General features: G+C 42.9%; 1 protein-coding gene and 3 long non-coding RNA genes across 4 annotated transcripts; 3 read left to right on the forward strand and 1 right to left on the reverse strand.

The window, feature by feature from the left end:
• The first annotated feature begins 1,105 nt into the window (after window positions 1–1,105).
• LOC132657953 (uncharacterized) lies at window positions 1,106–46,690 on the forward strand. The gene is made up of 2 exons (XR_009596773.1): window positions 1,106–1,425; window positions 45,794–46,690. It is a non-coding gene; the product is annotated as an uncharacterized LOC132657953 (long non-coding RNA).
• LOC132657951 (uncharacterized) lies at window positions 39,102–52,375 on the reverse strand. Its single transcript, XM_060400434.1, has 2 exons — window positions 47,835–52,375; window positions 39,102–45,294 (listed from the first exon to the last, which is right to left on the reverse strand). Exon 2 carries the CDS (start codon window positions 40,100–40,102, stop codon window positions 39,185–39,187), a length of 918 nt encoding a protein of 305 aa, XP_060256417.1. The 5' UTR covers window positions 40,103–45,294; window positions 47,835–52,375; the 3' UTR covers window positions 39,102–39,184.
• Window positions 52,376–53,131: 756 nt separating this feature from the next.
• On the forward strand, window positions 53,132–85,769 carry LOC132657954 (uncharacterized). Its single transcript, XR_009596774.1, has 3 exons — window positions 53,132–53,627; window positions 80,135–80,232; window positions 82,985–85,769. It is a non-coding gene; the product is annotated as an uncharacterized LOC132657954 (long non-coding RNA).
• Window positions 85,770–95,243: 9,474 nt separating this feature from the next.
• On the forward strand, window positions 95,244–109,491 carry LOC132657952 (uncharacterized). Its single transcript, XR_009596772.1, has 3 exons — window positions 95,244–95,361; window positions 102,151–102,276; window positions 108,335–109,491. It is a non-coding gene; the product is annotated as an uncharacterized LOC132657952 (long non-coding RNA).
• The last annotated feature ends 8,912 nt before the right edge of the window (window positions 109,492–118,403 follow it).

Consider the following 118,403-nt stretch of genomic DNA (forward strand, 5'->3'; position numbering starts at 1 on the left):
CTGAAAGGATGTTGAACCTGAGAAAGAAAATGGGGCCATCGGTGCAGGTCCATATGTCCAGTGAGTATCTATAGGCATGAGGTATTCATATTAACTTATATTTCTCCCTGTCTAAACTTACTTCATCACCATAAAAACATCCTCCACTTCCTTCTCGGGGTGCAAGTTTGTTACCTACTTTTTTTCTTGGAAGATGAAATCTGAAGGGTTTCATAATTCAAGGTTTACTTCTCAGTGTCCTTGCTTTTCTTTGTTCTCAGATACTGTGTACATGATATGCTGCCCTAAGTGGAATGTTATAGGTTGAATAATGGTCTCTCCTCCCCCAAATTTACATATGCAAGTCCTAGCCCCCAGTATCTCAGAATGTGACATTGAGAGAAGGGTCATTGCAGATGAAATTGGTTAAGATGAGGCCATTCTATTAGGGTGGCCCCTAATCCAGTATGATGGGTATCCTTATTAAAAGGGGAAATCTAGATACAAAACACACACAGGGAGATAAAGACAAGATTAGGGTGCTTCCTCCCATGTAGCTCAGTTGGTAAAGCATCTGCCTGCAGTGAAGGAGACCTGCGTTCAATTCCTGGGTTGGGAAGTTCCCCTGGAGAAGGAAATGGCAACCCACTCCAGTATTCTTGCCTGGAGAATCCCAGGGACAGAGGAGCCTGGCTGGCTACAGTTCATGGGATCCCAAGAGTTGGACATGACTTAGCGCTATCTTTCTTTCTTTCTACAAGCCAAGGAATGCCAAAAACTGTCAGCAAACTATCAGAAGTTGGAGAGAGGCCCAGACAGATTAGAAAAAAACCAGCTCTGGGGAATTCCTGGCAGTCCAGTGGTTAGGACCCGGCTCTTTCAGTACCAGGCCCTGGGTTCAGTTCCTGGTTCAATCCCTGGCCAGGGAGATTCCGCAAGACTCAATTAAAGAATAAAAACAGCAAAAAAAACTCAGACTTTAAACCACAAGACAATACGTTTCTGATGTTTAAGCCTCCTAGCTTGTGGTGCTTTGTTACAGCAGCTCGAGGAATCTAACACACGGGGCATTGTGTGCGTTGTCTTTCCTGCCTGCCGTTGTTCTGGGAAGACTTCCTCCCTCCCCACCTACTGCAAGAGCTGCCATGTTGAACAGTACAACTCCAATCCTGACTGGAAGTCACTGCAAACTTGCATTTCAACCCACGGAGCAAGTCTCCAGTGGCTGAAGCGGAAAAATATGAAACTTGGCAACTGCCAACAACTGTGTTTTCCACCACAAAGAGAAGGCCAGTCTGCCACAAGACAAAGCTGGCACCCAGAAAGGCAGAGGCGAGGCTGAGAGAGCTGGCAGCTTTCCAGTCCTGGCTCAGTTGGTGCCCTAGGCTCCAGCTCCATTGGGACCTGGCTGTGACTTGAATTCCAGGAGAATGCCGTGACTGTCTGGTAAACTCTTCTTTTTGCTCAAGCTAATTTATACAAAGTTTGTGGCACTTGTTACTCAAACTTCTAGTTAATATAGTCTCCAAAACTAATGCACTCATATTTGTAACAGTAAGTGGAAGACTACTGTTCTAAGAAACTATGCTTTTATCAGACATGTGTGCGCAATTCAGAAAAGAGAGCATTAATTAAAATAAACTTAGAGAAGAATTATAGAGTAAGTTTTGTTGGAACATTCTTTGTTCAATGAAACTTTAAGCCATCATAAATAGAAAAAAAATAATTTATTTACCATTTAGATTGAAACAAAAAATAATTCAGCTACAGGCAACTTTTATCTTTTATTATCATACTGAAATGCTTGTTAACCGATAGACACAGCATACTTCATTCACTAATTAAAAGTCATTTTGCAGAGCTGATTGGGATGGCTGTGAAAGAGTCATTTAACTATTTATTGTGTTCTACTAGCTTTATTTTCAAAAAATGTATTAACCCTGTGATAAGTTTCAAGTGCCTGGCATTTTGCCTGAGAAAATATTTGCTACTTAGTGTGTAAACAATAAGCTCTTTTCCTGTCTACCCATTACTGCATTTTATAAAATTTCAGGAAAAGATTATTTAGTTTTAATTATGATTTACACACTTAATGGTTTCAAAGTCCTAGAGATATAACCTCAAAGGCTACCAGCTTTATATAAAAAAATGGATAAGCAAGTGAAATTTGATGTTGGAGATTAAGAAATAAATTCAGTAATTCTTATGCTATTTTGCATACTAATTAGGGAATATATTAGTTTTCTGTTGCTATTTAACTCTTTACTCCAGAACTTAGTGGCTTAAAATGGCATTAAATATTTATTATCTCACAGAGTTTTTGTGGGTTAGGCATTTGAGAGGGGTTTAGACGGGTGGTTCTGGCTCAAAGTTTTACATGAGGACTTCCCTGGTGGACTAATGGTTAAGAATCCACCTGCCAATGCAGGGACTCAGGTTCAATCCCCGGTCTGGGAAGATTCCCCATGCTGTGGGGCAACTAAGTCCATGTGCCACAACTACTGAAGCTGGCATGTGGAGACTGTGCTCCACACAGGAGAAACCACCACAGCGCAAGGCCTGCACATCACAGCTAGAGAGTAGTCTCCACTCAGCACAACTAGAGAAGGCTTGCAGGCAGCAACGAAGACCCAACACAGCCCCAAATAAACTCGATTAGTTAAAAACAAAAGTTTTGCATGAGGCTGCTGTCAAGATGTTGGCAAGGGTGACAGTGATCTGAAGGCTTGACCAGTGCTGGGACATTCACTTTCCAGAGGTGGCTACTCATATGGCTGGCAAATCAGTGGTGGCTATAGTCAGGAGGCCTCAGTCCTCATCACCTGATCTCACAGCTCTGGCTAAGTGTCCTCATGACAGGATAGCTGGCTTCACCCAGAGTAAGTCATCCAAGAAGCAGCAATTTTTTTTTATGACAACCCTAGGTCCCACAGTGCTATTTCCACAATATCCTGTTACATGGGCCAGCTCTAGTCAATATGGGAGGGTAAGAATACTGGAAGCTAAAAATCATTTGGGCCCACCAATCATCTTGGTGAACTTCTTATTTTGCTACAAATAGTGGTAAAAAAAAATATGTAAAAAAAGTACTGAAAATGCTTTTCAAAATGATATAGTTAAGAAAATATTTTAATATTTAAAAAATATAATAATTTATAATAGAATCACAGAATTCTAAGATAAGAGAGACACTTGGATATCAACCACATTAACTTGGTCATGAAGACTGAGACCCAGAAAGGCAATGATGCTTTTCTAAATTCACATAGCAAATAGGTGACTGAATTAGGGTTAGATCCAAGGCCTCTTTACTGTGAGGGTTTATGATGAATAAACTGACCTGGAAACCAACCTCCATTCCAACCTCCTTCCAATATGCCTTCCTCTTGCAGAGACTAGAAAACCCAAACACTAACCCAAATTCCCTTGCAGCTAGAGTTCTGGATATGATTTGATTCAAGCAATCAGATTGCTGACTTGAGATCTGGAAATTGGACGTGATAATGAGAATGGGTGGTTTGCAATTTGTGTTGCTTCTGTCAGCAAAGGTTGCTGCAGAAGAGTTGCGTTGTCCCATGGTTAAGGTAGCAGAAGTACCCATGCTCTGGCCACCAGCATGGTTAGAGACAAGAGGCAGGGTTCAGATGAGCTAGAATTTACCTAGCAGATATGATGATTTTTTTCAAAGCTGCAAGTTGCGGCAATGTGTCCTGATCTCTGAAGAGCACATATTCTTAGACCGAACAACTTCAGTGGCGATTGCTACAACCCGAAAGTGAAGTGAAATGAAGTGAAAGTCGCTCTGTCGTGTCTGACTCTTTGTGACCCCATGGACTATACAGTCCATGGAATTCTCCAGGCCAGAATACTGGAGTGGGTAGCCTATCCCTTCTCCAGCAGATCTTCCTGAACCAGGAATCGAACCAGAGTCCCCTGCATCACAGGCAGATTCTTTACCAACTGAGCTATCAGGGACAACCAGGAAGCTGGGGAATTAAGTGGTTAGCAGTTCCCCTGGAGGATCAGTTCAATGGGGTGATTCTTGAAATTGCTCCTGGATCCTAAGCCCAGAACCATTATTTCAGTTCATCCGACAATTTTGTAAGCACCCAATTCCCTGTACTAAATCCTATTCTCTTAAAATGGAGCAGTGCCTGTTATCCACACCTAAATTCTATTATATAGCATGTTAACACCCAAGAATGAGAAAAGCAGCCTGACATATGGAAGCTGGCCTGATACATACAGCAACATTTCATGGTTGTTAGGAAGCAATCTGGTACTTGCAGATAGGCCATGTATTCTACTGTTGAATGCAAACAACTTCTCAGAACATCAGCTTCAGACAAGGCCCTTCTGTTGACTGTGATGGAGCCACATAAAGACCATTCTGTGTCATGTCTGAACAGTGATTAATATGAACATTGTTCAAATCACAAAAAATAATCAGATATCCCCCTATTCTTGCTTATCTGAGTGAGTACTGCTCTTTAGTAATTATAACCTTAGTCTTCTCTCTTCCTAGATAGGATTTATTAAGACACCCAGTTGTAGTTTTCCCCACCTTTCCAACAGCTTCCAATCTACACTCAGGCCCTGTTTCCTTTGCCTTCTGCATGTCACCTACTGCTAAGCTGCTAAGTCGCCTCAGTCGTGTCCAACTCTGTGCGACCCCATAGATGGCAGCTCACCAGGCTCCGCCATCCCTGGGATTCTCCAGGCAAGAACACTGGAGTGGGTTGCCATTTCCTTCTCCAATGCATGAAAGTGAAAAGGGAAAGTGAAGTCACTCAGTCGTGCATGAACTGCAGCCCACCAGGCTCCTCTGTCCATGGGATTTTCCAGGCAAGAGTACTAGAGTGGGTTGCCATCATATGCCCAAATCCTGCAACTCCTTTTTAACCCTCTCTTATGGGTGCACAGGCTGCTCCCCAGCAAAAAGTAAGAAAACCAGCAGATGTGTTCCTGCTAATCTTTAGCTGAAAGGCATTGACTTGCATAATTTGGTTTGAAACCCTGATGCTGTTCTAGTGGTATGAACTATGAATAAATACTTTCCATGAATAAATGAATGATTTGATGTAAAATTAGTATCTCTTCTCTGCCTTTTCCCACCTGTTCAGTTCAGTTCAGTTCAGTCACTCAGTCGTGTCCGACTCTTTGTGACCCCATGTATCACAGCACACTAGGCCTCCCTGTCCATCACCAACTCCCAGAGTTCACTCAGATTCACGTCCATTGAGTCAGTGATGCCATCCAGCCATCTCATCCTCTGTCGTTCCCTTCTCCTCCTGCCCCCAATCCCTCCCACCATCAGAGTCTTTTCCAACGAGTCAGCTCTTCGCATGAGGTGGCCAAAGTACTGGAGTTTCAGCTTTAGCATCATTGCTTCCAAAGAAATCCCAGGGCTGATCTCCTTCAGAATGGACTGGCTGGATCTCCTTGCAGTCCAAGGGACTCTCAAGAGTCTTCTCCAACACCACAGTTCAAAAGCATCAATTCTTTGGCACTCAGCCTTCTTCACAGTCCAACTCTCACATCCGTACATGACCACAGGAAAAACCATAGCCTTGACTAGACGGACCTTAGTCGGCAAAGTAATGTCTCTGCTTTTGAATGTGCTATCTAGGTTGGTCATAACTTTTCTTCTAAGGAGTAAGCGTCTTGTAATTTCATGGCTGCAATTACCATCTGCAGTGATTTTGGAGCCCCCCAAAATAAAGTCTGACACTGTTTCCACTGTTTCCCCATCTATTTCCCATGAAGTGATGGGACCGGATGCCATGATCTTCATTTTCTGAATGTTGAGCTTTAAGCCAACTTTTTCACTCTCCTCTTTCACTTTCATCAAGAGGCTTTTTAGTTCCTCTTCACTTTCTGCCATAAGGGTGGTGTCATCTGCATATCTGAGGTTATTGTTACTTCTCCCGGCAATCTTTTTTTTTTTTTTTTTTGGCTGCTCTGGGTCTTAGTTGTAGCATGTGGGATCTAGCTCCCTGACCAGGGATCAAACCCGGGCCCCCTGCACTGGGAGCTCAGAGTCTTAGCCACTGGATCACCAGGGAAGTCCCTCTCCCAGCAATCTTGATTCCAGCTTGTGTTTCTTCCAGTCCAGCGTTTCTCATGATGTACTCTGCATAGAAGTTAAATAAGCAGGGTGACATTCTATTCCACTGCTGTGTGCTCAGTCGTGTCCAACTCTTAGCAACAGCAGCAGACTATAGGCCACCACGTTCTTCTGCCCATGGGACTGGAGGCCACCACGTTCCTCTGTCCCAGCAAGAATACTGGAGAGGGTTGCCGTTTCCTTCTCCAAGGGATCTTCAGGATCCTAGGGTTGAACCTGAGTCTCCTGTGTCTCCTGCACTGATGGTGGATTCTTTACCTCCGAGCTTCCTTATGAAAGCCAAAAGATGCCATGGTAATAGTTTTACGTCACCAAAAGCCCAGAAATTATCTATCAAATGATAAAAAGAAAATAATAAAAGAAAGAATAGAGGCTAAGGGTACAAGGCAATTGAAAATCAGAGATAAGCAATTATATACTGAACTGGATGATAATACAATTTCTCTTTTTTTTTTTTTTTTTTTTTGGCTACCCCACAGCAGCATGTGGGATCTTAGTTCCTCGAACAAGGATAAAACCCTTGCCCTGCATCCTTGCGTTGGAAGTGTGGAGTCTTAACCACCAGCAAAGTTCTGACAGTGCAATTTCTTGAATGCCTATAGTGTGCCAGACACTTGTGACAGTAATTTACTATCATTGGCATCACAATTATACTGCAAAGTAGAAATTTTATAAATAATTCTCATTCTATAGAGGAGAAAAACTGAGGCCCCTGGGTCTAATGACTTACCTAGCAGAGTGTTCCCTTCTCCCAAGTAATGGTGGTATCCAAACTTGGGTTGCTAAAGATCTTGTGTTTCCACTACAGAAACAGAGATAATATGCACTTTCTAAATGAAAACAAAAGAGCATTCTTTTCTAAGTATTAGATCTTTGGCTTTGGTGTTGTAAGAACAGAAAACATTTATTAAATTATTTGAAGATGTCTTAAGACCCTAATGCTGGGAAAGATTGAGGGAAGGAGGAGGAGGGGATGACAGAGGATAAGATGGTTGGATGGCATCACCGACTCAACAGACATGGGTTTGGGTGAACTCCAATAGTTGGTGATGGACAGGGAGGCCTGGTGTGCTGCGGTTCATGGGGTCTCAAGGAGTCGGACACGACTGAGTGACTGAACTGAACTGAACTAAGAAATACTTGATTGAGTACCCATTTTCTATTTATGGCTGAAAGCCTCATCACAGAGTTAACAATTTTTCAACTTTGTTTTGGGAAAAACCTAAAATCTACAAAATGAGAAAATAAATGAGTTACACAAAACTTTGTGCATCTTTCCTAAAAGATAAATTCCCCATGAAATAGAAGATAATGCACCCACTTTCTGTTTAATGGTAAGACTAAAGAAAAGAGAATGATTTATTAGATGGGTAAAAATCCATTAATACATATAATGTTGAATTCATGACTGAATGTTATTGTTTAGTTGTGTTCAAATCTTTTATGACCCCATGGACTGTAACCCACCAGGCTCCTCTGTCTGTGGGATTTCCCAGGCAAGAATACTGGAGTGGGTTGCCATTTCTTTCTCCAGAGGATCTCCCCAACTCAGGGATTGTACCCAGGTCTCCTACTTGGCAAGTGGGTTCTTTACCACTGAGCCACCCGGGAAGCCCTGAATGTTGTTACTACCAATCCTTTCTACTTTGGGAGAGGTTATAAAAGAGTTTAGGTACTTCTTACTCTTTGACACAGTCACCTGGTTGTGAGTAAAAGCCTCTGTAACCACCCCTTCAATCTGAAAGAGGAGAGGAATATCCAGTTCAGCTCAGATATTTGGGAGAAAAAGATGGGTTTTTACAGGCTGAACAAGGAAATCGGCGTAGTTAGTATTTGAAGTTTGCCTTTTTTTATGTTGAGAAGCATGACTGTCTCTTGCCTGATGCTTGTTAATCCTGAGACAACAGGACTTGTTCAAGGAGCTACCAGCAATTCACTGTGACTCGGGGGAAGGGAGAATGTGTAGGATTGCAATACATTACTTTGGCTTTAAGTGACTGAAATCCACTTGCTCTGGCTTAGGCATAATGGAGGGGGGTTTTACTGGTGATTAAATCAATAAAAGGGTAGCAACAACTAAAGTTGCCAGGGAAGCGCAGATGCTAATGAACTTCAGGAACAACTGAACAAGCACTAGAACATAGTGACATGAATAATTGTTGAATGAAAAAATAAACTAGAAAGTAGAATAATGCTAAGCCTCTCTCTGTCTGGCATCTCCTACCTGGGAGAAAACATGGCCACTGACAGCTAACAAGTCTTCCACCTTATAAGTTCTGCCATCAGAGAGGACTGACTAATGTTAAGTTCTCTCAGTTCCTGGTAGAAAAATTCCAGGAAAGGGCCCTGATAGTGCTGTCTTAGATCAGATGCCTGCCTCCAGACTGATTAGCTGTCTGACTGTCTGCCTTGCCAGACTGGCTAGCTTGGCAAGATCACATAAGAACATCAAAGTTGCCACCATAGTTACATGAATTCGAGTGGGAGGTAGGAACAGAGGAGTCTCTGCACTGTAGGGTGATGTAATCACTCTGCAAGGAGGGACACCATTAGAGATATCCCTTAGGAGACACACTACCATGTCTCTGTATTGTTTTGCTAAGGCTGCCATAACAAAAGTGCTGTGGACTGGGTAGCTTAAACAAGAGAAATCTATTTCCTCATGGTTCTGGGGGGCAGAAGTCTAACATCAAAGTGCCGGCAAGTTTCTTCAGAGGCCTCTCTCCTTGGCTACTTCTTGTCTTCACATGTTTTTCCCTCTGAGCCTATATATGTCCTAATCTCTTCATTGTATGGCACCAGTTATAATGAATTAATGTGTTAGTCACTCAGTCGTGTCAGACTCTTTGCACTGCATCCCCATGGACTATAGCCCTCCAGGCTCCTCTGTTCAAGGAATTTTCCAGTCAAAAATACTGGAGTGGGCAGCCATTCTCTTCTCCAGGGGATCCTCCCAACCCAGGGATCGAACCTGGGTCTCCTGTATCGCAGGAGGATTCTTTACTGTATGAACCACCAGGGAAGCCCAAGGGCACACCCTAATGATCTCATTTCAGTTACTTTTTAAAAGCCCCTATCTCCAAATACAGTCACATTTTGAGACATTTGGACATTAGGACTTCAACATATAAATTTGAGGATCACGCAGCTTAGCCCACAATAGTCTCTAATAAGAATATTTTTGAGGATACTCATTACATAGTGTTTTCTTTCTGACCTGGGTATCGGGAAGAGCTGTGCAGTTTATTTTCAGATAGGGCCACTATGGTTTACCGAATGGTCGTGTTTTCTCTTTATTCATGGCTTCTCTGAGGCTTGTTGACTGATAAGTGACCCATTTGGAGGATTTCATGGTGTCAATTTCTGTTTATTTCTACTTTCCAGCTATGCTTTCTGTTCTGTTCTGTTTCCTTATCTCTTTTTCATCTATTTATAATTTGTGTTATCTTTTTATATGATATAAATCTCTATATACTCTGAATGTATCCATAATGGTATTCCATATGTTTGATAGATAAATAAATAAGCTCTTACATCATCAACTATATTTATATAAGTAGAACATCATCAAGGAAACACAGAGGAAGTGTATATGCTAATGATAAATGTCCTTTGTGATAAATCATCTCAAATTCTCAAAACTCGTTTTGGAAAGAAGCAGAGCCTATAAAAGAATATATAAATTGGGTAAAAACAAGATGTGTCACAAACCATTTTTTTTAATTCAACAGTAACTAGGCAAATCAATGCTTAAATTAGCACAAACTGGTGAAAATAAGCCTTCCTGAATTGATTTTTCTATATATTTGCCTGGAGGCAGACACAGAGTAGGAGGAATTGGGTTGTTGCCAGACCTAAAGCACTTTTCTGAGCTCCATCAACTTCTATTAATGGGCAGTGACGCCATTCTGGCCCTGGGCCAGCCGCCCAAAGCACTTAGATTTGTTCAACAGGCTGGCTGGAGGCAGGCATTGATTGCATCAGAAACGTGGCACCACACACACACCACTGATTCAGGCCAAACACCTCCAAAGAGAACTGACTTCCTGTGACGCCAGCAGAGAACAAATGGCCATTGCCCAGGTGGCTTTGCAGCAAGGAGGGGCGACCAGCCAGAGGCCCCTCCCCAGGTCTCCACAGGGCCTCTGAGTCACAGCTGTGAACAGCCAACATAGACCTTGACCCAAACAGCCTGGGTGACTTTGCTAAGCTGCTAAGTTGCTTCAGTCGTGTCCGACTCTGTGCGACCCCATGGACTGCAGCCTACCAGGCTCCTCCGTCCATGGGATTTTCCAGGCAAGAGTACTGGAGTGGGGTGCCATTGTCTTCTCCTGGGTGACTTTAGTTCCAATTTATGTAGTTAATGTGTGAAACAATGTGAGCGTGTTAGTTGCTCAGTCGTGTATGACTCTTTGCAACCCCATGTAGCCCACCAGGCTCCTCTGTCACGTCCTTTCTCCAGGCAAGGATACTGAAGAAGGTAGTCATGCCCTCGCCCAGGGGATCTTCCTGACCCAGGCATCAAACCTGGGTCTCCCTCATTGCAAACAGATTCTTTACCATCTGAGCCACTAGGGAAACCCTTAGTTAATGTGGTGAACTCACAAATGTATTTTTAAAGGCACATTGCCTCTTCCTGAATTCTTTGCTTCCCCATTGTCCTAGACTCTGTTCAGTGGTTTGTCCCAGCATTAATTCCATAGTGACATGTGCCTAAAGTGCTCCTACGGTAGCGAAGGGGCCAGTGCTACACCATGGTCCTGTGTGCTACACATCCATTTCCCATTAGGGTGTGAGAGAGAGGGAGAGAGGAAGGACAAAGAGGTGAAATAAACACTTGATGTGAAGCCGGCTTCTTAGACCTGAAACACTTACACATAATCAATGAAATGGAGAGTCAAATTCCTAAGTCTTCAAAGATTTTCAAATGCAGAGTGAAATGTACCTCTGAGAGGCTCAGGGAACAGAAAGAGGATGTTAGGGAAAGACAGAGGAAATCTGAATAAAGTATGAACTCTATAGTTAGTAATGTATCAATGCTGGTTTGTTAATTATAGCAAATATAGCTTACTAGTGTAACTTTTAATAATAGGGGAAATTGAGTATTAAAGAAATTAAATTTTTTGGATTTTAAACTTCCAAAACAAAAGGCTCATGTAAAAATATATTTTATAAATATAATATATGTAATATTTTATATGCTACTAATGTATTATATTTATATCTGAAATAGATTTGCTCCAAAATAGTCTATAATCTAGGGATGGGGGGATATTGACAGGGGTATAGAGGAAACAAGACTGGCTGTAGGGACTTTCTTGGTGGCCCAGAGGTTAAGAATCTGTACTCCCAATGTAGGTGGCATGGGTTTGATCCCTGGTTGGGAACTAAGATCCCACATGCTACATGGTATGGCAAAAAAAAAAAAAAGACTGGCTGTAACTTAATAATTGTTGGAATTGGGTGATGGATAAATGGATGGGTATATTATATTAATATTATCCTTTCTATTTTCATATATGTTTAAAACCGTGCATAATAATAAGATCAAAAATATACACCCCCATTAAATTGAGGACTTAGAAGAAGAAACATAAAGTCTATGAACTCTAGTCCTGACCTCTTTTTTAAGTCCACGAGTGTATGCATAACTTGCAGCTGAAGAGCAGCATATTTTATCAGTGCTAAAGAGTATGGGGTTCCTATTTTGTAGGGCAAGTCAATGGTATTGACTTGTGTCAAATCATGTGCTTCAGAGACTTCCCTTCCAGGGGGGTGCATTATGTTAGGCTGACCCACCATCCCACCATCCCCTACGAGCAACGGCAGACACTGCCTTCTCCAGACTGGTCAGAGCCAACGGAGCCATAGTTTTGGAAGGATATTTTTCTCCATGTGATTGATGATGGAGTAGGCAGCTCAAGTTCTGAGTCTGGTCTGGGTAAAAGTTCCTTAGTCATCTGTGACATGAAGTAGGAACTGATAAGTTCCTCTGCACTTTGCCTGCCACACCTCTACTGGTGCCAAAGCAGTACCATAAATAGGTGGTAGCCATTAGTAAGACAGTGCCCTGAATCCTTCCTTTGAGGGTACTGGTTAAGCTCCATCTCCTGCTCCTTCATCCCTCTTAAGTGAAAAGTACTAGCAGCTATCCAGGATCTCAAACAAGATGTCTGGGAGCCACTCATCCTTGACACCAGGATCTCCTTAATCTTCTAGAATCCAACCAGTTCCCAAGTTCTGAAGATTCTACCACCTTCTCTTTCCTCAAATCTATGCTCACCTCTACATCCGTGTTGCCTGTTGGAAGTTCAGACTCAGTCTTGATCACCTGAACTATTTCATGGTCTCCTACCCCTGTCTTCTATCCTTGCAACCTATTTTGATGCTGCCATGAGGATGAGCACCATGACCATCTCACTCATTTTCTGGGAACCCCCTCAGTGGTGCCCCACCACCTTCAAGATAAAGACCTTGCCCCTTAGTTTGGAACACAAAGTGGATTACAACCAGGCCTCTGCCTATCTCTGCTTCCTTTTATGCCCATCCCTCCAAGTGCAACTACCTGTAGTTCTCAGACTATGCCAAGTGGTGCCACATCTCTTTGTGGCACAGATATAACTATACCATATCTCTTCACCTGTGCTCCATGGTCATGCTCTGTTTATGCTTGTCCTCTCAGTAGAACCTCCATATCTTTCAAGACTGAGTTTAAGCACCACCCCTAAAGAAAATTATCCTGATCAGGACTTGTCATGGAGGCAAGTGTAGGGTAAACCCAGCCTACACTCCACTCACCAAACTGCATGTTCTGGGACATGGTCCCAGAGAATGAGGCTCTAATTTACAAAAAGGTGTTGTATGTGCTAACTGCACCCCTCCTGCACAAGTGGAACCAACTACTCCATTTTTTGCATTCCCACAATACTCCCTATATACCAGCCAGCACTCACTGAACTTGTAGTTTAGTGGAGAGAGGTAAGACAGAGGTTTACCTTAGCCTACCTAGGGCAATGCCATCTCATTTTTGACTGGTAACTGCTGCACATAGCCCTGAGCCTGGCACATAATAAACAATCATTGAGTAAATGATGCTATAAATAATGAACTAACTCAGAGAACTATATTGTTTTATATATTATGAGCATATTTGTTTAAGGCACAGTTTGCAAACAAGTAATGTGATAGCACATCAGAATTTTACATCTGACGAAGTGTGATCTGGTTCAATGAGCCATGTTGGTGAATATCCAGCTCATGACTAATGATCTCAAGACCCTCGTTAGCGGCATCCTCAGGAAGAGGCAGAGGCCACTGCTTGGAACCACCAGTCCCCAGCTCCCTTGCAGAAAGGCCAGTGCAGCCAGGAGGGCTCGTAACAGGAGGCCTGTTGAAAACCAGCTGTGGTTTCACTCTATGTTTGGATTTCTGTACAGGGAAGGGCACTTCCTCTTGCGTTTGTTACAGCCAAATAACACATTCTGGGTGGACAGGACTGAAGTTGTAAACCTCCTGTTGGACATAGGAAAAGGTAGCAGCACCCTCGAGCTGGCTGAATACATAGCTTGGAACAAGAACTTGGGTGGCAGGCAAACAAGGAGTGCAGATGGCTTTTGCTGCGTCATTTTCTGCTGGGATTGCAATATGAGGGAGGCTTTGTTGATTTGTGTATAGTCTGTTATGCTTGGCAATACCTTCTAGTTAGCACTGGTTGAATACTTGCTGGCTTGTGAATTCTTCGGGATAGAGGAGAATATAAAAATATCCCAAGGTTCTCCTTGTCTTCCCCTTGTTGCAGTTAACCTAGGGCAATGGGAAACAGAGAGCTGTGAACACAGGCACTGTCTAGAGAAGTGGACAGACCACGAGTATGAGGGACGCTGAGTCTTTGTCTGTTTCACTTCCATGATGGTATTTACCACCAAGGTTATTTTTGTCTAGTTTAAGGAAGAAGAAAATCAGATCCTAGAAAAGCATTTCAAAAAAGCAGCAGGAAAAAAGAAAACAATTAAAGCCATATCTCTTGGAGAGAGAAATAAAATTTTGGATTTTGTTGGAAACAGTGTTCCCTTACCCAGTACTGTCAAATCCATAAAAATTGGAAGGGAAAAAAGTCTTTCTGGGTTTTTGCAAGCATAGGCCATTTATTCTCCATCCTATTTCTTAATCTGGCACTTTCTTTCTTCAAGTACCAAATCCAGTAAATGTTCTTTAAATGGAAAGAAAAAGAAAAGCATTAATGAATGCCAGAAAACAGCCTCCCAACTAGCCAGCCAAACCACAAATATCCAAAAATGTGATTTCATTTTGAATAATATAATGAAGAATATAAAAAAGAAATATAAAGAGAAGGGGAAAAATGTATTCTAAACATCTAAAGGATTTCTAACTTCAGATTGTGCAGGAAAGACACATGAAGAGAAATAGCTAATCGATGATTGAATTCAAAACCCAGTGTTGACAAAATTGAGAAGATAACAGCAGTCAATGAATGCTAAACCCTCATAAGGGCTTAATCTGTCACCTACTCTGAGTTTCTAGAATTACATTCACATTCAGTGTCTGCATTTTCCTCAACTGTAAACAGAACTAAGGATGCCAAAGAACCAACTGAGAAACTAAAGGTGGCATGATGTGAAGACAGTAGTGTTAAAATCTGTGTTTTCTAAGCATTATTTCTTCCTCCAGAGAGGTGGGAAGGCTGCTTGTTGTTGTTATTTAGTTGCTTGGTCATGTCCAACCCTTTGCGACCCCATGGACTGTAGCCCACCAGGCTCTTCCATCCATGGGATTTTCCAGACAAGAATACCAGAGTGGATTGCCATTTCCTTCTCCAGGGGATCTTCCTGATCCAGGGATCAAACCTGCATCTCCTGCATTGGCAGGCAGATTCTTTACCACTGAGCCACCTGGGAAGCCCAAGGAGGCTGGTAGGCTGACTTAAGTACACAGAGGATGGCCTCTACATCCCTGAAACTGGGAAAAGAAGCAAGATAATTCATAATTACTTTGGTAATTTCTCTAACCTGCTCCATAGCCCAGGAAGGAAAGCTTAGACTCCTCATTTGTTTTCCCCAAACACCTGGGCACATCTCTCTTGTTGCCTGTAAACAGTTATCATATTACAATGCTTCCGCATCTCCCTTGTTAGATTATGAACTTGAGAGCTAGAGTATCTTTATATCTCTGGTGCCAAGTATAGTGGCTGGAACATAAGTTAATTTACACAATAGCTTCCTTTTTTTGTATACAAAGAACTCAGGCCCCTTTAAGTTGTTCTGTCCTATGATTATATAATTATGTTTTAGTACTGGCACATAGGATGCATTATTTTTATATTTCATAACCAGGGAAACTGAGGTATGTACACCAACTACATCTAGCCTGGTGTTTCTCCAACTTCAGTGTGCATGCAAAGCATATGAGCCTGTTGTTAAATGCAGGTTCTAATTGAGTTGGACTAGGGAGGGGCCTGAGATCCTGCCTTTCTAGCAAGTTCTCAGGTGATGCCAATGTTCTTGGTCCACAAGATAACACTAAGTTGAGCCACATGGAATTTATGTTCTCTCCTGAAGTCCAGAAATGAGCAGCTGAGGGTGCTTTGGAAGTTCTGCTATGTTATCAGGGGCCCAAGTTTCTTCCATCTGCTTTATTACCCTAGGTATGCTTTTACAATTGATACTTTGAAGTTGTGGTGTTGGAGAAGACTCTTGAGAGTCCTTTGCACAGCAAGGAGATCAAACCAGTTAACCCTAAAGGAAATCAACCCTGAATATTCACTGGAAGGATTGATGCTGAAGCTGAAGCTCCAATACTCTGGCCACCTGATGCAAAGAACCAACTCATTGGAAAAGATCCTGATGCTGAGAAGGACTGAGAACCAAAGGTGAAGGGGCACCAGAGGATGAGATAGATAGCATCACTGACTCAATGGATATGAATTTGAGCAAACTCTGGGAGAAAATGGATGACAGAGGATCCTGGCATGCTGCAGTCCATGCCAGGTAGCAAAGAGTCAGACATGACTTAGCAACTGAACAACAACAAGATGCTTTACAACCTCATGGTCTCCTCTTGTCTCAAGATGGCAGCTGCCACTCTGGCTATCATATTAGAAGAGAAGAGGAAGAACCAAGGACCATAAGTATGGCTGGGTCAATCCTTATATTAGAGTTTTCAGAAAGAGCCCCAGTCAAGAACCTTCACTGTGTAGGAAAAACTTACTTCTCCCTTGTATTTCCCTTTTACTTTTACATTACTACCACACTCATAATACTTCTGACACAAGACATGTGAGGTTTTTTTCTCCCACATCAAGCAATTCTGTGCCACCAGCTGGGTGTCCTACAATTTAACTTGGTTTTGACACTAACTACCTCAGGCAGCTGTGCCTGGCGCACTAAGCACAGCCAAGAGGAGCTACCCCACATCCGAGGTCAGGGGTGGTGGCCAAGAGGAGCTACCCTACACCCGAGGCCAGGGGAGCGACCGGGAGGAGCAACCCTACACCTGAGGCCAGGGGTGGTGGCCAGGAGGAGCAACCCCACGTCCAAGGAGCGGTGGCTGCACAGGCGCAGGAGGGCCTAGAGGAGCCATCTCACGTTGAAGGTCAGGAAGGGCGGCGGTGAGGAGATACCCCTCATCCAAGGTAAGGAGCAGCAGCTGCACTTTGCTGGAGCAGCTGTGAAGAGATACCCCACACCCAAGGTAAGAGAAACCCAAGTAAGATGGTAGGTGTTGCAAGAGGGCATCAGAGGGCAGACACACTGAAACCATACTCACAGAAAACTAGTCAATCTAATCACACTACGACCACAGCCTTGTCTAACTCAATAAAACCAAGCCATGCCTGCGGGGCAACCCTGCGGATCATGGTGGAGAGGTCTTACAGAATGTGGTCCACTGGAGAAGGGAATGGAAAACCACTTCAGTATTCTTGCCTTGAGAACCCCATGAACAGTATGAAAAGCCAAAATGATAGGATACTGAAAGAAGAACTCCCCAGGTCAGTAGGTGCCCAATATGCTACTGGAGATCAGTGGAGAAATAACTCTAGAAAGAATGAAGGGATGGAGCCAAAGCAAAAACAATACTCAGCTGTGGATGTGACTGGTGATAGAAGCAAGGTGCGATGCTGTAAAGAGCAATATTGCATAGGAACCTGGAATGTCACTCAGATGACCATTATATCTACTACTGCGGGCAGGAATCCCTCAGAAGAAATGGAGTAGCCATCATGGTCAACAAGAGAGTCCAAAATGCAGTACTTGGATGCAATCTCAAAAGCAACAGAATGATCTCTGTTAGTCTCCAAGGCAAACCATTCAATATCACGGTAATCCAAGTCTATGCTCCAACCAGTAATGCTGAAGAAGCTGAAGTTGAACGGTTCTATGAAGACCTACAAGACCTTTTAGAACTGACACCTAAAAAAGATGTCCTTTTCATTATAGGGGACTGGAATGCAAAAGTAGGAAGTCAAGAAACACCTAGAGTAACAGGCAAATTTGGCCTTGGAATGCAGAATGAAGCAGGGCAAAGACTAATAGAGTTTTGTCAAGAAAATGCACTGGTCATAGCAAAGACCCTCTTCCAACAACACAAGAGAAGACTCTACACATGGACATCACCAGATGGTCAACACCAAAATCAGATTGATTATATTCTTTGCAGCCAAAGATGGAGAAGCTCTATACAGTCAACAAAAACAAGACCAAGGGAAAAAAAAAAAAAAAAACAAGACCAAGAGCTGACTGTGGCTCAGATCATGAACTCCTTATTACCAAATTCAGACTCAAATTGAAGAAAATAGGGAAAACCGCTAGACCATTCAGGTATGACCTAAATCAAATCCCTTATGATTATACAGTGGAAGTGAGAAATAGATTTAAGGGCCTAGATCTGATAGATAGAGTGCCAGATGAACTATGGACTGAGGTTCGTGACACTATACAGGAGACAGGGATCAAGACCATCCCCATAGAAAACAAATGCAAAAAAGCAAAATGGCTGTCTGGGGAGGCCTTACAAATAGCTGTGAAAAGAAGAGCAGTGAAAAGCAAAGGAGAAAAGGAAAGATATAAGCATCTGAATGCAGAATTCCAAAGAATAGCAAGAAGAGATAAGAAAGCCTTCCTCAGCGATCAATACAAAGAAATAGAGGAAAAGAACAGAATGGGGAAGACTAGAGATCTCTTCAAGAAAATTAGAGATACCAAGGGAACATTTCATGCAAAGATGGGCTCGATAAAGGATAGAAATGGTATGGACCTAACAGAAGCAGAAGATATTAAGAAGAGGTGGCAGGAATACATAGAAGAACTGTACAAAAAAGATCTTCATGACCCAGATAATCACGATGGTATGATCACTTATCTAGAGCCACACATCCTGGAATGTGAAGTCAAGTGGGCCTTAGAAAGCATCACTACAAACAAAGCTAGTGGAGGTGATGGCATTCCAGTGGCGCTATTTCAAATCCTGAAAGATGATGCTGTGAAAGCGCTGCACTCAATATGCCAACAAATTTGGAAAACTCAGCAGTGGCCACAGGACTGGAAAAGGTCAGTTTTCATTCCAATCCCAAAGAAAGGCAATGCCAAAGAATAGTCAAACTACTGCACAATTGCACTCATCTCACATGCTAGTAAAATAATGCTCAAAATTCTCCAAGCCAGGCTTCTGCAATATGTGAACCGTGAACTTCCTGATGTTTAAGCTGGTTTTAGAAAAGGCAAAGGAACCAGAGATCAAATTGCCAACATCTGCTGGATCATGGAAAAAGCAAGAGAGTTCCAGAAAACATCTATTTCTGCTTCATTGACTATGCCAAAGCCTTTGACTGTGTGGATCACAATCAACTGTGGAAAATTCTTCAAGAGATGGGAATACCAGACCACCTGACCGGCCTCTTGAGAAACCTGTATGCAGGTCAGGAAGCAACAGTTAGAACTGGACATGGAACAACAGACTGGTTCCCAATAGGAAAAGGAGTACGTCAAGGCTGTATAATGTCACCCTGCTTATTTAACTTCTATGCAGAGTACATCATGAGAAACGCTGGGTTGGAAGAAACACAAGCTGGAATCAAGATTGCTGGGAGAAATATCAATCACCTCAGATATGCAGATGACACCACCCTTATGGCAGAAAGTGAAGAGGAACTAAAAAGCCTCTTGATGAAAGTGAAAGAGGAGAGTGAAAAAGTTGGCTTAAAGCTCAACATTCAGAAAACGAAGATCATGGCATCCAGTTCCATCACTTCATGGGAAATAGATGCGGAAACAGTGGAAACAGTGTCAGGCTTTATTTTGGGGGCCTCCAAAATCACTGCAGACGGTGACTGCAGCCATGAAATTAAAAGACGCTTACTCCTTGGAAGAAAAGTTATGACCAACCTAGATAGCATATTCAAAAGCAGAGACGTTACTTTGCCGACTAAGGTCCGTCTAGTCAAGGCTATGTGTTTTCCTGTGGTCATGTATGGATGTGAGAGTTGGACTGTGAAGAAGGCTGCGCGCCAAAGAATTGATGCTTTTGAACTGTGGTGTTGGAGAAGACTCTTGAGAGTCCCTGGGACTGCAAGGAGATCCAACCAGTCCATTCTGAAGGAGATCAGCCCTGGGATTTCTTTGGAAGCAATGATGCTAAAGCTGAAACTCCAGTACTTTGGCCACCTCATGCAAAGAGTTGACTCATTGGAAAAGACTCTGATGCTGGGAGGGATTGGGGGCAGGAGGAGAAGGGGATGACAGAGGATGAGATGGCTGGATGGCATCACTGACTCGATGGACGTGAGTCTGAGTGAACTCCAGGAGTTGGCGATGGACAGGGAGGCCTGGCGTGCTGTGATTCATGAGGTCGCAAAAAGTCTGACACGACTGAGCAACCGAAGTGAACTGAACCTGGAGATAGGGGCTTCCCAGGTGTCATTAGTCATAAAGAACCTGCCTGCCAATACAGGAGATGCAAGAAATGCAGGTTTGATCCCTGGGTTGGGAAGATCCCCTGGAGAAGGAAACAGCAACCCACTCCGGTATTCTTGCCTGGGAAATCACATGGACAAGAGGAGCCGAGCGGGCTACAGTCCATAGGATTGCACAGAGTCGGACATGACTGAAGCAACTTAGTACGCACCTGGAGATAGCATCAAATTTTAGAAGGTAAGGCCTCGGCCTCACAAGACTGATCATCTGCCCAATTCCCACACTTCAGATCCCAGTCCTAAATCCAGCTTGTCACCTGTGCTTCTGCCTAACTTGTTATAAATTGGAGGTTCCCATGCCCCCTTCCTCAGGTTCATCTAATTTTCTAGAATGGCTCACATGATTCAGGAAACAAATTTACTTACTAGATTATGAGTTTATTCAAAGGATATCACTCAGAAACAGCCAGATGGAAGACGTATGCAGGACAAGATGTGGGGAAAGGGTCTTGGAGTTGCCGTGCCCTCTTGAAACTGACCTAGGTTGGATTTATGTTGGTCTTGAAACAGGAAGGAAGCAGGCAGGGCACAGCCTTTAAAAGAATGACATAACCATGCATGCATGCATGTTCAGCTGTTTCAGTTGTGTCCTACTGTTTGTGTCCCTATGGACTATATCCTGCCAGGCTCCTCTGTCCACAAGGTTCTCTGGGCAAGAATACTGGAGTTGATGGCCATGCCCTCCCTCAGGGGACCTTCCTGACCCAGGGACTGACTCTATGTTTCCTGTGTCTCCTGCATTGCTGGCAGATTCTTTACCTCTGAGCCACTGGGTAGCCATGTATGTGTGTGTTAGTCGCTCAGTCTTGTCCAACTCTGTGACCCCATGGACGGTAGCCCACCAGGCTTCTTTGTCCATGGGATTCTCCAGGCAAGAATACTGGAGTGGGTTGCCATTTCCTTCTCCACTGTGTAGCCATCAGTTCAGTTCAGTCGCTCAGTCATGTCTGACTCTTTGCAACCCCATGAATCGCAGCACGCCAGGCCTCCCTGTCCATCACCAACTCCCAGAGTTTACTCGAACTCCTGACCATCTAGTCGGTGATGCCATCCAGCCATCTCATCCTCTGTCATCCCCTTCTCCTCCTGCCCCCAATCCCTCCCAGCATCAGAGTCTTTTCCAATGAGTCAACTCTTCAAATGAGGTGGAGGTCCCCTGAGGGAGGGCATGGCCATCCACTCCAGTATTCTTGCCCAGAGAATCTCGTGGACAGAGGAACCTGGCGGGATACAGTCCATAGGGACACAAACAATCGGACACAACTGAAACTCCAAATTATTGGAGTTTCAGCTTTAGCATCAGTCCTTCCAATGAACACCCAGGACTGATCTCCTTTAGTATGGACTGGTTGGACCTCCTTGCAGTCCAAGGGGCTCTCAAGAGTCTTCGAGCATGACAAAAACTGGTTAGAACCAACTAACTCCAAGATGGTGAAAGATTTGATTCCTAGTGTACCTTGAGCCTCATACACTCATTGTAATACATTAGCATAAGTTAAGTGACACATCCACCGACACCATGATAGTTCTGAGGCTGACCATCAAAAATCAAAAAGTGGGAGGTGGCCCAATTCCTGGAAATCTCCACCCCTTCCCCAAAATAGTTGGAATAATCCTCCTGATCATTAGTCTGTGAAATTTTGTTGTTGTTCAGTCACTCAGACTCTTTGCGACCCCATGGACTGCAGCACGCCAGGCTTCCCTATGAAATTACCTAGCCCATAAACACTAACCATGCCTTATTTCTAGGCCTCTCACTTTCTGAACTGGTCTACACTCTATGGAGTGTGTTTCTCTCTAAATAAATCCACTTCTTACCTACCACTTTGTCTCTCACTGAATTCTCTGTGAGATGAGATATCAAGAACCTAAGCTTCATTCAGTCCTAAGACCAAGTGTATGTCCTCAGTGAAAAGGCCATGGATTTGGGCTTCCCAGGTGGTCCAGAGGTTAAGAATCTGCCTTGCAATGCAGGAGACATGGGTTCAATCCCTGATCCAGGAAGATCCCACATGCCACGAGGCAAAGAACCCTGTGCACCACTACTACTGAGCCTATGTCCCACAACTACTGAGCCCATGTGCTCATGGTCTGCAACAAGAGAAGACACTGCAGTGAGAAGCTCATGCACCACAACTAGGGAGTAGCTCCCACGCTCTGCAACTAGAGAGTAGCTCCCGCTCTCTACAACTAGAGAGTAGCTCCCGCTCTCTACGACTAGAGGGTAGCTCCCGCTCTCTACGACTAGAGAGTAGCTCCTGCTCTCCACAACCAGAGAAGCCCATGGGCAGAAACCGAGACCCAGCACAGCAAAAAAAAAGACCATGGGTTCAAGTCCTAATCTGAGTTGCATGGTTTCACTCTCTGCTTTTACCACTTCACGTGCTCACTGCACCAAAATATTTCCAAACCCCTACCTTACGAGTTGTTGTGGAAGCTTCATTATTTAGGCATGGTTGATTAAATCATTGGTTATCTGTCATGGATTCAATGGCCCAGCCTTTCTCACCTCCCCTGAGATCGGGGTGGGACTGAAATTTCCAACCCTCTAATCACAGGGCTGGTTGTCCTGCAACCACTTAGGTATGGTCCAAAAGTCACCTCATTAGAATAAACTCAGGTGTCATTGAAGAGAGTTTCTTCTGAATATCAAGACACCTTTATTACTCTTATCACTTAGGAAATTTCAGGGGTTTTAGGAACTCTGTGCCAGAAATAGTGATGAAAAGTGAAGGGAAAGTCAAAGTGAAGTCACTCAGTCGTGTCCAACTCTTTGCAACCCCGTGGACTGTAGGCCACCAGGCTCCTCCGTCCATGGGATTTCCCAGACAAGAACCAAACACATTAACATATTTCTTTATATAAATCACAGTATCATATTCACCTACATCTCACAGGCCAAAATGGCCTAGTCACCTGTGTAGAGGAAGGATTGAAAATGTGGTTTTTCAGCTGGGTGCACTGCTGATAACATTCAGTTGAGGTTCTCTTAGTAAAGAAGAAGGGGAAAGGGAGGCCAGGCAAACAAGTAACAGCTTCCACATCCTGAGTGTGTACTCAGTTGAATCCAACTCTTTGTGACCCCATGGACTGTAACAGTCTCTTCTATGAATCAAATGAGATTATTATGGATCCTCTGATAGTCATCCATGGCTTTAATCTCTGGACTTGTAGACTAAAAAGTTGCACAATATGAGAGTTTGTGAGTTAAGTTGTACTGGGGGCAGAATGAGGACTGCAACCCAGGAGAGAGCACCTCAGATATCTCTGAGAGACTGCTCCAAAGAGGTAGTGGGGGCAGGTGAATATATAAGATTTTGGTGAAAGGGGAGTTCAGTGCAATCAAGTACTTACTTTACGAAAGGTTTTCTGCTAGTCACAAGGAGCTGATGTCACCATGAAGGGATTTAGTGCTTTTCTAGATATGAAGAGATGCAAGGACTGGGATCATGAAATCAGTTCCTGAAAATGTCTATCTACAGACTTGTTCCACCAGTTTCCCTGGGGCACAGAGTGCCTCACTCTCCACCCTGAATTCCCCCCAGGGGGTGTTGAAGGTGGGCAGCTGCAGCGGTACAGGGTTCACTCTCCAAAGAGGCAGATGGCAAGTGCCCTCGTTGTTGTTGTTCGATCACTGCTAAGTGCCAATTTGTAGTTGACAGCTGTACCCCATTCCTAAAGCAATCATACTGTTACCCTGTTCAGGTACAGATAAAAAGTCAGTTGTCTTTGTGGCAAGTTCTGCCTTAGATATTCCCTGACTTCCCTTCTTGACAGAAGCCATCATCACATTAGGCTCTCAAACTTGAAGAAAGTTGGGGGGGATCAACTCTTCATACTTTCGCTGCTTCACCTTTGGAATAACATTAATATTAAATACTTTGTGTGGTTTGGGTTTTTTTTTACACAAGTTCTCAGATGCCAGGGAAGCACTGTGACATCAGTTGAGCAGCTGGCTCACAGATACTGGCAGGCCCTCCAGCTATTTGTCCCTGAGGTTATGGCTTATAAATCAGGGAGTAAATTCAAAGGTGATGTGCTGCTTTCCAAGCTTAGTGCCAATTCAGTTTATTCCTTGAATAAAGTGGAGTCACCCAAGGAGAAGAAATGCCAGACCATTGATTTTTGCCTGAGCAATCACATTCTTTTCCTGGCCCTTTGCCCAGGACTTCCAGGGAGAAGGCAGAGGCCAAGAAGCAATATATATTCTTGAAAGGGAAGCCTCTTGAGTGAGTAAAATGATGGCACCTGTCGGTGGCTCAAGGCAATAATAGAGGACCTGGGCAGGGGACGGGGGGCGGTGGGGGGGGGGGGTGCTCTCTGAGATGCATGTCCTGTGTCCTAAATTATGATAGGGAAAACCAGAAAGAGAAAGGCTATCTTTTGTTTTCCTTCCCTTCTCCTCCTATCTCAAGGAGTTTACTCCTCCAAAATTTCACTCTTAGGATAGTGAATAGCTGTAGCATGTTCATCTATTACTACTAGTATTACTAAGACTTAATTCCTTAAAAATAATTTATGTAAACTAACCAAAAGTAGCTGTTATTTGTAAATGTAACATGATCTATCTATATCAGTTCCACCATAGATTTGGAGGGGATGGGACAGGGGAAGAGGGTAGTCCACTGTGAAATGAAAATATCTCCTGCCATATTGATATACAAGAAAAGTCACAGCCATCATCGATTTCTGGCCTCCAAATGTGAATGAGGGCTCCCAAAACTTTGATCCAGTAGATGCCGCCACCCCCGCAGTGATTGCCGAGGAGCTGGGGGAATGCAAGTGTTAGGTAGTTAGAATAGGAAACAGGAGTCCAAAACAGCAGTGGCTAAAAGACAAAGAAAGGAAAAGCCCGCGAAAATAGAACAAAGGAAGGTCAAAGGAGGACTGGAGTGAGGACCTCAGGTAGAACAGACACCACTCCTGGCTAGCCCAATTTACTTAGGGCAGGCCCAGGGGGAGGAAAAAGCCTTTAAAAAGAGGAGCCAAAGGGCTGTCTCTCTCTCTCTCCCTCCCTCCCTCCCTCCCTCCCACTCTCTCTCCCATGCGCTGGAGCGCTCCCCCACTCTCTTCTCTCTGCATCCTTATGTCGGCATGCCCTCACGCCTCAAGGATGGATTTTCCTGCTATTTTCTAAATAAATAGAGCTGTAACACGAAGCTGTAACACTGATCTGTCTAAGAGCTATATCATGTCTGTTTGAGACCTGAGAGCTATAACGCGGTCTTTCCAAAACTCGAGAGCTGTGATGCACCAAGGGCTTTAATGTCCGTCACTCCAAATCTTTGTTGTGACAAGACTGAACCAAAGAGAATACACTCGCCTGACGCAAGAATCAGCCATCTGCCATATCTACCACTCCTTAAAATGAACAAGGAAACAGGACTTGGCCCCATACCTGAGGTACACATGAAAGGAACTCAGTGAGCCCAGAGGCTTGTATCTTCCCATACATTGAAATTCCTTAACTTAATATCTGATTTTTCTTCACTTCAGTTCAGTTCAGTCCAGTCGCTCAGTCATGTCCGACTCTTTGCGACCCCATGAATCTCAGCACGCCAGGCCTCCCTGTCCATCACCATCTCCCGGAGTTCACCCAGACTCACATCCATCGAGTCAGTGATGCCATCCAGCCATCTCATCCTCTGTCGTCCCCTTCTTACCTCACTATAATCTTTGATGTTCAGACTGCCTGTTCCCTTTGTTGCAAACTTGTGTATAGCCTGATTCACCCTTCTACCTCCTTTTAGCCGTTTTCCCAGAGCTACTGAAATGCCATCTCCTGAGCTCTGAGTCCTAAACATTCCCACCAAATAAAATAACTCTCTACTTTCAGGTTGTGACTATATATTTTAGCCAACACCATGGATCTATATACATGTCAAGCATTATTACAAATCAAATGTTTTTCATATATACTAATTACTCTTTTTCAAGTGCTATTGGTGTAGTCTTAATTAGTAAATGCAAATTTATTTTTAACTGTGACTTAATTTTTAATTGAGAAAATAAATTATGGCAAAAAGCAATCACTGGATATTAAAAATACAACAACCATTGTGTGACAATATGCAAAATTTTGAATATTAAGCAGACATATTTATACTTGGACACTGGGACCTTCTATTCTATACTATCAGGGAATGAACATTTATATTGAGGTTTGGGATTTTGGGGGTTTTTTGTATTGAGTTCAATCTAGAAGTTGGTCTTTGTGTCCTGTTTATGTCAAAGAATGTGGAATACATGGGTAAATGTATCTATAGCTGAGAAAAAAAATATTTAAAGTTTGGAAAGTCAAAGAAGTTGATACCTGATTCCTTTTGGCCCATGGGCCTGAATTTCACAAAGGCTTTTGCAGAGTAGCATGCTTCATATATTCAGAAACTAGTTATTGAGTGCGTACCATTTACAAAGCATTGTTCTAGTTGCCTAGAATACAACAGCAAATAAAAGAGACAAAAATGCTTACATTCCTGGAGCATAAAATCCTTTATATGATTTGGTGGGGGAGGAAAAAATGTCAACCAAACACTCCTCATATGATGTTACCCAGCTAAATTACCACTCCAGCTTTGGCAGTAAGACCAAGAAAATACTTACACATAACTGAAGGATTCTGCAAGCCCATTGATAAATCTTACCATGTTGTAAACTGCTCTCATCTTATTCATTTATTTCTCAGAGACTAGTAAAACTAACTCTGAACACCTAGAATCAATGCAAATCTCATCACACCCCTTCAGAATGATGCTGCTGCCGCTGCTGCTGCTAAGTTGCTGCAGTTGTGTCCGACTCTGTGCGGCCCCATAGATGGCAGCCCACCAGGATCCCCCGTCCCTGGGATTCTCCAGGCAAGAACACTGGAGTGGGTTAGATACCATCACATGAAATATTCATTTCTGAAGATAATAATTTTTAAAAGTTCACCTTTATTTCTCAGAAACTTGCTACAGACAGTTTACTTTAAAAATACTTCATGAGGGGGTGGGGAATGCCTCACAGGGTCTTGTGAGGATTTCATCAGAGCATTTCAAAGGGTGCGGTGACTTGGAACAACTATCCTACATTCTTCTCATGGGACTCCTGGCAGGAATTCTAAGAGGAATTTTGGGATGGTGAAGGATCCAGAGAGCTGGTTCTCAAAAGAAAGAAAGAAAGGGAGGAGAGAAGGAAGGAGGCGGGAGAGAGAGAGAGAGAGAGAGAGAGAGGAAAGAAAGAGAAAGATCAGAGAAGAAAAGAAAAAGAAAGGGAGAAAAGAAAAACTTGAGGCTCAGGGACAAATACTTGCACAGATGACCAGCTGATGAACATCAGTATAGTTATCAGCAACAGAAGGAAGAATAACAGTGGATAGAAAATGGGTTTTGTTGCCTGCCCCCTGGCTTCTCCCATTCTTTAACTCATTCTTCATGCCCACTCTGAAGCCCCTACCCTATTGCCAGTGAACAGTGTGGCTTCCCCTGTTTCTTTCTTCTTCCCCACTTCATTCAACAAGTACTGAACAAGCCAGGTCTTGGGCTAGGCCTGAGGATACAGGGCAGGAGTCCAAAACAAAGGATGGGAGGGCCCTCAGAGAATTTTCATTCCTCATTGTCATTTCAGGGGTGCCCCTCCTGGGATGTCACCAGTTCCAGCCCTGCCTACTACTCCCTTCTCCCCACCTCACCTGACCCCTGACTCGTGCTTCAAGAGAACTCCCTTTTACTTTCTGTGTTGAGGTCCCAGACATGATTTCATTCGGGAAAAAGTTCTGCTTTTAAAAAAATAGTACTGAAAGCCTCTGGTCTCTTTTATGCCCACTGGATTTGAGGGATATATACATATATAATATTATATATAATATTTTGTAAATTTAATAAAATTATATATAATGTTTCATAGATAACATATTATAATATATAATGTTTAGTGGCTCAGTTGTGTCTGACTCTTTTGCACCCCATGGACTATGGTCCACCAGCTCCTCTGTCCATGGAATTCTCCAGGCAAGAATACTGAAGTAGATAGCAATTTCCTTCTCTAGGGAATCTTCCCAAGCCAGGGACTGAACCTATGTCTACTGTATTGCAGGCAGATTCTTTACCATGGAGCCACAAGGGACATCCCAATATATAATAACAGTATTACTTATAATAATATATCAGGACATAACAGTAATTCTGAGCCAAAGTGGACTCTGTGCAGGCCTCACCTGTGGCAGGGCTCACCAGTGCTGCCCTGCTCTGACACTGATGAGGAGAAAGGTGGTGTTGAACTCCTGGATAAAGTCTCATGACAAAAAGCAGAGTGGTGGATACACATTGGACTCTGGAACTCTTTTTATTTTTGCCTGATTTTTAAAAAAATAAATCTGATTTTAATGGACAAATTTATATGTTTTAATTACACATCCCCATCCCACACCATCCCAAAGGGCTTTGGAAACACCCTCTCTTGGGTTGTCAACACAAGTTCCTTTCTGCCATTATGACAGTCAAGGAGAAACTAGGAGACATTATGAATCTTTTTGAAAGTTCGTCCAGACAGTTCCCTGCTGGGAGGTACCTTGTCAGGATTGTTATGGGTAATCCAGGACCTCCCAGAGGGCCAGGACCTAAGAGAAGAGACCTTACTTCTACTGACACTGGTGACCCTCTTCTCCCAAGGCTGGGCCTTATAATTCAAGGAGATGCTTGAGGTTGGGCTTCTTTTACCTCTGCTTATTCTGCCAGGGTACATGTTGGACATCATATTGAATTTAGATTCTGAAAACTGAGGCCTATAATCACCATATTCCCAATTTCATTCACTTTTAAAGGCTTATTTCCAATTGGACTCCCTACGGAGCTCTGCCAAAGGAGCACCACCTCCTTCAGCCGCAGGAAATGACAACTCCCTTACTCCTCAGCCTGGCCCCCAGCCCATTCTCACTCATTGCTCAACGTCATCTTGCCCTTACATAACCTCATTGGTCAGCCTCATCATTAACCTCTGAGAGGCCCCTCAAAAAATCCTGCAGACTACTTCTCCTCTGGGAGTGACTAAGCAAAACTAAATCAGGCCCAGATGAACTTTGTGTCTTGGGGAGTGGGGATGGGGGGCGGCCTTGGTGGATCTCAGGATAGGCCCCAGGCCATCGGGCCCAAGCTTAAATCTTGGGTGTATAATTTACTTTGTGTGGATTGTGAAATATCTCCGGTTCCTGTATTCTCATCTGCAAAATTGAGATAAAAATAGCCCTTATTTCCAAGGGTTGCTTGAAAGTTTGAATGAATGAGGTGTGCTATGTATTTAAGCTACTTGCCATAGTAAGTCATCAGTAAATATTAGAAATTACTATTTTGGTCAATGCTGGTATTGACATCGGCTTTGCCAAATTCATCCATCCATTTGCTCATTTAAAGTGTATTTACTGGGCACCTATGATACATGAGCAATAAGTCACAAATTAAGGACAGAAGTTTTACACAAAATATAAATATAGATTCTAATGTGTTAGTTTTTCTGAATGTTTGTTTGGGTTTGTTTGTTTGTTTCTTTCTTTTTTTTTTTTTTAAGATGATAAGGCAGACAAAAAAACTGGAGTTTTAAAATGCTCACCTACCACTTTCCTGGTTTTAAAGTTTCATTTCCCCAGTTAGAAAAGCTTCTGGTGGCCAACCCATCATGACTCCTGGGAGCAAATTTTCACTGTCACCCTCAAGAGGTCTGAGTTAGGAAACTCATGGCAAGACTTTAAAATTTTCACTTTCCAGTTAGATTTTCCAAAATGTAAACATGATTTTTCTCCACATTATATTCCCCTCTATTGCTGCTGCTGCTCTATTGAGATACTGTTTAAAATGAGTCTTACAAAAATAAATAAAAGGTAAGATATTTGAAGAGCAGACCTTATATCTGGGCTGATTTCCTGTTCTGATAGCTGATCCCGGGTAGGGAGGGGAAGCCACATGAAGTGACAATTGCTCAGTCACGTCCAATTCTTTGCAACCCCATGGACAGTAGCCCTCCAGACTCCTCCATCCATGTATTTCTCCAGGCAAGAATACTGGAGTGAGTTGCCATTTCCTCCCCTGAGGGATCTTCCCAACCCAGGCGTAGAACCCAGGTCTCCTGCACTGTAGGCAGACTCCTTACCATCTGAGCCACCAGGGTAAGTATTATGTTGAGTGAAAAAAGTAAAACAGAGAAAGGAAAATATTGTATGATGTCACTTATCATGTGAAATCTTAAAAATGCAACAAACTAGTGATTATAACAGAAAAAAAAAAAAAGGAACAGACTTACAGATATAAAGAATATATGAGTTAGTGGTTACCAGTTGGGAGGGGACAATAAAGGGGTAGGGGATTAAGAGGGGCAAACTATTATGTGTAAAATAAACTACAAGGATATATTGTACAACATAAAGAATAAAGCCAGTATTCTACACAAGTTTTTTAAAAGCATGAACAATTAAATATTCAAAATGTAAAAAAAAAAGAAAGAAAGAAAAGAAAGAGAAGGATTGTCAAGAGATGAGGCAGGGTTCATATCCCAGTTCCTACCATTCTTTCTGGGTGAACTTAGGCAAGTTGCTGACTCTCTCTACACTTCTATTTTTCTGATCTATAAAGGTGGGCAATAAAAATGCCTATTCTGCACACTTATTCATTTAGATAAATGAAGTGGTTCATCTAGAATATCAGTAAGTACACATAAACTTTTGCTGTCAGTGCCAGTCATCGATCAATAATTTTTATCCCAAGAGTCAGTCTTACAGATGCAGCTTTCTTCCTAAAAGGAAAATTCTTCACCACACTTTAATGATTTCATATACTACTATTCAACTGTCCTGTGTGTCATTAAATATGAGGAGTAAAATCATATCCATCTTTAGACATGAAAACTGAGGCTTCAAGAGTGGTCCTGTAAGTTTATAAAACTTATTGGTATGTCAGAAAAATAACACAAACTCAGATTGTCTGACACCAGTGCCAAGGTGTTTTATTTTAAACCTTCCTATACCAATGGCCCAGGTGGGTGGGGGGAATGACAGTTTTTGCAAAAACCATAAGCCTTTCAGAAGGCATCATTGACTTTATCTGAAAATACACCCTGGCAGGGATATTTTTAAGTCATTAAAGTCAACATACTATCTATCCAGCAGCCATTCTTCAAAAAACTTCACGTAGAGTTAGAGTATCAATAGGTACTGAATATCAAAAATTGTAAAGAGAGCCTGTCTTGCTGATGAATGGACAGTCACATCAAGTGTAAGAATCATAAAGCCAGTTTTGTCAGTTTGTGAAATAGGGAACTGCATCAGTTTGTCTCTCCAATCCAGCAGTTTGAAAACTGGAAGAAGCCTTGCAGAAACTGGAGAGCAGTCCAGGATTTCCTGCTGGATAAGGTAAAGCAGCAGACCAATCAGAACAGGCCTCTCACCTCTGAGTTGGGCTGGCTCGGCAGATAGCTGTAGAATAGAAGATGTTACAAAGTTATGTAGGTGTGGAGAAAAGGGAACCCTCTTACACTGTTGGTGGGAATGCAAACTAGTACAGCCACTATGGAGAATAGTGTGGAGATTCCTTAAAAACTGGAAATAGAACTGCCTTATGACCCAGCAATCCCACTTGCGGGCATACAACACCGAGGAAACCAGAATTGAAAGAGACACGTGTACCCCAATGTTCATCGCAGCACTGTTTATAATAGCCAGGACATGGAAGCAACCTAGATGTCCATCAGCAGATGAATGGATAAGAAAGCTGTGGTACATATACACAATGGAGTATTACTCAGCCATTAAAAAGAATACATTTGAATCAGTTCTAATGAGGTGGATGAAACTGGAGCCTATTATACAGAGTGAAGTAAGCCAGAAAGAAAAACACCAATACAGTATACTAATACATATATATGGAATTTAGAAAGATGGTAACGATAACCCTGTATGCAAGACAGCAAAAGAGACAAATGTATAGAACAGTCTTTTGGACCCTGTGAGAGAGGGCGAGGGTGGGATGATTTGGAAGAATGGCATTGAAACATGTATATTATCATATGTGAAACAAATCGCCAGTCCAGATTCGATGCATGATACAGGATGCTCGAGGCTGGTGCACTGGGATGACCCAGAGGGATGGGATGAGGAGGGAGGTGGGAGGGGGGTTCAGGGGAACACATGTACACCCATAGCGGATTCATGTCAATGTATGGCAAAACCAATGCAGTATTGTAAAGTAATTAGCCTCCAATTAAAATAAATAAATTTATATTTTAAAAAAGTTATCTAGGGACTTTCTTGGTAGTCTAGTGGTTAAGAATCTGCCTTTCAATGCCTTGAATGTGGATTATTTCCCTGGTAGGGGAACTAAGATCCCACATGCTGCAGGGCAACTAAGCCCGAGTGACAAAACAGAAAACCCAGTGCAGCCAAAAAGCTAAAAAGGTTTAAGAATGTGGAGACCCTCCAGAGGGCCAGGGACCATGCTAGGCACTTTACACAATAACCACACATAATTCTGTAATTAGAGGGACCAGAACCAAAGAACAGTGTTTCCACAAGGCTGTTTTGACACAGTTTTACTTTTTTAAAAAGATGACTCAGTTCAGTTCAGTTGCTTATTCGTGTCCAACTCTTTGCAACCCCATGAACCGCAGCACGCCAGGCCTCCCTGTCCATCACCAACTCCAGGAATTTACTCAAATTCTTGTCCAGTAAATCGGTGATGCCATCCAACCATCTCATCCTCTGTCATCCCCTTCTCCTCCTGCCTTCAATCTTTCCCAGCATCAGGGTCTTTTCCAATGAGTCAACTTTTTGCATGAGGTGGCCAAAGTATTGGAGTTTCAGCTTCAACATTAGTCCTTCCAATGAACACCCAGGACTGATCTTTAGGATGGACTGGTTGGATCTCCTTGCAGTCCAAGGGACTCTCAAGAGTCTTCTCCAACACCACAGTTCAAAAGCATCAATTCTTCGGCATTCAGCTTTCTTTATAGTCCAAATCTCACATCCATACATGACCACTGGAAAAACCATAGCCTTGACTAGATGGACCTTTGTTGAAAAAGTAATGTCTCTGCTTTTGAATATGCTGTCTAGGTTGGTCATAACTTTCCTTCCAAGGAGTAAGTGTCTTTTAATTTTGTGGCTGCAATCACCATCTGCAGTGATTTTGGAGCCCAGAAAAATCAAGTCTGACACTGTTTCCACTGTTTCCCCATCTGTTTGCCATGAAGTGATGGGACCAGATGCCATGATCTTAGTTTTCTGAATGTTGCGCTTTAAGCCAATTTTTTCACTCTCCTCTTTTACTTTCATCAAGAGGCTCTTTAGTTCTTTACTTTCTGCCATAAGGGTGGTGTCATCTGCATATCTGAGGTGACTGATATTTCTCTCGGATGTCAGCTATTCTGACCCTTATTCTACCTCTGCATATCTCTTCATTTATCATTTTCACTGAAACCTTTTGCCTATTATGCACTGTTTGTACTAAAGCTTTCATCTACCCTTATTCCTGAACCTAGCCCATCTCATCCTACTCCACTCCATTCCTCACTGCTGGTATCAACCAGCAAAATCTAAATTTATAAGCAAACTTCTTTCAATAAGGAATCTGAATCCACTCTTCTGGACCCGAGGAACATTTGATTAAAGATTAAACACTTTATTCAAGGATTTCCCTGGTGATCCAGTGGTTAAGACTCCATGCTCTCAGTGCAGGGGGCATGGCTTCAATCACTGGTCAGGGAATTAAGATCCCGCTTGCCACATGGTGTGGCCGAAAAGAAAAAAAAGAAAGCTTTATTTATAAGAAAATCATAATTCATAAGAAAATTATTATGAAAAGATTCCTCTCTGATAGTTGTGACTTTGTATTTCATTTCTGGGATCAAAAGTCTCAAAATTCTTCTCTCAGTCCTCAAACATGTAGGCATTCCTATGGTGTTTATTCTTCACAGATGTTTTGCTCATTTCTTGGTCTTTTCCAGATTGGACAAAGTGAATTTATTAATTGCCACATGTCAGCCGCTTCACCATGAATTCTATTTGCATCTTTCAATGAGTAGGTTTAATCAAGTGCATTTTTATTTATTTATTTATTTATTTATTTATTTATTTATTTATTTTTGGCTGTTCTGGGTCTACAAGACCAGGAGCTGACTGTGGCTCAGATCGTGAACTCCTTATTACCAAATTCAGACTTAAATTGAAGAAAGTAGGGAAAACTGCTAGACCATTCAGGTATGACCTAAATCAAATCCCTTATGATTATACAGTGGAAGTGAGAAATAGATTTAAGGGCCTAGATCTGATAGATAGAGTGCCTGATGAACTATGGAATGAGGTTTGTGACATTGTACAGGAGACAGGGATCAAGACCATCCCCATGGAAAAGAAATGCAAAAAAGCAAAATGGCTGTCTGAGGAGGCCTTACAAATAGCTGTGAAAAGAAGAGAGGCGAAAAGCCAAGGAGAAAAGGAAAGATATAAGCATCTGAATGCAGAGTTCCAAAGAATAGCAAGAAGAGATAAGAAAGCCTTCCTCAGTGATCAATGCAAAGAAATAGAGGAAAACAACAGAATGGGGAAGACTAGAGATCTCTTCAAGAAAATTAGAGATACCAAGGGAACATCGCATGCAAAGATGGGCTCGATAAAGGATAGAAATGGTATGGATCTAACAGAAGCAGAAGATATTAAGAAGAGGTGGCAAGAATACATGGAAGAACTGTACAAAAAAGATCTTCACAACCCAGATAATCATGATGATGTGATCACTAATCTAGAGCCAGACATCTTGGAAAGTGAAGTCAAGTGGGCCTTAGAAAGCATCACTACAAACAAAGCTAGTGGAGGTGATGGCATTCCAATTGAGCTATTTCAAATCCTGGAAGATGATGCTGTGAAAGTGCTGCATTCAATATGCCAACAAATTTGGAAAACTCAGCAGTGGCCACAGGACTGGAAAAGGTCAGTTTTCATTCCAATCCCAAAGAAAGGCAATGCTAAAGAATGCTCAAACTATTGCACAATTCCACTCATCTCACATGCTAGTAAAGTAATGCTCAAAATTCTCCAAGCCAGGCTTCTGCAATATGTGAACTGTGAACTCCCTGATGTTCAAGCTGGTTTCAGAAAAGGCAGAGGAACCAGAGATCAAATTGCTAACATCCCCTGGACCATGGAAAAAGCAAGAGAGTTCCAGGAAAACATCTAATTCTGCTTTATTGACTATGCCAAAGCCTTTGACTGTGGAAATAAACTGTGGAAAATTCTGAGAGAGATGGGAATACAGACCACCTGACCTGCCTCTTGAGAAATCTGTATGCAGGTCAGGAAGCAACATTTAGAACTGGACATGGAACAACAGACTGGTTCCAAATAGGAAAAGGAGTGCATCAAGGCTGTATATTGTCACCCTGCTTATTTAACTTCTATGCAGAGTACATCATGAGAAATGCTGGACTGGAAGAAACACAAGCTGGAATCAAGATTGCTGGGAGAAATATCAATCACCTCAGATATGCAGATGACACCACCCTTATGGCAGAAAGTGAAGAGGAACTAAAAAGCCTCTTGATGAAAGTGAAAGAGGAGAGTGAAAAAGTTGGCTTAAAGCTCAACATTCAGAAAACTAAGCTCATGGCATCCGGTCCCATCACTTCATGGGAAATAGATGGGGAAACAGTGAAAACAGTGTCAGACTATTTTTTTGGGCTCCAAAATCACTGCAGACGGTGACTGCAGCCATGAAATTAAAAGACGCTTACTCCTTGGAAGAAAAGTTATGACCAACCTAGATAGTATATTCAAAAGCAGAGACATTACTTTGCCGACTAAGGTCCATCTAGTCAAGGCTATGGTTTTTCCAGTGGTCATGTATGGATGTGAGAGTTGGACTGTGAAGAATGCTGAGCATTGAAGAATTGATGCTTTTGAATTGTGGTGTTGGAGAAGACTCTTGAGAGTCCCTTGGACTGCAAGGAGATCCAACCAGTCCATTCTGAAGGAGATCAACTCTGGGATTTCTTTGGAAGGAATGATGCTAAAGCTGAAACTCCAGTACTTTGGCCACCTCATGCGAAGAGTTGACTCATTGGAAAAGACTCTGATGCTGGGAGGGATTGGGGGCAGGAGGAGAAGGGGATGACCCAGGATGAGATGGCTGGATGGCATCACTGACTCGATGGACGTGAGTCTGAGTGAACTCCGGGAGATGGTGATGGACAGGGAGGCCTGGCGTGCTGCGATTCATGGGGTGGCAAAGAGTTGGACACGACTGAGCGACTGAATTGGGTCTTCATTTCTGCTCAGGCTGTTGTCTAATTGCAGAGAGTAGGGGCTACTCTCCAGTTGCAGCGCATGAGTTTCTCATTGTGGTTCCTTCGCGTTGTGGATCTGGGGCTCTAGAGCACAGACTCAGTAGTTGTGACGCTCAGACTTAGTTGTTCCAAGGGATGGGGGACCTCTCAGGATCAGGGATCAAACCTGTGTCTCCTGCATTGGCAGACAGATTCTTTACCACTGAGTCATCAAGGAAGTGCCTGTGTAACCTCTTTGTACCGATTTATTGATACCAATATGTTGTGAGGGTTAACTGAGTTATTATATGTAAATGTATTACATGTCATTTATAATGCATCCGAATGTGTTATACATGCTTATTGCACAATCTCTCAAGTGATTATATAATTTTAATTATATAATTATGATTTAATTTCTAAATTAATTAATTTATTTTTGGTTGCTCTGGGTCTTTGTTGCTGCTTGTGGGCTTTCTCTAGTTGCAGTAAGCCGGGGCTACTCTTTGTTGCCGTGCATAGGCTGCTCATTTTGGTGGCTTCTCTTGTTGCGGAGCGCAGGCTTTAGGCACATGACCTTCAGTAGTTGCAGCAAGTGGGCTCAGTAATTGCAGCATAGGGGCTCATTTGGTGCCGCTTGTGGGCTCTAGAGCACAGGCTTACTTGCTCACGGCATGTGGAATCTTCCTGGACCAGGGATCAAACCCAGGTCCCTGGATTGGCAGGCAGATTCTTATCTGCTGTACCACCAGGGATGTCCTAGACTTTAAATTATACATTATATATAATTTAAATTATATATTTTTAAAATTATATATTATATATGATTTTAAATTATATATTTATATCTACATTATTTTGCCAGTTTAAAATTAAATGTGTTGTCTGTTTAGATGGACACTTCACTCAGTAGTAATAAGCTGTTGTTCTAATTTTTGCGTCTTTATTTTTGAGCAACCCCAAGAGTAAGGATTGTGGTTGGGAAGGGAGGCAGGTTTGGGATGAGAAGCAGAGTAGAGATGCGGAAATGTAGGGCCTTGAGATATGAACAAGAGACACATTTATTTGGTCGTTTTGTCAAAGTGCTACTAGAAGAGAAAATGAGAGATGACCTGATGCTTCTGTCTCACACATTACTCAGGGCTTTTTTCACTGAAAGTTTAATTACTGAAATTAATTTCAGTTCCCCAAGCTGAAAAGTCCTAGAGTCAAAATGGCTGCACTAAGAAGATCTCATCAAAATGTCAGGCGTCCAGTTCTTCAACAGGTGAGGCATGGTTCTGTTGTGAAAGTGTAAAGTTGGAATGGCTAGACTTAGAAACACACATCCTAGTACAGGCCTGTGTGTGAGTGTGCCTGCTGGTAAAAAAGGCTGGAGAGAAAAGCATGCCTCAGACTGAGCTGTGATCAAAATTTAGAAGACCTAAAAAGCTTAAAACCAGGCTTCTCTTGGACCAGAGAAGAGAAATAAGTGAAAGGTCAGAGAGGTGAAACGCTCAGCTAAGTCCCTTGCTTGGCTAGGATTTGCTCAGCAAATCAGGGGCAGAAAGTAGTTAGTGCCGACATAGCCTCTACCTCTCCTGAGACCCACAATGACACAGCCCATCCACCATAGAATTCACTCCCACGGAGCCCAGGGACACTGCAGATTCCCTTTCAACATAACTGTTCCAGGTAGATTTTCCCTTAAACACTGTCACTGGGACAGGATACATAATTTGCAGGGCCCAGTGCATGAAAATGTAGGGGCCAATATTCAAAAATTGCTGAGTTTCAAGATGACTAAAGGAGAGCATTAAGCCAGTGTGAGGCCCTTCTGAGCATGGGACTGTGATCTTAAACCCACAAAGTCAGCCTTGTCTGCCGCAGGTCAGATGGTCTGCATGCGGCAGCTTACTGTGGAGAACTACTGCAAATCCATCTATAAGGGATGAGGAAGCAGGGCAGGCAGGGGGAGAAGCAGCAGATTTTTCACATCCGGTGGCCAAAGTATTGGAGCTTCAGCTTCAGCATCAGTCCTTTCAATGAAAATTCAGGCTTTATTTCCTTTAGGATTGACTGGTTTGATCTCCTTGCTGTCCAAGTGACTCTCAAGAGTCTTCTCCAATACCACAGTTCAAAAGCATCAGTTCTCGGCGCTCAGCTTGCCTTATGGTTCAGTTCTCACATCCATACATGACTACTGGAAAAGCCATAGCTTTGACAATTTGGACTTTTGTTGGATAAGTAATGTCTCTGTTTTTTAATACGCTGTCTAGGTTTGTCATAACTTTTCTTCCAAGGAGCAAGCAACTTTGCAGTTGCCATCTGCAATGATTTTGGAGCCTAAGAAAACAAAGTCTTTCACTGTTTCCACTGTTTCCTCATTTGTTTGCCATGAAGTGATAGGACCAGATGCCATGATCTTCGTTTTTTGAATGTTGAGTTTTAACCCAGCTTTTCCACTCTCCTCTTTCACCTTCATCAAGAGGTTCTTTAGTTCCTCTTCGCTTTCTGCCATAAGGGTGGTGTCATCTGCATATCTGAAGTTATTGGTATTTCTCCCAGCAATCTTGATTCCAGCTTGTGCTTCATCCAGCCTGGCATTTTACCTGATGTACTCTGCGTATAAGTTAAATAAGCAGGGTGACAACACACAGCCTTGACATACTCCTTTTCCAATTTTGAACCAGTCTGTTGATCCATGTTCAGTTCTCACTATTGCTTCTTAATCTGCATACAGGCTTCTTGGGAAGCAGGTAAGGTGGTCTGGTATTAGCATCTCTTTGAGAATTTTCCACAGTTTGTTGTGATCCACACAGTCAAAGGTTTTAGAGTAGTCAGTGAAGGAGACATAGATATTCTTCTGGAATTCTTTGCTTTTGCTGTGATCCAGCAGATGTTGGCAATTTGATTTCTGGTTTTTGGCCTTTTCTAAATCCAGCTTGTACATCTGGAAGTTCCCAGTTCATGTACTGTTGAAGCCTAGCTTGGGGAATTTTGAGCATTACTTTGCTAGCATGTGAAATGAAAGCAATTGTGTGGTAGTTTGAACATTTTTTGGCATTGCCCTTTTCTGGGATTAGAATGAAAACCAACTTTTTCCAGTCCTGTGGCCACTGCTGAGTTTTCCAAATTTGCTGGCATATTGAGTGCAGCACTTTCACAGCATCATTTAGGATTTGAAATAGCTCCACTGGAATTCCGTCACCTCCACTAGCTTTGTTCATAGTTATGCTTCCTAAGGCCCACTTGACTTCACATTCCAGGATGTCTGGCTCCGGGTGAGTGATCACACTATCGTGATTATCTGGGTCGTGAAGATCTTTTTTGTACTGTTCTTCTGTGTATTCCTGCCACCTCTTCTTAATATCTTCTGCTTCTGTTAGGTCCATACCATTTCTGTCCTTTATCGAGTTCATCTTTGCATGAAATGTTCCCTTGGTATCTCTAATTTTCCTGAAGAGATCTCTAGTCCTTCCCATTCTGTTGTTTTCCTCTATTTCTTTGCATTGATCACTGAGGAAGGCTTTCTTATCTCTCCTTGCTATTCTTTGGAACTCTGCATTCAAATGGATATATCTTTCCTTTTCTCCTTTGCCTTTCACTTCTCTTCTTTTCTCAGCTATTTTTAAGACCTCGTCAGACAACCATTTTGCCTTTTTGCATTTCCTTTTCTTGGGGAAGGTTTTGATCACTGCCTCCTGTACAATATCACAAACCTCTGTCCATAGTTCTTTAGACACTCTGCCTAGCATATCTAATCCCTTGAATCTATTTGTCACTTCAACTGTATAATCAAGGTATTTGATTTAGGTCATATCTGAATGGTATAGTGGTTTTCCCTACTTTCTTCAATTGAAGTCTGACTTTTGCAATAAGGAGTTCCTGATCTGAGCCACAGTCAGCTCCTGGACTTGTTTTTGTGGCTGTCATTGGTAGAGAGTAATTCCCGTAAGGACTCACTCGCCCAGTGCTTCAGCATCTAACGGTCCCAGTAGTGCCTCTTCCTGAGAGGAGATCCAGGCTGAGCACACAGCATCCGCTGCATATGCCGCCCCCATCAATCAATGGCAGATATTTTCCATTCCTGAAATAGATGTTGTAGTTGATGACCTTCTGAGCCCAGTGTGATGAGGTCATTTCAGTAACCTAAAACAAGGCAACCACAAGAAAAGAGAATACCAGGAAAAGGGCTGGGGATGTGGTGCCACTCCTCCATGTCGGGGGCAGAAGACCAGAGCCCTGATTTTACCGGGAGGCTTGGGAACCAAAGCAGGTGCTTCAGAGACTTTGTAGATTTTGTGTTGTTTTATCATCTGTATTTATTTTCTGAAATTTTCCCTTTTCACATTAAACAGATGCCAGTATTTTCAAAATGAAGTCTATTAAAAAACAAGAGGAAAAACAAAAGGCTAGGTTTTGTCTTTGCTGGGCTGGATGGATGGGGGACAGCATGTCTTCCAAGCCCACGGGGAATGACAGATAGACTGGAAATGTTAGAATCTCTCAGGCCAGGTGGACATTCAGAAAGGAGCAGGGACCCCTGTGCCCATGCCTGGAGATCTCATCTACTCACACCATGAAGGCTTCTGTGTCTTGTTTAAATTAAGGAGCCTCTGCAGGGCTACAGTGTTGATTTTAGATTCTAGTGCCAAGACTTCTGAAATGACGGATGTAAAAGTCTTATCCATTATTATGCTAATGATAATAATTAAGCCTTCTGATTATGATAAGCCCTACTTCCCACTTGGAGAATACTCTCCACCAAATGGCCCAAATCAACCCAAATGTTTTCTGAGACTCTCAAAAACACTATGACTATCAATAAGGAAGAAAATGATAATCTGGACACAAAAATTCAGAAATTCATCACTATGAAATTATTTTCTGGCTGCTCTAAAACTGAAAAATTTAAAGGTGAATAGCTTGTGATGCTATTTGTAGCAAATTTTTAATTTCTACAAATTAAATTAAACTTGTAATTTAAATGTAATCAGTAAATTGCCAGTGCACTGAAATGAATACACTGATAAGCAATAATTATTCTAAAAATGCTTATTTTATAAATCAGGTCAATAATTTTTTTCACCAACTCAGTGGACATGGGTTTGGGTGGACTCTGGGAGTTGGTGATGGACAGGGAGGCCTGGCGTGCTGTGGTTCATGGGGTCACAAAGAGTCGGACACGACTGAGTGACTGAACTGAACTGAACTGAACTTAAACAGAGTATATTTGTAAAATTGGTTAAAATATATTATCTGCCTTTCAGAATTGCAGTGCATTTTATTCCAGCCTGGAGTTTGATTCCCGATTCTCATCCCAGTGTTAGAAGGTTTTTACATGTGTAATTCTGAGTGGAGTAGGTGCTCAGAAATGGCTTTATCCTCTGGAACTGCAAACTAAATTATTTACAGGCTTCAATCTTAAAAAAAAGAAGTAAATAAAACCCAAAGGGAAGCAAATACCTTCAGAAGAAAGAGCCCCGAGGCTCTGCCTCCCCTTCCTGAGCCCGGGTTCTATGCCAAGGCCATCCTCAGAAGTCCTCATTTGTAGGAAGGAGACAGATCCTGGATTTCTTCCTCCATTGCTGTTGCTGTGCTCAGTCATGTCTGACTCTTTGCGGCTCCATGGACTGTAGCCCACCAGGTTCCTCTGTCCATGGAATTTTCCAGGCAAGAATACAGGAGTGGGTTGCCATTTCCTACCCTAACGGATTTTCCCAACCCAGGAATCAAACTTGTATCTCGTGTCTGCTGCATTGGCAGGCGGATTCTTTGCCACTGTGCCGCTTGAGAATACCACCCTCTATACCCAGAACTCTGATTTAATGATAACCTCCTGAGGAAGTTCAAATAGTTAAAACAGACATATACTGATTGTACTTGAAGGAAGGGCGGGGAGACCCTTACTTTCATTTCACCTCCCTTGGCTTCTAAGGACCTCCAAAGATTGCCTCAAGCCACTGAGTATTGAAAACCAATCTCCTAAACATTGCCTGCTTTGCACAGTACTGTTGTCAGGATAAAATGAGATTCTGCCATGAAAACAAAGTGAAAAGGATTCCAAAGACTAACAACGTCTTCCTTTGTTCATAGTACTTTGTACGATTACTGACAAGTAAACCAACGATAAAATGCCTATCTCCCATTAATGGCCGCATGAAGGCAAAGTATTTACCTTTTCTCTGCACCTTTGTACCAAGTAGACTTGGTAAATATTTTTTTACTCTAAAAGAATGTAGTTTACTATCCCAAGACATGTAGAAAATTTATGTTCAAGCCCCAGGGAAGCTGTCAGCTATTAAGCTGGCAGGTCTTCCAAAGGATCATCTTTAAAATGTAAAATGAATACTATGCCAACATTTGTTGAATATTTCTACCATGCAGGTGAAATTCTAAGTGCTTAATGTGATTATAATACCTATGAGGAATATCTTATTATTATATTCCTTTTTGATGGGAAAATTGAGGCATAAAGATATGAAGTAACTTGCCAAGTCATACAGCAAATGAGTGTCAGAGTTTGGTTTCAGACAGGAAGGTCTTGCATCAGAGCCTAGGTTCTCAACCACTAAACCTCAGCAGAATAAAAGCAGATGCTGTCATTTGTTCCTGGAGCTCTCGTGGGGGTCCTGTGTTCAACCCAGACAAAACCGGATGAACTCTCAGTTCCAACTGCATTCAATCAGTCCATTTTACCCTTTAGAAAATGCAGAAACGGAAGCTCAGAGATATAAAAGGTCTTGCAACAATTTATCACGCAACTAGCTGAGGTAGGCGTTCAGTGACCACTGAAGTCACTGAACTATTTAGTATCTGAGGTATCACAGGGCCTCAGCTTCAGGATCTAAATATGTCTGGGGAAGTGAGTAAATGTCTTGAATTTCATTTACGTCTTCTGAAAGCCACCACCCCTGCTTGGTATACAAAATGCAATCTTCCCAGTCCTTCAGTTTGCAACTAGAGGCAGGATTTTACTTATCTAGGGCAAAGGACACACATGGGGCATGCATTAAACTTTGCAAACTTCCAAAATTTCCTCAGATTCAAGTTCACCAGGCCTGAAGTTTATAGCTTCTTTAGCTAGGAAACCAAGTGATTCCTCAGTCAGAAAGACACCACCCTGAATTTGGAAGGGATACTTCTTATCTGCCTGAGGCTTGGCTTTCTATTTAGAAACAACTTGTGTATTTTCTTTTTAAAGAAACCAGTACAAATCTCCTTATCCCTCCTTAGCCTGAAGCAGCCCCTCTGGTGGTCAGAGCACACAGCTCAGCTCCCTGTGTGACTCAGCTCCCTTCTCTGTGGTTTGGCTGGGCTCCTGGGAAAGGCCACACCACCAAAAGGGAGCGCCCATGGCATCCTGCGCCCAGCTCTTGTTCACCCTCCACAGGTGCCAGGTTTGACTGCCTCCAGGCCGCCAAGCTATACAGACAAGCTGGGATTCAGTTTGCAAGACCCAGTTTCCATCCCCCACTGGTGCCAACAGCTTGCTGTATTCATAACCTTCTGGATTCCTTCAGAGGAAGCCAGTTATCTGCTAGGCTTCCTTTGCTCTTCAAGACTCTATCTTGGCATCTGTGCCAAGGACATGTTTTGGCTGGATCCGCTACTCTGGCCTCTGCACATCTCTGGGAAGCTGAGCTACAAGAAACATAGCCCAGGAGGTAGAAAGAGAAAGGGGGGTCTTGTCTGTTTAAATGCAGGACCCTACAAGGGGAATGTGCTCCAGGGACCAGGTGCCCGTTGGACCAGTGACCAGAATCTTCCCAAGACTATTCTGCTGCTGCTGCTAAGTCGTTTCTGTTGTGTCCAACCCTGTGCGATCCCATAGATGGCACCCCACTAGGCTCCTCTGTCCCTGGGATTCTCCAGGCAAGAATGCTGGAGTGGGTTGCCATTCCTTCTCCAGTGCAGTAATGCACACTAAGTCGCTTCAGTCGTGTCTGACTCTGTATGACCCCATGGACAGCAGCCCACCAGGCTCCTCTGTCCACAGGATTCTCCAGGCAAGAATACTGGAGTGGATTGCCATTCCTTCTCCACTCTGAGCTGCACTCAACCTTTGTAGAGACTAGAGCAAGAACATGCGAGCCTTCTTGGGATCTCTGGTTAACTCCACTCTGTGCAATAGGAGAGCTGGTAGAGGTGAGAAGTTTTCTGGTCTCTGTTAATATGTTCAGTGTATCTGCGCTGGCCCTGTTCAGTGGCAGCTAAAACTTACAGGCCACAACATTCATTGACAATGAATAGCTACAGTTAATGTGGCTGTTTCCCCAAGTGTTGTACAGTGTAATCAATCATGTACAACTCTGCTGAAGCTACTCAGGAAGGTCCTGCGCATTAAAAAATTTTTTTTAACTGGAGTATAATTGCTTTACAATGTTGTGTTAGTTTCTGCTGTGGGACAACGTGAATCAGCTATTGTTGTTGTTGCTTAATTGCTAAATCAGGTCCAATCCTTTTGCGGCTCCATGGACTGTAGTCCACCAATCTCCTCTGTCCATGGGATTTCCCAGGCAAGAATACTGGAGTGGGTTCCCATGTCCTTCTCCAGGGCGTCTTCCCATGGATGATGGAACCCACGTCTCCTGCATGGCAGGCAGATTCTTTTAATACTGAGCTGCCAGGAAACCTGGATCAGCAGTAAGTATACATATATCCTGTCCCTCTTAAGTCCTATACATTTTTAAGTCCAGTTCAAATCTCTCCTCTCAGATTGTTCCTCTGACTCCTAGAGGTTTCTTCAACTAGTGATGATTATCACAAGGTTTGTTCAGACATTTTATATGTGGTGATATCTTCTCAATATCTTCTAGAGAGGAGAAAGATTGTCTTTCTCACCTTTCCATTTAGCATGACATCCAAAATTGAGCCTTAAATACAGTACGGACTCAATAAAAGTTACATTAATAATAGCCTTGTATAGAAGAGAATAGATTCAAGCCTGTGGATTTTAATGTTTAGCTTTTATTTTTTTTTGCAGAGAGAGAAGTGAAAGAGGAATTGGTCACAATGCTTTATCTGGAGTCCTTTTAAGCACATACTAAGTCAAATATCCACAGAAACAATACCCTGATTTAATGATACGAACTTTGACTCTGTGATAACTGATTACCCTTAACATCATCCTGGACTTGTTTCCCTAGAGAAGAGGTGGACACTGAGCACAGTTCTGTGAAACATTCCTTAGAGAGAATTCTCAGCACTGAATAAAAGTGTGGCTTCTCAATGCTGCAAAAGACGCCCAGCTGTTAGTTTTGGCCAGGGACAAGCACTGAGCTGGCTCCAATCAGAGATGGTAGGAAAAGATAAACATGGCTGTATGATGTCACTGAAATGGCCTTATTTTCATCAGAAGCTAAATTCAAATACCCTCAGGGAGATGGGTTGTTTTGTTTTGCTTTGAATTACTAGTTTTCTAAAATTCGTTTTTGCCTCTGTAGGTGGTGGAATTTTCCAGTGGATTCCAAGTCCCATGAACAGAGGCTTGGGAACCTATACTCTTCTGGGTGCCTGGAAAAAGTGCTCACCAGTGACTATGAAGCAATTGATTTGCAGTCTGAGCCCTGCTCCCTTCACCAGATCTTGATTGCTATGTCTTTCGAAAGGCCATGATGTTCTGCATTCAAGGATGGTCAGTCAGAGGTGGCACTTTGCTTCCAGCAGAGTCCATGGATCCTCAGAGAACTATTTTTTACTGACTAAAGAAATGGTAGGCTTCCTTGGTGGCTCAGACAGTAAAGAATCTGCCTGCAATGCAGAAGACATGGGAGACTTATGTTCGATCCCTAGGTTGGGAAGATCCCCTAGAGAAGGGAATGGTAACCCACTCCAGCATTCTTGCCTAGAGAACCCCATGCACAAAGGAACCTGTCGGTCTATAGTCCATGAGGTCACAAAGAGTCGGACAAGACTGAGTGACTAAGGACACAAAGAAATGGTAAATCGGCTTTCAAAATGAGAAGAACCTCTAAGAAGAACAGTGAGGATGCAGGGTTTCCCAAACTGTCTCCCTTCCCACCCGCTACCCGCCTCCTCCCCAAGCCAAACACATACTACACCTTTCTCCAAAACTCAAATCCATCTTGTGTAAGCAGTCTGGGAATGTCTAACTTCAGAGGGAGAGCTAATCCAGACTATCGCATCAATTCTCCCAGCCGTGTTCATAGAACAGGGATTAGGGGGCTTAAACCACAGCAGAGCTGGAGCAGATTTGGCAAATCATTCATCTGTTCAGGTAAGACCTGATAATGCTATCATCAGACACTGCCTAATTTACAGAGTGGGTTGACTGAGTGGAAGCAGAAACCAGTTCTGTGAATTAAATTTTTTTGCTGCCACTCCTTTGACTCTGCTTTGTGTGTGTGTGTGCTTAAGTTTCTTCCTTTATAAAATATGATTATAAATGCTAACCTCATGGGGCTCTCTAAAGGATCAAATGAAGTATTTTAAGGTGTTTAACACGGAAAGTTGACTGGTGTTATTTATTACTTGGCCTTAAAGGAAAGTCTACTTTTCCTCCATAATACAAGGATGGATTGATCTCTCAACTGAAAGTGATCTTGCCTTTCTATCCCCCTAGTTTCTAGTCTTCTCTTTCAGTAATTTGGACTAGTATTTTAGTCCCAATATAATACAGGGGTTAGATATTCACAAACTCTTTCAGAGAGAATCAAACCTTATATAACTTGGATAACACAAATTACTATAGTTGCTGTGGAAAACACACAATAAGCATTTTATCGATGTTCTAATCAAATTATCTCCTGGCTTCAGCAAGAAGGAGACTCACTAAAGATAAATGCAGCACCGTGGGGACAGTGGTTATAATAATCGCATTATAGACAGCTTTATCTGTGTGAAAGACTAATACAGTGACAAAAAATTCATTGGTCCTTTGGCTTTATTAAACTGTATAATTTAGTACACAAATTCATTCCAAAAAGTACAGTGATATGTATTCCACACAGACAACACCTGGATCTGAGTGATTGGAAAAGTGGAAACTGAAATTTGAATTTGGTTAATGCAAGGAGATCCAACCAGTCCATTCTGAAGGAGATCAGCCCTGGGATTTCTTTTGGAAGGAATGATGCTAAAGCTGAAACTCCAGTACTTTGGCCACCTCATGCGAAGAGTTGACTCATTGGAAAAGACCCTTATGCTGGGAGGGATTGGGGGCAGGAGGAGAAGGGGACGACCGAGGATGAGATGGCTGGATGGCATCACGGACTCGATGGACGTGAGTCTGAGTGAACTCTGGGAGTTGGTGATGGACAGGGAGGCCTGGCGTGCTGCGATTCATGGGGTCACAAAGAGTCGGACACGACTGAGAGACTGAACTGAACTGAACTGAACTGAACGGAATGGAGATATAAAGTTTTCAGTTCTGTCACAAGCACCTGCACTTGTAATTGTGCAGTTACCCACAACACAGTGGAAAGAGTCATTTTTCTCTCACTTTTTTAGAGATAGCTTCAAGACAAGAAGTAGAACACGGACTTTAATTCACAAATAAGTATGACTATATTCTGATACATAAGGGCATTAGGTTCAAAGATATTGAGGGACTTTCTCAAAAGCCAGGATGAAAGTCTCAGGAAAAAAAAAAAGTGTTTTAGGTGAGGCAATGTTTTCAAAGTGCTTTGGGAACAGCAAAGCACAAAACAGCATTCTTGTAAACCACAGGCATTTAATAAGCGACTGCTCTGCCCAGTAGCCATTAGGACACTATAGGCTGAAGGCATCCTGGCCTTGAAAAAGTTTCCAGTGTGGAGGACACAGGTGGGCTGAAGAAGTGTATTCAGGATACAGCAGGGGGCAAAGGTTAGGGTGGCCACTCCTACAAAAGTGTTGGCAGAAGATGTTGGCAAGAAAAAACCCTCACATGCGATGATTCATAAAGCTGAAGAGCTAGATGTTCATCAGAAGCACAAGCGTGAAGAAAAGAACATCAGAGGAAAGGAACAGCATGGGCTGGGGAACAGCATGATCAGATTCATAGTTTCACGGTCTTTGGGGCAGCTGCCCGGAGAAGGGATTGGAAGCCGGGCTACACTTCACTGTAAAAGCCCAGCCAACAGATGGTGACCACTAGACTAAGGCAGTGAGGTCTTGAGGTGAAGAGGCAAAGTTGGTAAAAGAGTTGTTAAAGAGGTGGGGTTGACAGTCTGCAAGGGAGAGAGAAATGAGGGGCAAGGATGACATCCAGGTTTCCAACTTGAGGACTGGGGTGGTTGGCGGTATCATTCACTAAGAAGGAAAACCCTTCTTAGTTTTCCTAAGGAGTCAAATATAATAAATAGTTGGCTCAATAATGTCCTCAAGTGCCTTTCTTAGATCTAAGTTAATATGAATGGCATCGCTTTTTTTTTTAAGCTGCTCAGCCTGGCATGTGGGATCTTAGTTCCCCTAACCAGGGATCGAACCTGTACCCCCTTGTGATGGAAGTACAGAGTCTTAACCACTGAACCACCAGGGAATTCCAAGGCCTCACCTTTTGATTCAGGGTAGTTTCTTCTCACTCACCTTCTTGGGATCTTAGGTAGCAATTAACTGCAGGAGGGGAATCACAACATGTCAACTCTATTTTCCAAATGATTAACGTGCAGTAAAGCCAAAGGCAACATGGACTTCAAGTCAAAAACACAGGTGCATGCTGTTAGCAAAGTGTCCATGTAATTTGTATTTCAGTATATGTCAGGGCCTAATAAGCACCTGCTATATTTTTATGGTCAGGTAGTAGGATTTAATAAGACCCTGCTGAGCTGAAAATTACAGTGCCTGTGAATCCAGGCTGTAGGTGTAGATAATGGAAACCTGCAATAAGGCTCGAGCTCGAGGGGCTCATGGACGTCTGCATGCAGGTGGAAAAGTCTCTGTCAGATATCCTGAGGGCAACTTAGGTAGGAGTCCTCATAATGGCCACTCAATTCTGTTGAAGTCAAGGGCATTCCTCTTGGAGGAATGTGGCTCCATGGGGAGCATGGCTTGGCTAATGGGCAGTGTCTTTGGTAAACACAGCTCTGGGTCAAGCACACAGTTTGAGGAGGAGAATCCTTTAGCTGGATTCTAGACCCGTTGGTTCACTCATGTACACTCTGATGCTTGATACAACTGGCCACCACTGCGCAAGGAAGCCCTGGAACCTTGGAAAACAGCTGTTAACCCTCCAGCCTGCAAGAGGGAGTGGGAGAACATGTTATTAGCAATTGAAGAATCCCTTATAACAAAGCACGATGTAAAGGGTATTGAATACTCACTGTGTGCTAGGCACTATGGGAAATAGGCAAACATTTATTCAGTCAGTGCGTAAACAAATGAAAGAGCACATCTCTATTCATGGCCATCCTATATGGGGCTTAAAACACATCCCTGAGACGGGAAGGAAGCAGAGAAGCTAAATATCATCTGATCATACAAAAACTAAATTTTTTACTAGTACAAAGAATAGGATTATGTTTTTAGTCCTGGTTTTTCCATTCAAATCCTAGTGTCATAGATTAAAATACTAATTGCCCCATATTCCAGCTAGGGAAAAAGGCCCTTAGTCTTTAAAATCAGGATCCTGGTATTGATTTGAATCTATAAGCAGGATGTGGCACCAGATCCCATCAGCTATCAAAAATAACTTTCTTTCCTCACTCAGCATTTCAGATCACCCTGGAATGGAAATCTTTGTATTAGGAAAGAACAGAGGATGTAAATACATGCCTAAGGAATCCTTTTAAACAGTTTTAGAAGAAACATTAAGAATCCACTCTCTGCTGTATTACTTTTCAAGCTTTAGGGTCCACCATGGGAGGCAGGACAAAGACAGACTCTCTTCCAAGTGAGCACATTTTGACATCTTCAAGCTTGCACCTTCTTGTAGTATTATTTAACCAGGAACAAGCTAACGTAGTCTTTCAGTGTAATTTGCTAAGTTACCCATAGATGGTTTAGAGAAGGATTTCTCGAGCTCAGCACCACACAGATTTTAGGTAAGACAATTCTTTGTTGGGGTTGTTGGGAGGTGGCAGTCCTGCACATTGTAGAAAGCTTAGCAGCATTCCTGACCCCTACCCATTAGATGACAGTAGCAATCTGCCGCTTCAGTTGTGACAACCAAAAATGTCTCCAGCCTTGTTAAATCACCCTGGTTGAGAAAAACTGACTTGGAGTAGAGCTATCTCTCAAACCCAAGTTCAGACACAAGGAGCCAGCTGAGCATCTGAAGGGCAACAGGGAACTACTCAATCTGCTGTTGTGCTGACAAGGACTTAGGACAAATTAGTTAAAATTCTCTCATTGGTTGAGGCCCAATAAATTTAAGGTACTGAGCAAATAGTTTACTACAAATATAAAAAGTGGCTTGGTCTGTCATCCCTGCCCAGCTATAAGATCTTGCTGATTCTTTTTTACCAGACAGAAAATTTTAAAAACAAATAGAGTAGCTTTTCGTACTGTATGGAGCAAGTGACAGAAACTCAATTCAAAGTGGCTTAAGCAAAAAGAGAAGATTTTCGGGACTTCCCTAGTGGTCCAGCAGCTAAGATTCTGCACTCCCAATGCAGGGGGTCCAGTTTCCGTCCCTGGTCAGGGAACTGCATCCCACATGCCATGCTGCACCTAAAAGATTCCCCCTACTACCCCACCCCCGTGCCTCAATTAATAGATCCTGCATGCCGCAACTAAGATCCCGCCCAGTCAAACAAATAAATAAAAGAAGGCTTTTATTGGGTCATATAATGAAAAATCTTGGGGTAAAATTGTCTTTAAATGCATCTAGATCAAGGTATTCAAACAATGACACCAAGAATATCTCACTTTTGTCTTCTGGGTTGTTGGTTGTTTTTTTTTTCCTCTGTTTTGGCTTCATTTTCAAGATACTTTCCCAAGATGGTGACAGAGATAGCCAATGAAGGTCCAGGCTGATTTCTTAGAAACACCACCAGTGGAGAAAGAAGGTCTCTTTCCCAAAAGTTCTGGCCAGAATTCCAGGGTTAGTCTCATTGGCCTGACTTGGATCAGGTATCATTGATGAACCAATCGTTGCGGCCAGAGAAACAGAACATGTCACATGATTTCCCTGAACTGTCAGCACAGCCCTGTGGTGCACAGCCGCTAGGGTGGCCTCCACTGGTTCCTATCTCCTAGTTTTCCTGACTTCATGTATTCTCTCCTTCTTAAGTGTATGCTGGACTCACTTTTTTTTTTTAATGTATTTATTTATTTATTTGACTGCATAACGTCTTGGGGCATGTGGGACCTTTCAGTGTGGCAATCAGGCTCAGTAGTTGTGGCCCCCTTGCTTAGCTGCCCTTCCACTTGTGGGATCTTAGTTTCCCAATCAGGGACTGAACCTGTATCCCTACATTGCAAGGTGGATTCTTACCCTCTGGACCACAGGGGAAGTCCTTGGACTCACTTCTAATGGATAGAATTAAGTAAAAGTAATAGGATGTCACTTACGAGATTGTGTTACTTCCATCTCACTTACCCTGCCATATTGTGAACTGCCCTATGAAAAGGACTACTTGGCAAGAAATTGATGGCTCTCTCAAGAGCAGCAAGGACTCAGCCTCTGCCAACCACCTTGTGGGTGAGTTTAGAAGCAGATCTCCCCTTAATTGAGCCTTACTTAGGATGATTTTAACAATGACTAACAAATTATCCTGGTCTTGTGAGAGATCTTGAGGCAAAATAGGCTATGCTCAAATTCCTGATGCTTAGAAGCTATGAGATACTGTTTATTGTTTTAATCTATTAAGTTTAGTTATTAGTTATACAGATATAGATAACTAATAAACACATACACACCCCTAGGAGTACAGGATGGGGAACTTTTCAACAAATATCATGGCCTCAGACTGAATGAGATATAGCTCCAAAGGAAGTCAGGTGCTCAAAAATACATATTCATTATAACATCCAGTTTGGGCTGTTTTGATTGAACATATAAGCTTCTGGCACCCTAGCCTCAGAGGGAAAACTGATAGGCTTTCACATGACTATCAGGAATCAATCTGTACTGACTTGGCTCACAGGAGACTTTGCAAAGCCACATGTCCTGGGGGTGGTGAGGGAGCTCAATGTTGATAGCTATTTTTTCCTCCATTCACCCTGGAGATGGAAACTGCTGGAGATCAAGTTTAAGTGGAATTTTTCTATTGCTTTAGACCTGTCTGCTCTGGATTTTTAGTTCCATTATTATATAAGCCTTAAAGTCTCCTTGTCGACAAAGACAGTTTTTGTTCCCATTAAACAGGAAATTGAACAGCCTAAGAAGCTGACATTTCGATGAATCTTTTGCCACACTATCATAAATTTGTAGTTCAATTTTGAAATAGTGGCACTGAGGTCTTGACTGGAAATTTTCTTCCAAAATACCCTGAATGCTCATGCTCAGTCACTCAGTTGTGTCTGACTCTTTGTGACAGCATGGGCAATAGCCCACCAGACTCCTCTATCCATGGGATTTTCCAGGCAAAAATACTGGAGTGGGTTGCCATTTTCTTCTCCAGGAGATCCTCCTGACCCAGGGATCCAATTAGCATCTTCACCTCCTGCATTGGTAGGTAGATTCTTTTGTCACTGAGAAGCCCCCAAAATGTCCTGGAAGCACTAAAATAAGGTACTTGTAAGCCTCTGGCTTGCTTCAGGAGCTCCAGAACACGTGATATGCAGGGTGGAATTCTTGTCTTCTCACTTCTGTATCCTAGCAGAAAATAAACCCCCTGTCTGGCATTTGATCACAGTAAGAGTGAAACTTAAGTAAAGTACTCAGGAGACAATGCCTTGCTAATGATAATCCACTGGAGCCCAAGTCTCTCTAAATCGCCCATGATGAAAAGTCACACAGTGGAGAGAATTTAGGAGATCACTTGAATACTGGGAGAACTCAACATCGAGTACTATTAGGACCATTCAAAGTATATTATTTTATGTAGCTTCTGCAGAGTGTGGTATTTAATTGATGCTATGTAGCATGATTATTTGTAGACAGTTTGATCTAGTGAAAAGATGAGCATGACATTGATGGATTTAGTCAATGTGTGTTTTCAGACTAAAAACTGCTCAGTGGTCTACTAGATGGTTGTAATTCTTTCACTGAGATCTTTACTAACCATATTTCTTTATAATGAACTTTTAAAGATATGCTTATTCATGGCTGAGGTTTAAAAAAATGTCTGTATGACCTAATTTTAGTCAAAATTCCAGATGCTAAAATCGTGGAGGAGAATAGTGTATCAGAAAGAAGAGATCTTTGAAGAGCCGTTTTCCTCTGAGGCCCAGGTAAGAGTGTTATTTGTCTTTCTTGGCATATTTTGCAAAAACAATAACAAAAAGCTCAAAAACATTTTAAAGTTTATTTTCTTAATTTGCACTGATCCACATTTCCCAAGACCACCAGAATCTCATTAATGTCAACAGGACAGTATTTCTCTAGCTCTAAACCATTTACACGTTTGGGGAGTCTAGTTGCCTCAATTCTCCCAAGTAGCCGAGGAAATTCCTAGGTACATGAAGTGAGTGTAGGTATGGAGATGATTGGATTATGAATAGAACACACCCTCCTTCTTGCAAGTTCTTTTTAAAAAATTCATTAATTTTATTGAAGTGTGTGTGGGGTTGGCGGAGGGTTGGGGTGGGTGGGTGGGTGGGAGATCAATTGTGTACAACTCTTTTTCGACCCCATGAACTGTAGCCCACCAGCCTCCTCTGTCCCATGGGAATCTCCGGGCAAGGATACTGGAATGGGTTGCCATTTCCTCCTCCAGGGTATCTTCCCGACCCAGGGATTGAATCCGAGTCTCTTGCGTTGGCAGGCGGATTTTTTACCACTGCACCATCAGAGAAGTCCTTATTGAAGTATAGTTGATTTAAAATAAGTTAGTTTCAGGTGGACAGCACAGTGATTCAGATAGATAAGTAGATAGAGAAAGAGAGATTTCTATTCAGATTCTTTCCCCTTATAAGTTACTACAAAATGTTCAGTATAGTTCCCTGTGTTCTACAGTAGGGTCCTTGTTGGTTAATCCTGCAAGTTTTTGTAGCTGCAGTGTGTAACCTGCTGGTTCCTTCTCTTCTGCTAGGGAGACTGCCCCCTCAGTGTCAGACCTAGAATAGATCCCACCTGCCCCATTCCAGAGACATGCCAGCCTCTGTGTCATAGGCCCCAAGAGTCCCATCACTGAAGTACAGCAGTGCCTTTTGCTTTCAAGCTCCTACAGAGATGAGTAAAAAGGCCCCTGGTTCTTTACGCTTTATTACTTCATCTCCCAAGGACTCTGGCACATATTCTGGGGGATCTGGAAAATGAGCAGATCTCAAAACTTGTAACTGAGCTTTCTCCTGATGTTGGTTTCTCATCCTTGAGCCGAGTTTGTGTAGAGAACTCTCTCTGCCCTAAAGGATGAGTCTTGCCACCCCACTGACCATCTAGACTTATCTGCAAACCTATGATATACAGTTGAGGCCCTCAAGTTTAGACATCTCAAGTTCTCAAACAGGAGGTGAGCACTGCAGATATGAATTAATACTGAGCCCAAGTGTGAAATATAACACAATGTGTTTGGAATGATCCAAAATGTTTTTTGTGTTTTTTTTTTTGTTTTTTTTTTTTTTTTTTGTATCTCTTGTATTGATCTTAATGAAAGAAAAGTCAAGGAAAAACTACTATTGATTATGGTAAATTACTATTGACTATGACAGTGCAGGAGATGTAAGAGACACAGCTTCGATCCCCAGGTTGGGAAGATCCTCTGGAGGAGAGCATGGCAACACACTCCAGTATCCTTGCTTGGAGATTCCCATGAACAGAGAAGCCTGGCAGTCTACAGTCCATGGGGTCGCAAAGAGTCAGACATGACTAAAAGGACTTACACATACACACACACACACACACACAAAGTAAAAAAGCAAATTAATTATAGAATTTAATACTTATTTTTGTCTGCTACAAACATGGCCTAACTGTAAAGTATTTCAGCTTATTATGAAGAACCAGGCTCTGAAATCAAACCACCACTTAGAAGCTATTAATATGTAAATTCACCTCATCACATAATCTCCTAGAGGCTCGGTTTTCTAAATTGCAAAATGGGGATAACAGCCATTATCTCATGGTATTATTGTCAGGATTAAAAGAGCTGCTGAACTTAAACAGAGCACAGTAACTGGCACAGAATAAGCACCCAGCCAAGCCTTCAACCATTATGTATATGGCTTGTGTGTGGACATCAAACTTTCTTTATATTATAATACAGATGTTCAAGAGCAGTTTCATAGTCCCACTAGACGATGATAAAGCATTTATGAAAAGGCTTACTGCTAGTTTAGAAAACTGACCTCCAATCTTGATGAAGGGTGACACTTCTCATTTTTCCTGTTACTATGTAAATAGCACAAGATTCTCACCAATAAATATCCTCATTTTGTATAAACAGATTCCTAGCTTTCTCTGTAGTGGAGGGCAGATCTTCATAAATTCTTTTGAGAATGCTCTGGCTTGTCCCCAAATCAATCCATGCTGAGTTTACTATTCAGATCAGATTATTACCAGGCAGTTGGAGTGGTCAAATTCCCACAGCCAATTTTCTATTAAAAATCCCAAGTAATTGAAATGGGAGGAAGGTATCCAGTAAAAGTCAGTGTGAATAATTTAGCAGAGTAGCTGTCTGCAGCTTCCGAGGCAACAAATTCAAGGCATTTTATTAGAGGGTTGACAAAGACACAGTTTTCTCCAGAGCCTCTGGCTGCAACCCACCCATCTCATCAAGAACAAGGAGAGTGGGGAAGCAAGCCAGCCTGGGGGATCAAGGATTAATCCTTGCCTGATACCTAAGTGATCCTGTGAATGCCAAATGTGAACAGTGATGCTGTACTTGATATTTTTGTAAAGGTCTGTGTTGAGATACATCATGACTGACTGCAGTGGTCACTAAACAGGGGCCCTAGTGTTCATCCCTGGCTCTATCAGTCTCTTCAAGGGGTAGACCCATATGCTAGTGATAGAGATAGGCTGGTTGCTGTTTTATTAAACTCACCTCAAATCTCAATTGAGTGACATTTCTAATTTTTTTTTCCTGCTCCTAGGTAACTAGAACAAAATTCTCACAAATAAATGCCCTCTATCCCTAGTCAGGACTAGTCAGAAGGTGGGGACACAAATGACAGAAACTCAACTCAAATTAAATCCAGTAAAAAGAGAACTTGTTTATGCATGTTGCTGTTTAAGAATTGAAAACTATAGGGCTGAATGAGGCTGCAGATTGGATTGAAGTTCACTAGATAAGATATCTGGAAGTCAACAGCCCAGGTCAGAATCTCCATGACTCAAGGGCCCTGTTGTCAGAGGGGTAGAGATGGACATCCAATACCAGAAAAAGATGTCTGGAAGAATAAAGTGATGTGTAATAAAATCAAAATGAGAGGTTCTGGATGTTCAGTGAGCTATTCCAATTACCTATATGTTCATAGAAGTCATTTAAAGTTGCTATAAATCCTATGGCCAACTGTTATGGATTGAATTATGCCCTCCAACCCACCACAAAGTTCATGTATCAAAGTTTTACCTTCTTCTATCCTTCTAAGTTCTTGGCTGAGACCCTTGTTCAGTTCAGTTCAGTCATTCAGTTGTGTCTGACTCTTTGCGACCCCATGGACTGCATGCAGCACGCCAGGCCTCCCTGTCCATTACCATCTCCTGGAGTTCACTCAGACTCATGCCCCTTGAGTTGGTGATGCCATCCAGCCATCTCATCCTCTGTCATCCCCTTCTCTGCCTGCCTTGTAATAAAAGACAGATTAACAAATAAGAGAAGAAACAGAAGTTTAATAACTTGTATACATATAGGAATACCCAGTGAAAGAGGAATAACTCTCCAAGGTGGCTTAGAACTCCAGATTAAATTGCATCTTCAGTTAAAGACAAAAGAAAGAAAGATGGAGGAGTCCAGTCCTGGGGGGTTACTTGGAAAAATAAGGTCAGCAGAGTATAGTTTGTTATACAGATTTAAGCAGGTACTTTCTCCATTATGATTCAGAATCATCCATCTCTTCCTATTACAGAGAGACAGGGAGACACCCTTACAATGGAGAGTTCCTTCATAAATGCAAATATTCCTTACAAAAGGATAACTCCTATGTCTGTCTGCTGTTTCTCAAGACAATCAGCTCAAAATAAGCCTTATGCCAAAAAGCCATATTCCACTCCCCTTCAGTATTTATTCCCCTGCCTCTTCTCCTGCAAGGTCACCTCTGGCAGACTGTCCCTCAACTGAAGATTACATCTTCTCTCAAGGCAGTTCACTACTCCATGATTCTTTTCCTCCCCCGGAGTCACAGGCCTAGAGATGGGAACAGAGCTGCTGGTAGCCACCCTGGGCCACTGTACTATCTCTTCTTCTTTGTGACCACACTTCTGCAAATACTTCAGTTCAGTTCAGTTGCTCAGTCGTGTCCGACTCTTTGCGACCCCATGAATCGCAGCACTCCAGGCCTCCCTGTCCATCACCAACTCCCAGAGTTCACTCAGACTCACGTCCATCGAGTCAGTGATGCCATCCAGCCATCTCATCCTCTGTTGTTCCCTTCTCCTCCCGCCCCCAATCCCTCCCAGCATCAGAGTCTTTTCCAATGAGTCAACTCTTCACATGAGGTGGCCAAAGTACTGGAGTTTCAGCTTTAGCATCATTTCTTCCAAAGAACACCCAGGGATGATCTCCTTTAGAATGGACTGGTTGGATCTCCTTGCAGTCCAAGGGACTGTCAAGAGTCTTCTCCAACACCACAGTTCAAAAGCAGCAATTCTTCAGTGCTCAGCCTTCTTCACAATCCAACTCTCACATCCATACATGACCACTGGAAAAACCATAGCCTTGACTAGACAGACCTTAGTTGACAAAGTAATGTCTCTGCTTTTGAATATGCTATCTAGGTTGGTCATAACTTTTCTTCCAAGGAGTAAGTGTCTTTTAATTTCCTGGCTGCAGTCACCATCTGCAGTGATTTTGGAGCCCCCAAAACTAAAGTCTGATACTGCTTCCACTGTTTCCCCATCTATTTGCCATGAAGTGATGGGACCAGATGCCGTGATCTTTGTTTTCTGAATGTTGAGCTTTAAGTCAACTTTTTCACTCTCCTCTTTTACTTTCATCAAGAGGCTTTTTAGTTCCTCTTCACTTTCTGCCATAAGGGTGGTATCATCTGCATATCTGAGATGATGAACTATGGATGGAGATTCGTGACATTGTACAGGAGACAGGGATCAAGACTATCCCCATGGAAAAGAAATGAAAGAAAGTAAAATGCCTGTCTGAAGAGGCCTTACAAATAGCTGTGAAAAGGAGAAAAGGAAAGATATAAGCATCTGAATGCAGAGTTCCAAAGTATAGCAAGAAGAGATAAGAAAGCCTTCCTCAGCCATCAATGCAAAGAAATAGAGGAAAACAACAGAATGGGAAAGACTAGAGATCTCTTCAAGAAAATTAGAGATACCAAGGGAACATTGCATGCAAAGATGGGCTCAATAAAGGACAGAAATGGTATGGACCTAACAGAAGCAGAAGATATTAAGAAGAGGTGGCAGGAATACACAGAAAAACTGTACAAAAAAGATCTTCATGACCCAGATAATCATGATGGTGTGATCACTCACCTCAAGCCAGACATCCTGGAATGTGAACTCAAGTGGGCCTTAGAAAGCATCACTATGAACAAAGCTAGTGGAGGTGATGGAATTCCAGTGGAGCTATTTCAAATCCTGAAAGATGATGCTATGAAACTGCTGCACTCAATATGCCAGCAAATTTGTAAAACTCGGCAGTGGCCACAGGACTGGAAAAGGTCAGTTTTCATTCCAATCCCAAAAAAAGGCAATGCCAAAGAATGCTCAAACTACTGCACAATTGCACTCATCTCTGCAAATAAGCCCTTTCCAAATCATCCTAATTTGGGTGTGACATCTGCTTCTCAGACTGATAGAGCTCTCTATAAAACAGAGGTGGAAAACTGAAAGACTAAACCTTCTCTTCTCCTCCACCTGGAAAAAGAGTCATAGTGTCCATAGTACACTGGACCCTAACATGAAAAGCCCATGTCAGATGATAGAGTTTTTTAAATGTGCCATTTGTCCTTAGAAATCACTCACTTAAATAATAATGTAGGCATTTCTATTGCTTTGGGGGATCTTCTTCATCTTTGCTTCCTAATTAAATCTTAGAATCTGCAGCTGCAGAATAGAAGTCAGCTTATTAATTGAAGCCTGTCTTTGTCCATAATTTTGACTGCTCTGTATTTCCACCTGTGCCACGGTCAGCAATGTGTCATACTTTTGTTTGTTTTTTCAGAGTTTAATATCTGAAAAGTAAAAAAAGGCTACAGTGGGATGGATTTAATCCCCTGGGAAAACACTACAATGTTTAAACATTTGGGGTTCATGAGGTTCCCTTTCCTTTTGCCAGTGACCTCAGCTCCTTCTCTCATTTCACCAGTTCCACATTTAATCATTTTCTACTTCAAAGGCTAATTGCCTGTTTATTTAATGTCTGTTAGCTACTGGGCATGGCATGTTATTTTCCTTCTCAAGGCAACTGACCCTATGAGTCATCCCATTTTTAGAACCAAGGAGACAAGCTCAGGAAGGTCATGCCTTCAATGTGACCCAGCTGGTGAGTGGCAAAGGATGGGAAGGCACCAGGTCAAGGTGATCCCCCAGAGCATAATCCATGCCACCGCTGCCTGCTGCCCTTTGACATGCTCACTCCTCCCACCTTGTCAGTTCAGTTCAGTTCAGACCTTCACCTGAACCTGTAATGCTCCACCTGGAATGTGTTCCCACCATGATCCTTCTCTCTGCCTGATATAGACCTCATCTCAAGCATTTTCTCCATGGCTGACTTTACCCAGCTGCGCATGCTCAGTCGCTCAGTCATGTCCCACTCTTTGTGACCCCCATGGACTGTAGCACTAGGCCCCTCTGTCCATGGGACTTTCCAGGCAAGATTACTCCAGTGGGTTGCCATTTCCTACCCAACTGTGTGGCACAGTTATTTAGCAGATTAATACGCAGCTGCTGCTGCTGCTGCTGCTCAGTCGCTTCAGTCGTGTCCGACTCTGTGCAACCCTATAGATGACAGCCCACCAGACTCCCCCGTCCCTGGGATTCTCCAGGCAAGAACACTGGAGTGGGTTGCCATTGCCTTCTCCAATGCATGAAAGTGTAAAGTGAAAGTGAAGTCGTTCAGTTGTGTCTGACTTTGAGCGACCGCACAGACGGCAGCCTACCAGGCTCTTCCGTCCATGGGATTTTCCAGGCAAGAGTACTGGAGTGGGTTGCCAATGCCTTCTCCAAAATTAACACACAGAGAGGAACAAATGCTTTCCAGAATTTCACTCAGAGATATAATCATCTTGCTTGTGGGATGTTTTTGTCTCCTAAGCTAGAACTTCTGTTTCTTAAGCCTGAGGCAATATTATCTATACATTTCTTTAGCACCCCCACCCCATCCCACCCTCCCCACAGTCTGTGTTGGTCTTTCCCACATAGGACATCCTCAACACATGCAACTGACTGGCTGGAAGAGTTAAAACACTGGAAATTTCGAAAAGTTTTGCTTGTGAAGGGGAAGTACACCATTCCTCCTGTCCTTTTTTTTTTTTAAATTAAAGAATAATTGCTTTACAGAATTTTGTTGTCTTCTGTCACGCCTCAACATGAATCAGCCATAGGTATACATATATCCCCTCCCTTTGAACCTCCCGCCCATCTCCCTCCCCATCCCACCCCTCTAGGTTGATACAGAGCCCCTGTTTGAGTTCCCTGAACCATAGAGCAAACTCCCGTTGGCTATCTATTTTACACATGGCCTCCCGTCCTTTTTAAAGAAATATTTTCTAAAGAACACTGTATTTTCCCTTGTGATATTTTCCCCTGTGATTTCTCTGAGGAACTAAACAGGACATGTCAGAATGACTGGTGGATAGATTCATCTGCACTCCATGCTCTGTTCTGTTCTGTCTGTCACACCTTATGAATTTTAAAGGAAAGGAAAGGGAATCTTTAGGTCGGGAATTCATCTGTTGAAAGGCTCTGTATGACAGCCTACGGGAAGGAAAGGCCTTGCGGTTTCATCAAGAATCAGAACACTGCTTGTGTGTTTTGCCTGACCACTGACTTTCTTAGAAGGGGGCTTTGGTTGTTTACTCACATTCTATGCCTCAATATTAAATCTCAAAATGAAGAGAACTCCTTCTTGTCTAAGGACATGGACAGCAGGGTAAAGGGACAACTGCAATTCAAAGATACAACTAGCTCAATGTGATGTGAGGGACCCTGGAGAGACTCCTCACCCCTCAACTATCTCCTGTTGGCCTGCTCGAGGACAGAAAAAGCCTCATTTTCGTTAAGGTGGCAAGGGCCTGGTTAAAATACAAATGTATTATCTAGGAAGGCATGATACTATTTTACTTTTATTCCAAGATCACATTTCACCCACATTTTAATGTTTCTGAACCAAGCAAAATGCGTTTTTATAATCAATGTGACTCATCAATGTAGTAGTGCTTATTTTTCATGAGCAGCTAAGTTCATTATTATTAAATAGATAAGAACCTCTGGAAATTTTGCTAAAACTTGCGACACTTGGGCCCCATAGGAATAGGTGCTTATTCAGGAGGCCTGGAAAGTGACTAGGAATTTGCATTTGCAAAAAGCACCCCCAGGAGGTTCTGAGCTAGAAGCCCAGCTTCAAGAATCTCCCAGTCATTTTTTGGGTTCAGGGAATATGATTTTTATGGATCTTAATAGTTAGTTTGTAAAGTTGTGTCCTATGGAAGCAGCCTGGGTCCTCAGTCACTCCAAGCCCTGGGGAGAGAGTTGCCTTTTAAGCGTGGCAATCATGGGTCCTGCGTTTTCTCAGTTCAGTTGTGCTCTGCCATTTTTCCCTGCTGCTGCTAAGTCGCTTCAGTCGTATCCAACTCTGTTCAACCCCATAGACAGCAGCCCACCAGGCTCCCCCGTCCCTGGGATTCTCCAGGCAAGAACACTGGAGTGGGTTGCCATTTCCTTCTCCAATGAATGAAAGTGAAAAGTGAAAGTGAAGTCGCTCAGTCGTGTCCAGCTTCTAAAGACCCCATGGACCGCAGCCTACCAGGCTCCTCCATCCATGGGATTTTCCAGGCAAGAGTACTGGAGTGGGTTGCAATTGCCTTCTCCAATTTTTCCCTGAAATGCTCTTATTTTGGCATCTAAACTCCATCTCCCAGACGCCTTTCACTTTCAAACATTTCACAGATACTTAAGTAAATTAGGTGAGTTTCTGTCCTTGAGAAACTTACTCTAGTGAGTAGATCTTGCAAACTGACCTGAGCAGAATTACTGGTATTAAAATGTAAGCCACCCAGGAATTGTTAAACCAAGAGTGCCAGCTACTCTCCTCTACAACTTTGTTACCTGGTCATGATCAAAGCAAGCCACCGGCAAAATTCTGCTGCTCTTACAGACACTTATTAATAAGAAGTTTCTATAACCTTGCACGCAAGACTCTCTCAAAACAATTGCCAGTATTTCAGAGGCAGAAATCTATCGCCAGTATAGCCAGCAAGGGGCAACCAGAATCCTCCAGAATTCATGACAGGACCCAAGACAAAGGAAAGGCTTTCCTGAGGATCATTCTAAGGGTGAAGATTGTAATTTTAGCTGAATATGTTTGTCCTACTCAGGCAAGAGTGGAAGGTTTCTAAACTATTTGAATTTATGGGCTTATCTTGAATATCTTTTTATTTATCAAGGAGATACCATTTCTAACTTTCATCATGTTAATCAAATGCCACCAATTTCACACACACACGAAAAAAATTCTGACATGAACTATGCTAATTGGCAAAGTACCCATACTGATGGAGATGTGAATAACAGAAGCTCTTTGCCTTTGGATTTTGCATTCTTGATTAAAGTCCAGAAATATTTGGTTAGAGCCTAAACTAGGTGGCACCGGCACAAGACAGCACTGTATGTTCAGAAGTATTTAGTAATAACAGATACCTTAGGACTAATGGCTCTGGCAGAAGCATGCAACCAGGCTCTGAGGACACAGACAAGGGAGGGACTAATTCTGTCTGGCAGATGGGAAGTGACGGGGTAAGGACAGAATATCCTCACAGAAGAGATGGCCCAAGTTGTCTGTGTTTAAACGGGTAGAAATGTATCAATCAGGCAGATCCAGGGTATTTACAGTATCATAGCTTTGACTAGATGGACCTAGTCAAAGCTATGGTTTTTCCAGTAGTCATGTATGGATGTGAGAGTTGGACTATAAAGAAAGCTGAGCGCCAAACAATTGATGGTTTTGAACTGTGGAGCTGGAGAAGACTTGAGAGTCCCTTGGACTGCAAGGAGATCCAATCAGTCAATCCTAAAGGAAATCAGTCCTGAATATTCATTGGAAGGACTGATGCTGAAACTGAAACTCCAGAACTTTGGCCACCTGATGCGAAGAACTGACTCTTTTGAAAAGACCCTGATGCTGGGAAATATTGAAGGCAGGAGAAGGGGATGACAGAGGATGAGACGGTTGGATGGCATCATTGACTCGATGGACATGAGTTTGAGCAAGTTCCAGGAATTGGTGATGGACAGGGAAGCCTGGCGTGCTACAGTCCATGGGGTCACAAAGAGTTAGACACAACTGAGCAACTGAACTGAACTGAGCAAAGGGAAACAGCGTCAGCCTAGCACAAAGTCCTGAGAAGCTACACACCTCACTAAGGATGGGTAAACATGATGGGGAAGATGGGTTAGAACCATAACCAAGAAGTAGACAACAAAGAACCGTCTAGACCCTGCTCTATGGTTTGTTCTTTACCTGGTGGGCATCCAGAAGTGAGACAGCAATCTCTTACCTAGTCCAACTTTGGTTCAGAACATAGGTTATCAAACTGTACGACCAACATAGATCTACACTGGGTCAGGCTTTCTCCCAAGCCTTTCTAACTGAAGTCCCAGAGCCCTGAATATGCAACCCATCCATATTGTTTCTTTTCATAAAAAATCCAAGTAGTAAGACCAGGGTTCATAGAATCATTTACTGGTTGGCTGAAAGGGTGATTTGGACAAGTTTCTTTATCTCTCTGACCCTTAGTGTCCTCATCTGTAAAATGGGGACAATTATATCTTCTTCTAAGGATTGTTATGAAGATCAGCACTGTGGCTGGTACAGGGGAAATGGTCAGTTAATTTTATTTTTAGTGTTTATGTCTTTTAAATCTGTACCATTATTTTTCCTTATTTATGAATTCTTAAAATGAATGAGATCTATGTTATACAAGTGGTATCTTATCTCACTATAACTAGAGATTACCATTCACTGATCAAAACTCTTACTCTAAACCCTTTATCTAGAAGTTTAGAGTAGGCTCCCTGAGGCTCCCCAACCCTACTGAATTCCACAAATCTCTCTTATCTGTCTATTGGTCTCATCAGTGTGAGGCCCTCTTGTCTCCAGAGAAAACTACAAGGAATATTTTCTATTTCTAGCCCCAGAAGCAGCAAGAAAATCACAGATAACAGCTCAAAAGCTCTTTTTCCTTCCTGTTTTTTTTTTTTTATTCATATTAATATATATAACAGTTCTAAGCTGTGAAAATCATGATGGCCAGTGGGCTGGCAGGGCTGCCTTCCACTATCTTAGTCAGAACAAATCTAACCTTAATGCCCTTGGTAACTGTTTCCTGCAGGATAAACATCTCTTTTTCTAAGGAACTACATTAACCCTAACAGGATTTTCAAAGGAAGGCCAGAAATTTCCCCTACCCAATAACCTCAGATATGCAGATGACACCACCCTTTCGACAGAAAGCAAAGAGGAACTAAAGAGCCTCTTGATGAATGTGAAAGAGGAGAGTGAAAAAGTTGGCTTAAAATTCAACATTCAAGAAATGAAGATCATGGCATCTGGTCCCATCACTTCGCGGCAAATAGATGGGGAAACAATGGAAACAGTGTCAGACTTTATTTTCTTGGGCTCCAAAATCACTGCAGATGATGACTGCAGCCATGAAAGTAAAAGATGCTTGCTCCTTGGAAGAAAAGCTCTGACAAACCTAGAACAGTATATTAAAAAGCAGAGACATTACTTTACCAACAAAGCTCCATAGTTTCAAAGCTATGGTTTTTCCAGTAGTCATGTATCAGTATGAGAGATGGACTATAAAGGCTGAGCACGGAAGAATTGATACTTTTGAACTGCGGTGGAACTGTTTCTGGAACTCTCTTGCTTTTTCCATGATCCAGCGGATGTTGGCAATTTGATCTCTGGTTCCTCTGCCTTTTCTGAAACCAGCTTGAACATCAGGGAGTTCACGGTTCACGTATTGCTGAAGCCTGGCTTGGAGAATTTTGAGCATTACTTTACTTTACTTGACAGAATGTGGTCCACTGGAGAAGGGAATGGCAAACCACTTCAGTATTCTTGCCTTGAGAACCCCATGAACAGTATGAAAAGGCAAAATGATAGGACACTGAAAGAGGTACTCCCCAGGTCAGTAGGTGCCCAATATGCTACTGGAGGTCAGTGGAGAAATAACTCCAGAAAGAATAAAGGGATGGAGCCAAAGCAAAAACAATACCCAGTTGTGGATGTGACTGGTGATAGAAGCAGGGTCCAATGCTGTAAAGAGCAACATTGCTTAGGAACCTGGAATGTCAGGTCCATGAATCAAGGCAAATTGGAAGTGGTCAAACAAGAGATGGCAAGAGTGAATATCGACATTCTAGGAATCAGCGAACTAAAATGGACTGGAATGGGGAATTTAACTCAGATGATCATTATATCTACTACTGTGGGCAGGAATCCCTCAGAAGAAATGGAGTAGCCATCATGGTCAACAAAAGAGTCTGAAATGCAGTACTTGGATGCAATCTCAAAACGACAGAATGATCTCTGTTCATTTCCAAGGCAAACCATTCAATATCACAGTAATCCAAGTCTATGCCCCAACCAGTAAGGCTGAAGAAGCTGAAGTTAAACAGTTCTATAAAGACCTACAAGACCTTTTAGAACTAACACCCAAAAAAGATGTCCTTTTTATTATAGGGGACTGGAATGCAAAAGTAGGAAGTCAAGAAACACCTGGAGTAACAGGCAAATTTGGCCTTGGAATACGGAATGAAGCAGGGCAAAGACTAATAGAGTTTTGCCAAGAAAATGCACTGGTCATAGCAAACACCCTCTTCCAGCAACACAAGAGAAGACTCTACACATGAACATCACCAGATGGTCAACACCGAAATCAGATTGATTATATTCTTTGCAGCCAAAGATGGAGAAGCTCTATACAGTCAACAAAAACAAGACTGGGAGCTGACTGTGGCTGAGATCATGAACTCCTAATTACCAAATTCAGACTGAAATTGAAGAAAGCAGGGAAAACTGCTAGACAATTCAGGTATGACCTCAATCAAATCCCTTATGATTATACAGTGGAAGTGAGAAATAGATTTAAGAGCCTAGATCTGATAGATAGAGTGCCTGATGAAGTATGGAATGAGGTTCGTGACATTGTACAGGAGACAGGGATCAAGACCATCCCCATGGAAAAGAAATGCAAAAAAGCAAAATGGCTGTCTGGAGAAACCTTACAAATAGCTGTGAAAAGAAGAGAAGTGAATAGCAAAGGAGAAAAGGAAGGATATAAGCATCTGAAAGCAGAGTTCCAAAGAATAGCAAGAAGAGATAAGAAAGCCTTCTTTAGCGATCAATGCAAAGAAGTAGAGGAAAAGAACAGAATGGGCAAGACTAGAGATCTCTTCAAGAAAATTAGAGATACTAAGGGAACATCGCATGCAAAGATGGGCTCGATAAAGGACAGAAATGGTATGGACCTAACAGAAGCAGAAGATATTAAGAAGAGGTGGCAAGAATACACAGAAGAAGTGTACAAAAAAGATCTTCATGACCTGGATAATCACGATGGTGTGATCACTCATCTAGAGCCAGACATCCTGGAATGTGAAGTCAAGTGGGCCTTAGAAAGCATCACTATGAGCAAAGCTAGTGGAGGTGATGGAATTCCAGTAGAGCTATTTCAAATCCTGAAAGATGATGCTATGAAAGTGCTGCACTCAATATGCCAGCAAATTTGGAAAACTCAGCAGTGGCTACAGGACTGGAAAATGTCAGTTTTCATTCCAATCCCAAAGAAAGGCAAAGGACCCAGGGAAGCTCAAAAAGATTAGGAGACCTACCACCTGAGGGGAATGCAAACATCTTGTCAGAGACTCCATCTTTGAATCACTGTTGTTAAACGCCACCAAATTCTTCCTAGGGAGACACATAGTTTTCAAGGCAGAAGACAGTGTGTCTCCCTTTGCCTGGCAAAGCAATAAAGCTATCCTTTCTGCTTGACCTAAAACTCTGAGATTTGATTTGGCATCAGCATCAGAGAGGCCAGGCTTTCAGTTGCAAACCCATAAGGGAAGATTTGCTGTGGGGTGAGATGATCAAGGAAGAGCATAGTTCTCTGAGCATATGCTGAGACTAGGAGTCCTCAGGTTTGGGAACCAGTGGCTGGGGCCAGTGTGTGGAATGTCACTGACCGAGCCAAATGTTGGCAGATGCTTCCATCACTTTCCCCAGAGTCAGTGTCTGCCCTGGTGAAAACTGTAGCAAAGACAGCCTTTGTCACAGCCTGTGCCATGGGACAGGAGAAGGAAGAGGGCCCATGGCACAGGTCTCTGGGAAAACAGAAACGGGCTTCATTTCTCGCACCCTTGAAATTAAGTGGATGTTGTTTTCCCATATTTATGACAAACATAAAGCCCAGTGCATTTGCTAATAAACCCAAGTTTAAAAATCTCAGCTTGCAAGAGGAAAAATTAGAAAAAAAACAATCCTCTCATCAGTTGCTCTACCACCAAGATGATAACCTGAATGGTCCTTATTAGAAATATCTTGGTGTTCAAGTGGTTTCCTTCATGTCAGTTCTCACTATTTGATACACCTAGGGTTAGTTCTCTGGTAGTCTAGGGTCTTGGAGTCAGCTCTTCCACTCTAAAGGCTCAGGGCTAGATTTCTGTTCAGGAATGAAGATTCCACAGTGGTTTGTTATGGCATTTAGTGAGACTGAAACAAAAAAAAAAAGAAATATCTCACTACAGACAATAATCACAATAATCACAATGTTAAGTAATGACTAAATAGTAAGTATAAGCAGACTTCTCATTCATAGTGGTTCCTGGTGGTAAATGTGTCTGATAAAGCTTAGAATCCATATTTCATGGTGGGATGCTCCAGAGACTTGGCCTTATCCCTGGCATTGTAACAACCCATAGTCAAGCTTCTTGAGTTTGATATTTGTGTAGGTTGGGCAGACAGAGCAGATGTGATGCTCTTTCAGTCTTTTATGGAAATTAATATCATCACAGAGGTTGTGAGACCTATCACCACACACCAATCAGAATGGGTAAAATGAAAAATAATGACACCATCGAATGCTGGTGAGGATGCAGACGTTTGTATATTACTGGTGGGAATGTAAAATGGCAACAATCATTTTGGAAAATAGTTGGGCAATTTCTTAAAAAAATGAAATAAACATGTAAATATCATATGAAACATCAATTGTATTCCTGGGCATTTATTCTAGAGGAATAAAATTTATGTTCACACAGAAATGTGCACTTGAAGTTTAAAGCAACTTTATAATAGCTAAGAACTATAAAAACCAATATAGGTTTGGCCACCTAATGCGAAGAGACTACTTAATGGAAAAGATGCTGTTGCTGGGAAAGATTGAAGGCAAAAGAAGGAAAAGGAGGTAGCAGAGGATGAGATGGTGGGATGGCATCACCAACTCAATGGACATGAATCTGAGCAAACTCCAGGAGACAGTGGAGGACAGAGGAGCCTGGTGTGCGGCAGTCCTTGGGGTCACAAAGAGTTGGACACGACTTAGCAACTGAACAACAACATAAAACCAAACAATGTCCTTCAACAGATAAATGGTTAAACACACTGAGGTACATCCAGATTGTGGAATAACTACTCAGCCATAAAAAGAAATGAACTATTGATACATGCAACCACTTGAATGTATGTCCAGGAAATTATGCTGCGGTAGCCATCCTGCAGAAATAAGATGGACTCCCATCCAAAATGCAGTTCAAACGTTGATACTGATGACTCTACACATACATCAAGGGGGTATGAAAGATTTATGACTCACATAATATGGTTATCAAGAGTCAGCTAAATGGGCTTACCAAGCAGCCCAAAAATGACTTGAGAAGGCAGGGAAAGAAGACTGGCTTGGGGTTTTTTTGTTGTGGTTAGTATTTATAAGGGTGGAGCTGGGGTGAGGGTTTCCCCACACAGTAGGGGCTCACATGGTTGGAATCTCCCACCAGCACCAAAGGAAAGAATTTGGGCTTTCAAATCAGCTTGCCCAGTTTGGGGATGTAAGGGGCAGAGGGAAGGGTGAGGTAGGAAACTGTCAGCAAACATCCAAAAATGGAGTTTGGTTCAGTCACTCAGTCGTGTCCGACTCTTTGCAACCCCATGGACTGCAGCACACCAGGCCTCCCTGTCCATCACCAACTCCTGGAGCTTGCTCAGACTCATGTCCATAGAGTCAGTGATGCCATCCAACCATCTCATCCTCTGTCATCCCCTTCTCCTCCTGCCTTCAATCTTTCCCAGCATCAGGGTCTTTTCCAAGGAGTCAGTTCTTCGCATCAGGTGCCAAAGCATTGGAGTTTCAGCTTCAGCATCAGTCCTTCCAATGAATATTCAGGACTGATTTCCTTTAGGATTGATAGGTTGGATTTCCTTGCAGTCCAAGGGACTCACAAGAGTTTTCTCCAATATCACAGTTCAAAATCATCAATTCTTTGGCACTCAGCTTTCTTTACAGTCCAACTCTCACATCCATACATGACTACTGGAAAAACTATAGCCATGACTAGACGGACCTTTGTTGGCAAAGTAATGTCTCTGCTTTTGAATATGCTATCTAGGTTGGTCATAACTTTTCTTCCAAGGAACAAGTATCTTCTAATTTCATGGCTGGAGTCACCATCAGCAATGACTTTGGAGCACCCCCCTGACCCCCGCCAAAAAAAAATGGAGTTAGACTCTTTATTATGTGTGGTTACCAGGTAACTCAGTAGTAAAGAATCTGCCTGCCAACACAGGAGATGAAGGAGAGGCAGATTTGATCCCTGGGTAGGGAAGATCCCCTGGAGGAGGAGATGGTGACCTAGTCTAGTACTCTTGCCTGGAAAATCCCATAGACAGAGGAGCCTGGCAGGCTACAGTCCATGGGGTTGCAAAGAGTTGAACACAACTTAGAGAGTGAGAACACACCACACAAAGAAAGAAAGCCAGTCTCAAAAGATTACTCACTGTCTCATTTTATTTAGATAACATTTTTGAAATGATGCAGTTTCAGAAATGGAAGAGATTTGTTACTGGTTGTCAGGACAGAGGGGTGGAGGCAGCGGTGAGGGAGGTGGCATGGTGGTTGTACATGGGCAACATGAGGGATCCTTGTGGTGCTGGAGCTGTCAGTATCACGACTGGGATGGTGAATACACAAACCAGCACAGGTGAAAAAATTGCGTAGTACAAATAAAAGCATGGAAATGTGAAAAGTATGGATGGCTTGCATCAATGTCAACACTCTCGTTGTGATGTCATACTATAGCTTTGCAAAACGTTACCATTAGGAAAAAGTGAGGAGTGGGTACATAGGAGCTCTCTGTGTTGAGTCTTAAAACTGCATGTGAATATGCAATTATCTCAAAACAGTATTTCAATTTTAGAAATGCTTAAATTGCAAATTCCCTGGCAGTCCAGTGGTTAAGACTCTGCACTTCCACTGCTGTGGGCCTGGGTTCAATCCCTGAAGGAGAAACTAAGATCCCACAAACCACATGGCACAGCCAAAAAAAGAAAAGCTTGTATGACGGATGGGGAGTCTATCTGGACTATAGGACCCTCCTGGTTGGGAGAAAGAGCACGACAGACTGAATGTCTCTGAACTGAGCCAACAGACCCACTGCCACTACCAGGTCCTTATAAAGTTATCTTCAACAATGCAAAGGCTAGCCATGGGTCAGACACCATGCTTATCATTGGAACCAAAATCTGGATAAACTTTTAGAGGAACTGACTTGGAGGTACAGAGAAAGACAAGACAAAATTGAGAGGAGGACATTTTAGCAATCATATTTACAATATGTGAATTAATAGCAGAAAAATGTTCATGAAGAAATAATTAACTGATAACTATCTATGTAAGGGTATCACCTACAATTCAGTCATTCTCTAACTTTTTCAGTGAAATATTCTGTAAAAATAGAGGAAAGTAGATATTTACACACACATGGATAATAGTCTTGTGCGCAGCCAGGCAGCCATCTCAAACCTGAAATACCTGTAAAATTTATGTAAATATTCCATTACATTCCATAACACATCTATGCTTACTGTGACATAACAGTAGCTTTTCAATCTAAACATTTCAAATTTTAAAATTGGTAGGGGAAGCACACCGACTGGAACTGCCCACTCTGGCCAGGTACCATAGTTACCATCTGCATGAGTTGTTTTACGACAGGCGGTCCTGGTAAGGAACATAGAACTAGTAGGCCACCCTCAACTGAAGATTTTGGGAAAGGTCGAAACGTGACACCATGTGTCCAAGCACCTCCCAGAATCCTCGCTGACATCCATCTTGGCTAAGCAATGCATGTGCCACCAGGAAGGACTCTGAATCAGAATGATTGGCCAAAAAGAACCTGAAAACTAATCCCATCACCATAAAACCCGAGACTGCGAGCCACGTGGCAGAGCAGTTCTCCTGGTTTCCCTTACCCTACTGCTCTCTGTCTGGGCACCCCATCCCAGTAAAATCTCTTGCTTTGTCAGCACATGTGTCTCCTCAGACAATTCATTTCCGAGTGTTAGACAAGAGCCTGCTTTCAGGCCCCACTTCCTGCAACAAAATTATATGAAAAATTAAGTAGTTTGAGCAATATTGGCCTCTAGGAGTATGACTGCTGTATGGCTCATACATGCTAGCATTTCAGGTACACAGCCTCTGTTGCAAAAAAGCACAGCTCTACGTTTTCCTAAAGGCTTCAAATGAAAAAAAAAAAAAAAAGTCTAGGTTGCACTCGCCCTCTGCAATGGCCCACACTCTGTCCATAGGGCGTGTTTCTCTCTGTATCTGAATAAATCCACTTCTTACCTAAAAAAAAAAGTCTAAACTTCAACTTTGAGTCTTTGCCCATACTCCTCCTTCCATCTAGAACACTTTCCTCAGCCTTTCTCCCCATGAATCTCTCTCTATGACTTAAGTCCCAAGTAAAACACTGCCTCCATGAATCTACCTCAAACTTTCTGAGACAGAATGCATTTCCCCCTTCTCTGTACAGCGCTCTTTGTTTCTTTGTACAGTGTTCCTAAACCCACTTCTATTTTAGTCATTGTCCTTCCACTTCAGTTCAGTCGCTCAGTCGTGTCCAACTCTTTGTGACCCCATGGACTGCAGCACGCCAGGCTTCCCTGTGCATCATCAACTACCGGAGCTCACTCAGACTCACGTCCATCGAGTCAGTCATGCCATCCAACCATCTCATCCTCTGTCGTCCCCTTCTCCTCCTGCCTTCAATCTTTCCCAGCATCAGGGTCTTTTCCAAGGAGTCAGTTCTTCGCATCAGGTGGCCAAAGTATTGGAGTTTCAGCTTCAGCATCAGTCCTTCCAGTGAATATTTAGGACTGATTTCCTTTAGGATTGACTGGTTGGATCTCCTTGCAGTGCAAAGAACTCTCAAGAGTCTTCTCAACACCACAGTTTAAAAGCATCAATTCTTCGGTGCTCAGCTTTCTTTATAGTCCAACTCTCACATCCATACATGACTACTGGAAAAACCAAAGCTTTGATTAGATGAATGTTTGATGGCAAAGTAATGTCTCTGCTTTTTAATATGCTATCTAGGTTGGTCATAGCTTTTCTTCCAAGGAGCAAGCATCTTTTAATTTCAAGGCTGCAGTCACCATCTGCAGTGATTTTGGAACCCAAAAAGATAAAGTCTCTCACTGTTTCGCCATCTATTTCCCATGAAGTGATGGGACCAGATGCCATGATCTTAGTTTTCTGAATGTTGAGTTTTAAGCCATTTTCACTTTCCTCTTTCACTTTCATCAAGAGGCTCTTTAGTTCTTTGCTTTCTGCCATAAGGGTGATGTCATCTGCATATCTGAGGTTATTGATATTTCTCCCGGCAATCTTGATTCCAGCTTGTGCTTCATCCAGTCCAGCATTTCTCATGATGTACTTGGCACATAAGTTAAATAAGCAGAGTGACAATACACAGCCTTGACATACTCCTTTCCTGATTTGGATCCAGTCTGTTGTTCCATGTGCAGTTCTAACTGTTGCTTCTTGACCTGCATTCAGATTTCTCAAGAGCCAGGACAGGTGGTCTGGTATTCCCATCTCTTTAAGAATTTTCCACAGTTTGTTGGATCCACACAGTCAAAGGCTTTGGCGAAGTCAATAAAGCAGAAATAGATGTTTTTCGAAGTCAATAAAGCAGAAGTAGATGTTTTCTGGAACTCTCTGCTTTTTCAATAATCCAACAGATGTTGGCAATTTGATCTCTGGTTTCTCTGCTTTTTCTAAATCCAGCTTGAGCATCTAAAAGTTCATGGTTCACATACTGTTGAAGCCTGTCTTGGAGAATTTTGAGCATTAATTTACTAGGGTGTGAGATGAGTGCAATTGTGTGGTAGTTTGAGCATTCTTTAGCATTGCCTTTCTTTGGGATTGGAATGAAAACACCTTTTCCAGTCCTGTGGTCACTGCTGAGTTTTCCAAATTTGCTGGCATATTGAGTGCAGCACTTTCACGCAGCACTTTCACTCAGGACTCAGGTGCCTCTCCCACCACCTCTAGAACATTCCCAGTCAACTAGAGGATCTTTCTGGGGAATGCAAACCTAAAAAGGAAGATGCCTACAAATAACAAAAAGGTCAGCTTAATTGGAATTGCATCACCTTCACTAGCTTTATTCATAGTGATGCTTCCTAAGGCCCACTTGACTTCACATTCCAGGATGTCTGGCTCTGGGTGAGTGATCACACCATCATGGTTATCTGGGTCGTGAAGATCTTCTTTGTTTAGTTCTTCTGTGTATTCTTGCCACTTCTTCTTAATATCTTCTGCTTCAGTTAGGTCCATAACATTTCTGTCCTTTATTGTGCCCATCTTTACATGAAATGTTCCCTTGGTATCTCTAATTTTCTTGGAGGGATCTCTATAAGCATGGCATTTTGAAAATGCGTTTGTTTGTCTGCTCCACTGCAATAAAACCTTCAGGAGAGGAAGGACCTGTCGACTAAAAAGATGCACAACCTGAGAGTTGCAAGTTAACCTCAGATAGCTCTGAGAAACTGCTCCAAAAACGCAGTGGAGAAAGATCAATACCTAAGATTTTGGTGAAGGGGGAGTTCAATGCAATCAAGTACTCATTTTACAAAAGGTTTTCTGCTAGTCACTGATGTCACCATGAAGGGATTTAGTGCTTTTCTAGATACGAGGAGATGCAAAGACAGGGATCATGAAATCAGTTCCTGAAAATGTCTATCTAAAGACTTGTTCCACCAGTTTCCCTGGAGCACAGAGTGCCTCACTCTCCACCCTGAATTCCCCTCAGGGGGTGTTGAAGGTCGGCAGCTGCAGCAGCACGGGGCTCACTCTCCAAAGAGGCAGATGGCAAGTGCCTTTGTTGTTGTTGTTGTTCAGTCCCTGGCAAGTGCCAATATGTAGTTGATAGATCACATCTATCTTTTCTTTCCCTGTGTCTCCAGTACCTAGGACAAGCACACAGTGGACACTCAGAAGTTTTTGTTAGATAAATGAAGTAGGTCTTCAGCAACTGTTCTCTCTTCTTTACTCTCTACTCCTCTTAAATCAAGGAGCCTCCCTGGTGGCTCAGTTAGTAAAGAATCTGCCTGCAATGCAGGAGACCCACATTCAATCCCTGGATTGGGAAGATCCCCTGGAGAAGGAAATGGCGCCCACTGCCATATTCTTGCCTGGGAAATCCTATGGGAGAAGAGCCTGGTGGGCTACAGTGCACAGGGTCGTAAGAGTCAGATGGAACTTAGTTTCTAAAGCACCACCATATCTCTTAAATCAATGACAGACTACCTGAGGGCAGGGCTAGGTCTCATCATGTAACCTTAGCCCTTAGCACACTGAGGACACCCAATAAATACTTATAGACTTAAATCCCCAAGATTTGCTTACAGCTTGATTTTCTCAGTTGAGTTGCCTAGATTCAGCCTGATGATTATGGATTAGTAAGAACTGAAGACTTTTCCCTGGCTTTTTAGGGAGCAAAAGAAAAGGCCCACTGAGGCCAGTTGCCTCCTAGGCATTTCTTCCTTGCTTCTTCTCTCATCGTTTTCCCTTTGATTTCTGGACTGAAGCACTTGTCAGAGCCAGGACTAAAGGAAGCAGAACAGCTGAAACTCTGTTAATTACATCATCTGACTCTAAGAATTGAGGCATGCTGGCTGAGTCTTTGGTTCAGATAAAATACAAGTTCTGATATCGCAAGACTTCTCAAAATTTCAAGTAACAGTCTTTGGAATAAAACTTTTAATGACTTTTAAGTAGTTCTCAGTCTGGTAATTCTGATCACACATGCCATATGCAGGTAAATAATGTATTTTACTACTCCATATTGTATATAATAAATTATACATGCACACTACATATTGTACTTTATGTATAATGCTGCTGCTGCTGCTAAGTTGCTTCAGTCGTGTCCGACTCTGTGTGACCCCATAGGCGGCAGCCCACCAGGCTCCCCCGTCCCTGGGATTCTCCAGGCAAGAGCACTTGAGTGGGTTGCCATTTCCTTCTCCAATGCATGAAAGTGAAACATGAAAGTGAAGTCGCTCAGTCATGTCTGACTCTTCGCAACCCCATGGACCGCAGCCCACCAGGCTCCTCCGTCCATGGGATTTGCCAGGCGAGAGTACTGGAGTGGGGGCACCAGGAGCCATTTCCATGGATTTTCTCCCCAAATACTGCCTCCCTTTTACTGCCTCCCAAAATCCCGCCAGCTCCCTTTACTATTAGAACACTTTTTATCTCAGCCAGCTGAATTTGAGACAAAGGAGGATAAGAAAAACCTCCTGGAATCTCAACATCAGTAGGCTCCAGAAGCCTGCCAGATCACAACCACTTCCCCAGGGGCCCCACCACCTTCCTTGCTCTTCCCACCCTCTGTATCGGAGCCACTGGCCTTCACCTGGGTCCAGTCTCCACAGTCTATTGCCTATATGATTCCCAGACAGGTAGCCTCAGGTCAACCTTCACCTATAGGATGACCTATAGGTTGACGCCTCAATCGCCTCTCCAATTCTGCATCTCCCTGTATTAAAAGATCCCTTAAGGCTTTATCCAGAGAAGGCAATGGCACCCCACTCCAGTACTCTTGCATGAGAAATCCCATGGATGGAGGAGCCTGGTAGGCTACAGTCCATGGGGTCGCTAAGAGTCGGACACAACTGAGTGACTTCACTTTCATCCACTGGAGAAGGAAATGGCAACCCACTCCAGTGTTCTTGCCTGGAGAATCCCAGGGAAGGTGGGGCCTGGTGGGCTGCTGTCTAGGGGTCGCACAGAGTTGAACACGACTGAAGTGACTTAGCAGTAGCAGTAGCAGTAAGGCTTTATCACAGCCAGGGCTCTGCCTCAGGTGATGGCCATTCTAGTGGGGTGAGTTTTGCTCACTCAGAGAACACTGAGTCTTGGGCATGAGGAGAGTAAGATTACTGTCTATCAAATGGAAATGCTAGTTTCAGAAACTTGGTTAACAGTTAAACAGAGAATAGGGAGTTTTATAAAACTCCAGTTATGCCTTAAAGCCACACCCAAAATCTGTCTCCAAATTCCTAGTTCCTAATATGCTTTTTTTTCTTAAAAAAAAAAAAAAAAGTAATTTTCAGAGAATTCCCTGACAGTCCAGTGGTTAGGGCTTGGGGCTTTCACTACTGGGGCCCAGGTTTGGTCCTTGGTTGGGAGACTAAGATCTCACAAGCCAGCAATGTGGCCAAAAAAAATTTGCAATTTTTTCCCAATCATGTGTCATTCTTATTATCTCATGTTGGAGCGGGCAGAAGAGGGAATAGGGAAGTGGACCACATCTCAGCTGAGAAGGCAAGAAGCAGACTGAGAAGATCAAGGTCAAGAGGACAGAAGGGAGAGGTGGAAACCAGGTGGCAGGATGGCCGCAGGTGAAGTTCATCTGCCGGCCCCCTTCCCCTGCCAGTCCTGAGTACTCCTCCCCTTTCTGGTGCTGCTGCCAGTTACTAGTCACTAATGGTTCTGGAGCATTGCTACCTCATAGGAGCAGGACAGAAGGGTGGTCAAAACTCTCCTGTCAGGCCAGGCTGCTCCCTGTCCCCAGGCCACTCCTTGTCTCCAGGCCACATGTAGCGTCTGGTCTAATTATAAGGACAGAAAAGTCTGCCAGGGTGTCCTGAAGGAAAAGGTAAAGCTGTCCTCATACTCTTAGCACTGCTGCTGCTGCTGCTGCTGCTGCTAAGTCGCTTCAGTTGTGTCCGACTCTGTGCGACTCCATAGACGGCAGCCCACCAGGCTTTCCCGTCCCTGGGATTCTCCAGGCAAGAACACTGGAGTGGGTTGCCATTTCCTTCTCCAATGCATGAAAGTGAAAAGTGAAAGTGAAGTTGCTCAGTCATGTCTAACTCTGTGCGACCCCATGGACTGCAGCCTACCAAGCTCCTCTGTCCATGGCATTTTCCAGGCAAGAGTACTGGTATGGGGCTTAGCACTGCTACAGTCTAGCGAACAGGCCCAGAGCAGAGATACAAAAGGGACTCAGAGTACCTGGGGTACCTGGGTATGCTCTTCATATGTGTCAAACGAATGCACTGATACATACATTGACAGATACAGCGATGATGAATGGATAATGGGATGTTTCCATTGTTGTTGTTCGGTCACTCAGTTGTGTCCAGCTCTTTGTGACTCCATGGACTCCAGCATGCCAGGCTTCACTCTGCTGTCTCCCAGAGTTTGCTGAAACACATGTCTATTGAATTGGTGATGTCATCCAACCGTTTCATCCTTCAGTTCAGTTCAGTTCAGTCGCTCAGTCGTGGCCGACTCTTTGCGACCCCATGAATCGCAGCACACCAGGCCTCCCTGTCCATCACCAACTCCCAGAGTTCACTCAAACTCATGTCCACCGAGTTGGTGATGCCATCCAGCCATCTCATCCTCTGTCGTCCCCTTCTCCTCCTGCCCCTAATCCCTCCCAGCATCAGAGTCTTTTCCAATAAGTCAACTCTTTGCATGAGGTGGCCAAAGTACTGGAGTTTCAGCTTTAGCATCAGTCCTTCCAAAGAACACCCAGGACTGATCTCCTTCAGGATGGACTGGTTGGATCTCCTTGCAGTCCAAGGGACTCTCAAGAGTCTTCTCCAACACCACAATTCAAACGTGTCAATTCTTTGGCAATTAGCCTTCTTTATGGTCTAACTCTCAACTCTCACATCTGTACATGACTACTGGAAAAACCATAACTTTGACTATACAGATGTTTCCATGGTTCACCCCTTTTCAATCTATTCATCTGGGTCTGATCTGTGGCTATTTCCAGTCACCAGTTCCTTCGATTCACTCATACTAGTGAGTAGTACACACTACTCAGGACACACTGCAGAAACAGGAGGGGAAGGAGCATAGTTGTCCCTATTACCACTTCCTCACTATGATGGTTGCAGTGCCATAAAAATCTGTACAGAGGATAGAGTAGATGCTATCTGTCCCAATTACAGATAAAACTGAGATGTACAAAGTAGATTGTGACTTGCTAAGACCATAAAACAGGCAGCTGGTGGCTGTAAGGTCTGAGGACCCAGGACATCTGGTCCCTAAGTTGGAGCACTCTCCCACAGCTGGCTTACACTGCCATGGGACAGAGCAAGCAGAAAATGTGACCTTGACTTCTTCACTTGTTAATCATCCAGACTCCATCATCTCTCACTGTTGAAGGAAGAGCTCTTCCCTACTCGTTGTCCTGAGGAGGGCAAACAACAAACAAATTAGCCAATCCTGAACAAAGTTCCAAAGGAAAGCCTTTTATTTGCTTGTTTTCTTGCTGGGGTTGAACCTCTCCCAGGACCCTTTATGTTTGCCAGAAATGCTTTCTTAATTCCTGAAAGGTCTTTTTGGTAGAGATAGTGGAGGAAAGAAAGAACACTGGCCCTCAGGCAGATATGCCTCTAAAAACCTCATTCATCTTGCTACAGTTTTTCTTTTCTTAAAAAAGTAGGACTATATCCTAAGAGAATATATGTTGAAGAAGACTTGTGAGAGTCCCTTGGACTGCAAGGAGATCAAATCAGTCAATCCTAAAGGAAAGCAACACTGAATACTCATTGGAAGGAATGATGCTGAAGCTGAAACTCCCAATACTTTGGCACCTGGTGACTCATTGGAAAACCCTGATGCTGGGAAAGATTGAAGGTAGGAGGAGAAGGGGACGACAGAGAATGAGATGGTTGGATGGCATCACTGACTCAATGGACATGAGTTTCAGCAAACTCTGGGAGATGGTGAAGGAGAGGGAAGCCTGGCGTGCTGCAGTCCATGGAGTCACAAAGAGTCGGACAGGACTGAGTGACTGAATAACAACAATATCCTAAGAGAAGTCTTAAAATGGGTAAATGATTTTATCCTCTTTTTCACAGGCATTTGCATTTTAAAAGAGGAAGACCAAGATTCTGGAATTGGCTTCGCCAATGGCAGTGCTATTTGCATTATCCAAGAAAGAGAAGGGACTGCAGAGGTCAGTGATCTTCCCAGCTAATGGTTAACCCCTATTTTGACCACAGACCAGTCCAGCAGCCAAGAGCTTTGGGAAGGAGGAAGGGACGAGAGCCCCCACTGTAGAACCACCACATTGGGGAATGTCACCCTCTTGGTTTAATCTCTCTGACAAGCATACTGGTTGGGGTGGGAGGTAGGTGAAGAAGAACAAAAACACTGTAAGAGAAGTCTGAGGATCTTTCTTGCTTTCTGAAATCAAAACCAAAGTTGACATCCTACTGTATAGAACATGGAACTTTTCTCAATGTTATGTGGCAGCCTGGATGGGAGGGAAGTTTGGAGGAGCATGGATTCTTGTATGGCTGAATCCCTTCGCTATTCACCTGAAACTATCACAACATTGTTAATCAGCTCTGCTGCTGCTAAGTCCCTCCAGTCGTGTCCGACTCTGTGCGACCCCATAGGCGGCAGCCCACCAGGCTCCCCCGTCCTGGGATTCTCCAGGCAAGAACACTGGAGTGGGTTGCCATTTCCTTCTCCAATGCATGAAAGGGAAAAGTGAAAGGGAAGTCGCTCAGTCGTGTCCGACTCCTAGTGACCCCATGGAATACAGCCCACCAGGCTCCTCCGTCCATGGGATTTTCCAGGCAAGAGTACTGGAGTGGGTTGCCATTGCCTTCTCCTAATCAGCTATACTCCAGTGTAAAATAAAAAGTTCCAAAAAAGTTAATGTTCAAAAGAAAAAAAAAAAAAAAGAACACAGCAGTGACTCACTGATTTCTTCTGAATCATTGATGAGCAACAGGTTCCCTCTCACTCCTCCTCACCTTCAGTTTCCTGGAGATTGTTTGTGTCTTAATTCTTCTCGCTGCATCCAGAGACAGCTGTTGCTTTGTACAATTCTTGACTCTTGAACAAATCTAAAGGCATACTGGACTGAGGATGAGGCCTTGCACCGGGGCATGGGTTCCCCTCCCAAATCTGCTATCCACCCTCACCCAAGCCTGAGACAACAGGGCAGCCGCTCAGGGAAGTGAGGTCAGCTTGATGGTTCCTTGTTGCCTTCTCTTTGCTCTTTCTTCCAAATGCCTCAAGAGATTTCTTGTTAAACTATCCATGATTTTAGTACCACCTGCTCCCAATCAACATGAGACAGGAATAAAGTTGACCAACAGTTCAGTCCTTGTCACTGAATCTCAACCAGGAGTCGGTCTCAAGTCTAGTCATAGGTGTCCTTATAAAAGACACACAGAGGAAAGACAGACAGGAGGAGGAGGCAATGTGACCACAGAGGCAGAGATCAGGGTGATACAGCTGCAAGCTCAGGAAAGCACAAGATGCTGTCAGAGACAAGCAGCAGAATTCCCCCAGAGCCTCTGCAGGGAACGTCACCCTGCTTCTTCCATATTTCCAACTTCTGGCTTCAGGACTATAAGAGAATAAATCTCTGTTGTTTTAAGCCACCTGAATGGTGGTAATTGGTTGCTCTGATAAAATACAAGTAAAAGATGGTACCAGTGCCCAAACTGAATTCAAGGTTTGAGAAGTCGTGTGGTGCCCCACAGGTGCACACATCTCACTAGTAAGTGATGGTGGTTATTTAAGAACCAAAAACCATGGGGTTTTTTGTTTGTTTGGGCTTCCCCAGTGGCTCAGAGGGTAAAGCATCTCCCTGCAATGCAGAAGACCCCTGTTCAATTCCTGGGTGAGAAAGAACCCCTGGAGAAGGGAATGGTACCCATTCCAGTATTCTTGCCTGGAGAATCCGATGGACAGGGGAGCCTGGCAGGCTACAGACCATAGGGTCACAAAGAGTCAGACATGACTGAGCGACTAACACTTACTTACTTGGTTTGCTTTGCTTTGGCCATGCTGCATGTGGCTTGTGGGATCTTAGTTCCCCTACCACAGGGATGGAACCCTGGCCTACCGCAGCCAAAGTGCTGAGTCTTAACCACTGGACTGCCAGGGAATTCCCAAGAACATTTTTTTGTTGTTGAATTTATTTGTATTGGTTTTTCAAATGGTGTACACGTTGCTAGGACCTAAGTGCACACTAAATTGTTTGCATATCATTACTTAATAAATAGAATTTTTATTTTGAGGCCTTTCTTTTTGGCCTAGGGACGCTATGAAGAAATTCCTGAGACGGTACTGTGAAACAAGGAAGTGCAGGAAATTCTGACACTGGATGCTGGTGTCAGAAGCCCAGGTTCCCTGGCTTTTGCTGCATTTCATCCCTAACAGACTGCCTTCTTACATGTGGTCCAAGGAGGCCCACTACCTTGAAAGGAGAAGAGGAAAAGGGAGGCATACTCCTTCCCTTAAGGGTCATCCTGGTAGATGGACTCATCACATTTGTTCCCAATCCACTGGCCAGAAGGAAGTCGTGTGTCCATGCCTAAGTGGAAGGGAGGCAGGGACATGCAAACTGTGCCTTAGGTGGCTGTGTGCCAGATAACAGTGGGGGTTATTGGTGTGCACAAGAACTAGAGAATGATTATAAGGGATGAGCTTGTCACCTCTGGCTCTGAGATGAATGGAAAGCATGGAGCTGTATTCCTTCTTTCTTGATAAGCGGTGATGTTACCCACAGTAATATTTATCACTAAACGTACTGAAAGAGAGCACAATAAAATCAGTTGGAATACTGACAAAACCAACAAAAAAGGCACACAGAGTCCAGTATATGTAGTAGGCGCCTCACAGAGATAGCACAATAAGAGTTTTATTGTTTTAGTTTTTTTTTTTTTTTTTTTTTTGTCTTTTAGAATTTGCTGAGAAAGATTGAAGGCAGGAGGAGAAGGGGACGACAGAGGATGAGATGGTTGGATGGCATCACCGACTCAATGGACACAAGTTTGAGCAAACTCCTGGAGATGGTGAAGGACAAGGAAGCCTGGCATGCTGTAGTCCATGAAGTCGCAATGAATCAGACATGACTGAGTGATGGAACAACAAAGAAGTTATCGACAGTCTTCTGTCTACAGAGATAAAAATATTTTCAGAATAGCCTTTTGTTCTGATAAGAGCTACCCTCTTATCAGAGGGTAGCTTTTTTAAGGCCAGACAGTAATAGATTGTGTCTTTGATTTGACAAGGCTTGTTATTACCTATTAATTGCTTTCCTAACCACTTGTTTATATGCTAATTTTAACATAAGTGTTAGTCACTCAGTCGTGTCTGACTCTTTGCGACCCCATGGACTGCAGCCCACCAGGCTCCTCTGTCCATGAGATTTTCCAGGCAAGGATACTGGAGTGGGTTGCCATTTCCTTCTCCAGGGTATCTTCCCAACCCAGGGATCGAACCTGAGTCTCCTGCACTGCAGGCAGATCCTTTAGCAACTGAGCTGCAAGGGAAGCCCCTTATTCTTATTTTAACATAAGAACCAGCAATTAACTTCTTTTTATTTTGAGGCTAAAAATTATTAAAAATTTTGAATGAATGACAATGACCTAGACCAACAGTTGATGACAGGGTAAGGCAGTGGGTTCTCAGATTTTAGAATTACTGTTTCTTTTCTTTTTATTTCTTTATTTTTGGCTGCACTGAGTCTTTGTTGCTGCATGCAGGCTTTTTCTAGCTTTCGTGCTCAGGCTTCTCATTGTGATGGCTTCTCTTGTTGCAGAGCATGGGCTCTAGGCACGCATGGGCTCAGTAGTTGTGGTGCATGGGCCTAACTGCCCCAGGGCATGTGAGATCTTCCTGGACCAGGGATGGACCCCATGACCCCTGCATTAGTGGGCAGATTCTTAACAACTGGTCCACCAGGGAAGTCCCAGTTCTCAGGTTTCAAAAATTCACTATGAGCATAGAGGTTGACTGGCTCTTCTGCCAACATTTAGATACTCAAGGGGAACACTTGCCTGAGTGGGTGAGGCTTCAACCCTACCACCTGGAGTTGGGCAAATGGGCTTCCACCCTAGAAGAGGCAAAGAGAGTCAGAACAGTTCGCCATTAACCTTACCATGTACCCTCCTTTTTCCCCAGCAAGGGGCCCTTCCTCTGCTCTATTGGGCCGCTGCTCTTCTACATCATAAGCTCCTTCCCACCTTAGCTTTCCCTGGATTTGCTGCTGCCCTCACAGCGGGGTGACAAGGATGGACTTTTGACCTGCTATGTTCCTTATTTCCTTACAGCCAGACTGTAGATGTAGAAAGCTTGCTGCTGCTGCTGCTCCTGCTGCTGCTAAGGCGCTTCAGTCGTGCCCAACTCTGTGCGACCCCATAGACGGCAGCCCACCAGGCTCCCCCGTCCCTGGGATTCTCCAAGCAAGAACACTGGAGTGGGTTGCCATTTCCTTCTCCAATGCAGGAAAGGGAAAAGTGAAAGTGAAGTCGCTCAGTCGTGTCCAACTCTTCGAGACCCCATGGACTGCAGCCTACCAGGCTCCTCCGTCCATGGGATTTTCCAGGCAAGAGTACTGGAGTGGGGTGCCATCGCCTTCTCCAGTAGAAAGCTTAGGAGTGGCTAAAGCGTGGCCATTTCCAGAGTCCTAGGTCATGAGACCTTTGTTTATGCTCCTGCTACTATCACATCCTTGCCGAATAATATGTCCCTCACTCTAGGAATGCTCTCCTATCAATCCTACACAAGCCAGGTCCCATAAATCGTGCACAGTGGTCATCTCTTTCAGGGCAAATCCCATGTCCCTTTATTCAAGATCACAGAAGCTAGTGTGACGGAAGACCAAGGGGATGGGACCAGGCCTCAGTGGCTCCCACCCCACCCCACCCTCTCAGCACCAAAAGATACACAACCTTTGAGCCTTTCTGCTGCCTGACCCTGTGTGGCCAATTCCCCACTCAGTTCTCCTGAGCAGAAACCAAGAAGTTTGTCAGAACATGTAGGTCATCAAATTGCTTTTTGACCTTCTTTACATTTTATCCATGAGAAATAAATAGCCAAGACTTCAGGTACACAGAAAAATGTGCCGGGCCCCCTCTGGCCTGTCTGGTACAGGAAATGCAGTTTCGAGTAATACTGAGGTGTTTCTACAGCATGGCCTGGGATGGGCCTTAGTACTGGGGGTTTGGTCGTCTTCCAAGACCACCCGCCCATGTGAGTCAAAGCTGGGCCTCCTCATTCTTCTGGTGGTTAGTGATTGGAACACACACACAAACCTCTCAGTTCTAAAGGAGAGAAACGTCTTTCCTAAGTACCATACAATCTATAATGATTCCCCCAACTATGAAAAAGCTAGAGGCAGCTTTTTGCTGTTGTTCTTGTTGATATTTCCGTGTCTCAAATTGTCCCCCATAGACCCTCAGTGCTCAGAAAGCTGGCCTGTTAATAATCCTTTCAAACAATAAGGCCATGAACCCCTAATGACCAGGATCCAGCTACACAAAGACCTGATTGAAACTGAAATTGTGACTTTTTTACCTTGAACTGGATGAAACTTTAAGGTTAGGTATCCTCCTCTCTGGGGCTTCTTGGGTGGCTCAAATGGTAAAGAATCTGCCTGCAATGCAGGAGACAGCGATTCAATCCCTGGGTCAGGAAGATCCCCTGGAGAAGGGAATGGCTATACACTCCAGTATTCTTGTCTGGAAAACTCCATGAATAGAGGAGCCTGGTGGGCTACAGTCCATGGGGTTGTAAAGAGTCAGACACAACTGAGTGACTAACACACACACACACACATACACACACACACACACACACACACACACACACACGCCCTTTCCTCTCTTAGCTCCATAAGCCATTGGGGGTTATATATGGATTGACTATTCCCCTTGATCCAGAGTAAACTCCAGAAATTAGGGGAAATTCTATTAAAAAGTTGTAACATCAGGAACCCAGAAACAGCCTCCGTACTGGCTGAGAAGCAGGGAGGACTGTGGCTGTGAAGGGGCTGCTCTGGATCACCCAACCTGTAATAGGTTGCCACCATCAGGCTTTGGCAGTGACATGGCTACAGCTGAGGTCATTTGAGAGCCTGGAACCCCAGCAAGGTAAGAAGATCCAGGGCTGATCCTTGAGACTGAGTAGGCTCTACTGAGTCTCCAGGCTGGTCACTGGAAGTAGGTCCACAGGGAAGTAATAGAATTATCAGTGTTCCTAATCTGAACACATGGGCCCTCAAGTAGCATATTCTGAGCCAGTGGGTGGAATTACATTACCGATGTACGCAACTGGTGAAGTGGGACATATGGTTCAACATAACTTATTTTATTCCTGAAAAAAATGCTATGAGGTAGTACTATTTTTATTCCTAATTTATGCATAAGGAAAATATAGTTTAGTAAAGTAACTTGCCCAATGTCACATAGCTGTGCTCTGCTGTGCTTAGTCACTCAGTCCTGTCCAACTCTTTGCAACCCCATGGACTGCACCCCACCAGGCTCCTCTGTCCATGGGGATTCTCCAGGTAAGATAATGGAAAATACTCCATTCTCCATGGTAGAATCTGTTGCCATGGAGTCAGCTGCCGTGCCCTCCTCCAGGGGATTTTTTGAACCCAGGTCTCCCACACTGCAGGTGGATTCTTTATCATCTGAATCACCAGGGAAGCCCAAGAATGCTGGAGTGGGTAGCCTGTCCCTTCTCCAGGGGATCTTCCTGACCCAGGAATCAAACTGGGGTCTTCTGCATTGCAGGTGGATTCTTTACCAGCTGAGCTACCAGGGAAGTCCACTGCATAGCTAGTAAGTGGGAAATATACCATCTGAGCCCAGGTTTGCTGACTGTTCTTAACCAGTATGTCCCCCTGCCACTTGTGGCTGTCAACAAGGAGTAGCTGACATCATCACGACCTGCCTCTGCGTGTCCAGCCCTGGACCACACTGAGTCTGAGCTTCCTCTGCAGTAAAGTTAAGACCCAGAGCCAGATCTTGCACCTGAAAGGAGGCCCACTTCGATCGTCAATGTTTTCTTTTAATTGTAAAAGTGAAAATGTTAGTTGCTCAGTTCTGTCTGACTCTTTGCAATCCCATGGACTGTAGCCCACCAGGCTCCTCTTTGCATGGATTCTCTAGGCAAGAATACTGGAGTGGGTAGCCATTCCCTTCTCCAGGGGATCTTCCCAACCCAGGGATCAAACCCAAGTCTCCCTCATTGCAGGCAGATTCTTTACCTCTGAGCCACCAGGGAAGCCCCTTTTTTTTTCAAGTGTTGATCAAATACCTATGACGCTTTTGGGAACATGCCCAGCTTTTAGGAGATAACAAGAGGCCTAACAGGATCCATGCTTTCTAAAATATCTTGCCATCTGGTTGGGGAGCAGCACGTATAATGGTGAATGATATGGTTCAAAAGGAAGGATTAAATTGTATGGTACTGACTATAATTTTTATAGCGGTTCAGAAAAGAAAGAGGTGGCTATGGGCTGTTCTGACTAAGGAAAGGCTTTGTAAAGAAGGGACTTGAACCAAATTCTCAAGGACAGATGAGATTTGAAAGAAGAAATTTAGATGCCATTACTATACTTTCCCCCCACAACCAGATACCATGACTGGTTTGTTTCTTTTAAAGTCAGTGATAGTAAGTTATGTATTTTGGTTTTCTTTTTTTTTTTTCCAACTTCTAAATAGATTCTATGTTTAGAACAAAATGATATAAATAGAATTTTTAGAAAAACACATTACCATTGAAATCATATAACTTTGTGTCCTGAACTTTTCTAATGCTCACAGGATGTCTTGTGATTCCTGACTCAGCCACAAATAATTTCAACTTAAGACACAGACAGCTGCTGCCACCTGAGAGATTTTTAAAAATATAGTAAATGGTATAGGATTAGGATGCCTAGCTCCAGGGACCTGTTCACTTTCAAACTTTTTAACAAGAAAACCAGAAGCCTTTAAAACGTTGAAAACAGAGTTTTAGCGATGACCTGAATTTACTCCACAAAGTTCTCTACTACCCATTCCTAGGGAGGCCCTGTGCCCAGGTCTGGGCTGGGGCAGACACGAACTCTCACAAGCAACTTGAACAGCAGTTGGATTTCTTGGCTCTCAGATCCCTGAATGGTGTTCTGCAAAGAGCTGAAGTTCCACTCCCTTGACAGTGGCCCTGAGCTCAGCCTGGTGAGTGGTGCCAGCTGGAGGCGATTGTGGTGGTGTCCCTGGTTTTCTCCCCTAACAGAGCACACTCGGCATCTTTAGATCCAAATGGGCATTGGCACTTGGGTGTTTCCTTATGTTATGACAGCAACTAAAGAGAGATTGGGTTAAATACACCCACCACCACCCACACAGAGGACTCATGGGGAAGATCATGTGGAGGAGGCTTCATCTGGACAAGAGATCCCCAGATGGCCAGCTGCCCACAAGCCTTGCTAGCCTTTACTGGACGGGGTATCTTACCTTGCTGATTGGTGGTAAGCAGGAAGGGGCCCATGCACCCCAGTCTCTGGTACAAGAGAGGGAGAAAGGAGCCCTTGGGAGCAGGGGATAAACCTACAGAGCAGAGGAGAGCCTGGGAAGAAGCTGAGGAGACATTTGTCATCATTTATGCTCAAGTGAACCTGAGCCAGGCCATTTCCTTTAAATCTCCCTTTCAGCATGGTGTTGTTTTAGAATCCATAACCCCAGAGTGAAACGGCAAAACCCCAGTCCCAACCAGATTCCTAAAACACTCATTCATTTCCTAGACAATTGCTCCTGACTAGTCCCTGCTCCCCACCTCTAGTGTTTTTCTCATTCTGATCTTCTGCACACAGTGGAGCCACATTAGGTCTTCCCAAATATGACTCTCTTTATTCAGGGCTTGTTCAGGTTATGCCTTGGCACAGAAAGGATACAGAAGAGAACTGCAGTGGGCGCTAGGCCATGGAATGCTAAGATACAGCACAATCTTGGTCAGCTGAACAGGCCACTCTAGTTTGATCTCTCACAACCCTCTTTAAATGACCTTCTGCTTTCTTGGGAATAGGGGTCAGTTTTTTGATAGACCTTTATCCTTTCTCTCTGCTTTTCTAGCTCCAATGCCTCCTTTTTAAGTCCCACCTCTCTCCTCCATTAGGCCCCCTGCATGGCCCTTTCCTGGAGAACCCCTGGCCGCAGCTTCATACCACTTAAGACTGTCAGTACTCACCTTTTTTTTTTTTTTTTTAAATCAGTGCTCACTTTTGAGCATAGTTTCTCCCAAAGCAAAAGTCAATAGTCCTGAGCTGTTTCCTAGTGTGTCAGAGGAAATTGGTTCTTGAATGTCCCCAAGAAACATATCATAATTCCACCTTGGCATAACGCCTTGCTCGTGAGTTCCCTGCAGTCAGAGACAGTGCCTCACTCTTTTCAACCATTGTCTTAGAACGGCATGTAGGATATGCTCAATCGATATTTTTGGAGAAAATGAAAAAAAGTGGTTATTTTTCTTTCTGCATTTATAATTTGCAGGCAAATCTACACTTGCAAGGAGACTTGGAGATAATATATACATTGGTTTAAAATCTTGGTACACTTCTAAAAAATCTTTTCCCTGTCTTTAGCCAAAGAGAAGGTATGTGCTTTACCTAGCTGTCAAATGAATAAGATAATTAACGGCTAGAAGTGCTTTGCTCTTAGAAGCTTTAAAATCACGAACATGAATCATAAATTGTAAAAGTAAGCTCCTAACAAATGTGAGAGAGCAAAAGAATAAGTGCAGTCCTGCTTAAGAGCCAGTTATTCCATCTCTTTCTTAATCCATAAATTTTAGACTTTTTAAATAAGTACTATTAAAATAAACCTTTGAGACCTTCTGCTAAATGTGGCAATCCTTCAAAAGTGGATAAATCCTTCAAGATCCATATAAATACAGACATAAATCCAAACTTAATAAGGGGAAGGGTATCTCTGGTGGCTCAGTGGTAAAGAATCTGCTTGCCAATGTAGGAGTCCGGGGTTTGATCCCTGGGTTGAGAAGATCCTCTGGAGAAGGAAATGGCAACTCATTCCAGTATTCTTGCCTGGGAAATCCCATGGACAAGGGAGCTCAGTGGGCTATAGTCCATGGGGTCATAAAAGAGTCAGACACGACTTAGCAACTTAACAACAATAAGGGGAAATGACAGAGGGTAATCTTTGTTAGCACAATTGCACTCATCTCACACGCTAGTAAAGTAATGCTCAAAATTCTCCAAACCAGGCTTCTGCAATATGTGAACTGTGAACTTCCAGATGTTCAAGCTGGTTTTAGAAAAGACAGAGGAACCAGAGATCAAATTGCCAACATCCACTGGATCATTGAAATAGCAAGAGAGTTCCAGAAAAACATCTATTTCTGCTTGATTGACTATGCCAAAGACTTTGACTATGTGGATCACAATAAACTGTGGAAAATTCTCAAAGAGATAGGAATACCAGACCACCTGACTTGCCTCTTGAGAAACCTATATGCAGGTCAGGAAGCAACATTTAGAACTGGACATGGAAAAACAGACTGGTTCCCAATAGGAAAAGGAGTACGTCAAGGCTATATATTGTCACCCTGCTTATTTAACTTCTATGCAGAGTACATCATGAGAAACGCTGGGCTGGAAGAAGCACAAGCTGTAATCAAGATTGCTGGGAGAAATATCAATCACCTCAGATATGCAGATGATACCACCCTTATGGCAGAAAGTAAAGAGGAACTAAAAAGCCTCTTGATGAAAGTGAAAGAGGAGAGTGAAAAAGTTGGTTTAAAGCTCAACATTCAGAAAACTAAGATCATGGCATCCGGTCCCATCACTTCATGGCAAATAGATGGGGAAACAGTGGAAACAGTGGATGACTTTATTTTTCTGGGCTCCAAAATCACTGCAGATGGTGACTGCAGCCATGAAATTAAAAGATGCTTACTCCTTGGAAGGAAAGTGTGACCTAGACAGCATATTCAAAAGCAGAGACATTACTTTGCCAATAAAGGTCCATCTAGTCAAGGCTATGGTTTTTCCAGTGGTCATGTATGGATGTGAGAGTTGGACTGTGAAGAAAGCTGAGTGCCGAAGAATTGATGCTTTTGAACTGTGGTGTTTGAGAAGACTCTTGAGAGTCCCTTAGACTGCAAGGAGATCCAACCAGTCCATTCTGAAGGAGATCAGCCCTGGGATTTCTTTTGGAAGGAATGATGCTAAAGCTGAAACTCCAGTACTTTGGCCACCTCATGCAAAGAGTTGACTCATTGGAAAAGACTCTGATGGTGGGAGGGATTGGGGGCAGGAGGAGAAGGAGATGACTGAGGATGAGATGGCTGGATGGCATCACTAACTCGGTGGTCGTGAGTTTGAGTGAACTCTGGGAGTTGGTGATGGACAGGAGGCCTGGCGTGCTGGGATTCATGGGGTCTCAAAGAGTCGGACACGACTGAGCGACTGAACTGAACTGTGCCAGAAATAGTGATGAAAAGTGAAGGGAAAGTGAAAGTGAAGTCACTCCGTTGTGACAGACTCTTTGCAACCCCGTGGACTATAGGCCACCAGGCTCCTCTGTCCATGAGATTTCCCAGGCAAGAACCAAACATAAAGAGTCAGACACGAGTGAGCGACTGAACTGAACTAGACTCCCTGGTAGCTCAGATGGTAAAGAATCTGCCTGTAATTTAGGAGACCAGGGTATGATCCCTGGGTCGGGAAGATCCTCTGGAGAAGGGAACAGCAACCCACTCCAGTATTCTTGCCTGGAGAATTCCATGGACAGAGGAGTCTGGCAGGCTACAGTCTATGGGGTCACAAGAGTCAGACACGACTGAGCAGCTAACACATACACAATATTTGTTAAACCTGGACTTTGTGGAAGTGTTCTGTAAATGCTTTTTATTGATCAGTTTTATCATTCCCATCAAGCAAATGCCTGCCTTGGAACTCTGTGTGTGTGTGTGTGTGTGTGTGTGTGTGTGTGTGTGCCTGCGCGTGTGTTCCAGCCAGTGTAAACTGAGCCAGACTGTATGAACTCATTAAATAATTGAATGTGTCTACATGTGGACAAATGAATTATTGACAGATGAATATTGAGTCCATCTGGCAAATGCGAAAACATATCTCGTTAGAAGGACAACGTATTTCTTTTGCTCAACTTCTATATTTAGGAACTACTGTTTCTTTGTTTTTCAAAAAAAAAAATTTCTTGAAAGGGAGGAAGATGCATCTTGCAGTACGGCTAAGGCCAGCCACATACCCCATCACCCATACCCAGGACCTTGCTAGTGAGTCCTCTTGGGAACAATCTAAGATGCTTCCTTATCTTTGATTAATTTTCCTTTCTAGTCCACAGTCCTTCTAGTCTCTAAGTGTCATGGATTTTACTCCTAAAATCCTCACACAGGTACCTTCCTCTGTATTCCTATTAAACAGGCCCTTATGCTTAGGGAGTTGTAGGAAGTTTGAATTGTTTTAGCTTCTCCCAAGCTCTTTAAACCCAAAGCTACTCAAATCAGATGGCTTAAGTGAATGAGTGACTGATAAATGGATGGATGAAGAAGGGAATAAGTGAAATTTGTATTTATTAAAGTAAATAAATAGCTGAATTGGTTCCCGATTCTATAATCAGTTTGTTATTTTAAGCAAATAAAATATTAAAAATTAATGTAATTATTGGCTAAAGTATATTTGATACTGACCTAGGCACTGTTAGGGGGTGCAAAAAATATTTATGACATGTTTTTTTTTGAAATGAGGCCATTTTCAGTCCAATTAGAGAGTTAAGATCAACAAACTTTGAATAACTAGTAAATAACTAGCTGCTTAAACAATATGGTAAGTGAAATAGAATGGTAGATGAGTGTGGGTGTACTTGTGAAAGGAACAGAACACATGGAGGGTATTTCAAAGGGATCAATTAGCTGCCTTATGTAACCATTCTTGACTCTCCCCACAGTATCTGGCATTGCACATTAGGTAATTTAATAATTTTTTTTTTTTAAAGGCATTTGGGGTACTTCTCTGGTTATCCAATGGTTGGGACTCTGGGTCTCCACAGCACGGGGCACGAGCTTCATCCCTGGTCAGGAACTAGGATCGCACTGCAAAGCATGTGACATGGCCAGAAATAATAATCATCATCATAATTTTAAAAAATAAAAATTAAAAGTAAGAAAAGCATTTGATTTCAGAGATAGAAACCTATCCTGCTCATAGAAATGAGGAGAAAATTATTCTAAGGGTTCAGGGACATCATGCAGGACCAGAGTAGGAAGTACAGCAGGCCCCGCACAGCCAACAGGGGAGCCTCTGGGACCAGGTCACTTCTCTCCATCACCATCTCTCTCCCTGGGGCAGAAGAACCTCTTACTGCTGCTATACATCTAATTTATTCTGGTCTCTCTGGAGATTGGTCAAAAATGCAACTTCAACTCCCTGGTCTCCATGGCCTTCGGCTCACTGCCTGTGGCTTCCCATTCCCAAGTACACACACAGCAGGAGAAGAGGCTAGGCTGAGCAAGGGCTGACCAGCTGCTGCATTGGAGACAGGGTGGGTTAGGGCTCTGGGGCCTCTGCTGTGGGGCCGGGGGGTGGGGAGGAAATGATTGGCATCTGCTTGCCTAAAGCCAGTGAACACACTCAGATTCTATCTCCTTCTCTGGTTTTACCACAGGGAGAATGTCTTTGTTTAGAGAAAGGATTAATTCTCCTTTCTTCTCTGGGGCAACTACCCTGGCAAGTGAGAAGTGGAAATGTCTGTGATGCTTCACTTTGCAATGGATGTGTTTGTTTCAACAGTAAATTAAGTCATCAGACTTGATTCATGGGCTAAGGTCGAAAAGTTGGGAGGCATGGCACTTAGGGGACCTCCAGAAACAGCTCATTGATTTTCCAGAGCAAGGGACCCCCTCCTAAAGAGCTTTAATTACAAATGGGAAGGAGGTGGGGCCCAGCCAGCCTGGGAGCAAACAGGGCATTTTGTGTCCTAACTTGCAACCTCAGTTGCAAATCTGTGGCATTCTTTTTGCTTTGTGTCAGGCTTGGATCTGACCTAGTTTAGTTCTTCACACCGTAGGCTCTCAGAATTCACAGCAGTTTCAACAATCACATGTGGTGCTGCAGCCACTTCCTTAGTTCCTACACACAAAACCCAGAAGTGGATGGAAGAAAGAACTATGGGTAACTCCTCCGCCTTCCTCCTGGCCTCTACCACTTCAGCCACCCCGTCTCAGTTTTTCCCAGGCCTTCAGGAATGCCAAGCCCTCAGCTTATACTGAATCCCACTTCATCCCTACATCCACCTTAGTCTCCTGCATCCCTTCTCCTGAGCTACTCTGTACAGCTTAATGTAGCTGAAAGAACAACAGGGACTGAAATACTAATGCTAGCTCTGCCATAAATTAGCTGTATGACTACGGGCAAATTGCTTAAACTCTCTGGGCTCCGATTTTCTTCTCCATAAAAATGAGGCCCTACCAAAAGCAAAGTCCTAGATCTATGATGCTGCTCTATATCCCCTGAGCTGGTTTTCTCATCTCTCTTCTTACAGATGAAAAATGCTTTCTAAGAAGATGAATGACTTGCTGAGGTGTCATGGCCAAGATCTGATGGAGTTAGAGGACTGAGGTTTAAACTCAAGCTCAGAATCAAATCTTCATTTAAAACAACAGAGCTCCTTGTTCCCCACCAAATAAACACCAGGACCCAGGGCTGCTGTGGCCCCATTGGGAGGAAAGGGAATGACCCTTGCATTGTTCAGCCATGGTTAGAGGTACCACCTCCCAGATATTCAGAAAACATGAAGATTTCAAGCTCTTCCAATCAGGTAGCCTGCAATGAGCACCTATGTGAGCAGCACAGTTTTCTTTGGATTTCCACACTGAACTAAGAATTCAGAGCAGTTTTTGTTGCACTCTAGTCGTCCAGAGTGTTATGTTCAGAGTGGCTAAAGACTTTGAGAAAACAGCAAAAAGCACTGCCAAGCATCTTAGAGTTAAAAAAGGCTTTATTTTTTTCTACAGGCACTTTTGGAGAAGACTCATGGTCTGCGGAAGAAAGAAAAAGAGGAGCTTGGAAGGGCTTGCAGCCACGCAACTTACAGAGCTAAGCACTTAGCCTGCTGCTCTGATTTGGCACCGTCAGAGACCGGGAGGGGCACCGGGGCTCCTCTCCAGGTTTGCCCCATGCCCGCCCTTCTGTGTAGAGGAAGTCACAAATGAGCCAAGAAACAGAGAACCGAACTTGAGAAGGAAAACACAGGAGGCCTCATCCAACCCAGGAGCCATAAAGAAGCAGCAGAAAAGGTCTAGGATGCGCAGGGTACGTTTCCGTAGTCATCTGCCAGGATTACATTTCTGAGTCATTTCTTAACGCTTGGCAAAGAGGCTTAGATGTTTAAAACTGCTTTTGTGGCTGGGGAACTGGAAGTATCACATCAGTAAGAGCAATGGGATTTAAACTTTTTGTACTATAGTCACTTTCATTTAAAAATATTTGATGTTTTATAGGAGTGCTCAGTTAGGTTGAAGTTTTTACCTGTCCTTCCAGTCAACTAACCAAGAAGGTTTCCAGAAGGGACAGGATTGTCTTGAAAACCTTAATATCCTTAACATTGGGCATCCTTTAATATAATGCTGGTAGGTGATCAAACTTTGTATTTCTTGGTACTCTCTTATTGGTGTTTATAAGTTAATTGATAAGTTAAAGCTAGGCCCTGTGGAGGAAACAAATGAAGTCTGTGAGAGAGGTTATGAGTCACCCATTTTATTGTACAGAATATAATCTCATGCTAATTATTGAACTATATTTCTTAGACCTGTTTAAGTTTGATTAAATAAGTGATGATTAAGCATTCTATGGTTACTGTCAGATCTAATCCCTTGACTCTATTTCTCAAGGGATTCCTCAGGGATTAGATCTGATAGAGTGCCTGATGAACTATGGATGGAGGTTCATGACATTGTACAGCAGACAGGGATCAAGACCATCCCCAAGCAAAAGAAATGCAAAAAGCAAAATGGCTGTCTGAGAAGGCCTGACAAATAGCTGAGAAAAGAAGAGAAGCAAAAAGCAAAGGAGAAAAGGAAAGATATACCCATTTGAATGCAGAGTTCCAAAGAATAGCAAGGAGAGATAAGAAAGCCTACCTCAATGATCAGTGCAAAGAAATAGAGGAAAACAATAGAATGGGAAAGACTAGAGATATCTTCAAGAAAATTAAAGATACCAAGGGAAAATTGCATGCAAAGATGGGCTCAATAAAGGACAGAAATGGTATGGACCTAACAGAAGCAGAAGATATTAAAAAGAGGTGGCAAGAATACACAGAACTATACAAAAAAGATCTTCACGACCCAGATAATCACTATGGTGTGATCACTCATCTAGAGCCAGACATCCTGGAATGTGAACTCAAGTGGGCCTTAGAAAGCATCACTATGAACAAAGCTAGTGGAGGTGATGGAATTCCCGTTGAGCTATTTGAAATCCTGAAAGATGATGCTGTGAAAGTGCTGCACTTAATATGCCAGCAATTTTGGAAAACTCAGCAGTGGCCACAGGACTGGAAGAGGTCAGTTTTCATTCCAATTCCAAAGAAAGGCAATGTCAAAGAATGCTCAAACTACCACACAATTGCACTCATCTCACAAGCTAGTAATGCTCAAAATTCTCCAAGCCAGGCTTCAGCAATATGTGAACCATGAACTTCCTGATGTTCAAGCTGGTTTTAGAAAAGGCAGAAGAACCAGAGATCAAATTGCCAACATCCACTGGATCATGGAAAAAGCAAGAGAATTCCAGAAAAACATCTATTTCTGCTTTATTGACTATGCCAAAGCCTTTGACTGTGTGGATTCCACAAACTGTGGAAAATTCTGAAAGACTACCTGACCTGCCTCTTGAGAAATCTGTATGCAGGTCAGGAAGCAACAGTTAGAACTGGACATGGAACAACAGACTGGTTGCAAGTAGGAAAAGGAGTACGTCAAGGCTGTATATTGTCACCCTGCTTATTTAACTTATATGCAGAGTACATCATGAGAAATGCTAGGCTGGATGAAGCACAAGCTGGAATCAAGATCACTGGGAGAAATATCAATAACCTCAGGTATGCAGGTGACATCACTCTTATAGCAGAAAGTGAAGAGGAACTAAAATGCCTCCCGATGAAAGTGAAAGAGGAGAGTGAAAAAGTTGGCTTAAAGCTCAACATTCAGAAAAGTAAGATCATGGCATCTGGTCCTATCACTTCATGGCAAATAGATGGGGAAACAGCAGAAATAATGAGAGATTTTATTTTGGGGGGCTCTAAAATCGCTGCAGATAGTGACTGCAGCCATGAAATTAAAAGGACTCTTACTCCTTGGAAGGAAAGTTATGACCAACCTAGACAGCATATTAAAAAGCAGAGACATTACTTTGCCAACAAAGGTCCATCTAGTCAAGGCTATGGTTTTTCCAGTAGTCATGTATGGATGTGAGAGCTGGACTATAAAGAAAGCTGAGCGCTGAAGAATTGATGCTTTGGAACTGTGGGGTTGAAGACTCTTGAGAGTCCCTTGGACTGCAAGGAGATCCAACCAGTCCATGCTAAAGGAAATCAGTCCTGAATATTCATTGCAAGGACTGATGTTGAAGTTGAAACTCCAATATTTTGGCCACCTGATGAGAACTGACTCATTTGAAAAGACCCTGATGCTGGGTAAGATTAAAGGCAGGAGGAGAAGGGGACAACAGAGGATGAGATGGTTGGATGGCATCACTGACTCAATGGACATGAGTTTGGGTAAACTCCGGGAGTTGGTGATGGACAGGGAAGCCTGGCGTGCTGCAGTCCATGGGTTCACAAAGTGTTGGACACGACTGCACAGCTGAACTGCACTGATAGTCACTGTGCCCCTATGAAATGATGACACAGATCTATGTTAATATGGGTAACTGTGTTTGGTTCCTAGGGCTGCTATAACAAAGTACTTGTTTTAAACCCTGGTGGCTTAAAATGACAGCTATCTATTCTCTTACAGCTCTAGAGACCAGAAACCCAAAATTAAGGTGTCAGCAGGAACATGCTCTCTGAAGGTTCTGGGTGAGGGTCCTTCCTTAGCTCTTCCCAGTTTCTGGTGGCTGCTGGAAATCCTCGATATTCCTTGACTGACAGATACATCACTCCAGTCTTTGCCTCCATCTTCCCATGGCATACTCCCTCTGTGGCTGTGTGTCTCAATCCAAATTTATCTCCTTATAAGGACATCAGTCATTAGATCAGTCATTAGCTTCAACTACGCTGAGGCCTACCATGTCGTGGGGAAGCTCAAGCCACACAGAAAAGTCACATGCAGGTATTCTCACGTACAATCACAACTGAGTTAACTCTGTGAGTATGAAAAGAAGCTTCCAGGTATTTCCTGACCCCAGATATTCCAGTTATCCCTAGCCATTTGAGTTTTCCTAGCTGATGTCCTAGACTTCATGGAGCAGAGGAAAAATATCCCAGCTCTGTCCTCTCTGAACCCCTCACCTAAAGAATTCATGAGCTGTAACAAATGGTTGCTCTTTTATACCTCTAAGTTTTAGGTTGGTTTTGTGTGGCAATACATTGGATGGTTTACAAAACATCATGAATAATACAGTCACTTTTTTTTTAAGTATAAATGGATGTGCATGCATGGAAAAGCTTAGAAATTTTGACCCCAAAATTCTTAACCAGATTATTTGAGGGTGGGGTTGGGGGGGTACCCTCTTCTTTACATCTTTCAATATTTTTTGAAGTTTTTACAATAAGTTCATATTATACAGAAAATCAGGAAAAAAGAAAACAATTTTCATTTAGAAAAACCATACCACTCAACTCTGGGGGTTTTCAGCCACGTGTAATGAAGGACAACTGATGATGGTTGAGGCCTCTCTGCACTCTAACCATTATCAACACCCAAATTATTTTGGAATCAAAGTTTATTTTAGCCAAGTCATCTGGGACTCACACTAAGTCTAGCCTCTTCGGGGCTCTGTTATATAGAAGAAGCAGGAACTATAAAAGAGGTTGGGACAGTGTTTTAGGCGCTGTCCTTCAGACCCAAAGCTCTCTCTCCCTTGGGAATGAGGAGGGCAATGGTTGTGCAGCAGTATGGGGAGGGGAGAAGGTGGACAGGAAAACAACAGAAGTGGGGGTGTACACTGAGGGCCTAGATGATGGAGGCCAGGTGATGTGGCAGGGAAAGGCATAGCTTCTGCTTCTCCAAGGCTTGGCATAGGGATGCCCACAGCTGCCACAGAACTGGGCTTGTGTACTGTTGTTATTTCTTTTTTCTGAAAAAAAAAAAAAAAAAAAAATTTTTTTTTTTTAAATTTATTTAGTTGGCTGCACTGGATCTTGGTTGCAGCATGCAGGATCTTTAATTATGGTGTGCCAACTCCTCAGTGCAGCATGTGGGATCTAGTTCCCTGACCAGGGGTTGAACCTGGGCCCCTTGCACTGGGAGCTCAGGGTGCCAGCTACTGGACCACCAGAGAGGTCCCCGGCTGATATTATTTCTACCACCACTAACAAAATTTCTAACATAAAGTGTGTCACTGGAGCACATCCTTCTCCAGAGATGTAGCACTTAAAGGTTAACAACATGTCCTGCCAAGAGCACAGACACAAATCTTGGTGTGACAAATGAGGCCTTGGCCCTCTTAAATGGTCACACTTTGGAGACTGAGGGAAAGCGGAGAGAAACAAAAGGCCACAATTAAAAAGCACAGTCCTTGTGACTTCCACAAAAAAATAAGTGTCAGGACAGAGCCAAGGGTGAATTAAGTATTATATGCAAGGTTTCTAAGGAAACTTTAAAAGCAAATAGTACATTAGGAGGCAGACACTCATTACACACAGAAGTTCCCAAACCCAGGGACCAACATTCCCTTCCAGCAGCAATTCCCCACAAACACAGAACATTCCACGCAGAGACCCCAGGCACAGCTGGCACCAGCAGTCTCCACAGGGGCGGAGGGAGCCCCAGGAGACCAGGCAAGAAGTGGACGCCAAGGTACTTTGAGCTGCTGGGCCAACATGAGATACTTCCTGAGTATCCTCCGGGGTGCCATAACTCTCTTTACAGCCAATAGCCACTTCTGCTAAGTCTGTGATCTTGTCTGTACCACTTGCTTGTTACCAGATACTCTGGTGGTTTAGCGTGAACTACTTAAGCAGCTCTGGTTTCTATAAAGAGAGTAAGATGTGCAGTGGAAAGCAAGGAACATCCTTCCAGTGCCTTCCTTTTGTCCTTCCCATCACATGGCCCTGATGTTTTTGTAAGGACAAAATGAACCATATTTAACTCCCAGCCAAGGCAGTTTAGGGCTGGGGAAAGTCCCCAATCTGCCTACTCTAAAATGCACATGATACCTTCTGGCTGTTTCTGGTCCCCCGCTGATTTGCCTGCACTGTACAAATAGCTCCAACAAATCTTTCACACCCCGCCCCTCCTCAACCTGTCCTGGGTCAGAAAAACCTCGCTCTAATTCTTTCCCAGTGACTTTTGTCCTCACACACAACTCATGAGGGCCACAGCATAGTATCAACTCTCCCCACCACATATGCGCGTGTGCACACACACACACACACACACACGCATCCATACTTCTGCTTAAAGGCTAAGTCACCTTTGTTCCCAAATCAGCAAAATTTGATTGTACTTGCACAAGTTTGACAAATCTAAAGAAAGAATGTGGGATGGACAGTATTTTGTAAAATCCTAAAAGAGAAGAAAACTAAGGAAGCAAACTTATTCCCTTCCTCAAGATTATAAAAAGAAATTCCAGTAAATGTCCACCTTAAGTGTTTATGGTTTATGGTTTGTAAAGAAAGGACTTCCCTGGTGGCTCAGACGTTAAGGAGTCTGCCTGTAACATGGGAGACCCCAGTTCAATCCTTGGGTCGGGAAGATCCCCTGGAGAAGGAAATGGCAACCCACTCCAGTACTCTGGCCTGGAAAATCCAATGGATGGAGGAGCCTGGCAAGCTACTGTCCATGGGGTTGCAGAGTCGGACATGACTTAAGTGACTTCACTTTGTAAAGAAATCTGATATATATGAGTTTATTATTTTGTTGTAAGGATTATAATTTGTTTCCTGGGGACTTCTCTGGTGTTGCAGTGACTAAGACTTCATGCTTCCGCTGCAGGGGCATGCATTCGATCACTTGTCAGGGAATTAAGATCCCATATCTCCAGGCTGCAGTGCAAAAACATATATATATATATATATATATATATATACATATACATATATATATATATACATACATATGTGTATATATATATATATATATAATTTGCTTTTAAACAAGAAGCAAATTGGTCCCTGTTTATTTATGAATAATGATATCTTTTCTGCAACGATTTGAGGGCCTTCTTTTGCATCTGCTTGTTTCCATTAAAATTAAAATCTATTTCTAGACATCATATTCTGTTCCTTTGATCTGTTTAGTCCTGCCTTCATGTCATACTATGCTAATGATTATAACTTTATAATAAGGCTCAATATCTAGAAGGCAAAAAATTTCTTTTGTACTCTTCTTCTCTAGAATAGCACACTTTAATTACTAGATTAAGTTTAGCATCATTTTAATAATTTCCTTCAAAAATTTACTGGAGTTTTGATTGTGTTTATATTAAATGTGGAGACTAGAGGCAAGTTTTATGATTTTTAAGACTATACTTTCTAAAAAATTCTATCTCTCCATTTATTCATTATAATCTCTAATATTCTCATAAAATTTCATAGCTTATTTTTATGTGTTTAATGTTTTTTCCTATATGTTCAGTTTTTGCTACTATTGTGAATGATATTTTTCTCTGTGTTTTATAAATGATTATTTGAATATAAGGAAGCTGGGTTGAATTTCTTTGATATTAATAATAGATCGCTTCCATTAAAATTACTACCTTCTAAACCATAATTGGGGAATGTTACAGAGAGTTTCAGAAAGAGATTATTACATAATGGTGACAGAATAATTCTTTATGAAAATATGAATTCATAGTAATCTTTTTTATTTCACATTTTTATATATTATACCATAAATTTCTCTGTAGCTTGAAACAGCTACTGTTTTCTCATTACAGAATACACCATCCATTTTCACAGCATTAAGATCTAATGATGGAGTTGCATATGTCTCTTCAGAGATTGAATTTCCTTCAATATGCCTTTGCACCTACAAAAAATGGAATCCTAATGCACTCATGCTTGTAAGTAAGAGATGTCAGGGTCTCTATATGGTCCATCATTCACTGAAATAAATCTTTTTCATTAAAAAAAATGTATTTATTTGGGCTGCATCAGGTCTTAGTTGTGGCACATGAGATTAGGTTCCCAACTAGGAATTGAACCTGTGTCTCTTGCATTGTAAGGTGGTTTCTTAACCACTGGACCACTAGGAAAGTCCTCAAATACATCTTAATTGTGGTTATTTTAGAACATATAGTAACTTCTAGATCAGAGATATTATATTCTAGATCAGAGATATATATTATAATATTATATCTATTTACTCACACCACTCCTAATTCAAAAATCTGTGAGAAGATCAGAAGAATGTGCATAGTATATTACCATGTATATAAAAAGGAGAGACAGTCTACATGAATGCTTATATACGTACAGAATAACTCTACAATGATATATAAGAAACTGGCATCAGTGGTAGCCTCTGGAGGATACAGATAAGCAGGAGATCTATTTTACGTATTCTTTTGTACCTTTTGAATTTTTCATGACACGCAGGTGTTGTGTTTATTAATCTTCTATGCCAGACAGTAATATTCCAGGCTAGCAGCAGCACTGTGATGAGAATGAGATGGGAATTTTTAAAACTTTCCAATGGGATATAAGTTGGTACAATTATATTTGACATGTCAGAAGCCTTTAAAATTTTTCTTTATCCGGATCTCAGCTTTTTGCTGCTGGATGGACTCCTCAGAGCAGACTTATTGCATGTGGTAGGCAGAAGCATGGTTCTCCCAAATGATTCCCCACATCCTGATTCCTGGAACTTGTGAATATGTTATGCTATATGGCAGGGAAGAATCAGGTTGCAGGTGGGACTGAGGGAGCTAAGCAGATGACTTTGAGATGGAGAGATGATCACAGATTACCTAGGTAGACACAATGTAATCACTAGGGTTATATGAGCAAAAGAAGGGGACAGGAGAGTCAGTGTCAGAGGGATGCATCATGAGAAGGATTCAACCAGCCATTGTTGTCTTTGAAGATGGAAGCGTCCAGGAGCCGAGGAATGTGGGCAGCCTGAGGAAAAGGCAAGGAAGTGACTCTTCCCCTAGAACTTCCAGAATGAATGCAGTCCTGCCCAACACCTGGAACTCAGCCCAGTAAGATTAATTTTGGACTTCTGGCTTCCCAAACGTCATGTTGTTTTAAGCCGTTAAGTCTACAGTAATCTGTCACAATAGCAATATGAAACTAATGCACTATGTCCAAAAAGTACTCATTTATAACAGTAAAAATCTGAAAAGAATCTAAATGCTCACTAATAAAGGAATAGAAGATAAGTGATGCTACATTTATATAAAGGAATAGTGGGGCTTCCCTGGTGGCTCAGACCAAAAAGTAAATACTTCATTGTAAAATTTATTCAATATTTCTGAGAAAATATTAACCTGAAAAAATAACTTGTATCTGGTTTCAATTATAAAAATTGCATGTATTATAAAATGCATGTAATCAATTTGTCATTATTAGTCCAGGGTTCAGCTCTAGAAAAGAAACTATTCAAGCTATTTCAAGCAGAAAGGGAAATAGAAAGAATCAGATCCATACAAAAAACTGTAGGAGAGGCTCTTAAGGGTCTCCTGAGAGGTCAAACCAGTCCTGCCAGGGTTAGAGCTACTACTGCTTGGATCACAAAGCAGAGGGTCAGGCGGAGTCCCAGCCTGACAGCGTGCATCCAAAAGGCGGAGGAGAAGAGATGGTCCCTTTCCTTACAGTCCCTTCTCATAACCATCACATTCTACTCAAATGATATAGAGAATGTTTAAGTATCACAAACAATTGATCTGCCTATATATTTATCATACTTTTAGAAAACAGGCCAGAAACAAACAGCGAAGATTATATAATATTTAAGAACACAGGCTCTGGAGTTAGATGGTATGGTGCATGCTAAGTCACTTCAGTCGTGTCTGACTCTTTGTGACCCTATGGACTGTAGCCCTCCAGGCTCCTCCATCCATGGGATTTCCAGGCAATAATACTGGAGTGGGTTGCCATTTCCTCCTCCAGGGGATCTTCCCAACCCAGGTATAAAGCCGTGTCCTTTGAGTCAGATGACCTGGATTTAAACCCCTCTGGAGAGTTACCTCACTCTTGGTGCCTGAGCATCTTCGTCAGGAAAGGGCTCTTAGGATGGAATGAGCTCATGGAGGCCAAGCACTGAGCAGGGAGTTCCATGGGTAACGGAAAACTGCTCAATTAATGGGAGCAATTGTTTTTATAATACTTCCTTATACTTAATAGGCATTACTTATCATGTATTAATTTTATCATCAGAAAAACAAAAACCTCATTTCAGAAAAATCCAAACTGAATGCTAAGCTTCCCCTAAATAATCATGGTCTGATGAAAAAATATATATATAAATTTTTTAAACTTGTTGCCTGGTATGAGATTTTGTCCTTTGTATATCTGCTTCCTGTTGATAAGGGGAATAATAATGACATACAAGCTCTATTTAAAAGTCAATAGTCAGAAGACCCGGAGTATTTTGCTTTCTCAAGACCATGAATTCAACAAATGACATTCTCCATATGCGTTTCATAAAAAGCACCCTATTTCAGCATTTGACAATGAATGAATGAATGAATGAAGTTTTGGGAGACAAAGGGAAAATTTATGCTCATAAAAAGGGGTAAAGGAGACAACTGGCTTAGTGATTTACTAGCTTGACTCTTTATCATAGAGCCATCTTAATATGGACATTGATAACTGATAAAATGTAAGCTTCTCAGAGCTCACCTCTTGGGAGTGGCTACTCGATATCCAGCCGGTCTCCTAATGAAGAGCACAAATTCAGACATCACCATCTCTCCTTACGGGATCGGGATCCTGAAGGTTTACATTTCACATAGGGTTGTCAGTCAGTGCCATGCCTCCCTTTGGGATCAGCAGTTCCACCTTCTCTTGCCAAAATGAGAATTCAAGTCCGGTGCCTTTCCCATTACCTCACACTGCATAGGGCACCATCCAAGAACCACACGGGGGTGATTTAGTTTAAACAGCCGTCTTTTAAAATTAATTTTAAAACCTGCATGCTTTTACTCGTTTCCAATCTTCAGCAAGTTTTGGGGTCAGAAAGCCATTCACTAGTACATGAGTAGTAGGTAATCCAGGACTCCCACTGAATTTCAGCATGACATTTTCTGTTGTTCTTTGTCTGCATCAAACAACTTTACAGTCCCCAGAGATGGAAAAAGCATCCAAGTACATGACCTTTAAAGGACCTAAGTATAAACTCCAATAGGAAGTGGTTTTACTTTTATTCCTAAATTCCATTACACATAAGTAAAGGAAGTAAGGCTAATAATTTAGTCAGCATTCGAGATAAGGACCAAGCAGGAAATAACTTTTTATGTGATGTCATCCAGGGCCCACGTCAGAAGAGGAACAGGAGGGGCAAGCCCTTCATTCATTACAGATCTTTCCCAGCCCTCTCTGGATGAAAGAATGATATGATGGGCAGAGGCAGCTCTAATTATATATATATATTATATATATACTATTATTATACTGCTCTGTGTGACCATGATATAGACATTACTCTAATACTGAAAGAATGAAAGGAGGGAAGAAGGGAAGAAAGAAAAGGCATTAACATCCTATTACTTAGTAAGCTAAACCTTAGCTGGGGAAGCCAATGAATGTTTCTAGGAATTTTATATTCCAGCTAAGTAAGTGTGTGTCCTTGTGTCACTTTTAATATGACCATGTCTACCATGTCCTTGGACAACAAGGAGATCAAACCAGTGAATCCAAAAGGAAGTTAACCTTGAATATTCATGGAAGAACTGATGAAGCTGAAGCTCCAATACTTTGGCCACCTGACGCGAAGAGTCGACTCATCAGAAAAGACCTTGATGCTGGGAAAGATTAAGGGCAGGAGGAGAGGGGGGTGACAGAGGATGAGATGGCTGGATGGCATCACTGACTCAATAGACATGAGTTTGAGCAAACTCTGGGAGACAGTGAAGGACAGGGAAGCCTGGCGTGCTGCAAAGACACCCCCCTGGTGTGTGTCCATGGTGTCACAAAGAATCAGACACAACTTAGTGACTGAACAACAACAATAACTTTAGAGAATATTTGGGATAGTGTTCTCAGTGTAAATCACTTTCATCTCACTCATGCGCCTTTAGTGATTAGGCATGAGGACACAGGAGGAAGAAAAAGCCAGTTCAAATCCCAGTTTGTGTGACTCTGGGCAAGTTACTCAAGTTTTTTCACCTACAAAACAGATCAGATAATACCTACCATAGAGGATTGTTGGGAGGATTAAACAAAATGATGCATGGAGTTGCCCAACACAGTTGGCACTTAATAAATGTTTACACTAACTTCCTCCTATGACTGCTTAGTAGACAATCATCTCTTAGATTTTTAAAAATCACGGGTAAAACACATAAAATTTACCATCTCAATAATTTTTGAGTGTACAGTTTAGTAGTATTTAGTATATTTCCATTGTTCTATCACTGATCTCCAGAAATCCTTTCATCTAATAGCAAAACTGAAACTCTATACCCATCACACAACAAGTCCCATTTTCCCCTCTCCTCAGCCCTGGCAACCACGAATCTAATTTCCATGTCTATGAATCTGACTACTCTAGGTACCTCTTATAAGTGGAATTTGTTTTTTTGTGACTGGCTTATTTCAGGTAATCAAATTTTTAGATTATTTTTTGAGACTTAAATTTTTATACTCAGACAAAAGTTTGGCCACTACATGCTATATCGATATATTGCTCATTTATCTATTTAGTTAAAAATCATAAAGTTTTCCAAAATAAAGGTGATCTATTATAATGTTAGATCATATAAATTTCAGTGGACGAATTTTACACAAGTACAGTCCATCCTCAAATGATCTGCCATGTAATGGCACTTGTGTCTTATCCCTTTCACTGCTTTGGAAATTCTTGGAGGTCAGGCAGGTGTGCATTAAGAATATATTAAATACTAATGGACTAATTAATAAATTAATAAGCTAGTGAATTCAGATTCTACTTCACGAATTGCTAGCAAGAAAATGTCCAACACAGGGTATTTCCCTTCTCATTGATTCTGTGCCATACCCTTAGTCATCAAGGGTGATGGTACTTAGAGAATGCAAAATTATTTAAATATTAACCTAAGCAAAACACAGTTTCAAAGATTAAGTAGATGAAAAACACACTTGCATTAGACCTTCAAAATGCAAATTCAATCAAGTTTTGGATCACAAACCCTTTTGTGTCTCATCAGCTTCTTAATGTCAATGTACATGTCAGAATTCCTCAGTTTTCAAATTCTGGAGTACTAATTGACTTTTAAGAGTCAGATTGGCAAATGTTTAAACATTAAAGATTCAGAACTTAGGAATTCCCAGTCTAGTGGTTAGGACTTGGGGATTTCACTGCCAAGGGTCTGCATTCAATCCCTGGTTGGGGAACTAAGATCCTACAAGCAAAAAAAAAAAAAAAAGAAACCGAAATAATTCAAGAAAAATTTTGTGTGTCTCCCGTCAATCCCCAACTCTGCAAGTTCATTTCTAGTTAATTTATTCAACAAAGACAGTCATATAAATGTTCAAAGATGTAGGTATGTTAAGCCCAAAGATGGCTAGCAATTTAATCCCTAGAATTTGAATACCTGTGAGTATGTCGTATTCATGGCAGGAGGTAATAAAGGCTGCAAATGGAATTACAGTTGCTAATCATCTGACCTTAATATAAGATGCTCCTGGATGATACCAGGTGGGCCCAGTGAAATCCCAAGGGTTATCTAAATGCGGATAAGGGGTGGGTGGCAGAAAAGTCAGTGTAGGAGTGATTCAGTGCTGGTGTGGGAAAGACTCATTCAATGTCTGCTGGTTTTGAAGATGGAAGAAAGCCAGGAGGCAAGGAAGGCAGTGATATTCAGAAGCTGGTAAAGGCAAGAAAAAGGATTCTCCCTTGAGTCACCATAGAAAAAATGCAGCCCTGCCAATACTTTCATTTTAGCTCAATGAAATCTATTTTTGTTTTCTAACCTCCAGAACTGTGTTGCTGCTGCTGCTGCTAAGTCACGTCAGTCGTGTCCGACTCTGCGCGACCCCATAGATGGAAGCCCACCAGGCTCCTCTGTCCCTGGGATTCTCCAGGCAAGAACACTGGAGTGGGTTGCCATTTCCTTCTCCAATGCATGAAAATGAAAAGTGAAAGTGAAGTCGCTCAGTCGTGTCCGACTTTTAGCGACCCCATGGACTGTAGCCTACGAGGCTCCTCTGTCCAGAACTGTAAGATAATGTATTTATTTATTTTTATTTATTCATTACTGCAACTCCTTCGTTGTAGCATGCGGGATCTAGTTCCCCAACCAGGGATCAGACCTGGGCCCTCTGCATTGCAGGGTGTGTATTCTACCCACTGGACCACCAGGGAAGTTCCAATATATTTGTTTTAAGCTACCAAGTGTGTGATAATTTGTTACAGCAACAATAGGAAATTAACACAGTGAGTAAAGATGCTCACTGCAGCATCATTTGGGACCAAAAAGAAAAAAAAAATTGTAAGCAAACTTAAAGTGAGTAAAGTAAAGCGAAGTTGCTCCATCATGTCCGACTGTTTGCAACCCGGTAGACTGTAGCCTACCAGGCTCCTCCATCCATGGGATTCTCCAGGCGAGAATACTGGAGTGGGCTGCCATTTCCTTCTCCAGGGGATCTTCCCAACCCAGGGATAGAACTTGGGTCTCCCACATTGCAGGCAGATGCTTTAACCTCTGAGCCACCAGGGAAGCCCAAGCAAACTTAACCCCCATTAATGAAAGCCTGACAAAATACTGCATTGTTACCATGGATGTTGAGGATGTTAGGCTTTCACCAAAGAGCAAGCTGCTCCCCAGAAGGTACTCTCTCCTTCTGATTTTGGCGGGGGCCTGCCCATCAATTTAAAATAGAAGAGAGGGGTCTGCCCTGGTGGTCCAGTGGTTAAGAATCCACCTCCCAATGCAGGGGACACGGGTTCCATCCCTGGGCTGGTAAGATTCTACATGCTGCGGGGCAACTAAGCCCATATGCCTAGAGCCTGTGCTCCACAATAAGAGAAGCCGTAATGAGAAACCCACGCCCTGCCACCGGAGAGTAGCCCCAGCTCACTGCAACTAGAGAAAGTCTGAGTACAGCAACGAAGAGCCAGTGCAGCCAAAAATGAATTAAAAAAAAAATTTTTTTAATAGAACAGAGGTTCTAGAATATAGCAAAGAGATTCCAGTTAATCGTAAATGCATAACAAATAGAACACACAACACTGAGATTATAGTACTCTGGGTTCACCCAGTCTTATTTCCTTCTTATAATCGACCTGTAAATACACCAAGCACTTTAAACACTGGAAAATACAGAGAAAAGCTGGCTGACTAGAGGAGGAAGAGAAGAAGCAAAAGGATATCATTCAGTGCAAGACATGGCAAAGCAGAGGGAAGACTGGGTACCTTGGGGGCACAGGAGGTTCTCATGCGGGAAGTCAGGGTGGGAAGGCAGGACAGGGACAGTTGCCAGGAAGAGGCAATGCCTGAATCCAGTCCCACAGGAGTGAGATTCAGTCAGACAAAGAAGACTTGGAAGCCCGTCCCGGTAGAAGAAACAGCTTACAAAAGGCTCGTTGGTGTGAGGTCCGCTGTGGGTGTGTGACCCTGGTGGCATTTGAAAAAAAACAGTCAACGTTAAAACCCTACACAAGGACTTTCACATAATTAGCTTTGTTACATTCTCTGAACCTCAGTTTCCCCACCTTCACGACAGAATCATAAAAATCCTCCTTTCAAGAGAGAATTAATGGATCTGCACAGTCTTAGGCGGGAAAAGGAAGACCTGGCTCTCAGAAGTCCCAGCCCTGCACTCTGCTCTGCAGGCCGAAGCCACTCCTAATTCTCTAAAGCCCTGATGAATTAAAGAAGGAAAAAGATTTTATGGTATATTCTATATTTAACAGATCATTCATTTTAACACATATAAAACACAATGAAATAACATTATGTATTAATTCACAGTTCATGACAGACCATGTGTTCTGGGAATGGAACAGATTTGAAATTTATATAGTGAACATTTTCTTCTTTCAATCCCTTCCCTGTATCTGACTCTATGTAAGGCCTCACGTAGAGGGTACATTTGAGAGCCTAGTGAATAAGATGCTGCAACAGCCTGCCGGTGCCAGGCCCTGTTTATACTGACTGGAAGAAAGAAAGCCAAGTTGTGCATCAAAATCATCTGGGGAGCTTTTAAAACAGGCTGAAGCCTGTGCCCCACTTTCTAGATTCCGATTCAGTTGGTCTAGAGTGGGGTCCAGGCATTTTGATATATATATATTTTTTAAAGCTCTTCAAGTGATGCCAATGTAAAGCCAGGGTCAAAAAATACCATAAATGAAAGCAGGAGAGACTGACGTAGGAACCCCTTAAAGTTTTATTAATTCATTTGTGATATTCAAAGAAAATTGTAAAAAACTAAAACAAAACACAGATGAACAAATGGGAGCCAAAGGAAATTTCAATAAAAAGTCTCACTAAGGACAGACAATGGTACCACCGGGGCACCCTGGGCGCCCAGTGGGTGTTGGTCATGGTGCAGGCCCGACCATGAACAGCAACACATCTTCATGCACTTGCAGATGCATAGTGAGAAGGACGGAGAAGGCGATGGCACCCCACTCCAGTACTCTTGCCTGGGAAATGCCATGGACGGAGGAGCCTGGTGGGCTGCAGTCCATGGGGTCGCTGAGAGTCGGACACGACTGAGCAACTTCACTTTCACTTTTCACTTTCCTGCATTGGAGAAGGAAATGGCAACCCACTCCAGTGTTCTTGCCTGGAGAATCCCAGGGATGGGGGAGCCTGGTGGGCTGCCACCTATGGGGTCGCACAGAGTCAGACACGACTGAAGCGACTTAGCAGCAGCAGCAGCAGCAGTGAGAAGTGCTGTGAACAGTCAAGTTGTCAATTCAGTTTTCAAATATCATGTGGCAACATCCTGACAAAGCAACTGGGAGGTCTCCAGGGTGGATGGAGAGGCAAGCACTGGGCCCTCAACCCCTATGCTGGACATCCCAGCACTGGTCAGAGGTTAGCTTCCATGGCAACCAGGCAGACATCACTGTGCCAAGAGAGAGACAAGATTCTCAGGCTGTGACCAGGATAGTCAATCTACTGCTGAAATACAGATGCGTGCATACAGAACCACGGAAGTTAATATTCTGTGTCAGAGCTCTAGTCAGGCTCTTATACCTGGGGACAGTGATGAAGGGGCCCTACGGACTTCCATAGGGTATTCTCTGAGAGCTTAGTTACAAAATCAATACTTAATAGGAAGAGTCTTGCTAAGGCGAGATGAATAGCTCTTGAATCAGAGCAAGGCGGACTGTGAAATTACAGAGTAAGAAGTTATCTGATTGGAAGGAGTGGTTGTCAGCCATGGGGCCACAGAAAACCAGGAAGGCACTGTATCTGTGCTTCATAAGCTCCAGAGTGGGGACACAGCACCCTGGTCAGAGGTCTCCACCCAACTGTCCTCATCTCCCACTGCCCGCATTTACTGTGGCCTCCATTGTGTCTGGACTAACACAAAGCCTCCCAACTTATCTCCCTGCTTCTGCTTTTGCTGCTCCCAGCAAGCAGCTAAAGTCACCCTGTCAAAATATGAGGCAGGTCATGCTCTTTTCCTCATACCTTTCATTGGCTCCCATCTTAGAGGAAAAGCCAAAATCCTCACAACAGCTTGTATATGGCCACCTATGACCTGAATCCACACCTCTGGGCCTCATTTCCTCCTACTCAGAACTGTGTTACCTCTACCCCTCCCCCCACTTCCCACTCCCACCCCACCCAGCCTCCCTTGGTGATCAGTCATCATTTTGACTGTCAAATCCTCAAACATGCTGAGGCCTTTGCATTTGCTGTTGAATTTCTGGAATGTTCTTCCCCTGGGTGTCCACTGGGCTCACTCTCAAGTCCTTCAGTTCTTTACTTCAGGTTGGGAGGCCTGTCCTGACCTCTTTATTTAAAATAACAAATTCTCCCACCTCTCTCTACTCATCCCCACCTCCACCCCAGTTTATTTTTCTCCATGCCACTTATCATCATCTAAATATACCATATTTCACTAATACATTTGATTATTATGTCTTTCCCACTAGAATGTAAATACGTGAGGGCAGAGATTTTGGTTGGTTTTGTTAACTGCTATATTCCTAGAGCCTAGCACAATACCTAGAAAATAGGCATCAGTAAGTATTTATTCAACAGCCAGGATATCTCTACTGTACCAATGGCTTCATCAAGCTTTCCAAAGTAAGTGATGACGCTGGGGTGACTACATTTTCACAGCAACCTTTTGATGAGGGTTTGGTTTCCCAAAGAGTAAAGCAGGAGAGGATATGTTGTCTAGCTCCAGTCAAAGTTTTCCTGTTGAAGGAGTGAAAACACAGCAGGGCAGTGGTGACTTCCTCATCTTATTTAGGGCTTCATACTCCAAACAGCTTCCATTGTAGTGAGTTCTCGGGCTTGACCCATGAGACCCCCTGCCCCAACACTCAGTGGCCAGGAGGCCAGCTTTCCTCTTGATTCTGGAGCTCAGCTTGTGCCTTTGTGTTTAGGGAAACTCTGCCAGTTGTGTCTAGGGAAAACATACAGCAGCAACCTGGTGTTTGTGGATTTGACAGTCAAAACGATGGCTCATCGCTGCCTTGGGCTGACTGCACTGCCATTCCCCAGCCCCCTCCTCCTGCAGCCACAGGCTCCTTCCTCCTGGAACCAGAACACAGGTCTGTCTGTGTGGAAAACGGCCCTCACAAGAAGGCTAACCACTTGTGCTGGTAGTGTGAATGCAGAGGGCTAAGATTTTCTGGCCTTTCCTTTTTTCCTAAAATGCAATTTGGTGTAATTCGTGAACTGGGCGAGTCCCAGACATCCTTTGCTCTCAAAGCACAGTCCCCCCTCCCGCCCTTACTGCCTGGGCCCTTCATGCTGCCTGCTGGGGCACCAGGAGGAGGACAGGGCAGGTCCTCAAGGGGAATATCACACCTCCTCCTCCTAGGCTCAAGCACTTGCACCTCTGTTCTCAAATAGGAGGACCGAGTTGTGGGGCTAGGTGATCCCAGAGTCAGGTGCATGCGTGTGTGCTAAGTCGCCTCAGTCATGGCCGACTCTTGGCAACCTCATGGACCGTAACCCACCAGGCTCCTCTGTGCATAGGGATTCTCCAGGCAAGAATACTGGAGTGGGTTGCCATGCCCTCCTCCAGGGACTCTTCCCAACCCAGGGATTGAACCCACGTCTCCTGCGGCTCCTACACTGCATGCAGGTTTTTTATTTCTGAGCCACTGGAAGCAGCGCTGGAATCAGGTGACCTGGGTTCAGATCCCAACTCTGCCTCTTTCTGGCTAGCGTAACCATCACAGAATGTCTAGAAGCCTATATCCTTGTTTGCAAAATGGTTTTGTTTAAGTCAGTTCTGTAGAGAATGTACTTAATGGCCAGGAATAGTACCACACCTAGAGCATAACACACACTCTAGATGTAAGCAGCAGGAAAAAGAAATCCATCTCAGCCCAGGATCCATGTGTGCTTATTTGCTAAATGTCATCACAAAAGTGACAGGGTTTCAGGGAAGGGACCAGATACAAGGGAGCATTGTGGAAGGTTTCACTGGGCAGGGAGGAAGGCAAGAGAGTAAACTGGGCTACAGAAAACAAGGCTATGGTTTGGTCCTACCTCTCTTCACAGTCTGGCTTACGTAATAGCTTGGTTGGGAAAGAATCTGTCTGCAATACAGGAAACTCGGGTTCAGTTCCTGGGTTGGTAAGATCCCCTGGAGAAGGGATAGGGTACCCACTCCAGTACTCTGGCCTGGAGAATTCCATGGACCATATAGTCCATGGAGTCACAAAGAGCTGGACATGACTGAGCGACTTTCACTTCACTTTCACTCTTTACAGTTTACTTTACCCATCCTGGTAATAGGATACTTAGTAATGCTGTTGGATTTCAACAAGGACTATCACAATGAAGGCTAATTTGCTCACTATTGTGAGTCCACTGTCCACAGGAGACTGTTCCTTCTACATCTGGACAACCTTCTTCCAGGTCTCAGAGGTGGCTCCAACCTCCTTTGTGTGTGTGTGTGTGTGTGTGTGTGTGTATATATATATACATATAAATATATATATTTTTGACTAGTACCTCTGTCAACTTTAAAATTTATCCTTATTTTTAAAACAGAAAATACATTCAAACTTTCAAAGATATAAAAAGTCATATAATAAAAAAATCTCCCTCTCACCCATCATCCAGTTCCCAGACCCCAAAGCAAACAATGGTTCTCTTGTCACCAACTGCTTATCTCTGCAGAAATAGTCCCAGTGTGTATAACCAAATAGAATTTCCTCTTTTACTCAAAGGGTAACACATTCTTTTCATCATGAAATTTTTCTTGAGAAAATTCTGTATTAGCATATGAAGATATTTCTTTATTTTTTTAGATGTTTGATACCTATTGTCTTAATCTTTCAGGTAACTGTGCAATTTATCATGGGATCACCTATCAGCATGGGTACCTAAAATGTCAAATTTTCTTTCCATGGATTCTAGAATAAAAGCACCACTTGTTAAGAAGGCCTCCCTCCTTCCCCCAAGGGAAGGCTTTGCTTTTTCCATAGGCATTTGGGTTCAGATAAAGAACATGGACTTGGTCTCACGTGGCTGCAGCCTTGTACTGAGTATGCAGCTAGCACCTCACTACTCCAGGTGACTCAAAATCAGTTCACAAACAGAGGCCAGGACATAAGTGATCAAAACTATAGACTCTGAACATCAACAGATACACTGAAACACTGCAGGATTTAAGCTGAAACAAATTTGCTAGATACTAAACCATACTCCAACTTTTAAAAAACATTCTTCTCCCCAAGTAAACCATTTTGAATTAAAAACGAAAACTGCATTTCCTAAAACCGTGAGGTTGAACAAAAGCTGAACTACGACGTTGTCTAACCAAACTTGGTCTACATGGATGTCTTCTTTGATACAGGGCATGGTTGCTCCAAAAGTCATTCGAAAAATTCAGCTTCCCAGAATGAACACAATGACAGTCATTTTGAAATGTGTCTAAATGTGCATTTCATGAGGTCAGGGCTGAGACACTGAACACAAGAGCATGTTGCCCCTCTTTGTTCATCCTAGGCCTCAAGTATATAATTTTAGGGTGTGAACACAGCAGACATCAATAAAACCATTATTAATTTGGTGAACAAAAGCAGAATTCTGAGCTGTCTTCATCTTGGTAAGAGCTACAGGACAATTTTGTAAACATACTGGTATTTAAACTCTTTAAAATCAAGTAGGGAGCCTTATGGACAAGGGCTGATCACTAGAGAGCTGAGCCCCTGCCTACCCCAGCAGGAAGAATTTAGAGTCTGAGAAGCAATGAATTATGCTGCTAGGCAGAATAAGTAAGGATGCTGTGCTAGGATTCTGGGAACCTGGAGAGGAGTTTAGACCTGAGCCAGAGCTGGATAGGGGACAGCTGGCCAAGATAGGTACAAGGTGACAGTGGGAACTCCTGTCTGATGGGGACCAGGGTGTGGGTTCCTTATAGCTTATACGAGGTCCCTATAACATCTCATCCCTTCTCTCATAATCACAATCTATCATTCTTACTCTTGCCATGCACTGGGCTCAGGGCTCTTTATGTGTCATTCAATTCTTACAATTTCTGTGAAGCAGTCTCTCCTAGTCACAGACAGAAAACTGGCTCAGAGAAGTTAAGTGACTACCTCAAGGTCACACAGCATTTGGGAACATTGCTATCATTTACTAAGTACCTACTTCTGGAATTTTTATCACTTCCCATGGTTGTTATTTAGAGAGGAAATACTGCTGAATGGTGAAGGGATTACATACTGGTTAATCCACTACTCTCAATAATTCAATAAAATCTAAATAGGCCTATCTTACAATGGAGGAAATGGAGGCCCAGAGATGGGCTGGTGAGTTGCCTGAGGTCATTCAGAGAGTAGGAGCTAGTATATGACCCCTGGCTCCAATGCATTCTCTTTCTCACAGATATGCTGGGTCAGCTTCCCCATTATGTAGGCAGAGAAGTCCAGCAACTCAGCAGTTATTAAGTCCTGAGAGCTATTTCTTGGAGTAACTGACAATTTAAACCACTAGAAAAATAAGATCTGATGCATCTGGCCACTTCAAACTTAGAAATCATTTCCACATATGCTAATGGGATGCACAGCAAAGGAATGTCACACATCTTGTGTCTTTCTAAGTCCCTTTTAGGGTAGCTTCACAGGTAATGCTGGCTTCTGGTACAAGTTCATCCAAGGAAATGGAACTTCCTCAATGGCTCAGCAGGTAAAGAATCTGCCTGCAATGCAAGAGACCCAGGTTTGATCCCTGGGTTGGGAAGATTCCCTGGAGAAGGAAATTGCAACCCACTCCAGTATTCTTGCCTGGAGAATCCCATGGACAGAGGAGCCTGGCAGGCTACAGTCCAAAGAGGTACGAAGAGTTGGACGTGGCTGAGTGACTAAACAAGACTTAATAAAACAAGCCACCTTTGGAAGCTCCATCTCTGCCACAGGAATAATGGGATTGGGAAATCAAGACCAAGTAGGAGGAACTCGTGACCCCTAGAAAGGCTTTAGCTATGACTCAATCCTAGATTAACTGCCCACAATGTCAGAGGCCTGGGATAGAGGCAAATCCCTGAGTTGGGTTTTTCCAGGGGCCTGCCCCCAGACCCCTAGCAGAGCACCCTTCTGTACTCTGCCTAGAAGTTTACTCCACCACTCCTCAGCCTCAGCAGAACTTACCACGTGGAAAATCGTTTGTTGCTTCTACCTGTGACCAAGGGGAACTTGTCATGGCTAATTCTGACCCTGACCAAGCGGAATTAAATGCTGAATTTCACATTAGTTCCTGCGGCTTCCTTTCTTCTTTCAAACACCGTTTAAGAGACCTTCTCCTTCTCATGTCCCACCCCTCAATCTTGGGCCACAGATGAAGTCTCCAGCTTGGGTCAGGTTTCCACCACTGGCCTAAGGAAATCTGTGAACTGCAAGATAGCTTGGCTATTTTAGATGTATCAGAAGAGGCTGAGAAAGCCAAGCCACAGGAAAATAAATAAATAAAATAGACCCATAAAGATAAGAACCTGACAGATTACAAAGCCCCACATGGATGGCAAGCTTAGTTCTAGAGTTTGGCCCTGTATGGGATTTCCAGGTCCCTGTACCCATCGCGACCCTTCGCATTTCGGATTAGGCTAGTTGGAGCTGGCTTGCCTCTGGCAACCAATAGCGACAATTCCCAACAGAGAAAACACGCAACTACGTAAGCACCTACTATGTGTCAGGTGCTAGACACACAGTAGCTACTATTTCAAAACACCTCACTCACAATTTATTGTTATAAGCTCAAAAGTTACTGAAGTTACTAACACAAGCAGATATTCAGTGGGACTTCCAAATGGCTTACGGATTTAAATTAATCAAACAGTACAGAATTTCATGAACAATTTATACGGCAACTGCAGGTGGAAGCTCAAGACAGTGAATTCAGTCTTCTATTTTTCTGTTTAAGTCTTTCACGTTAAATAAATGCCTCCTTGATTACTGGAGAAAAAAATAATTATAATATTCCATTGAAGCTGAGAAATAAAGCAACCTTTGTTTATTTTTTAAAAGATAAACATGGCTGATCTGCACTAATCATAATATTGTGAAGGAAATAAAACAATATTCAATAGTTTTAGTCTACAAATAAATAATACCCTGTTTTACTTATTCTGTCAGCCAAAGACAAGGTTGGAAATGAGAATATTGGATAATACCTATGAATTTAAAAGTATTGACCATGGTATTCAATTCTGAAGAAATAAAAGCATAAATGGAAAAATGGGCTTGGTAAATTAATAGAAAAAAAATGAACTTAGGAAAGAATGACATTTAAAGGTTTATATGTAAACTTTACATGCTTCATTTGAGACCAAAACACTTTTCAAGTCCTTAATGATGAGAACAGCAGCAAAATTCAAGACAGTTAAAAGCTGGCATTTAAGA

This window comes from Ovis aries, chromosome 16 (genome assembly GCF_016772045.2).
Source record: "Ovis aries strain OAR_USU_Benz2616 breed Rambouillet chromosome 16, ARS-UI_Ramb_v3.0, whole genome shotgun sequence".
Lineage (NCBI taxonomy): Eukaryota > Metazoa > Chordata > Mammalia > Artiodactyla > Bovidae > Ovis > Ovis aries.

Coding starts and splice junctions, on each gene's coding strand:
- LOC132657951 (XM_060400434.1), bottom strand. CDS start 40,102: ATGCTAGGCAGAGTGTCTAAAGAACTATGGACAGAGGTTTGTGATATT.